Source organism: Cylas formicarius, unplaced genomic scaffold (assembly GCF_029955315.1).
Source record: "Cylas formicarius isolate icCylForm1 unplaced genomic scaffold, icCylForm1.1 PGA_scaffold_10__41_contigs__length_53128322, whole genome shotgun sequence".
Classification (NCBI taxonomy): Eukaryota; Metazoa; Arthropoda; class Insecta; order Coleoptera; family Brentidae; genus Cylas; species Cylas formicarius.
The window spans coordinates 22,468,646-22,612,824 of NW_026844214.1; the positions used below are offsets into that span (position 1 = coordinate 22,468,646).

Genomic DNA, 144,179 nt, shown 5'->3' on the forward strand with positions numbered 1-144,179 from the left:
GAATCTTCCTTGCGTAGCGCTGCTTGCTGCCGCTTGTGTTCTTTGCCCTCAGTCAAACTCATTCACGTTGGGTTTGTCAGGCAGTTTATCACTTATTCGTTTTGGATTCTAAGGATTGAAACCCACGTTTCGCGATCAAATCGTTCCGATGACGCAGCAAAGCTAACTCTAGCATCTACGCTGAACACCGTGGGTAACGCTAAAGAGTTAATAAAACTGGTAATACCATAAGATAATTTAAAAATAAAACTACCATAATTTAACAAAACGAGTTTAAAATATTGCTTATACCGACTTGGTTACCTCTCTATAATTATATATATTTATGTATCGTTGAAAATATTGTTACTATTTTAAATTGACAAAAATAATTCGGTCTCGTTAAACGCAACAGTTAAACAAGTCACTCCGCATACGACATACCGAAACTTAAAATTTATTTCGTCCAAAATAATAGAATAGATTACACAATACAAATAATTTATATAACGTTTTCATTTACATCATTCGATTATTTATATTGGGGCGTTCCGGCTTTTCTTTTCAACTGACTAGCAATCGCGGTGCTGCGCTTTTATAAAACGCAAGGCCTGCTCGCGATAGAAGTGAAACATTGGAGCCGTATTCAAGAGAAACGGCGTCTGTGATCTGGCTCCGTTCCCTGCGTACATCAGAGTTCTTGAAACGCACACGCGGCATGGCTAGAATCACCCCATTAACACATTTGTATTAAATCTACGATACAATTTAAGACTGCAGTTATGTGGTTAAAAGAAATTATGTCTGAAATCGCAATACCTACGCTTTTAAATTCTTTTTGAATTACTGATTATTATTCATGTTAATCAAAAAAAGAGCCGAACGACACTGAAGCCGATTTGTTTGCGTTTAATCCGCGTTATAGGAACGTGGATCGTATAATACACATCTATTATACGTATACCTGGCTCAAAGATATCGATATTCCTTTTACGATATCCCACTACATTGCCGTCATTATGCAAAGAATAAATGGGAAGTTGTGTATAACTGTAGTGACCGAGTACCTACAATTACAGAGAAAATTTAAGAATCTTTCAAGGAACACCAGGGATAAAAATATCTGAATTGTCAATATGAGTAGGTTGGATATTGCTCACAAGTCGCCAAAAAATATGGACAGACACTTTTTCACAAGTTACCATTAGAAACATAAATCAATTCTAGAGAATTAACTTGAGCAATGTTAATGTAACGAGGTACAGTAATGGAAAAATTTCGGGAGATTATTTTGGAGGTTCTCAAATGGCCACCAGAGTGCGTAATGGCAATTTTAAAACCCGTTTTCTTTAAAATTTTCTCATATTAATGACACTTAGATTGAACACTGCTTTAAGGCTGAAACAAATTAAAATCTTATTTATTAGATGCTTTTTACTCTTTCCGAATAAAAGAACTTAAAACTTAAACAAATTCGTTATTTGCCTTAGTTTATATAAGTTTTTTACAATACCATAGACATTCTTACTACGTTATGGTATCCTGATCTGTTTTCAAATGTTGAAAAAAAAAAGAAATAAAACAATTCTTTTGTAAGTATCGAGATTGTGATAAAAACATTTTTTGCCTCCAGATGTTATCATAATAGTTTGCGTTTTAAGTAGGATGTGAAATTAGGCTAATAGAAAAAAAAACCTATCTGAGACAACGCTATATGCACCCTTCATGGCGTTATTTTATACTTGTCAAAATCTCTTAATTATTTGAATAGTCAGTTTAAATTTATCTAACCTTTGGGTTTTCTTACTCTAATTGGATTTATTGCATTAAAAATATCTTATTCAGTGGCAGTAAAACGCATTTGTGGCTAAGCGCAGCAAATTATCCCAATAGGAGACATTTTAGTTAACGCTAAACAAAACCAATTAATTCCAACCCAGTGCCTAAAAGAAAACGTCTTTAATGTTGTTGCCTATTCCCACATCCCCATTTAAGCTTAAGAAGAATAAGTTTGGACTTGGATATTAATTAAATATACGTACAACGAATTTTAAACGACCACTATCTTACGCTCTTATCATATTGAATTGATAGAAGATTAGAGTACGGCGATTGCCTAAATTGCCTAGATGAGAATTTCAATTTTTTATCTCGAATATTATACACCAATGAAGAAGTCAATTTGCGCCCTTAGCTTTAAGTGTCGATACTCTCGCATATTTTGGGTTGCGTGTTAATTGTTATGAATTATTTATTTTTGACTCGAATTATTTATCGGTTTAGACTAAACAGTTATAATTCGTAATATTGTGGATTCATGGTATTTTTCCGAAGTGAACGAAACCCTAACCGGCGAATATAGTCTGGCTTTATAAAAGCACTGGTTAGGTCGTATTTTGCGTAGCTCCGAAAGTTATTTTTGATTGGCTATTTTCTAGTTGATCTAGCGGGTGTGATTAGATTATTCGTGTCTATTTCTATTTTTATTATTTTATTATTATTTGTTTTACGATCTCCGATCATTATGGGTGGTCAGTGAATCCTTATCCTCGTGCGTGAAGTGAATTATCAAAATCTGTGGAGTGTAAATGTCTGGTGTAGTATTTTGGATGGTCGAATTACAGGGCCATGGTACAGTTAAAGACCATAATTATTTGAACATTTTAAAAAATTCTTGGATAGGAAACGGCAGTTTGTTTCCGTGGCCAGCCTGATCTCCGGACCTTAGTGTTCTGGACTTTTACCTTTGGAGTAGAATAAAAGATATTGTTTATGAAACTCTCCCTATCCCTATCACGTTTGATAGCCTAGCAAAGCCCTTTTTAAGTACTCCAACTTTATTAAAAACCATTATGTTATTTTGGAGTTACCGACATTTATTTCTGGAAATATTGGAGCACCTCTAACTACTTTCCTTTTAGAGATAGAGTAGCAGCAATAGCAGCATCTAACAAAAAGGAAAAGTATCGTTAATGTAAGAAAATTTTGCAGAAAACGTGTTTAAAAATTTAGAGTTTTTAGAATTTCAAAACCTCAAAATAATTTGCAGCCGAATTACTTAATTTTTTTTTTTTTCAAAATTTTAAGAACACCGGTTTTCCCAATACCGTACCTCGGTTATAAATCCTAGTTATGTGCGTACGTGTATTTTAGAGGAAAATAGTCACTTTAAGTAAAACATTGTGTAGTGGGAATTTCGGATAAAGTCAAGTTCAGCCTGAAAGGAATCTTCTTTGTATTTAACGTGCCAGGGATAGAAGAAATGAAATTAAGTTAATAAAATAATACTGCGATCTAAACCTATATGGCAAAACAAACATTTAACTTTTTATAAGCACCAATGAGAAAATAGGTAATAAAAAAATAAAACACATTAATAGAATTTTTTATTCTTAGAATTCATAGTTGAAGTAGTGCATGCCTACTGCAGAAAACAATAACCTACGTATTTGCAGCCTCTCTATCCTCTTGTAATAAATAATAAATAATATTTATTATTTTATGTGTATAATGCATGTTATAATATTTTATTATATCTGTCAAAGAAACTTCCACTGGCTACTCTAATTTTATTTACAAATATTTTGTATTCCTCCTGCAATAGCTTCTTCATGGGTCATAAATACTGTCTCGGATAACTGATGACTGTTTGGTGAAAGATAAAGACCTGAGTCCCTCTTAAGATTGATGTTTAGATATGTCATTGTCATTGGTCATTGGTAGAATTGATTATATCCAAGAACCTGAGTTTGGTTAGTTGAATAATCCAACAGGATGATTGGCATGTCTAATTCATCAACAACCGACCCAGAAGTAGTCCAGACGATTTGCAAATAGTAGTTTATTATATTATTGTGTAATATCTTACCTAATTGAAATTATGAAAAAAAATGAGAAAAAATGTTCCGGTAATTTTTGTGGTGAATGTTATCTGTAACGATTCACCGCAGAAATTCATTAGATTGGATCATATAAGTTATAGCTGACAAAATTTTAATATTATGAATATTTTATAACTTTGTTTTTCGCATGAATTATATATTTTAAACATTTTTTTAAATGGGTTCCCTTTCACAGTGCTGTTATCTCCAAAGAATGTATTTTCTGACACATGTGTATTAATCAAACTAATGTTATTTTTTAATATTCCGTTTATCCTCTACATCAGCGGAATGTTTTATTAATATCCGCGCAATTAGGAAATCAAAATTGATTATTTGCATGATATTCTGATCATCTTTAAGCAAATTTCGTCCTTTAATATTGTTACAAAGAAACTGCCCCATGCTAGCGATCCATGCGATAATCTATATTAAATGCATTGGTGCATAGGGACGCACAGTCCACTACGTAAAATTAGTTTGACAATTGCGCCAACAGATTAGGCTTGGGTTAACGTTGAGTTTCCAGTTAGTTAACAAACGAAACGGAATGGAAGTAACGCAACAAAAATTTAGGCATGAAAGGAAGTAATAATAATAACCTAGATGTTCATTTTGTAATGAAAAAAAAGAACATTTACAATAGGGAAATATAATAAATCCACAATACGTTCGTGGTCGCTCCTGCCGTGATATTTATGCGACAGTTTTTATTTCACGTCACTATAGCTTGCCCGTTAATATCTAATTTGTGTTTCATTCAAAGAAAGAATTAATTTCCTCATGAGAACAAATTTTTGAAGACCATTCCACTAGGTTTTTCTTGAAATTAACAAAATTGCTACACGGCAGAGAGTATTCAGTACAAAAAACTCCTTTGTCATAATGTTTTCTTTTACATCTAAGAATTATTTTTACTGATCATAGAATGAAAGACGTTGCGTTTGAAAGTAGGCCTTAGTGAGGTTTTTTGTTTTCTTTTTACTTAAACTAATTACGTAAAATTACTCGAAAAAACATGCTGGTTTTTTCAAAATTGAAGTAACAAATTTTTTATTTTCGTAAATTAACTTTCAGCCTGTTCTTTAACATCAACAAATTAGATATGAAAATAGTATTGAATTAACAAAAATTCCGAGAGTTCTACGTTTTGGTGGAGAGCTCGGGTAGACCATCAGAAGTCTCCATCTTTCCCCCATCTGTTCGAAAAAAGATTGCAGGACATAAGGCAAAATTTTCGGTGTTTTAGATTTTTCCTAAAACCGACAAGTTTCACAAAAAAAATATTTCTGGCATAAATTGTATATCATAGACTAAGACACACAAATTAGTGTATTATGCAACAAGTTTGATTAACGTTATTTTAACGACGAGCATGTTTTGGCAGGAGATTAGCGCAGCTCAGCGAGTACTCAATGACTGAAGAAGATGGTCAACATGTTGCATGCTATAATTTTCTAGGTAATAATTTTTTAGGTTTTAAGAACATTTTTGAAAAAACCGAGTGAATACGGTCACTGAGTGACGTGTGACGTGACTGTCAGAATTGACAAATGAAGACATCCGTTCGCTATTAAATCCGTGACAAAAATACAGGAAATGTCCGAACTGACTCGTGACAGACTTCCTAAGGGGACAAAGTATTTTACTTATATTAAGTGCTGATTATGTAAACAGAGTCAACCTCCAAGAAACTCGTCGATCTGTTATATTGGTGTGACAATACAGCTAAAATATTTTCAGGATGGCAGCACTTCCGGATATACCGGAAGTGGATGTCAACTTTCTTATTTTTAAATAGAATTTTATATATAAAATTCCTTCCTTGGATTCTTCTGAGAAAATGGTTGACCAAATTATATTATTAATAATACATGTTGAAAAAAGAAACAATTAAAATACATAAAATAAATCTAGCATTTTCCGTGAATCCAAAAAAGCAATAATATATACAAGACACTTGACACATTCTTCCAATATATCCGGATGTGCCGCTATATTGAGAACATTTTAGCCGGATTATTCTCACCAATATTTAATTGCAAAATTTTAAATTTTTTGCTTCTTACAGTTTACCATACCAGATTGAAGACACCCTGTATATATTGGATGTGGGTATGCAATGTACAATGTAGATCCTTCAAATTTTAGAGTCGTGATATATTAGAAATGGTGATTCTCAGTGCCGTTATTGTAGTTATTATATGATATACATTTTGAGTGCAATATTTTTTTTTATTAAACTTACCGTTTATCTTTCGACCTTGATTAACTTTTTTAGCACTCGAAGAAGCGATGGATACTTTTGCCCCATATAAAATTGTGTTGTTACGCTACTGATTCAGGTATTGCAACCAAAATTTAACCACCATAGGTGGTGCAGTTTTGTCGAATTCAATTAACAAAATCTCAAGATTTCCAAATCGAATACACAATATTTTTATTTAGATATCAGTTCTACGACAAAAATAAGGGAACTTTGTAACTTTTCTTATATTTAAATTTTACTTACTTTTTGAGATATTCGAGATTTAAGGCAACACCCGTATAAAAGTTTCTTTATAACTTAATGCGTCAAAAAAAAAAAGATTGTCATGTCATAGCCAACTACATTTTTAAATATTTTGATATTTATTGGTTGTTTTGATGCCAGATGAAACGAGCATTTTAACAGGAACATTTTTAACTAAACTTTATGGATCAAATTAACGAACTCTTGGTTCACTTTTGTTTTATAGATTTATTTATTCAAATTTCTTAACTTGTTTAGTTAGCCTAGAAACTTTCATCATTTACTTTTACTATTGGGAATTTTCAATCAAGCTAGATAATTAACTATTAAATGTTTCTCTAAATATGAATTAAAAAGATTTATTAAATCTAATAAAGTGTATAGTATAGAGTCGATTTTTTTCAAAATTTGCACGTATTAATGGGCACCCTGTATTGTTAGCAATAGGTTTTATTCGTATATGTCTTTGCTGTTAAAAAAATACTTAATATTGCCAACAAGTGACCTAATGTGGGGGCAGCTTTAAATTCAAGAAGAATTTATACAGGTGTTATCTTAAACCTCGAATGTTTCAAAAAGTAAGTAAAATTTAAATATAAGATAAATTTCAAACTTTCCTTATTTTTTGTCTTAGAATTGATATCTGAATAAATATATAGTGTGTTCTATTTGAAAATCTTGAGATTCTGTTAATTGAATTCGTCAAAACGGCACCACGTATTTGGGACACCCTGTATAGCTGTCAAACTGATTGAGTAGTGCATCATATCCTTACTCTGTGGTTAAATTTCAGTAGCGTAGCAACACAATTTTATATGGGGCAGTCAAAATATGAAAAAAAAATACATAACCTCAATTTCTGCCTAAACTATGCAAAATTCGAGTAGAAATTTTTTAAGAAAGTGACCTTTATTTTAACCAAAGATTCCAAAAATGGCGAAATATACAGAGTGTTCGATTTAATATATAAAAGTTGATGTAGGTGGGGAGGACACTTACGACACCCTGTATAAACAAAATTATAATATCTTAAACCTTCAGGAAACTTGCGAAACCTTTTTTCGTATCTCCTATGGGTTTCCAGATCGTACAGTGGATCGTTTTATGTGGCACACGGTGGACACAAGGTCTCCACCAAAATCCAGATCTGTGGGAATTGTTGTTATTGGAAATGACTCTTTTGATAGGACTATTAAGTAACTTTAATGGGGTGATTTATTCCGTTATATTAAAAACGCAGGGATGTCGGGCGGACTATTATTCACTTAAAAATGTTATATATAAAGTTTTAGAATTGTTCGAATGCAAGTTTTTTTTTGAATCACTCGATTTTAGTTAGTATTAAACGTCGAAGAAGCGAAATTAAGAAGGGCAAAAAAGAGGCGATTCGTGTATTTTGATCGACTATAATCCGGCGAATTGATATGCCCGCCGACTTGGCGCGTTGCTGACTTGGGGTGGGTGACGTGTACTGACGTAATAACCCGCGTCCTCTGCAAAATGCCGATCGATAGACAACCCGCTACCGTCGATATCAAACGGTCAAAGATGACCGCGACACGATTTCGTGACCTTTCGTAGAAAGCGGGTACGTATAGGTACGAGGGCAGCGCCAAAATTTCCCGGCCTAAATATGAAAGAAACAAAGTAGACTAACAATGTTTTATTATTTTTCAATATAATCCCCTTAACTTCAATACACGTATTACATCTCTTTATTAACAACTCAAACCCTTTAAAAATATATTCTTTTGGTTTGTCTGCAAATTAAGCTAAAACAGCCTCTTTTAACTCAACTTCGTCTTTAAACAGCCGTGCACGTAAGTCCTTTTTCAAATATCCAAACAAATAATAGTCGCTGGGGGCCATATCTGGACTCTAGGGAGGATGATCTATCTGTTGGAACCCACGCTCTAAAAGGGCAACACCATTGACAGTTGTATTACTTTCTTAAAAATCTATCAAAAGAATTCCTTCACAATCCCAAAAGATCGTGTTCATCACCTTTTTTGTTGACTGGCAGACTCTGAATTTTCTTGGATGTGCTTCACCCTTACGACGCCACTCCATTGATTCTTTTTTCCATAGAGGGTCATAACAGAGAACCACAGTTTCATCTCCCGTCACAATAGTTTCGATCACAGAGTTCAAAAAAGACCGCGCACACTCGACACGGCGTTGTTTTTGAATAGGCGAAAGGTTTTTAGGAACCCATATTGCACTAACCTTATGCATACCTAAATGATCATGCAGGATTCGACGAACACTTGTATCAGAAAGCTTAGTAATTTCTGAAATTTCCTTGACCTTTAAACGTCTATCACTCAATACCACCTCTTCTACAATCGCAACAATATCCTCCGTTATAACCTCCACTGGTGGACGAGTTCTTGAATCATCTTCAGGGGACTCCTGTCCCATTCGAAAACGTTTTGCCCATTCTTTCACTACAGAATACGAAGGAGAACTTTGGCCGTACACACCATTCAGCCTTTCTTTAATAATTTTAGGTGCTCACTCGTCTTTTGTCAAAAACGTTATTACTGCTCTATACTCACACGGACACGTCTTGTTTAAAATGCCGTCAATAAAAAACTATTTCACGCAAGACTTCATTTTTTTTTTCACAGCCTACTAAGATATATATTTAAAAGAAGACAAAGTTTTATCGTGATACTGGAGCTGCATCTATGTCAGGCCGGGAAATTTTGGCGCTAACCTCGTATATGCAACTGGTATCTACTGTCACGGGAGAACAAATAAATATGTATTGGATCATCGAGCGAATGGCGGATCGTCGTTCTGCGACCTAATTATGTATCTACGGCGAACGAACCCAGCGAACTCTTATTAGCTTAGCGTTAGTATAATATAAATACAGATAATGAAACAATCTTACTAGGTACTGGATATTCTGTTTCGCAATACCTGTTGTCGGAGAAAGCGTTCATCGATTTGACTTGTAACCCTTTTCCCGTCTTGATCACGTTATCTATAGTCTATTCCAGCTTCCCCAAATCTCCTAACCATTCGATTAATTGTTGAATGATTAACACCTAGTAAATTTTCTGATTTTTGGAATGGTATATTTCAGACACCCTGTGAGATAGAAAAAAAGTAAAAATCGCTGTTGATAGATCTTTTACATAGAATCCAGTGGTGTAGTCAACAAATTTTTGAGACAAACAGCTTTCAAGATATAGCCCAAAAAATTGTTTTCCCAAACTTGGAAATTTCATTCCCGATTTGAACCAAAAACATAAAGCGATAATCAATTTGATTAAATCCTTTTCTTAAAATAATATGAAGTCGTTCAGAAGAATCTGAAGCTGTGCTAAATAAAAAAAGGAAAGGTTTCACTAAATTTAAGCTTTAAATGACCTAGAACTTTATCTGTTCTTCGCTTTAGGCCTGAAGATGGTCGACATACGGAATCACTTTGTTCCATTTTAGACTATTTTAAAATCAAGCTGCCTTATGAACAGGATTTATTTTGGTTACTATAAGACAAAGGCAAAGATCGTTTGCCTAGTCGCCCTTGCAACTTAGTGGAAGCAAACATTATAGCAACAAGTTGAATGAATCTATTCGCTTTACAAAAACTACAAAAAACTCAGAATATCAATTTTTTCTGTTGATTTAGGGACCTCAATCCACTTTGCTGCTTCTTTTCGAAACCGTAAATTTACAATATTTGAGTTCATCCATCCAAGAATAGCACATTCATTAAGCAGTGCACTAGTCGCGGTCATTATCGTCACTTTCATTGTCCGAATGTTACCGGAAATCCTGATCCCGCTTCTGATGTCAAAAATTAAAATCGCTAGATCAACCACAAAATACCCAATCAAAAATCAACTATTGAAACTACTGAAAATCCGACATAACCAATGTGGGTGCCCGTGGGCACACAATGGACCAATTATGAATTAGTGCGCCGGTATATATTTTAAAAGGTCGATACCGGTGCCTTATTTATCATTTATCGTGACTTCGACAGCATACATATATTTCTGGTGTAGGCATAAAAACAACCACTAAATCTCAAATTTTTAAAAAGAAATTAACTAATTGATTGTGTTTTATAAGTTATTCAGATAAACCTGTCGACGCCCTTATCTTTAATTGTTCTGTACTCTACCATGTTGAGATTTGGGTGTTATTGGAAAGTTTATTTTTGATTCATATTATTTATCGGTCTAACCTAAACAGTTCTAATTCTGTTATTCGTAATATTGTTGACCCAGAGGGACTCGATTTGAAATTTTTTCGAAGTGAACTAAGACGTCTAACCCTATGTCGCCTCGGTTGTCATCAGCCCCCGCCCTCATTATTACTTCCTTTTTTTGCTTTCTGACATAAATTAGTATGAGAAAACTACCAATTTTTTTAGTCTAAACAACTGAAATTCAATGCTTGTGGTTACATTTAAATAGGCAATATTTTAAGTGTGTTTGTTCTCACCAAGATCTATCTCACCTTTTTTTAGTTGTGGTACAGAATTACTTCCGACCATACCTTTATCGATTTCTGACTTCTTCATATGAAATCAGCCTAAGAGCTTTTAATCTACGAATGTACCGAAGAACATGAATTCTAATTTTAAAATATAAACGGAACTTCATAAAATGGTCAAAATAATTGTAAAAATATCCCAATGTCGTAGGCAACTCTTGAATTTTCCCCTTCATCGGCCTCTCAGTTTATAAATATCACAAAGCGAAGAAATAGAAATTAAAACCTTAAGCAGAAAGGATCAAGGAAAACCCTCACCTGAGATGCTTATTTTTTGTAGCTAATAAAAGTCCCAAAACATCCCATATAAATTGCAAACCGGAAGGTACCCTTAAATCATAATTTTGTTAAATATAAATTTATTCCTTAGTTTGTGGTGGCTGATATTAAAATTAAAATCTTGAATACCATAACTCCGGCTAATCGGATAAAATTTCATAAGCGCTTTGTCGATGCACCTTTAACAAAGTAATTTCTATCAGAGGAGTCAAAGCAAACATATAAAGAACATTTTTTATTTAAATATCGTGTGATATAAAAAAAGATTGATATTATTTTACATATATTACATACATTATATGGGCATAACATTTAGAAAAATATTTTGATTTTTAAGAATTTTTGACGTCCACTACTTAGCAAATCTGCTTTAAAGTGTTGTTCGTGTTATAATGGTCATTTGATTAGTTCAAATTTTCGTTGAAGGTTCGTGAACCCTAAATACATTAATTTCATTTTATTTTAGATCTATTTATATTTATTTTATTGAAATCTTTTATTGTTAAAACCAAGCATTTGGGACTGATAAGTTCATTAAAAACTGAAAATAGTAAAGTGGAGGTACTATGAAAACGAATTTCGTTGTCATTCACAACTAACGGTGATATTTGCATAGATAACAAATTATTCTTTTCTGTTTCTCTCTTTGGTTACTAAATAGATATCTGACATCTCATCAAGAGTTTCTAATTCAGCATTTCCTTTATCTCCTCCTGGCTCCCTTCCTGATCAGTCCGGTCAGTCAAACTTTCGGTGGAGGTGCTAGGTAAAAGACTATATTCTTTGCGCACGAGTGTTTCTATTGTATATTCTGTTGTATAATTACTATCGAATCCGAAGAAAGATAAACAAAAAAGGACGGTTATTCTCATATGGGTTGCGGTTGTCATTTTCGGCCAACCGGAAAGAAGGATGTGTGACGTATTAAAGTCGTTAAATCCATCCATAATTATTATAGTCCACTTTATACTGTATCAAAGATTTACTTTTCATGCGAAAATTTTTGCATTAAGAGCCGACATAATAAAATCAACTTCAAAAGGTTTTTGATTCTCTCATGCTGATAACCTTGTTTTGAACAGGATAGATGATGTCACTATTCGCGCTAAACTGGTGCAAATAAATCACCGGTGTTAGTTTCAATCTAAGCCAAGTGTTCCAAATGAAAATAAATTAAAGCAAATATTTTTTACTTTTGTTTTCCATGGTCTGTGTTCTTATTGGAAATAAAAATTGAAGGCTAGTGTAAATAAATGTCTATGTTTGGCAACACTGGTTTCATTTCCCTAGTTTAAGATTGATTTGTTTGGAATAATAGGAAATAACGTGAAAAAAACCAACAAGTACGTGATTCCAAAGTAAATCACGACGACTCCAAACGATTGTCAAATCGCTGGATGTTTTGTTGTTGGTCCAAACAGGAGGACTTTGGGAAAGGTAGGCAGTATAAATTCGTTTATCCCCGCTCTTGAGGTGATTTAATGTCAGCCATCTTTAGGCCATTGTTAAATAGGCGTTAACTTGTGTTTTTCGGTAGGTCCGATGGCTGCTATCCGAAAAAAGCTCGTGATCGTCGGTGATGGCGCTTGCGGAAAAACGTGCCTGTTAATTGTATTTAGTAAAGATCAATTTCCTGAAGTGTATGTGCCTACAGTATTTGAAAATTATGTAGCGGATATAGAAGTTGATGGAAAACAAGTGGAGCTAGCATTGTGGGATACCGCTGGACAGGAAGATTACGATCGCCTGAGGCCTCTGTCGTATCCGGACACCGACGTTATATTAATGTGTTTCTCAGTTGACTCCCCGGATTCGTTAGAAAACATACCCGAGAAATGGACACCCGAGGTTAAACACTTCTGCCCAAATGTGCCAATCATTTTGGTGGGTAATAAGAAAGATCTTCGCAACGACCCCACTACAATCAATGAACTGAAAAAAATGAAACAAGAGCCAGTTAAGCCACAGGATGGTCGATCTATGGCAGAAAAAATAAATGCATTTGCTTACCTAGAATGCTCAGCTAAAAGCAAAGAGGGAGTACGGGAAGTGTTTGAGAATGCTACTCGTGCCGCACTGCAAGTGAAGAAGAAGAAGAAGCACCGTTGTATTATGTTCTGAACCGCTGCTTTTCTGGTTTATATTAATCCTTGTGTGATTTATAATTTACCGAGGGGGCTCTTTTTTGCATGATGTATTGACTAACAATAAACCCCTTATTTTCACTTATGTTATTTTTTGTTTAACTTCCTTTCCTGTGTGGACATAGTTTTCATGTAAGTGTCGTGTGTTTTTATTTAAATTCAGTTTTTATTTTTAACGCACAAAAACGTATGTCCACACCCACAATTAATTCGATTAGATTTATATATCATTTCTTTTTATATTGTACTATTGCATAGATTTACTTTATTCAGAACTAGTGGTGCGTATGTATTATTCCTATATATATATATATATATATATATATATATATATATAAAACTTAAAATGTAAATTAAAAGTTTTTTTCGCGGAGTTTTCGAAGTTGTTTCTGGAACTTGGTGAATATTGTTGTACTGCGTTAAATATTGATGTAATAGCTTTAAATTTTCCAATATTATGTATTCAGTGAATAAATCTGTTTTCCTATAAAGCGATCTATATATTGTACTTCAAACATAAAATAGCCAATTCTAGGAGAAAGTAAAAATAACTGAATAACACAACAGAAGCGATAACATTGAAAATATTTTTTATGATTTTGGCCAATTAGTATTTAGTATAATAAATTCTTTGCTGTATGAATCACCAGATAAAACAAGTCCGTTGCATCAACACACTCCATTTTCCAAGAATCCTGTTGATGAGCATTTCTCTCGCTGTCTGCCGAATAAAAAGCGGCGCACGCAAGTCCGAAAATCCCTATTGCGTAACTGACGACGACTTGCAGATACTTAGCCTGTAGAAATTATCAAATTTCTATTTTTAGTGAAGAGGCAAGGTAAGGGCAAAATTATGCTATGAGTATAAAGATAGGTGCGCGTCAGCCAGAAGCGTACATTAAATGCAACAATCAGTGGCCAAAAACACAATTAGAAGTGTTTGCTTTAAGGAAAATAGCGTTAGTAAATTACAAATATTTACTCAATGTTTTAAAAAATGTTTAACTTTAAATTGCCCCAACTGCTCTGGTTTCCACGCGCTCCCAAAGTTTTTCAGTTTGTATTAAATGTAAGATAAACTGGCCACCCCCTTGATGATTTGGCGTCACAGGTTGTTTCGGTTAGGGTGTATGTTATTTGTTATCGTTACGAAATTGTGGATAGGTAACGCTTGAGCTTATAATACATTAAATGTGACTGCAAACTTAAATAGAACAAACGCGACTGTCGCAATATATATTTTCTGAATTATTTAATATTTTCAGACAAAATTTAAGAACTTGTAAAAAAAATATAAACAGAGGAACGACCTGTGTGAATCACGTAGAATGTAATAAGCTAGATAAAGCAATAGGTAGATGATGGTAAGAAGAAATCTTGATAAGAAGCGGTGCGCAAGCACAGTCTAGGCATTTATTTGGTTGACATGGAGAATGGTGAACAAAAGTAATCCACAGCGTAAGTTTTATGAAAAAAAAATTGAATTTAAAACAAAAACCAGGAAAATATTTTAATATGCTATTCCAAACTACTCTGGCAAAGGCGAACTGACCCGATCGGTTCTGGCTCTGTTTCTTATTTTCATTTAATGTAAATTAAGAACGTACTTTCATTTTTTTCTCAGCACGTTTTTGTTAAATGCAATCGATGAATTATTTTAATTTTTTAAAGATGCCGACTTTAGTGTCAAATTTGGGAAGACGTCGTGCGAGAGTAAATATTTGTTTTAATTCATCTAAATAGCAAATGATGTTTCAGGATCTTTGAATTTTAAATTTAAACAAGTTTTTTTTTTTAATTACCTAGATCATCATTGTTGCCATAATATTCATAGCTAAATCAGGTGTAAATAGTACCTACACATTATAGCTTCCTCACTTGAACAAAAACATATACATTTATTTAATCACTTCTCATTCCAAACCATTCAAACTAGTTAAGTTTGAGAATATTTTTTTGGGGCAGGCTAACTGACTAACTAACTATGAACTGCGGACTGAAGTAAGATAAGGTAAGGTAATATGTATAAATATACCTTAACAACGTGTCCCTAAATTTCGATATCTAACTATTAGAGTCTGATTTTAGATTATATTTCGCTTTTTTACAAATTTTAAAGTTTTATGGAAGTGTTTACGCCGTAGCTTTGTAATTTGGTAGCCTTGTCGTAAAATTCGCCGATTTGCAAATGCGTAAACGATTTTAAATAAAGACTGTCAGTAACCAGTTTTTTTTTCATAAAGATATCTAATTATTTTTCACTATTTCAAGCGTTAACCAGTAAATGCCAAACTGCGCCCGCACCAAGCTAGGTATTATATATACAGCTACGCTGATAGCACAGGAATTTTTGTTTTGAGGCGACAATGAAAATACATCGAGATAAGACATTTACTATGCACATTTAAAATTTTGTTTTCAACCAATAAGACCTGGCAGAATATGTCCAGATCTCGTTAAATGCTTTGGGAAAACGAGTTAAGTGTGTGTAGACCGCCGTTTAGAAAGAAAATGGTACGAAGTTGCAGGTTAGTGGGTAAAATTTATAAGCATGCGCGGAGGCCATTTTCATCTCTTTAAAAATATAGCCGCCGAAAGCGGATCAATTTTTACTACATATATTACTATATTTTCTAACAGTTATATGCATAAACTCGATCACGTATCAGTTTGTCAATCCAATCAATTCAATCTACTCGCATAAAAATTGCTGCAGAGCAGCTGATAGAAAATGTTTTCTATAAAGAGTTTGAATTTCTTAAAATATTTTCGCTGTGTAGGGAAAACCACTTGAATAAATACACTTTATTACCTTCAGTTTAACACATAAATACATAAAATAAGGAAGAAAAGCTGCACTAAACTTAAGGCCTATGTCATAAATGTATGTGAACTAAATACCTTAAAAATCGTATTCACTTACAACCACACTGCCGTACGTGAAGATACGTTCAGATACATTTTTTAAATCTACATTTTGGAAGTAAACAGTCCTAAACGTTTCATTTAAGGATCCAATATTAATCACGATCTTTTAGACCAGAATAGCCTCTTGTTTAATGCGCTTAATAAGTCATAAAAAAAATATTGGTAAATATCCAACTAATTACAAATAAATACGCATTTTATCACAAATATAAAAACTACTAAATATAAAAATTACTTTCCGCGATGTTTAAGTTTATGACTTGTCTGTTATGAACACATAAAACTCTATGAGTAATGCCAGTATAATTTTTGATATGATTGAAGATATGCTACAAAATGAAATCAGTCTCCCAAACACTATGCAGTTGGCCAGGTATGTAATTACCATTTTACAGCTGAGATTGATATAAATAAAAGCTGTATAATCCTTTTAGAAAAAGAGTTCCAGTATGAGAAAAATGTAATCTTATATTGATTATCTATCGTTTACCAGACAAAACCAAAAAAATTAAAAATATTTTCAGATGTACCTTGCAAAAGAACTAACTTTTAAAACTTTAATACTTCAGTTACTTGATCAATTTTGAGAAAATTACCAGTCAGATTCATGCCCCTAACTTTGTAAATATAAACCTAAAAATATAAGATTGTCTTTGAAATCCAACAACTTAATAAATTTCAAATTCTCAAAAAGTAGAAAAGAAAATTATTTTTCTTCACTTGAGTTCCTCACCTACGGGGATTTAAATATATTTAAGAAAACGTCATTTGTTGTTTTAACATGGTTATATAGATTAAGTAAGTTTAGTTAGGTTAGGTTGTCTTATTTTAAGCTCAACTATTCTGGTAAAGCATTATACATAACTTTTAAGCACACATGAATTATAAAACTAAGCTTTGGTTCGATGTGAAGTGCTTTACCAATTTCTATGATAAAAAAAATCAAAAAGTCTTCTTTCTATAAATGTTCAAAAGCTCTCTAAGTTTTTGAATAAACTCTTTAAATTATTACCAGTTAAAGTAATGTGCTATTAAAAAAAAAGAAGACAAAATGGTGAGAAAAATTGGTTAATACTAATATAGGACCAAATGAACTGTAAGCCATACCCGAATAAAATTGCATTTGCCAATAAGTACATAAACACTGATTTCTTTCCTCCTGTAAGTAATGTTCTGAAAACTACAATGAATGCCTACTTACATGACCATTATCCTAGAGTTTTATATTGTTAAATGCAACTCTTATTATATCAAAACACAAATACATCGATCCGATATGCTAAAATTACAATTGTTCCTTACTTAACAACTACTTTACAATTATTAGTAAAATATAAACTTACGCGTTCTCTTACGTGTCCCACAAATACACCAGCTGGGAAACAAACTTTTCTTTTAAACAAGTAGAATGAATAGTTCCATGTTTGTCTCATCTCAACCAAGTTTAAATTTGAACACAGTTTAAAAAACACCATAATAAAATGGAAACTAATATTATTCGGGATTGCCTGCACAATGGAACACGCGCCGAGTGGCGAAACACGTTAAAAAGCAGAGTAAAGAAATGTCGTTTCTTTGGTATAAAGTCATGTAATGATGTTCAGGTTTGTTCTCCCACACAAAACTTTGGCGGAGGTTACGCTTCATGCTGCCTACTACCCTTACGCGTTACTAAGTACTACTAGTTAGTAAAGTACTCAATGGCAGTTTTAGGACAAATATTATTGTTGGTAAAAACTGAAATATAATTGTTAAGGTGGTACATAAGGCGGAGGTTTTCTATATGTAGGGGTGGGTTTTGGTCGGCCCTGCTTAGCGCCCTCTTGGGTTCGAGTGAACGGTGGTGGTGGCTGGTATGGTTCCGAATCATCCAATTTGACTGAGCCACTTTTGCTGTATTCTGGGGGGGCCAGAGGCGGTTTTTCGTCTTTCAAAATCACAGGCGTTTTTGTGCCAGATTCCGGTTTCTCGTCCAATTCCTCTTGGAAGATCACGGGAATACCTACCGGGTAGCCACATTGAAATGATGAAATTTGCTCCTAAGTTTGTTATAAATAATTATAAAAAAGGACCAAAATGTGTCTGAAATCATTCCAATCGAGTCTGTTGACTGGTTGATTGGTATCTTTTCTTTTTAAAAATAGTTTTTTTAAGATGAAACACAAAAACAAACAAAAATTGAAAAAATCTAACGAAAAGACACAATTCATTAATGTGGTGTCCTCCAAAAATAGCGCCCCGCCTGTATTTCGGAAAGTATGACTTGTATGGCCGGCGGAAAAGGTAGGAAGATGATGGGAAAGAGGTCATGACAAATTGCAGGAATTCATTTTCAAGTTCCTAGGACGGCTAGTAGATGGCGTAACTTTTAGTGGAAAAACGACGAAAGGCACTATAGTCTACGTAATTTTAATTAATAATTATACAGGAAATAGAGCTTAAAGAGTCAGCGAAAACATCATCTTGATATCTTTTATTAAAGTGAAGGTATTAAGATAAAATATCAAAGATGCGATTTTTACCAATATTTTAAGCTTTTATTCCTCTTTAAAATGAGCTAGGTTTGACCAGTTGACCACTCAATTGACCAAAATAATTTTAAAAATACAATTAAATTTATATTTATATTGTGCGTTAGCTAAACTTAAAAATACTGTTGCACTAAAAAATTTTGGTTAGCGATTTGTCATGGCCTTTTTGGTAATTGGTTCTTTTGCAGATCATATGGCTAAATACTTTCTTGGTGGGACCCCGGTACATAGATTTATAATTAATGATAATTATATTATTTTGTAATCTTCTATATATCTTTTAAAGTTTTATTGAGTTTGTATTCACATGAATAATGTACAGTATTCTTCAAAATCAGCATAGAAATTTAAAAAATATATAATGGTTCACAATGAACTATTTATTAATTCGTAATTATTGAGGACAATTCCTCATCTCAAACAAATTGGGTAATATGAGCCAGTAGTACAAAAAATATATGGTTACCTCTATTTCCATAGGATGAGGTTCCATTCTCTTCTACATTCATTTTGCCCCTCCTTCGTCTTCGGTAAAGCACGCAAGCGGCAAAGGCCGCCATAAACAACATAATAGCAATAATAATGGCGGGTATGATAAACGTTATCATAACTTCGTTTTGGGCTGATGGCGGAGTAACTTCCTCAGGATATTTCATGGGAATGGTAAATGTCGGCGCAACAGTCGGTATTAGTTGAGGTTTCACTTTACAGTTGCCTATGTGGTGTACCTTGATAGTAGATATCGTGAAATCGGGCGACATTATTCTGTGGACCCTGTTCGATATGCTCTTTTGATCGCTGTTGTGAAGGATGTATTCTAATCGCTTGATTTCGTCAGTCGGGCATTTCTCCACTGGCAAAGATTTATTAAACCATAACACAACGGTAGAATCGAAAGAGGGGTCGCGTTTTTGCTTAAACGGAAGGAAGTGGAAGTTGTTAGCTGAAGGTTCCTCAAAAAGCTCCTGGAATAAAATACACACATACCGCAAGCTGTTAAAACATTAACATGAATAAGTTCGGAACTACACAATTAATTATATCACGACCCTCTCCCCCTTAACTTTTCTCTGTCCAAACATCAGGTAGAATGTCGTTCCGTGTAATAGAAAAAATGTACAAATACGAAAGTTTATTTTTTTCTACTGAAAATTTGGTCGTTATTATTTGAACATAAATGTCAAATTTTGATTTTAATGATGAAATATAAAAAAAAAACTATAAAAAATTAAATAATGTGCACGAAAAATTATCAACTTGATAACTAACTGTTTGGTCATTGATTTTATTTATTATAATCATTTATTAATAGTAAAAATCATATCAAAGTCTTGTATAAACAAATGCATTAACCAAAATATAAAATATGTATCACTCAAAAACAAATCAATATTTCACATTTACCTCACTGCTCTGCAACCTTTTAAGCACAATAATTTAGGTTTAGGTTTTAACCGTAAAAAATTCCTTATACACAGATAAGAACCCCACAAAAAATTAAAAACTAGTAATTTCATTAAGTTATACAAAAAGCCTTACTCTACAATTACTAGTTTGCAATCACTTTTAAATTTCTTTATAACATTTGTAGTAAGGCTTAGATCTAATTTAAAGGGGTAAACTATTATAAATCTAGGTCCTTCTACATAAACACTATTTTGACAAATAGTGCTTGGGACTCTAAAGAGCAATAGTACTATTTTCTGAATTTCCCATACAAAGTCCATCACTGATATTTATTTTGTTATAATTAGATGTTAGCATAAATCTGACAACCGCTTTAGTCCATAATTGATTTATCGTTAGTACGTCGCTATCTTTGAACAACAGCTCTGTAGGATATCGATTATATTTGAAGAAATACTGTTATTAAGTACTTCCGAAACGCTTCTAGTTTTTTTAAGATTGTCCATCCATGTTCCTGAATAAATAAATCTGTAGATGAATTTTCAAATTTTATTTACAACATATTTGACTGTTCTCTCCACGTAACGTTTTTATCAATATAGACCTCTAATTACTTTACGCTCGTTTTCACATTTCTTATGATTTAGCTTGATAGGTCTAAAATTTGGCAAGGGCCGAGGTGAGAGTGAGAAGACGACAAAATATGAGCACATTTAGGGGTAGCAAACTAACCAGGATTTTATTTTTGTAGTGCAATCTCAGGCTTATTTTTTGTTAGTTACCATTCATCCTTATATGTAATGACCGCTGAATCATCAGCAAAGCTAAAATATTTCACCTACATCACCTTCTTTAATATAATGAAAATAAGTAGAGATATAGAAGAATTTGCATGCCATTGTATCACATTCTAAATATTTAAAAAATGCCAATAACTTTCTTATTTTTGTATAAGTAAATAACATCGGACGCTCTGCAAAACTATACGTATGCGTTAAATTTAGTGAAAAAAAAATTACAGAATTTTGTGGTCATTTAAAGGCGCCAGATAACCTTTATTTTTTATTATTTAAAATATGAAAACAGTTATTGCACCTTATTTTTGCTTCGACTGTTTTGGTTATTCTTCTCCATCAACAACTTTACAGCTTACAGTTGTCAGATTGATGCTTTTTTGATGACTTTTTTAATACAAACTTGAGAATTTGACCAGTACACTTTATATCGGCATGGTAACTGAACAGGGTGTTTGGCACCCTTACAATACATGCTTCAAGAAAAGCCAGTAAACCTGATCTAAACTGAATATCGATCTTGTGAGGCAAATTTTATTTAGCGGGAGACGGGCGATAATGGGCTTGTTTTCTTTGTCCTACACTTTAATACTAATGGCAGATAAGTGTAAGAAGAGATTGATTTACCGGTTTGAGTTTTATGAAATCATTTCAATTGTTCATTTTGTAATATATTTTGACTATTTTATACCTAATAATTTCATACTGGTCTTTATTAATAAAAAAAATTAAATTAAATTAAATTAATTGCACACCGTTGCAATTATGTATATGTATATAAAATTTATTATTTAAAAAAACATTTATTAATAAACACCAAAATGAAATTATGTTGGCATTGGTATATATAAAACTATTTGTTTAAAGTTCATTGCCTTTATTTGAATTATGCAGATTATAACAGATATAGTTCAAATAAAGGCAACGGAAATTCAAGTGTATCAATTTGTATGCGTTTTTTGCGAAGGTTTTTTAAGAAGTTCAAAAATTTAAAAATTTAACAACTAGGGCAAGACAAAGACAAGAATCGCCATTGCTAGCCTCACTTTTCTGTTGTAAAATTTCCCTCACTTGCTGACCTTTCTATCATACTAGGGCCATTACAGTTTAGATTCACTGCCAAGACCATCCACACTGTAACAGCCTACTTGATTTGATCTGAATCCTGATACCGATAAAAGAATGACATAAGAGCTAATAAAATTCTTACCATAAGTTTTTCTACAAACTTCTTCTGCATGCCGGCGTTGTAAGAGAAAGTATCGAAAGGCACATCAATCGTCATACTAAATTCAACGTTATAGTGTCGTTTGGCGGCCGGATTTACAATTACTTCCAGGCCGTCTCTGGCGCTCATGCCGCCGCTGTCGACGCAAACCAACCAGTACTCGGTCCTGCCGATTTTCCTTGGAATTCCGTAAAATTCACGATTCTTGCTGTCGAATTGAAGCCAATTCGTCGGGGGTATCGCTTGTAGATCGGAAGACAGTAGGGTTATGTTTAGCATAGACGGATCGACATCTTCGGGATCATAGAATGTATCCTACAATGGAGACACCATAGAAAATAGGTATGTTAGTTGAATTTTTTGGCTCACATCTTTGACTTTAAACACCAGAAGTTCTCCCAAAGTAGCATTAACTTTATCGACGGGGTTCCTTAAGATGGGCGAGAAGTTTGTGCTAGGTGTGACAGGTGGCGGCGATTGTCTACAAATACTCAATTCATGATATGTTACTTTTTTCACTCGTAAACTAGGTGCTAATATCAGACTTAGTTCTCTCGAAGGATCGCCTCTATCGTTGGCGGTTAGCATCTACAAGGCAATATTTTATTATAGGTTCAATTAGAAAATTTGATACTATTACCTTATACAGCTCTTCAATTTCGTGTCTAGGACAATGATTTGTAGAAAGAGAATCATTGGACCAAGTAAACGTGACTAAATCGTTAGTAAAGTTAATGTGTCTCACAGTTATTTCAGACATATTCGTGGCATAGATTCTGCCTAACGCCCTTAACACTTTTAGGGACCAATCTACATAATGAGGAAACTCTTGAGGTTTTTCAATTCTCAAGATCATAGAAAATTCGTGGTTAACTACCCGCTCTAATTTGTGCTGCTGGACTTGTATTGTTAACTGATCTTGTTCATTGTCACCCTCCTTGTCACTGGCTCGAACAACATATACCCAGTTTGATACATCTTCTGCTAATGGACTGAAAAATCAAAGGTTTTAAAATTCAAAAACAAGATGTTCTTATATAAACTGTTAACACTTGATAGGGTAAGCATACTGTATCTTTCACACCTACTACCAAATTTGAATATGGTTGATCTGCTTGTTACAATGACAACTTTTGGCGGGAGTTACCATCACCAGTTTTTATTTTACTTTCAGTTGTAACTTAGAATGTAACTAATCTAGATCTACACAAAAAATACCATCAAATTTGTTATCACTGATAGAGAGCCCTGAAAACTAAAATAAGAATAACTTAACTCAGAAGTTGTTTGGATTCACCTATATTTTTAAAATATATTGTTATGCATCCAGGACGTTTGTATTTTCATAGACAAGTAACAACTTTCTTATTTTAAGTTGATATTTCATATCAAGTGTCAAAAAATAATGGAAACGTGGGAATATCTTGAGAATTATACATTTGACCAAAAAACAAATGTTTCTAAATACTGAATAAAAAAAACCGTTGAATAAAACCAATCATGGCCCACAACCCCAAACTATTAACCAAAACAAAACTGTGGATAAAACGTGTCGTCTTCGTGATATAGAATCCGAAGCTGAAATAAAAATGGGAGTTTCATAAAAAAATCACATTTTTATATATTTTTATTTGAATGATGCAAATAATAAACATTTATTTTATATATGTTATTTACTGTAAGTATATTGTCAATTATTTATTTTCACAATTTAGAAAAAAGTTGTATAGACATAATTATAAAAAAAAATATTTTTATTTATAAAATGTCAACACAGAGCGCTAAAACACTAAAGTAGAAAAAAAATCAACCTCAAATATATAACAAAGGGTGTCAGTTAGAGAAATTGATGGTTATATTAAGGTCTGGAAATGTGATTTTTGACATAAAATTCAAAATATGTCAGCAACGGTTAGACTTGAGTTACATTATATACAAAATATATCTAGAAATCTCCGAAGAATTCAAAAATTCAAAAAGTTAATAAAATTGTCACATGTCCGCGAAAACCAAACATCACAATATAACAATTTAAATGTATGTAAAGCACATTAATCCAAACTATGTTTGGCATTAAATATACTTCATATTTTATACAGGTTCTGTGATCCCACCCGATACACATTTCTTCTAAATTTCAAATTAAACTATGAAGTGGGCAGAATTTCTGACTATACTTTAATAGTACTTTAAGTTTATATCAGTGGAGTTCAATTATTTGCAAATGTAATACAGGATTCCATCCATTGGGATTTTCACTATGCCATTTGGGTTCGCATGCCAATCCATACATATTATTTAAAGTAAATAAAATTATAAAATGTTAAGTACAAAGTAGGCCAAGCCAACTTAAATTTGGCACTGCAAGTAGAAATGTTTAAATTAAGCAAGTCGAAAATGGCCATGAATTTGTTTATTGTAATGAATTTTTCATTCTACAGAAATTGTATATACAAATAATTTCAAGTTTTCTGAATTATATTATAAAATTTAATATAATAAAACAAACCAAAGAAGCATTAATAATAAAACAAACATTTAAAAAAGGTATTCAAAACATGGTCGTATTTGATAAATCCTTCTGATAGTACCTTCTGTTAATTGATCTACAGTATGATAATTATTTCGTAATATTTCTTTTAATAAGGGTAATTGAAAACTCTAAAATCGATAAATCAGGAGAATTTGGTGGCCCCCAAATCGACCTGTCTGTGACTATGTAATACTACTGACTGGCATTATGAGCACCACCCTGTTGGAAATATACAGTTTCCAAGATGTTTCTGTCTTGAAAAATTGGCACTATTTAGTTGTATCATTTTAAAATATGTATGCGATGTTAGACTACTTCATATTTGTTAATAAATACAGATTTACCACTCAAAATAATTAAATAGCAGACAGCAGAAATACAGAATTTTATTTTCATTTAGCTAAACAACTAGCGAATGTGGCATATCATTGAAAAGATTAAGATTTGTTGAGGTTTTTGACTTAGGGGTACACTAAAAAAATATTGTATTCGCTAATGAATTCTACAAAGATCTATAATATTTCTCTCAAAAAAGCATTTAGCTTGAAATTATCCCGTAGCGTACAAATTTATAGAAATAACCAATTATAAGTTACGCATGTCACATAAAAAGTAGTCCAATAATAGCAGTTTCCTATAGGGAATAATAAATACATTGACAAAGAAGAAGGAAAATTGAAAATTGTTACTCACAGTCCGTACAATTCCTTCCTAAGTGGATTGAATTGAATCCATGCGTTTGTTGGCAACGGTTGCTCCTTGCCATCTAGCACTTGCAAAGTGAGGTTATAACCGTCCTCCGCATCTTTGAAGGTATTCTTCGGTATAACAAATCTAAATATTTTCCCTGCGGTTACTGACAAGTACTGTAACCGATTTTCGATGTACGGCCTGTAGTTTCTTGCAGGAATTTTATTGGCGGGTTCTATAACTTCAGTTACATATAATTCCGTTGTCCATTTGGGAATAGAAGTTGAAGATACTTGTCTTGTTGTTGTGGATTTCACAGTAGGTTCGTATAAAGTAGTTGTGTAATCTGTGCTAGATCCCAAAATTTCTGTAGCATTTTCTACAGAGTGTACTGTGGTTGAACGAGTAGTTGTCGTAGTTGTACTTGTAGTAGTAGTTGTTGCAGCATTTGAGGAACTAATGTAGGGAATTATAGTTTCTGAAGAAGTGATTATTGTAGTCGGATTGCTAGTAGTAGTCTCAGTAAAAATAATGGGAGGCTCAGTTTCATCAATGATCTCAAATGAAGTGGAATATCGCTTTTCATTTGCCGGAGTTGTCTGTAGGAAAACCAAAACAGGGGTAGTTAGGTTCGCTTTTTCTACAGTTTCGTTCACAATTTCCTCCTTAAACTCCAAGGTTGTCGGTTTCGTTGTGGAAGTTGCGGAAATTTCAGTAAAGGGACTAGTTTCTTCTGGAAGGTTTGAAACTGTAATTTTACTTTCCAGCTTCGGTATGGTAGTTTCACTTTCAGCTGGATCATCGTCATTATCTTCACTGTCATAAGCCCAATCATAGTCACTATCATCGTATTCCAATGCCTCATCAGGTTTAGGAATTTTGGTTTTTTCAGACATTGGTGTTGATGGTATGCTAGTACTCGATGTGGAGGTTGGCAAAGTTGAAGGTAGTTCTTCTTGAAACGAGTCTTTGCTGGAACTTGATAGCGGATGACTTTGGATAACCTAACGTTTGAAATACAACCACATAGAATAGATTACATTTCAATATAGCGGACATACCGAAATATTACTAAATTCATCATCTGGTTTAATTTCTCCATGGTGATGTCGATGGGGATGAGTGGTTGTTATCGCCAAGGTAGTGATGCGTTCTGTAATTGTTGGAGAAGTTGTGAATTTGCTGGGTTTTACGGATTCAACATCATCTTCATTTTCATCATCATAGTCGTCGTCATAATAGTCGGCATCATAATCTCCACTGCCTATGTAACAAATTCATTGATTAATAGGTACAATGTACAACAGAAAAGGTACCTGGAGCAACAATAATTGTAGAACTACATGTAGATAATTTTAATGCAAATTGGCAGCAACAAACTTACAAGCTTGTGTTGCTAAAGTGCATATTACTTAAAAAGATCATTTTAAACCAGCAAACACTGATATGAAGAACGTTAAGTACCGCATTTTGTATAGAAATCTGTTTTTATTTCTACATCTTAGATATTTAAACATAGCAACATGGTAGATAACACTATACAGAGCGATCCCCGCCTTAGCAATGAATTTTAAAAAAATATTACCAGAAAATCTGTCAAAGACCGATTAATCTAAGCACGTAAATCACACTGTATAAGATATAGAAAGCTATATTTTCGTCCTACCATAATCGTCAATTGTATCTCTCCTTATCCGAGAGTTAAAAGGGGCAACAGTCCTGATACGCCAACCAATAACTGGCAACGCCAAAACTTCGGATAAAGTGCCATCTATCGCCTGCTGTTTTAAATTATGGACAAGCGGAATAACCGATTCCCACAGTCGTCCGTCGCAACCGACTTGGACTCTTATTATGGAATTGATTTTTGTCGATCGACTCTGAACATTTCCCGGACCCGCCAAGATGATGGAACTCTCGGTAATGTCATCTTTTTCATGTTGTTCATCGAGTGTAAAGGCACCCTTAAATATTTTCGGCAGGTGAGCCAATAGCAAGTGAATATTTTTATCGTACTTACAATTGGCAATCCAAAAAATTTGGCAATGTTATTGACAGCAGCTACCCTTTGTTTGGGTTTAATAGCGTTCAAATCTTTGTCCAGAAGAATCGTTAGTGAAGTTACGTCTTCGTTGGACGAGCATGTATCTAGCTGTCGCTCGTTTTTAACTATACTTATAACCAACTCTTGACATAGTAGTTTCTGTGGTAATTGCTTGATGGCAAGCCTTAATGTTTTTATGTCTTTCGTCAAAGGTATTCCGAAGAACACCCCAGATTTAGCATCAAAGTGAAGCCACGATGGGAGGTATTTGCCGGTAAGTGCCTTTACCTATAACAAAATTAATGTAATGGTGTTATGCTGCTATATAATTAATATAAATCTTTCATTAAGGTTGGGTAGCTAACGACCTGATAAATAGATGTCATTTAAAGTTGTAGTAAATATACTCGATTTTTTTCCTCAAATCAAAATGTCTTGGAAATATTTTATACCCTGTGCTTTGGACACAGATTTGTATAAACCTTTTATCGTAAAGTGAACCTGTCAACGGCAGAGTGTCATGGCAGAGTGAATTGACATCATACAATTTAATTTAATGAGTAATTACTGGCGCAAAATAGCTCCAAAAGCATTTATGTTTTTAAACAAATAGTTGTGCTAGGATCCATCGGCGCGGAACTGCTAGCCCGATACATTATATCCATCAGACAAGCCCTTAATATTTCCGGGTGGCCCTTTGATCATATTCTAATGGCACATGATTGGGCGTTGGTAGAATTGGTTGTAAATTTGTGATTTTTACGATTTGAAAAGCGTTTTGTTTCTAAATATTAATTAAACAGATATTTTAAAAGCTTTTGGACCGTTTAGTGTGTAGGATTGCCAGTTATGATCATCCCAACTTCAGTTTTCAAAGGTAAGGCACACCTACTGTGACATCGCACAGGCTGAACCAAATCATGGAAAATCAGTTTTTTATCGCCACAAGCTTGGGAACCAAACCAAACCATAAATACTTATGTTGGGGTTATACTCATTTTATGAATAAATTGTCGTTTCTCATTTGAATATTATGTCTTTGATGCAAGCATAATCTGTTTATTTCAATATGACGTCACCAAAAGGCCCTTAAGCGTCATTATATTATTTACACTCGTTTCGGTGCCATTAAAAATCTCATTCATTTTTAAATTTCATAAATTCAAACATCAAAAAATATTCATTATTTCAAAAATAAATTTCAACAATCAATGGATATTTTTCTGGGAAAAGCGCAGTTATCAAATATCTCTCTATATCAAGGCAAAACTTTCATCATTTTATTACGAAATAAAACAGAGATCGATATCATGAGATGCTCTAAAAATGACGAGTTGTCAACCTACTCAATAAAAAACTAATCGTTAAATTTAAAATTCACAGAGTTTGTGAGATTTTTTTTTAACTTAGATAATTCCACATTCCCAGACTTATTTTTTTGTTATTGTGTGGTGTATATGCCGTGTGCCGATTCTTCCAAATTAGGAAATAACCTCTTTAGTTATATTTATTAAAAATTGGACACACTATTTGAATACTTTGTATGAGGCAAACAAAATTAATTAATACAGATTTGATGAGTACCATCAATTCGTAACCACAAAACGCTAAATATTTCCATAACCCTTATGGCAAAATACAATGTATATATAATTAATTTTTTTTTAAATATGTAAAAACGTATAGAGTGTTTGATAAGAAAATTTTTGAGTACGAGTAAGACCAAGTTACTCATAAAATTCGAGCGCCAGAAACGGACTCTCAAAATTTTCTATCTCGCCAAATAAGATTAAGAAAACAACTAGTGTGGTCCACCCCGTACATAGACGGGATCATTGAGAGATCTACAAGTCTTCTCGGTTCCTCCTGCGTCGGTCGTTGATAAATCGAACTTGCTGACGTCTCGCTAAAATCCTGTTAGCTCCTTCAGAAATTAGCTGAAACTGGATGATTCGCGGAACATCAGCAAGTTTGATTTATCACCAACCGCCCCAGGAGGAAATAAAATTAATAAATAATATTTCAATAGCCTGTGAAAGTTTCTTCGAAAAAGAAAAAAATCGAGAGAATTTTATTTGAAATATTATTTACCGTTCATATCAGTTTAAATATTCATCTGTATATAGACCGCAGTATTTTATATCTCGCAGAGTAATTTAGAAGATATAAATTTAGGGTGTATTATTTTATTTTTATACTTACAGTGTTTTACCAATGAGTTATTTCTAAACTCTTATATAAAATTTCTATTGCACATATTTAATAAAAGTTGCGAGTTCTGTATAATACTTAAAGTACACCATCCTGCATCCTGCATCCTGAACTTGTTCCTATCTTTCTAAATAAAAATCTTGAAAATTTACACAACGGCCCTGTGTACACTATTACTGGACAAGAAAATAAATAAGGTAAGTCAACAATTGGAGAGTGATTTTTAAAAGAAGGTTTTCGGAGGAAGATTATTTTTAGTTAGTTAGTTTCGGAGCAAGACAGCACGATATTTGAAATAAAAGATCTGTTTGAAAAAGCCATCGAGAAAGTGTACCAGAGAACTAACCGAAAGCATCAAGTCATAAAAGAAGAAGAGAAAATGTGTGACCTTGACTCACTCAATCACTTAATCGATCGTACGTTGACCCGTTAATTGTAATATAATTTGATACAAAATAAGGGTATCTAAAACTATGTACATAATGATTAATTTTTGCGAGTATTTTACCGGGATGACTTTGATTGATAACAATGGACAAAACCCATCTAACCAAACTCGGGCCGTAGTCAATAAAAAATAATAATTTTTATCTTTTTTAAAAGTACTTCTACATTTTGGTTTGTTTTTTAATTTATATTGCAAATAAACCTTAAATTATTAGGAGAACCAAATAATTGTTTAAAGGCTTACCTCAAATCCTTGCGCGTGCGTTCCGTTGCAATTCCTAGGCAATACGAAATGGAACAATTTGCCAACCAATGCCGTCACCTCTCCGGGTGCCCAGATTTCCCGGGAAATGTCGGTAATGCCAGCAGCTACATTTTCCGGAAAATCAAAGGTAAAACCATCCTCGCAGGTTACTTCGTCAATCGATGAAATTATTGTTAACAACAGAATTACTGTACAGGAAGGGTTCGAAATGCCAGCAAACATGTTGAACCGAAATGTTTATAAAGACATATCTGAAACAAAAACCAGAAATTATTACCACTTTTTTTTATGTAGACATAATTGGGTACGAATTAACACGAGAGCACTTTGCAAACCAAAACGAACCCAAAAAGCGGTTTACGATTTAGTTAGTCTCTTCCGTATTCGTCCGACGAGCCTGCTCCAAATCACGGCAGTTAAAAATCAATAAAAGACAATTTATGTGTTAATTATTTTTTATTGGGATATGCAAAACATGCATCAACCCAATTACAGAACGAGGAACAAATAAATGATGCAAATGGCGCTTGGTTCGGCATATCTGCTGTCCCGAGTGAGAAAAAAAATCCCGTTCGCAGCCAGGTTTGGAGTTTCGATATTTATGTCTAAGAGCTGCTTACGGAGGTGTTATTACGGGGGATTTCAGTATTAGATCTGTGTATAACTTATCACTTTTATCAGAAATTAGCTACAGAATTACAACTAAATACTACTTAAATTGAAACCGCCTTTACTAATGCAATGATATTAGTAACTTCAACAAACACAATTAATTTTTTTATAAATTCTGGAAGCCATTTAAGAAATAAATAAAACATCTGCAGGAATAATTTATTTGTAATTATCAAGATTCCCATGAAAACAAGTTTTGTTTTTATCTCACAAAACTCTAGGTATGTACTATGTACATAATGATTTGTTATTGATTGATTGAAGTCTCTTGATTGCCAACCATTTTAAATAGTTTAAATTCATCGATTTATAGTGTCTAGAAGAAATGGAATACGAACCGGACGAAAAATATCAACTAATCAATCAAATAAAATGACAGAGCCTTAACAGTAAGACAAATAAACTCATCCGCAGTTGCCGAACTCAATAACGAAACCGGACATAATATTTTATTCGATAAAACTAAAATTCTTGCATGCGATCAATTCTTCTACCAACGAAAAATCCCACAGTCTATAGAAATCTACAAACAACTTAACAACCTTAACCGCGACTCTTTATCTGTCACCAATTTGGGAATCAGTCATCCGAGACGATGTCTATGCCCCTCATTTAGCTTCGCCATCCTCAAACAATATATAAGCAGGTACAGAGTAAAATGCGAACCAGCTTCAGCCATGCTCTGAAGAAGCCAACAGGATGATTAGCGAAACGTTAGCAAGTTCGACTCAGCAAAAACCAACGCAAGGAGGAATTTAGAAGTTTTGTAAAAAGTATTACACTAGCCTGTGGAAATTTCTTTGAAAAATGAAGAAAAATATTGATTATGTCAATACACATTTTACTACATAAATAATTCAATAATTGATAAAATTAGTTAGTTTTCAATAACTGGTTAGTTTTGGTTAGTTGGCTAAACCTAATTTTTAATGAACAAACACGCTATAAATAAATAAAAAATAAGAATAAAGATAAATAACAACATTTTATTTAGATCATGAATGTTTGGCATCCTAAATAATAAATTAACAACCCATAAAGTGGAAATGCTTTCACAGGATGATTGATAGCCTTAAATGTGTTGAGCCTTTCCAATACCTGCCACCACTTTTCAACTCGAGATAGAGCAAAAAACATTAAACGAAAAAAATCTTAATTTGTCACTGCTCTCAAACGGAGTGCGCGTAATTTCAGAATGGGACAGCACATGGCGATTGCTATTGTTCGGCTGCGGTCGGCCGGCGCCGTTGCCTAGGCAACCAGCGAATGTCTTCGTCTCCCAGCAGTGGCGTGTTTCTATTTTGTGCGTGTTTATGTTGCTTGATTTTTAATATTTAGTAGCTGATTATTCTTATTTCTCAGGCAATTGTTTTAGTAAAGGGAAAGTGCTTTATTAAATTTAAATTCTGCGCCGCCACTGCAAGCGGTCGAGTGGAGTCGGGTACGCGGACGTCACCAATCGGTCACTTGATAGTGTCCCATTCTGAAATTTCGTTTCTCTATGTTTAATATACGAATATTTTTCAGATACCGGGTTGTTTTAAAAACAATTACTCTTTCGCCGCCAGCCATGAGTATGTTGCCATTAAATAGTTGTCAATATTTGTCAAGTTGATTTTGCGCTTTTCATCTAGTTCAGAAGTAGGGGTTGGTTCTCTGTTAAAATACTTTAATTAGGATCACCCTGCACTAAGATAAATTGTAGCTAACATCGTAATTTTACATTAACCTCGAAGATTACTATTAGGTTATAATCTTGTACGGCATTAACAAAGGTAAATTTAATTGAATTTCTAAAAGTCGAAAACTAATTTTATATATAAAGTACACCTACCAACTAAACATATTTGATGTGAAAGAAGTTAATTTTCAACAAACGTGGACACCTCATCTAAATGCAACTTATTTTAATTTAATTTGAATAGCATCAATTTATTCGCTTAGCTCAAAACTAACGGCATTTTTAGTTCTCCCCATGGAAAATTTCCAGGGCGTCGGTAATTATATACTGTGAAATTTTGAAATTGGCTATCCGCGGAATCGAAATTAGACGAGAGTCATAAGTTTCTCGTGCAAATTAAACAATTTATACTAAATCGACGGTCAGCTTAACAAATGGACTTGCTGCGTATTGACGTCATTTTTATTTTTACTTTATCGCATAGGTTTCACTTCTCCATTTCAGTTTTTGAATTGGGAACAACTGTCGCAGGCTTACTAAAATCTATCTACTTTAATCGGACCACGACCATGTAATTAGATATTAATTATAGCATAATAAACTTTGGAAGTAAAAATCGTTTTAGAGATTTGCGAATTACACCGCCAAAAAAACGACAAGCTGACTTATAGTAAATACAAAATGCCCCACCTAGCGGATACTTAAATAAATAAATAAATAAACTTTAGAATAACGCCACAAATAAGTATTTTATTCTGTCCCTGTGATCTACTAAAATTAAGTACAGTAAAGAGTTATTTAAAAAAATAAAATAAAATTTGAGGAAAGACATGTTTATTGGACAAAAGTGTTTATCTCATTTATAAAATTAGGCGCGTTCTATGTATCGGATATAGATTTTCTTTGTAAAATGGCCCACTTAACATAACAAATAATCGTCATAAATAAATAAATAAATAAATAAATAAATAACAGTCCGAGAACAAAATTAAAACGAATTTTGAAAAAATAATAAAATTCATACATAGTATAGCAAAATTAGATATTTTAGAAGAAAAAAATTATAAAGTTGTGAAATGTTGGTATTGAAGCGAAATACAGGACCGAGGAGTACTCCGGTGGAAGCCTGATTTCGCTCACAAAATTACCCCAAAAGGGACCCACCCTCACTTCGCTTTTGAGCGTTTTGTTCGGAAAGAGTAACGAGAAAATGTTATAGAATTTTTTATATTGGCCTATAAATTATACATAAAATTGTTATGTAACGTCTTCGCGAATCTTCCACCAAATGCTTATAAAAGCCCTTGGAAAATAAACACAGTTCTCAGCGGTAAAAGAAAAAAATAACCCAGCGCCTTTTTTGCGGCGATTATCTCGCGACTTATTAAAGTGAGCACAAACTTAACACAATCGAAATTAAAGCGAAGGTTCTTTCTCTAAGACGGCCACATAAAATAAAATATCATAACAAAATAAAATACTGTTCTTTTGGCCTACTTCATTAATGAAATCATCTGTTACAGCCACAAGATACTGGAGAATTGAAGTTGCAGCTGACGCTTGAGTATTAACCACTCTCATTAGAATTTTGTGTCTAGTGAAAATTTCTCCCAGCTCTTGCAATATCATCTTTTGCCATTGAATACGGCGACCAAAAACGGCAGAAGTAGTGTCGCAGCCATGGGCAAATAAAATATTAATTTTGAAATCCTTTGAAATTGTCTAATTTTTAAAATCAGGGGAAATTTATAAGCCCTTTTTTGCTAACAAAATTTCAATCAACAATAATTATCGAATTTAGAACCAGCATAGTTTTTAAGTCGGTAAAACTAGTTTGGCGCGAATTTTGATCAATTCCCAAACGATTTGGGGTATATCTTTCTAACTAAATACTTAACTTAAACAAAAATATACTTGATTATTTTTTATAAAGATTCTACTACCTTCGTCACTATTCACAATTATTAATAAATTTATAACCCAAACCAAGAATCACGAATATAGGTTCTACCAGTTCCCACTGAATAGCAAGTATGGAAATTACTGTTCTGAAATCATTTCAAAAACGACCCCAAAATTGGTTGGAACGCAAATAGAAACACTTGATTACGGCTGCGACAAACTTATTATGTCCAAAATATCGTATATGCCACGAGCGCAAAATGTATAGAAACGATGGAACATCTCAAAAATTAAACAATTGATGAAAAAAGAAAAATACTGCTTTTAAATATCAAATAAAGAAACTATACAACAACACCAAAGATTATCACCTCCAGATTATCACCTGGCAGATTCTAATTCTATGTCACAAAAACGTCAGAAGTTTTCTTTTGAATTCTCGCTAGATGTTTATAAATAATTGTCTGAAGAGGTTTGTTTGTAGAGGCTCTGTGTTGCATACTATACTTTTCTACGCGACCATTAGGTATTAGGTATGACGTGGCCATCAGAACTGGCGTCAGCGTTTTAAATCTATCTAAAATAAGATCGCTTTTAACCAGTGACTTAAGTAACGGAAAGCTGGAATTTTGTGTGTTACTGAACAGTTTTTGGACAGTGAACGATGTAATTTTCGAGATATTGCATCATTTCCATACTTTCTGTTGACTTGGTATATATATATATATATATATATATATATATATATATATATATATATATATATATATATATATATATATATATATGTAATGTTACTGCGTTTATTAAAAAATATCACTAGTCCCATGTTTAGTTAGGGCAAAATTTGTAAATGTGTGCTTACTTTGTGAAGTACCTATTAAAAAATAGTTAAAAAAAAAAGTGTCGCTTACAGGTTTTTTTAAGATTATTCGTCCAACTTGAGGGAGGCTGAAGAGCCACTGATTTAGGGCAGTTTTATGAAATTCTAAACGTGCATAAAATCCACTCCAAAATCAGTTTCCTTTAACTTCCAATAATTGACTGACATATTTCATTTGTTAATATCTTCTTATAAAATTATAATTGAAATTTGTCCAATAGATGGGATGTTGGAGATAGGTGAAACAATTGCCTTATTCCCAGGCGTTTGCACTTTCGTTCGTACAACTCGGTGACCCCTAAGTCTCTCCTTCTGTGATCGATAGAGCCGCTGCAGCGTTTGATTTATATTTTGAAACGCTCAAAATATTTTGTTCGCCTCAGGAAGAGTTTATTTACAGTCGTATTATACAAGATGTTTCCTAACCTCTCTAACAAAAGAAGGCGAATTCTAAACGAATTTCTTTTCAAAATACAGTATTGAAAAGATAAAACCTGAAGCAATTTTTTTTGTTATTTTTTAGTTGCAAACGATATTCCAATCATATCTGGTAATACGTAATGCGGAGTGTTGCACAGTCGACCAACTAAAAGCGACTCCAATGTCAGATGTCAGATTGTTGTATATCGTAACAATATTAAAATTTTCATAATTACACTATGAGTAGCAAAATTAAATAAATTTGACAAACTATTAGATATAATGAAAACAACAACCGATACCTTTGACCGTTCTTTGGAAATCTACAATAGATACTAAGCACACAAAAATAGAAAATAAGTACATGATCCTATAAAACATGTCTTAGATTTGTTTAATACACATGAAATGAAATCACATATATTCGTTGTAACGTTATTGTTAAAGATGTATTTTTGATGATATGGTTAATGTTTAATGAAATATTAGTAACATATTTTGTTGATTACATAAAAATACATATATAAAAATAATCTCGGAAAAAGTCCTAGCGATGCCCAGTACTGGCAACATTGTGTCAGCCTATCAAAATCACGTTAAAACGGAAACAATGCTATCTATCTATCTTGATTGTATCTATGGGGTTTTAGTACTTTATAAATAATTAAAGGAATATTCAATCCATAGAACGGATCACAATAGGATAAAAACTAATATAATTATCTTAAAGACGCAACGCAAAAAAAGTAACATATCTCTCATCTCTACCCTAAATAGTCTTTAAAACGTCTCCCAGCTTCATTACACACAGTCGTGAACCACTTCGGACGTTTTCGGTATTTTAGTCTCGGGTTTGAGAATGATCGGTTGTTTTCAATGAGTTCAAAACACTGATGGTTTTTGGTGTTTGTCACGCTGTTTAGCACGCTTTAGTTCGCTCGTCCCTGAACAAACTCTTGAGTAAAGTGTCGTTTATAAGACTTGTTGCATAATATACTATTACATAAAGAACAGAGAGAAACCTACTACAAGATGTAACAAAAATCAATGACATTAAAATATTAAAATTCCTGGAAAATCTATTTTTTGGGAGTCTTTGCGGGTATTACATACAAGGGTATTCATACAAGGGGATAAAAGGCCTTGATTGGTCAACAAGAACGCCCTGGGCCTATATCAATGAACGAAAACACAAATGAAAATTCGGTTGATGGGGAGAAAAATACACTGGCTAATTTATCTACTCGTTTATAATCACTATCCATTTGTTTTTCCCCAACCACAACGAGAAGCGTAAAAAAATAAATAATAAGACATTTTTAATGCAATAACACTATCAAAAGAAGACAATTCAAATGCTATGTGAATATAAATCTAATTATTTCAAGAGGTAGATAAAAAAATTCTTTTATTAACTAAAAGTGAATAATTTTTATGAAGGTGTTATTTAAATAAGTCAATAATGAATAAAATTCTAACTGGTTAGTGACCGAGTAACTGAATAAATCTAAGTGATATGTCAGTATGTAGAAATAGTATTGTGGCCATTCAAAAGAACTGTAAAAAGGGTAATAAATATAAATATTGAAATTTTATTTCGTTTAAAAATATTTTAGGCTTGGATCTGTAAGCAATAGGAATCGTTTCACTCATATTGTACGACCAAAAATATAGTGCATTTATTGCTTTGACTTTTTAAATATTTTACAGTACCTTAACCGCAGACCTTCGCAGGACCATGGTAAAACCCATCACAACAGATGTTTATTCTGCAATAAGTAGGTCTTGCCTGAGATGGACCGTAACGAATATATGTAGAAACTTTAAATTTTTATTTGAAACGTAAATGCACCGTTTTAAATTTGATTAAGCATAAGTAAAAGCGTTTATTTTACCATCAGGATATGTGTATTGTTCTTAAGAGTTTAATCTAAATTGCAATATGTTCGTATATATTACGAAGGTATTTCAATGCGATCCTTCCAGTAAGTACGTATTTATGTACCTGATTCTCGAGCTTTGACACTGAGACGCTGTTTTTACTGGATAGTTCAAAGGGAAAGGGTAAGTACCTGTACTCAATTTATCTTACAGGTAAGTTTCAAAATAATCATTTTTGTCTGTGCTTCTCGATTAACAACATTCTTCTTGTATTTCTGTGTCTTCTACATAGTTCTTCGATTTGTAAACAACAACAGTCCTTTTTAAGACTATAGATTATATTCGCGGTAGATAAAGGTACCTTATAAGAATACAGATAGATATTTATTAGAATCTTACAATTAAACATTTTTTGAAGGTTGCTGTTGTTTAACACTTTAAAATGTGGAGACAGTGGAATGAAGCAGATGTTCCCCTGTTAGAAGAAGACATGGAAAGCAACGTAGGATTTGGTAGTCCAACCTAATGACAATTTAGAAGACGAACTACTTCAGAAAATAAAAAAACGGATCCATTTGTCTTCGGATGCTAAACAAATTGTTTTGAATGTTTACAGTTTTATAAGAAATTCAGAAGGGGAAGTAGGAGCAGCGATAAAAAAAAGTAGACATGGCCAAAATTTCGAAGTCAACTGTAAGAAAAATTATTGCAAATGGGATAGTCAAGAGGAAAGTGAAAGAAGATGGAGGGTGGATTATTTAAATACAATTGAAAAATTTCGAGGGTAAAATAGGTCCATGGTGTATTTAGACAAAACGTGGTTCGACACTCACGACACAGTAAAAAAATAATGGTGTGACAACAGTAACTACTGTGTACTTCACATGGAAAACACATAATAATTCTTCATGCTGGGTCCAAAAATGGTTGGGTGGAAGATGCCTTATTTTTGTCTGACAAAAACGTCAAAGATTCAAGTGTGGATTACCATGTAAACATGACCGCGGAAATATTTGGGGAATGGTTTGAAAATAAACTGTTGTCAAAACTATCGCCAAATACTGTAATTGCGTTCTTCAATTAAAGAATAAATTAAAGAATTTCTGTATGAAAATGATTTACATTTTCTGGAATTATTAAAAATAAAACATTTTAATAAAGACCACAAGATCTTGAAATTACCCACATATCATTGCATATTTAACTAGGTTGGGATGATTTGGTCTGAGTTGAAAGCGCATATAAGAAGAAATAACACTGCACCAAAATTCAGTGATAGTACCATAAATGTAATTCGGCAATAGGTAGGTAAAGCTGGTAAAGCGGGTGTAACTGTGAAACACGAGTAATAAAAGAAGAAAATATTTATCAAGAACGATTAGCGTCAGAGTTGATCATTGAACTAAGTGACGACAGTAGCGACAGTGACGATTTAAGTCACTGATACTTTATTATAATTATATTTAATATTTTGTATATTAATAATGATACCATGTAGAAATGTAATGAAACAGAACGTAACAACCAATTGTTACTTTGTACTAATTTTTTTATGCACATGTTTCAAGAATTGATCGGCGAAAAAGATTGAAACATATTTATATTCCGCTTGTTAGTGTAGGTAGATAAATTCCTAGGAGGGTCCTGGAATGGTTACGGGTAAGGGTCTGCTCGGCCGGATGTTCTAAAAGGGGCTGCGGTTTTGGAGTAATAAGAAAGGCACTATAATCCTGGTCGAAGTATAGCAAGATTGATAGCCTAAGAAAAATACATTTCTTTATGAAATGAATACCCCGTTCTCCTGAAAACAGTTTAAACGACTATTCGTTTCGTTCCAAGCTCTAGTATCCAAAAGTAGATACGGATATATTGTGATATTAAATGGGAATTAGGCAGCTACGCAAAGCTGGAACTAGAATATTGCACATAACTTGGGAAGGTTGGGATTGAAGTTCCTAAAATGTCTTATTATTTTCAAGGAAACTGACATTTACCTGTATCTATAACAAGTGACACGTCGTTTTATAAACTTAAGCTCCTATAATTTTGTTGGAAATATATGTGTCTTGTTTGCAGGTTACCGAACGAGACATACCTTGCTGCCACTCACGTTACATCAAATTATGTTCTAAAAATCAACCAGTACACTTATTTGCATAATAGTCTCCTTTAGATGATCCGTAACAAAACCCTGCGCACGAAAAAGATTTTTATTGAATAGGGGTACTTCGCAGTTTGCTCTAATAACAGCGCATATCAATGAAGCGCTTTTGAATCCGGAACAAAAGGCTCTACACCTTTGTCGCGAGGCTTGTGTAGGCCGTCAAGGGTCACGTAGAAAAGACTCGACGACAAATAGAGCAACATTCCATTTCGTGAGTGCGTTTAAAATATTTCCATTCTGATATTTCTGATGATTTGATTGCGACGTTAGCAAATTACTGACATATTTGCTTGCAAAGTGTGTTTCAAAGTATGCAGCGTCTTGGCTTTTAACGCATTCAACCCCAAAAAGTAATTACGACCTTAATAGCTATTGTTACTTAGTGAATCCATCAAGTAATAATAAGTACATAAGTAAAGGACAAGACAGGGGCGAGTCGACAGGTAGATGTGGATCACGTGTCGGCTGATATCGGTGGCAGTGTTGAATAACCCGTTTTACCGTGCGGTTCGAAAAAGCTTTTTACGAGTATATTACTAATTTTTCGGTTAGATGTAAAACTAATGGTGAAAAATGAATTTCTAATGAGTACAGGCTTCACTAAATTAAATTATTGAATGAAAGAAAAAAAAGTAGCGATTTTCTGCAATCTCGCCGCCTGGACATCAAAACCAGATTATATTTACTTTAGATGAATCAAAAAGAAAGTTAGAAGAAAATGAAACCAATAGAGTTATTTGTAAAATGGGATATAAATATCGCAAAATAGACAAAAAAAAACACTGGTAATGAACAGTGCACGTGCAGATTTAATTAGTAACAATATTCCGGATAACGAAAACTATCACAGCCGCCTGCTTCAAGAGCACCAAATTCATGAAGTACAAAAACTGAAATTCACGAATATTTGTTACAAAAGAAGAAATTTATTTTGAATTCAGTTATTTTTGGAAGTGTTAAATACATAAGCTATTATAAAACATGTATCTGCTAGTTGAGCTAAAGTCTCCATAGAATAAATGTAGCTCCAAGTAAAATCAAATGTAAGAGTAGAAAATGTTACTGCTAAGTAGGAGCGTACTAAATTTAATTACAAATGTATATTAACAATATGTGGTAATCCCGGTGTTCATCCCTTCGTTGTTTGACCCTGGAGTAGGACCATTCGCCTGACGTTTCGCCAAAATATCACTTGGCATCTTCAGAGGCCGCGCGTCCATGTCACTCGTACGTGTACCGCACAATGTAGCTGTTGTTTTCACGGACTCTTCCTCAATAAATATTTAATTAAATACTGTTATTGGTTAAACTCATCAATTTATCCTTACCTGCGAAATAAGGCCAAGGTAGGACAGGTATTTCTTAAAGTATTAATAAGTCGGCTTAGATAGTGAAGAATTGAACAAAAGAAAAAACGTAGTTGTTTTCAAACTCTCACTGTATAAACAATAGTGAACGGGACGTATTAAGTACGAAATAGTATATTATGCAACAAGTGCGGTAAACGGCATTTACCGAACGTGTTGCATACTATACTTTTTCTACGACCGTTAGTTTTCGGGTACATTTTCGCAAAACAACACGAATACAAACATCAAATTCAAGGCGTTCGGATCCGTGGCAAATAAAACTGAGGTGGTAAAGTGACGCTTCCCGCACGCTAGATCGGTGTGTAATTAGGTAATTATATTTTATCAAAGCAAAGTTATTCCAACCTCGAAAAAATTGCAATAGAAGCTAGGTGCAGAACAAACCTATATATATGTAAAATGTGAGTTAAATATCGAACATTAGACAAAGAACAAGTAGTAATAGAGTCTCACAGATTGGGCATATGTATATTTAATTACCTTCAAGAAATAAAAGATCCAGCTTACAAAACAGAACCACAATTTACATTGATGGAATATGGTTCAATACACAACACAGTATTCAAAAGATGGGTTGATTCTAGCATAAGTCATCAGAAGGCACATTTGCCCCAAACTGCTTACTGTTATCTGCAAAGCATATCAAGGATTTATCATGAGGAGGCAAGAGCAGAACTTTTTGAAAACTATCTTTTAAAACGCGAACTTCCATAGCCGCTTCCTGCACAAAGCAGGAACTTCATCAAGTACAAAAAGTGTAATCCAGGAATATTGCTTCTGAAAAAAAAATATTTTGAATATATTTACGAAAAATGCGATATATATGTGATAATTTAGCTGTACAAGCTGGGCATACTGTTTTACTTCTTCCTCCACCGTTTAATCCCAGAGAAAATTTGGCCACAGCAACAAATGTTAGCCCTAGTGTTATAAATTTAAAAATAAATAATGACTGGAAAAATTCAGTACAACACATTATAAAAATTCAGGACTTTTTGCATTTCTATACGGAACAACATAATTCTTATTGTAATTACCCTGAATGATGACTCTGTCAGTAAAATCCATTTAAATATAGATATTTTCAATAAAAATATAACAATGTAGCGATAATATAGTCATTAATTTATTAAAAATTTCAATATTTTTAATGTACTTGTTTTTTCTTAATTTGATATGTAGATTCTTTATATTACTAAAAAATGTAATACCATTAATACCTACCGGGTCGGGAGTTCTATTGAGATCGGCAGCTAACTTCGATAAATGCAGACAAAAGTCAACCCGATATACGTATTTTGAGATAAACTATATGTAGGTGGCAAATGATACCCTAGTGTCAAATAAAACCATTTATCGGCGCAAACGCCAGGTTAATAATAGGTAATAATAGGTCCAGAAGTAGATTACGCGCGACCTCAGTTATTCGCTGAAACTAGATTCTAAATTTGCGTTTATTTCTAGCCGATGCAAAAGGACGATTGCATAGGGTGAATGATCTCTGTGCACATTAGCGTCGTTATGATGAAACACGCCGCTGTTCAAAGTGACGCGATAGATGTTGCATAATATGTAGGGTATCTACAGGCAAATAGGGCACTACATGTTAAAAAAATCAAAATCTTATAAAACGCAGAGAACTCTTTATATTGCAAAAATACCACTGTAATTCCAGTTCCAATTCCAGCAGAGCCTAATACTAATTTTGAATCGTAAATCTTATGGCAATTACGAATACCTTGGAAAATGTGTTTGTAAAATATCAGAAACGCACAGACATTTAGAAAAGCTTAGGTGTTAGAACAAACATATTGAATGCATGCTGTTGAACCAATGTTCCATGAAATCTAGAACCTCCAAATTTGTTTAGAAATTGCAATCTTGCATGGTTCGTACTTACAATCTAAAGATAATTTGCGCAACTTATTTTTACTAGCTTAAAAACTTATAATTCATTATCCCAGTGCAGCTGTAAGATATTCTGATCCATTACATATCAGTTCTTTAGTTGTATCCTTAACATTTCGCAATACAATAAGCCACTATATTGAAACGATCAGCTCTCACACTTACTGGTGTTAATTAGGAGGGTATTGCCAAAATGAAACTTGATGGAAACTGACATTTTAAATTTTTCATCTCTACAATTTACTCCCATGTTCCCGTTTTGCACAAACCAAAACATTCTAAAGTATTATTCGCCTGTTAGCGCCAACCGTGGTCCAAGGTGTAATTTTCTGAAGTAATTTCTTATACATTTTGTCAAAAACTACAAATTTTTCCATTTCGTATATCCTATTTTTCTGCCCGAGAACTAAACCGATAAAAAGTTGCCTACGCAGATAAGTTTTGAAAGATACAAGAATACTATAAATGAATAATATATGAGTAAACGATATCTTTAGTGACTCTTAAAATTACGGTGATACTTAAAATTCGACGTAAACTTAAATGCTAACACATATCGATTTTAAATTTAAGACAATTAATTATTTCCATAATTTCCTCCTAAATAAAAAAACGATATGCTACATATGGTATCCTGATCGAATCTCCGCGTATCCTATCGCATCTCCACTAATTTCCACTAGACAAGGATTTCTGCATAGTACAGAAGTTTTCCACAGTGAATACTCCTCACTTATTTTATTGGGTATCTTTATGCCACGCGGAAATTTTGAATGGAGCATTAGAGCTGTTTTTTTTAGTCCTTTTTTAAATTTTTCATATCTACAATTTCGAAAAACTATTTCCTAAGCCACTATTATTGTTTTGCAAATTTATAAACAGAAAATTTGTCTAATTAATTTCGCTGACTAGCAATTGTCTCAGAGAGGTCTCGGAAAACTTTTCAGAACTCGCCATGGCCTTTGTATTATCAAAGGAAAAAAAGTCCTTAAATTGTAGCGGACACCACTGTGTAAGGCGGTATAGGGTACAGTTGTCGTCTCGGAAACGCAGCGACAAATAATTGCTTCGGCCATTTAAAGCATTTGTGGAACACACTCTGTTTGATAAATTTTAATTGGTGTGTATACGAGCCATCTTCCTTAATAAGTGACCTTAATTTCGATGATTTGCGGCCATTAAGGCGCGGACGATTTCTTCCCCCAAAGAAGCGTTATAATTAGTTGATAGTTCGTGCGATTGAAATTAAGATATTGATCGTTTCTTCCGCATACTCAGACATTTCACTTTTCCGCATGGATAACTGAGAATTAGTGCATACTACCTACCCCTCCGAATTTTTCTGTCGATCAACGTCGCACATCAGCAAAATAATCTTTTATTCGCTAAGGAGTATGATAAATAAGGCTTCACGTAATGTAAATGTCGACATTTTAGCAAATTAAATACCTAATAAAAAATGTCAGTAAATTCTTTTTGGCAATGATGCGATCCGCTCAGGATTTATTGCACTTCTAGATTTTTCTAAATTTGCTAAATTGTCACTGTTGATTTACATCAGTGACAATTTATTCCAGTTAATATTTATAAAATTGGACAGCTAATTGATTATTATTAACATTAATTAATGTTTACTCGAATTATAGCAGGAAAATACAGAAAGATTAATTAAATTTATCCTGATTTAGAACCAATAAACGAAAAGCGCTATAAATTCATTAATTATGGATCAACATTGAAAACTCAAGCTACAGTGATTCAGACTCAGGTAATACTCAAAAGACGAATCTTTTTGAGATATCACGAAATCTAATAGACAGTCAATCATAATAAAATAATTCGAAACCTGAACGCAGAAATCAGAAACTGCAAACTTATTTGTATAATTTTCTGGCACAAAACTCTGGCCTTGACAGTTCTTATGACTGCAATAAATTTTTTCTCTAAAAAGTTTGAGTTATTCCTTTATTGAGTTTAGACGGTATGTGTTATTGTTTAGTTCTAATTCGAAAATAAAAAGGGAATTATCAAAAAATGGAAAAGACCTACCATTCACTCAAGGCTGACACTTTGCACAACGGGCTGAAAATTTAGCATTGGGCAAAGAAGTGAGAAAGTTATAGGCAAATTCTTGAGTTTATCTGAACTACAACCATAGTCGACAGATATTTAAAGCAACAAACAATCTACCTAAAACTTTTTTTCCACTTAAGGACCTTATTTATAAGATTAATAAGAAATTATGAATGTAAAAGAATTTTAGGAATTATTGGAAAATAATTGCCAATTAAACCAAAACGGTAGGTCAGAGACCCATGCTATGTTATATAATTGAAATCGTTATTAAAGTGGCTATTCCAAAATCCAATAATATTTCAGGGTAACTCATTTAAGAAAATTATCATTTTGCAAAACGTGACAACACCGCCTACTTTAAGAAAATATTTTAAATTTGACCATTTGCCTAAAGAAAAGCATTATTTTCGTAAAAATAATATATGGGAAAAAGTTTAAAAAGTTAATAAGCAACCCAACTATGATGGTTTAAACATAACCCGAATTCTGAAAATGATCGCTAATAAGTTGGAAACGGTGCATCACAGACCCAAACTCATATATGTCGTTGAATTTATCTTTGAAAGGACTATCCAAATGCAATAAAATGTAGGGTGTTCTATTTAAAAAAAAACTTTGTTTTACCACCCAGTATATAAAAAAGTGAGGATTAGGAAAATACAAAAAAATTAAGATCCTTTTAATAGAAACGCCTTTTGTATTTATTTTTTTTTGTAACCCCCATAGGTTTCGAGATAAGGTATAGGTCCCTCTTAAACGGGCCACGCTGTACATATTATGTTTAACGTTTTGAGCGGCGCTTCTAGCCTATAGAGTAATAAAAATTATTTTTTCTACTCCCGTCTGTAAAGTACCTAATTAATTACCCGCCGATCTAGCGTGCGGGAAGCGTCACTTTACCACAGCAGTCTAGTTTCCCATGAATCCGAGCCACTTCGGATATTTCCGGGATTTCACGGCACGGATTTAGGAGCAATCGGATGTTTTCGGAGATATTTCCTACGCTTAGAATTTTGACGTTTGTCAATTCTGACAGTCATGTCAGTGAATGTATTCGTGTTGTTTTGCCCCAAAAACTAACGGTCGTAGAGAAAGTATAGTATGCAACACGTTCGGTAAACTTTTTAACTCACTAGTTTATTAAAAACTCGCTGCGCTGCGCTCCGCTCGTGTCAAATAAGCTCGTGAGTCAAATGCCGTTTACTGCACTTGTTGCCTAATATACTATTTTATAATAGCGGTTTAAGCTCGCAAAGAAAGTTGCCAGTAATCATCAAGCCATGGATGTGCGTGCATGGCGTTTGCACAATGCCACAGCAACAGTTAAAACTATTTTTCTACTCCCCTCTGTAAAATGCCTAATTACACACCGATCTAACGTGCGGGAAGCGCCACTTTACCACTTCAGTTTCGTTTCCCACGGGTTTGAGCCACTTCGGACATTTCCGTGATTTTAGCGCACGGCTTTGAGAGCAATCGGATGTTTTCATAGATATTTCCTATGCCTTGAATTGAACGTTTGTCTATTCTGACGTTCATGTCAGTGAATGTATTCGTGTTGTTTTGCAGAAATGTACCCAAAAACTAACGGTCGTAGAAAAGTATAGTATGCAACACGTTCGGTAAACTTTTTAAGTCACTCGTTTATTAGATAATCGCTCCACTCGTGTCAAATAAACTCGTGAGTCAAATGCCGTTTACCGCACTTGTTGCATAATATACTATTATAAATTACTTATGCTGACGCCACCGCGTTTTCTTTTTAATTCATGAAAACGCCATAGCAATATTAAATGAGAAATTTGTATCGTTACAAAATATGAATACTGTAATGATACTTGCAACAAAAAACATATATGTCATGATAGAATACAAAAGTTATTCCACATTTATGAATTATGGAAAGGTACTGTAAGTAATTGTGTAATTGCATTATTATAAAACTATGTTTACATTTTATTATTACATATTTACTGTGGTGCTCCACTCTTAGAGGTAAATTTACATTTTAAAATTTCCCTATGAAAAACATATGAATGTAGAATTTCGTCAAGATGAAATTTTGCACAACCTTGTGTAATATACAGATGGCCGATGATCTCGTTTGTAGTCTTATAAAAAAAAAATTAAAGATGAAAGGTGTGTCCGATTTTGGTTGTAAATGCATGGAATCTCCGTTATTACCACGGATAGAGAAAGCGATACAGTTTTCACAATATCGCGCTACTTTTCTTAAAACTTACCATACCTTAACTTCATCAGATAGGGGGTTGAATTGAAAATGCATCGTATGTCAGTTATATTTCCGCTAATCGAAAAGACGACTGTTCTGTATATAATTTTTATTGTTTAGTATTTATTGTATTGTTACTCATTCTTATTCAACTTGTTTTAACGTTTCCAAAAATATATAGATTGTGTATAAGTATTTCGAAAAATAAGCCTACAATAATTTTTTTTTGGAATATTATATTTTTTTGTCAGGCGTTGTCAGTCATTTTGGTAAATTGATTTTTATGACGGTGTGTTTCAAGGAGTGATATGAATATATAAATGCTGCGACGAAATTAACTTTCCATTAACCACCTCGTATTTTGTCAAGTTTGGACTTTCATGTTCCTTCTAGAAAATTGTTTTTCGCTCGACATGCCCAGAATGTGTAAACAAATATATACTCGAAATTTTCTGTGATTCCTTCAACACCTGATTATAAAACTAAGTTATATTTTGTATTGTTGTTTTTGAAATGTAGTTTACTATCTATAGTGAAGTTAGCTTTCTTGTTATTTTGTATATGGCTATAAGTTGAAATTATATTTAAAGCTTTCAAATACAAATCGTGGAACTGTTGAAATAAATAAATAAATAAACTTTTTGCAGAAAAATAGAGATAGAAAAAAAAACAAACATAAACGCTACAAATTCAGCGTGGTACAAAAATTACATCCTGGAACTGGAACTCAAATTTTGGAAATTCAGTTATATGGCCCCACGTATGGGTAGTATTTAATAGTTTGCTTCATACTAGAAATGTCCATATAATTTTATACTTTTGAAGCTAGTAACGACAAGATACATTGCCGCATTTCTTAGATGTTCCTCGGGCACAATTAAAAGAAATCTATTTACAAGAGGACAGAGCTCTGGCACATATTTCGCATGCCTTATTTAGGGGAAAACTTCCCTGAACGATGGATTCGACATATAGACCTGTTCAATGACCTCCTAGATCTCCTTTTTTTCGGGAACTATGGCTTACTGTTCACAAAACTTTAAATTAAATCTATATTTTTTAAAATATTTATACCCAACTGCATGGCTAGACTTAAAATTTGTAGTTTAGTCGTTATGCTGTAGAGCGGAAAGCAGATGTGCCAACTAATTAAGCTCTATACGGACCAAGTAATCTTAGTCCGTTACTTAAAGTAAGAAATAGTCAAAAGTTTAAATTTGGAAAGAGAAGAAAAATGCTTTGTCTGATAAGAAAGTTTCAGTGCTGGCGCTGGTTCAGATGCAGTGTATAATTGTAAAATGGTTTGCTTTTAAATTATTATTTTTTTAAAAGGCGCCACGAGGAACTACCGATTCAAGTATTGAAAAGTTAAGCTAGGGAAAATTTTAGTTTGGCCGAAATCAAGTTATTGATTGATAAAATTATTTTCCTTTACAAACATATAAAAATAAAAAAAATCCCGCGGAAATTAAAATTGAAACTAACCAAAACAAACCAAGAATTCAGAGCAAACATCGGTTTTAATGTAACTGATTTCGACTATTCTAAAGCCCGGAAAATGGCAATGATACATTTCTGCCAAAAAATGTTCGTATTTCTATATTCGTAAAGGCTTCTCAAGACAAAGATTCCTGCTAAACGAAAATTGAGTCAGAATAGCTCTTATTCACTCAACATTTTTTTATTATTCATTAAATGCCGCGTAATAAATACAAGTTTAAAAAGAATAAGAAATTCAAATTAAAGTTTAAAAAAGTTAAAATAGATAAAATACAGTAGTATTGAGGCACACAAAGAAATAGGACCCTTTTATTCTAATCCCCAATTCGGAGGATCGCAACCGTCCATTCTTAGATCTTCTAATAGTCGCGTTCCACTATATCTAGGCTACGACGCACCCAAAACTGCCTTTTTCGTAGCCTTCGTTAATTTTTGCCCAAAAATAATTACCCACGCCGCTGCTGCGAGCGTCTTTCTCGCCAAAACGATTCATAGTTATTAAAATTACAGTGTGGACACCACCCGGTTTTCTAAAAAAAAGTGTGTCCCAGCAAAGAACTGTCCACCCCTGTAAAATCTTTGTTTATGGTTTGATTTTGATAATTTTTGTTAGATAGGTCTTTGAAAAATGCACTAAAACCTTGTTTTACTTATTGTTTCAACTTAAAGTGATGGCCAACTGAGACTATTTAACAAAACAGAGAGAGGAGAGAAGTACTATTAGCGATTTAAAAAATAAATAAATTGACAACGAATTCTTATTCAGCAGTACTTAGAACCATATATATATACCAACTTTACCAACCAACCAACTTTTATAATGTTTCAATACAGGGTGTTCGAAATATCGTTTACGCCCCGCTTAAGGCTGTACATCAGTCATGGCTAACTTCTTATGCTCGAAATATCGCGGGCGCCTCTTTTAAGCATTACTCCTGTAGAATTTTTGATTATGGCTCAATTTTGATAATTCTTTTTTGTTGGATAGATCTTACTAAAGAGAAATGAAACGGTTTTTTTTTGTATAGCATCGACTAAAGTCATCGCTAACTGACACAGTTTTTTGAAGCCGATAATCGAGAAGCAATTTTAGAGATTTTTTCAAATGGAAAGTGACAACAGATTTGTGTTCGGGACTACCTAAAAGTAACTAGTCCAATGACCAAGGTTTTTAATGTTTTAAAAAAATAAATATTGTAAACGTTGTAAGTAACGATTATTTTGTATGTGATTTCAAGATCTGACAAATTTAAATTATACAAATTTCAAAAATAAACCTTAGTATTCGACAGATATAAACAAAATTAAAATATGAATTAGCGAGTGAATTTGAATGTCGAATATTCGCTTCTCCATGGCAAACTTGATTTTACAAAGGAAACAGAATGCCGACGTCAATCAATATTGATATTTCTGTTACTTTTATTATTAGATGAGAATTAAACAGCCTTTTTAATTAAAAAAATACAGCGTTGTAAAGTCTGTTTAGTTCATATCTAATCCTCGCCAATTATATTTAATTTTAGCAAAATCGTTAATGTCTTTCAGTGAAATCTATCCAACAAAAAAGAATGCTTAAGCTAGGCTCCCGCGATATTTGGAGCACCCTGTATTCGAACTTCATTGAAATTAGTATGGTTAGGTTTTATGTAGTCCTGAATAAGAATTCGTTGATTCGAAGATTCTTTAAAAAATAGTCCCAGTTGGCCATGATGGTTGATGTAATAAGAAACATAAGGTTTTAGTGCGTTTTTGAGACATCTATCCAACCAAAAAATTTTACAAGGGTATACAGTTCTTAAATGGGACACTCTGTATAACATGTAACATGTTACGGCATCGAAAGTATTGGGAGATCCGCATAGCTCTATATTTGCTAATAACGGAGATTCCATGCATTTACAACCAAAATGGAACACAGTGTATTTATCAAGTAGTAATTGTTCGGCTAGAATCACTTCTTCGCAAAGGACGAGCGACACTTTGCGCGATTGATTTTACCTGCCGCGATGGAGGTCTATTCAGCGATAAATTTCATCATACGGCGATGCATATTAATGTCACGTCGTCGGCGTGTAAACACGACGACGCGACGGCGGCGGCAGGCGGACCGCCGATTCGTGCACTTCCTGTATAATCGGGGCATCAATCACCACTCCGGGGGTATCCGGTTTTTTATGGCGCGCGACTGACTATTTGCTAATCCCCTGCTCGGTGAGAACTCGCGAGTCCTTAATTCGACCTTTAAACCGTGGAGCTCGATGCAATATGGACGGATTTAGTGTGGACGCAATCGCGTAAGGCAATATCCGTTTTGGCACATTTTTTTCTGGCACCAAATTGCGATTTAATAGATTTAAACCAAGAAAGGCGCAACGTTTCGGCCCGATGTATGTTGTAACCTCTATTGTTTTAAGTGAATTGTTTCTAAATAAGACAAATCCATCGGTATTAATTGATCGTTTCATCAAATACAAATAAGACACTGAAAGGGTTCTAAGTTTTTCCTGGTTTGTCGTAACGGAGAGTATTAAAAAACAGTTTTAAGAGCTGAGGAGAACCCTCTAAATATGTAATGAACAACATATTTTTGTCGGGAACGACCTAGTTTTCTGTCCTCCATTTCAAACCATTCCCGCCACTTCTATTTGAAGACAAAGAGGTCACTATTTAATAGTCTTAGGATATTACCTTTTCATTTTCAAATTTCATTTAACATTTCTCTTTTACACAAGAAACAAAGGTTTACTTAAAATTGACTTAACAATGATTTATAGCCGTTAAGGAGGTACAATCCCAAATTATGCAACTGTTTACTAATTCAATAATTAATAAACAATTTCCTTTTCCGGTGGATGATCTTCTTAAAAACGAAACTTTTTGGTTGGGATGATTTTTTCACATACAAATTGTAAGTGTATAATTTTGTTTCATATTTCTATGGCCACCACACTAGAATAGGCCCAGTAATGCGGTAATAACGATTTTATGAGGCAAATTTAATTTAGAGGGGTATTAATAAGTATATTTTACTTTGTAGTACTGTCGATAACTGCAATAAAAAAGTGTTTTATATTATTTCTCATTTTTTTTTGGTTAAATCGTAAGGGTCTTTGTGATATCATTTCAATCCTGCAACCTTCTTTAAATTAAGTAATGTAATATTTTTTAAGATAGTAAATTCTTGCGTTGGACATGGTTGGAGTAACGCAGACATCCTGTAACAAAAAGTTTATTTTTTCTTATGATAATCTTATGAAACCTCCCAAAATTCCGTTCAACGAATTTAGAAAATATATATATGTATGTATATATATATATATATATATATATATATATATATATATATATATATATATATATATATATATATATATATATATATATATATATATATATATATATATATATATATATATATATATATATATATATATATATATATATATATATATATATATATATATATATATATATATATATATATATATATATATATATATATATATATATATATATATATATATATATATATATATATATATATATATATATATATATATATATATATATATATATATATATATATATATATATATATATATATATATATATATATATATATATATATATATATATATATATATATATATATATATATATATAGATATACGAATATAGTAGGCTGTGGATGATCACTAAAGAAAACATGATCTTAAATGGGTATACATTATTTGATTACGCACTGCCTTGTATATTATAAAAAAGTATGCACGGATCTGTTTTGGTGTCGCTATCGGCATTAGGTCAAATCCATATTTAAGATTCATATCAATAGAAACGTCTGCTACTCCTATTTAAGAAACTAACGACTTAAATATGTGCGCAAATAAACACATTTGCTAAGTACTATATTTATAGAAACCAATTACTTGGCGTACGAAGCAGATGTCACGTGGTCTAGTACTCTCATCATTATTACGATATACCTACTCGGTGCAGGTTTTGTAAAATATGTGTGGCTTTGAAATTACACAAAAGAAGCGATATTCAGTAAGTAAAAAAATATGAAAAGAGAGATAATTGACAAAGATAATTATATTATTAAATATTCGGTTCTATATAACCCTAATTATTGATACTACTGGTCTACAGTTAAAAAAAAAACTTCGCAATTTGCGAACATTTAAATCATTGTAACCAAATAAGGATACCTTGCTATCCAATATCTTGTGGTTTGGTGCTTAAAAGGGTTTTGATGAACAACTAACCACAAAATTATTGACCTGTGTTAAATTCTTGGTAACGTTAACTTCTTATTCGTTTTTTTGAATTCTTTCGTCTGACAACTCATATATCACCGGCAGTTTGAGGTTACCCCAAAAAGGAAGATAACTAAACCATTTAGGGATTATATTATGTGATAGACAATATAACGGTGCCGAATTTGAATACCGCAAACACTGCAATAGTATATTATTCAAGTTTGATAAACATAATTTTTGTTACGATTTGGCAGAACCGCAGCGAGTGTTTGATAAGTGAGTGACTGAAGAACTTTATCAACCGGATGCATACTATGATTTCTCTACTACCACTAGTGTTTGGGTACATTTTTTCAACCACGAATACAATCACTAAGTGACCCGTGACTCATGTATCGAAACTCTTGCCGGTTTTAAAAAACGTTTGTTTTCACTAGGATGCTATTTGAAAAAACTAGATTATCCCACAAAATTATTAAATAATTTTTCAATTATATGAGTATTTATTCTATTTATTTATTGTAATGGGTGTTATTAACAAAGTGGATATATATATATATATATATATATATATATATATATATATATATATATATATATATATATATATATATATATATATATATATATATATATATATATATATATATAAGAAGAGATAACGATGGTGGGTATTTATTATTAATTAGTAGGTTCCTTAATAACAATAAGTTCTCATTTAACAGACTATGGTGACAAATTTTTTTAATGCGATCAGTCAATGCTACAATCATATTGATCGTTAATAAATAAAATTCTCTCCTGTAATAGTGCCACTACAGACCTGCCTAATGCTTTACAACCACAGCTTAATGTTAATAATGAGTTGCCTAGTTTTGGCAAACTATAGTATATAGATAGATTGTCCCCGGCTCTGATTAGGATCTTTAAAGATACTAATATAAAAATTGCCAATTACAACTTAAGACCCCTCAAATCTTTCTATTCCAATCTTAAAGACATTACCCCATCGTTACATAAATCAGACGTTGTATATTGCATTAAATGCTCTTGCAATTTAATTTACATTGGTCATACTTCACAGAAGTTAAAAAAACGGCTAACACTTCATAAAAGTGATTGTAAGTTAAAACCAAATATTACTAGTTTAAGTGCTCATGTCAATGATACCGGACATAGTGTCATGTACGATGAAGCGGTAGTATTAAAGAGTGAAAAGAACCTGTTCAAACGTAAGTTTTTAGAGATGTGTTATATTAACTGTTGTAGTAATAGCCTCAACAGAAAGAAGGATGTTGAGGGTCTTAGTAGCATCTACACCTATCTTCTTAATCAGAGTCGTACTGCAAAGCATAAGCTACCAGAGTTTTTTGATACGGTCAGGTTGTAGTGGGTTGCTAAATTTGTTGCTATTAATGTTTAAAAACAGTTTCCTTTCTTTGTTTCTTTCTCCCCGTTCCTAAAGGATTGTTTCTAATTACCCTTAACGTTAACTTCAATAATGTAAACATAGTTATATAAATAGTGTACAATGGGTGCATATTTGAAAGAATTCTGTTTGAAATTCCCTCCCTTGTTCGGTGTTTTACATATGTTATGGTTGGCTGTACAGTTGGTATCATTGACTGGTTTTTTGGTTGTGGCTTTTTTAGGTTATTGCGAATTGTTAATAAGTTCCCGCACATTTAGTTTTCCTTCTCGACAATACGGAGTGTCAATTGTAACAAATCGGCTGTTTTTTTTTCTTCATCTTTTAATATTTTATCAATCCGGATATTTTATTGACCTTAACGTTTTATGTTAGTGGGATTGTTTTGTAACGTTGTGGTGGATGTTAATATTTTTTACAATTGTAAATTTTTTCCATAAATTTCATCCATCGAGTGTTATGTTGATAGTTAGAACGGGCGAAACACTTCATTTTATATACCAATGTCATCTCTATATGTAGAGGTTGAAAGAGGCGTGTTGTGTAAGTTTTTTTTTTCACTATTTTTTAGTTAGAATGTTAACTCTGATGAAGTGTTTTTTTGTTCTCTATATGACTTAGTGTCGTGATGAAGCCTGTATCCATGGGCGAAAGCTAGATATTACAATAAATTGCCACTTTGCTTTGAGCTTCAACATCTTTTATTGCTCCCTTTACGGCGATCCATCGAAGTTGGGGTGATCCCAATAATTAACAGTTTGTTTGTAATATAATATAATGTAATGTAATGTAATATATATATATATATATATATATATATATATATATATATATATATATATATATATATATATATATATATATAAACAAACAAACTGTTAATTACAGTAGAGTAGAGAAAAAGTAGAGTATGCAATAGGTTCGGTAAACATTTTAAATCACTCGTTTATTTACCGCACTTGTTGCAAAAAAACAAAACACATACTGTTCTATTAAATCGAAAAAGTAATAAGACTAGATCGTGGCTGACGTTATTCATATCATTTGATGAACATTTTATGGTTTTCTTGAACTTTCAACCGCAATTGCGCAATCTTATATGGTAATAAATTTTATCAAAACTGTTCTATATTGATGCCCTTGGGTAGGCACGTTTAATGTATGGGTAAAAATGCATTGCATTGCTTGTATTCCTTAGGCATTGACCTTTCTTCGTATATACCGAGAAATGATAAATCGACGTGATAAAATATTGAATATATACGCGCTGCGTACATAACTGATTTCTTGATCGGGAGTTCCTGTTACTCTCACTAGTTCCTCCTAGACTAGTTCCTCATTATTTCTTGGGAGAATTTTTGAGAAGGATGAAACATGCGATTCACTGGATTATAATATGCAGCTCCATCAGGCGGTTTAAATTTTTGTTACCGTTATTATTTCATGTTTAAATCAACGCCGAGGACACAGTTTATAATGTTTTGTTTTTAATGTAAAAGTTTTGCATGAAAGCGTAACATAATTGATTATAACAAGTTGAATTAATTTGGAGTTTTCAAGACATCTAAACAAATATCCATATCGTTTTTTTGGAAAGTAATTCCATTAACGATTGACTATATCTAGTTTCTTAAAGCAGGAGAGCAATAAAATGTAAATTTGCAACGACAGGGATCATTAAATAGAGTGAGCAACTTAAATGTTATATCGTAAAGTTCAGATAAATTGCAGGGATAGTTTCCGATAAATTATTCTTTTCAATATTTCAGAATCGTTCCTCATTTACAGTTACACTAAAGTAACGTTGCCGCAGCCTTGCTACAGGTAGTTTATTATCCTTGGTTACTCTAATTATTCTAAGATCAAGTAAATGAAAAATTATGTAGAGGTAAGAATAATATCAAAGTAAATAAAATATAATAAATATTATTACTAAAAAAAACAATCTACTATACTACTACAAAACTATTTACAATACTACTTAAGTTGTAAATTTTAGTCATAATTTTCCGAGTAGTCAAATGAACTGCAATCGTCGGACTTTAGAGAAATAATAAGGGACACTACAGTGTTTTTTTCCCCTATTTCACATGCTCGACGCGCTTACCCATTTTTTAAAAATCCGCTGTTTTTCTTCCTTTTTACACGAGGGTTTCAACGTCCCTAATTATAAAAGTGGTTATACGGCTTGCTAGAAAACCCTATTACTTGTACCCATCCAATTCTATGGGGTTTAAGTCACAGTGATATGGTAGATTTCGTCGACAACAAATTTCGTACAAAGAGGTGTATTCAAATGTGTAGCTTCAGCATATCTGAACTTACTTCTTATTTAAAGTAATCCAATAAATGATTTTTCTTTCAAAGAAACTTCCACAGGCTACTGTAATGCTTTTTACAAAACTTCTGGATTCCTCCTGCATCGGTTTTTGGTTAATCGAAATTGCTGACGTTTCGCCAATCATCCTGTTGGCTTCTTCAGAGCTTCAGCTTAAAAACTCAGTTTCAGTCAAGCTCTGAAGAAGCCAACACGATGATTGGCGAAACGTCAGCAATTTCGACTAACCAAAAACCGACGCAGGAGGAATCCAGACGTTTTGTAAAAACCAATAAATGATATCTTTTTTTTGTCAACAAAACGTGGGTATTTTTCGGATTTTCTTAAGTAGTAATTATAAATGACTATAATATATAATATAAAATATTATACGAGAATAAGATTTATGTCATGTCTTAGTGACAGTTTCCAGTTCGTTTTAGTCAGATAATAAATATTCCTGTTTTCGCTTCAAAACTGTCAAGTGCTGAGTACAGTCTCCTTTTGATGGTGACCTAATGGGCCGCCTTTATCTTCGGTATATTCTTGACTGTCCAACTCCAGTCATATTCGAACACATTTCAACTAATGTTAAAATTAGGAATGTTGAGTAATAATAATAATTTTGCTATTTTTGAAAGCGCAGTTTTACTAATCCTTTTCTCAGCAACAAATTCAGAAAGACTAGCCATTTTCAAGGGCCAACTTTGCCAAAAATTGCCGGAAAATAACTATAGCGCCCATTTTATACATTAGATCGCAGGCAGGTCATAACTAAAGTAACCAAAACTAACCAAAAAAATCATCCAAGCACAACCGGAATGAATCCATTTGCAGCTTAGATTGGCACCCACTCTTTTCTATGAGGTTTTGCTAATTCCAGGGTTGATGCAATAGAAGCCAATAGTACTCGCATTATTCTATAAACTTTTAACTAAAATTTAGACACAGTTAAGAAATGTATTTAAAAGTAAATGTAAAATTGGGTGCTTTTATCTAACATTAAATACGACCGGTAATTTAACTTAAGATTCTTTTATAATCTATGTTTTAGTGGAAACTCTGATGACCATAATTTTACTTTTTTATTAATTTAACTAAATTTTAAGTAACTAAATAAATTTAATTTTAAGTGGAAATGTTGTTTTCATAAAGCGTTAATAAATTTTGCAGTGACAGTCCTTCCTTATTTCATTTCTATGATTTATTCAACTCAACCACAATTACTATTGCAGATTATCGCGTCATTTTCAGGTAAGGTCGCCTGCCTAGCTTTATTGCTAAACTGAAATGAAAACTGGTTTAATTTTTGGGAATCGGATGTCTTCCTCACGGGTAAAATTACACGTTCAATTTAACTGACGGCGATGCCGGTCATGCGCACATAGATGATAAATCATCGTCCCTTTTGTCTTACGTAAGAAGGAAGTCGGAAATTAGACGACACGGTGCCAAAGAAAGTTCAAATAAACACGATGGCAATTTTCCAAACGCTCTTCTTCCCTTTTCTTATTATAACTACGGCCTGTCGGTGACAGGAATTCCAAGCATCGGTTCAAATTGGGAATGAGCACTGTCTATTCGTTTAATTAAAATTACAAAGGGATCACCACTCTGAACGCAAAACAATGCAACCATTAAAAAATGTTTATTGGACCAATGAAATTTCCTTTTTTTTGTGATACCGACTGGGTCCAGAATAACGTTACAACAACATTGAACCTTATAGAGGCGAAAGCGCAAAATGAATTCAAAAAAGTCTTTCGTACACTTTTAGATCGTGCTCAACCGCTGTACGAAGTATGCTAACCATAAAGTAGTTAGTAAAGTGATAATGAAAGGCAAATCTGAGAACACTCAATTATTCTTTAATTAAACCATCAAAAAGTAGTCACATATATCACAAGTTGGCTTTTTATTTATTATTTATTGTATCCCAGAATACAGAAGGATAAATTTTAAACTTGTATTTGTAATATGGAATATATATATATATATATATATATATATATATATATATATATATATATATATATATATATATATATATATATATATATATATATATATATATATATATATATATATATATATATATATATATATATATATATATATATATATATATAAAATTATAAACTGCGAACTTGGGTAATGGATTAAAGGTTCAAACCTTCACATAAAAAGTACTAGGCATGAAGGTAAATATATTATTCCTAGACATCAAATTGCACTTTTTTAGTGTTCATTTACCTACAATGCTGTAACGATGAATAACTCTGCACCAGACCAGACTAAAAAGTCTGCAACAGTATTCTCGTTTAAAACGGCTTTAGGTAAATATTTATCACATTAGAGTTAGAGAACAAATAGTTTTAGTTTTTGTTACATAGTTATGAGCTATATTGTATTGGTTTAAATAGTCATCCGTTATTCTTACCTGACTGAATTTTGCTCTTACTTGGGTAGATTTGGCACAAAGCTACCTACTTATCAATTACTGTTTATGTGTGTTGGTAATGACCAAATTCTTATTTACTTGAAATAATTTACATCAACTATTGAAGAAAATTTTTTTATTTACAACGATGCGCGCCCACCGATCTGGTTTAATGAGGGCTATACACATGCAGGTAAGTCCACGAGCAAGTGTGTCCAGATAAGTCCACGAGCAAATGCGAAACGAATTGCGGCCACACACTATTCAGGTAAACCTCGAGGTTCACCAATTGGTGGGGCCTGCTGCTGTGCGAAATATGAAGTTGGCCTTCGCACTTGCTCTAAAAGTCAGACACAATCTGATTCGCTTCGAGCCGTGCTTGGAACTGAAGGTGCCAAGAGTTTTGACACATACACATTCGCACTTACTCGCGTGTCTCAACCTGTACAGGCAAGTCTTAACACTTGCCTGCATGTGTATAGGCCGCTTAATACATACAATCTTTTTTCGCGACCTCAACGTTGTCACGTCTTCAATTGAAGCATAACATTTTGGCGATAGGCTCTAACAATTACTTTATAATAGTAATGTTAATAACAAAGTATTAATAACTGATTGATTGTGATATTTGGGATACTCGGTATAAAGCTGGCCCAGTGCATTAAGGTCAGCAGTTAAGTCGTAGATTTAGTGATATTTCTGTTGAAACTTGCAATTCATATAGTTTTGCCACCTCTATAGCATGTGTATTAAAATAAAATATGCTGGGCATTTCAAATTTGACTCTCACCATTTTGATGTCGGAAATAGTAAGAGATGGAAGGTATTCCAATTTGAAGTTATCTTTACGACTTCCGAAAATCTATCTGAAAAACTGGGACTTCCGGTTTTTGATTTGTCTTTTTTAGCAGCTGATTCCAAAATTTAGAAAAATACAATGTTATCAAAGACAATTTATATTTTTTAACAGAATATGTTCGGGCTCATATGCGAACAAGATCCAGGTCGAGACGTAATTCAAATTGAACTCTTAAATTCACTGGTACTCCATGTACCAACGTACTGAGCAACATATATACATTCAAAAACCATCCCATTAAAGTTGATACCTTGGCATAAAAAGAAAAATCCGAAATGTGCCACCACTTCACTCGTATTACGGAAAATAACCCAAAATAGAATACTGTGAAAATAAACAAAATAGGAACAAAACAACTGCCTATACAGCTAGGTTTTCGGCAGGAGTGCGTACTCTCATCTGCAGTCTTCAATTTATAATCACAGATAATATTTCACCGGTCCCATTGTCCCATGTATTAAGATGAGATAGTTAGATCATGGCTGAATACTTGGAAGACCTGCAATCTGCTCAATAATGAGAGTATCAAAATGGGACTTAAATAATAAATACTGCAAAAACTAGATTTATGGTAGTTCCAGTCATTCAAGGTCAGCTGCTGATGGAAGGAAGTCCTAGGGCGCCTACAAAAATATAAATATTTGGAATAAACATATCTTCGGAGTTAGACCGAGAACATGATACAAAAATCAGAATGAAAACTGCAAGGAAGTAAGTCCTAAGATTTAACACACTGTTTGGGGACAAAATGTAAGCCTTAAATTGAGAGTTTATTGAGTGCTATGTGTGGTCGTAAGTACTGTATTAATTAGAAATGTAGACTCTCAAACCTCAGACGATTAAGAAACTAGAGGATTTGAAATGCGGCTCTATCCTAGAACCTTAAAAATACTAAGTATACAGCGGTAATTCGTATTATTAAAAAAGGATATTTCATTACGCGATCACGTACAAAAAAGAATCAAGTTATTTATTGGTTGAGTCAAATAAATAGAGTTATGTAGCGACGCAAATAGGTCAGAAGGTTAATGTTTAATATTCAGAATGGAGCAAAATAATTATTTAAATGCAAACTAAAATCGTTAATGTGGAAATGTATTTTGATACTGGGATATTGAATTACACTAATGCGTAGTCAAGTGGTTGGGAATAGAGGAATTTCGTATAAAGTTAAGTGTTGGCCCGCAGACTTTGACATTTATTGACATGTATTGCTATAGTAAGTTTTAGAAATAAATTAATAAACTTCTTTGCACGTCAATTTGCAAGGAATGCAATCAAAGCTTGGTTAGTACAGGAAATTCAGTCATACTAGCTGCGATTACCAGGGTTGGCAAATTGGAAGACACTGATAGAATGTTCTACAAAGAATAGCAAGACCGACAAGCAATTAGCAATTAGCAATGAACAAACCAAATCTGAAAACTCTCTTAGGGATGACACTGCAATCTGAAATATCTTATGCACAAGATCGGTAGCGCCAATGGTGATGAGTGCCGATTGTGCCAGCACATACCTTCAGATTTAAGAATCCGAATAAAGTACTTCTTGACAAAATAATAATGGAATTTTTACGAATGCTGAGTTTGATAGGGAAGTACTCGAAATGTGATAAAATAAAAAATCATAATTATGTATAACAAAAGTTAGGTATATACACGTTTGCCTGAATTACTTTTGTTTATTTTAAATACTCAAATACTTAATACTTAGATACTATAAAAGTCCTGATACACCCTGTATCGCCCACTTCTTTGAATCAGTCTTGTTTCATTCCTGGGCGTCAAGTCGATTCGACCTGAACGAACTGATCTCACGAAACCGTGAAAAATCCAATCGAAATAGTCCATTCGACAAGCCCGTAAATACCCAGCAGTAAGGTTAAGGTTAAGGTTGTTAATTAGATCCATTTCGTATTATTAGAAAATTTTATTTAATTACGCGATAACGTATAAATAAGAACCAAGATATTTACTAGTTGAGTCAAATAAATAGATCAGAAGGTTAATGTTTAATATTCCGAATGCACCAAAAAAATAAATTACATGCAAATTAAAATCGTTAATGTGGAAATATGTGTTTTGATAGCGGGATATTGAATTACACAAATGCGTAATCAAGTGCTTCGGAGTAGCAAAGATGAATTTCGTATGAAGTTAAGGGTTGTTAAGAAAAGTGTTGGAACAGCAAACTTTGACCTTTGAAATACATGCCACCACGGAAGTTAAAATATCCACTTATTGCTATAGTCAATTTTAGAAATGTTTTGTGTGTGTGTTAATGTTTTGGAGCTCTCTTTTTCTAATCTCTCTGTCTATCCCTTCTCTCTAACTCTTTCGTGGTCCTCCGTGCTTCCTGTTGAGGATCTTTCCAGAGGCATCCTCTGAACACGTCCATACCATACCACTTGTTTGTTTCGAACGTCGCCTATGACTGTCTCTATGGTGCACCCCATAACCTCCTTAATTAGTTATTAGTATAGTTCATTTTGTTCTGATGTCGCTGACGTGTAATTTATCATTTATTTATTTATTTATACATTATTTATACATTCTTGAAACGAAAAATAATATATTTTAGTACATACACGGAGCTGACCATGGCTTCCGAAAGATGAAACGTTGAATGGGAAATTTGAAACCTTCATATTGTCAAATTACATCAGAAAAAATAAATTCCTAATCTGCGATTTTTCTCCAATACTAATGAAAGTCTTGAGAAAAAAAAGATCAGGACGATTTTTCTCAAACACCTTTTCTACTCCTCCAAAAGGCATAATGTTATGAAATTAGCACTTTTCTGCAATATTTTATAGATTGAGCAAAATAAAGATTTCATTTCAACTAAGTGGCAAACTCCCCATCTATACTTCAAAATACCGCCCATGTACGTATATTTACTATCCGTGCTAAAATGCGTCGAAATACGAACGCTTGTCAAGCAAACATCGATATGTTTCAAATCTAATACATAAACGGCAGGCGCCAAAATGATTAAGCAAATGGTGCGTAATCATTTTAATGCAAAATCGCGCTTAAAATAGTCTTATTGTTGCTTCGTATAAGGAGTCGAGGCCGGTTCAACGGGCATAATTTCGCCGAATATAAAACCCGTTCTTTGTCACGGAATTAAACTCTCTTTCATAATACGACCGGCCGCCATATGTCGCTCGGGCGCTGCTCCCCCTTAACTCGTTTTATTTTTGAGTCTCAATTTGGTGCGGCAAATCGTTTCTCGAAATTAAAATTCGACTGCAATGCCGAAATCACTGTTTTAATATTCAAATTTTTTTTGGGTGCATTTTGCATTGGATTTGTTTGCCTACGATTGTGTTTTTATGTTATTTTGTGCTAATAAAGTGTCACATTTTATTAAAGAGCGTAGTATCGAAAATATAACATATGTGAATTTTTATTTTCATCCGTTATTATTGTCAATCAGAAAGAGATATAATATCCATAAGAAATAAAATGTTTTAGAGAAAATCAATAATGTATTGTTCTTCACCTAAAAAGCCATATATGCAACAATTATTGTTTCCTCTGTTTCTCAAGCCAAGTAAGATGAGGATAATTTATATATAATTTGAACCTACAGATAAAAGATTTATATTTTATAGGTCAAAAGTTGAAAGTGTACTACAGGGTTTGTTTAAAAAAATCGCTTTTTTATCAAAACTTGAACAACTTGTAGTATATGTATAGATCCGAAAATTCACACACGCCTTGCGACCATAATGTAGCGATTTTTTGTTTTTCAATCAGTGTTGTTTCTTCAAGGTCGTGTGTTATTGATTGAAAAACATAATTTTGTTATATTAAATGCATAATCAGTTGAAAGAAAGACGTGATTAGATAAATTTAATAAGCCAGTTTGATGTCAGTCAGAATTAAGTCATATAATATGAAACTTTTTTAGTATTCAACGAACCTGTATAGTTCGTACCACATAGGTGCTAGATATATAAAGGCCCTGTCTATGACAATAATACAGGAATTTATAAACCAACTATGAAATTGAGAAGATCCATTCAACATGCACATGCGCGAGATTTACAGTCTCGTTTTTAACCAATAACACTGCGGCACTGAACAGCCAACACGATCGCTGACAGATCGTCAATAAGATTGGATGCGGCATTTTTACAGCGGTATTTTCTCAAAATATATCTGGATCACGTTAAATGTTCTGGGAAAACGAGTTAAGTCTGTGGAAACCGCTGTTTAGCAAGAAAATGGCGCAAAGTGCAGGTTATTGGATGAAATGTAGATTCCTGCCGTAGCAGAGCCACTTTATTATCTAATAGCTATATGGTTGGTACTAATGTCCGCTGAAGTTAATTTTTTGATTGAAATTTCTTGGAAAATAGATCAAGTACAAAAAGGCAGGGAATTCAAATATACATTCTGTTTATTATACCTTATAATGTCCGGGATATTTTAACATGAATTAATAAAACAGTTGAAATATATTTTACCTGTTCTACATATAATTATTTCCAAAATCTAAGCTCCAAATAATTGTGATTGTGGTTTCATATGGGTGAAATTTTCAAGAATTCTTGACACTGAAGATTTCGAATTTTCTAGCTATCCTGGCTATCTGGCTACATACCACATACTGGCACATCACCCAAATGATAATTTTTTGTGCAACTGATTTCGATAATTCAATCTATCTTTAACGTAAAAGCCGATAAAATTTCGAACTGCTCTTATTAATTTGTATCTGAAATTTACTTACTTCGTCTTATCTTCTATTTCACAAATAAATGTTGACTTTACGTTGCCTCTGACGTACATAGGCAGGTCACTCGAGATTTTCAACAACAAACGGTTCACATATCGAAGGAAGTTCCAGTGGGCGAGGAAGCTCAATATCTCAATAACTTCCAACAACTTAATTTTATTAATTTGACCTATCTTCGTAGTTGAAGATCATAAATTCAATCTTGTCAGTTTAAGTAACTACGGAATTTTGATGTCATTTTTCGACAAACGGTGAGCAACAGTGAGCATCTTGTCTCAATCCACTTCATTTTCTAGATTATCAGCAGACCACATTTCCATTTTGTTTTTTTCTATGAAATATTGAACATAATTACTCCAATTTTGTTCTATCTATTATCTATTAACGAACGAATATGTTCTGTATTGAAAATACGGTGGTATACGTCAAACATCTATCCCACTACTTATCAATTTTACGTTTGTCATGCTCATTTCTGTATGCGTGGGCAACTTCCAGCAGCTCTGATATCAAGTAGGTGTTGTCAAACAAAATGGATACCTAAATTTACAAGAATCATAGGAGACATTATCCATAACAACATTATTTTGTCCATTGCTAGGTAAATTGGGAATTAGCGACTCCTCACACCGTTGCTCGAAATATTTGCTCTTCATTTCGTCATGATAATCACTGTCGCTTTTATTTGCTTTTATCCGTGTTAGATAGAAATCGTTGTGCATATCCTGCATGAAGGAGAATGAAACGTGGTATAGGTGCTTTAAGACCTGTTAAACCCTTTAAAAAATCGAATCTGCAATCTGTTATGGTATTTTCACACCAAGCAAAATTAATCGCGACCCAACCCAATCCACCTCTCATCTAAATAGATGATATTATAATAATACTATTTACAAATTTCTCCTGCGTCAGTTCTTTACAAATCAAACTTGCTCATCTCGCAATTATGTTGGCGATGTCTTTGATCGACCGGACTGTTCGCTCTAGTCTTATACTTTTGCGACCACACTTCACATATTCAAAACCTATATAAGATACTTAAAGAAAAACTTGGCAAACTCTTATGCCCTCTAATAATTTTATAAATTGCAATTAAAGTTGGGGGAAAGTTTTTGAAAAAAATCGACACTCACAGCTAGACTTAAACTCAACTTTTCATCAGCCACTAAACTTGCACAATTTCTCTCATTGTGCCTTGGACTATACACTTCTAACTTTTTTTTACCCTTTGACATTCCACTCTAGAATTTACATTCCGCCATTTCAAAAAATAACCCGACGACGGGACATGCTGTATAAAATGTTTTTACCAGAAATACCAATTTCAAATACTAATTGAAGTGTCCGGGCATATTGCCAACAAAGAACTTTCTTTGATTTATTAAATCTATACCAAGTTAGATACTCTCGCACTGTATATGGCTATGGGTTGTTGAAAGGGTACAAATTTTTCTTGGTTAATATGCCACATCTGCCAAATTTGACTCTGTAGCAACATTAACTATAGCATAATATAAATAAAAGGGTTTTTAATTTCTGGAATGTTTTCCAAAAATTAAAGTTACCTTTCGACGCTGCTATCCACTCCACTCAATAGATAAATCACTTGTAAATAGCACTCAATGTCAACGATTCGCCTTCTTACCAAATCGATTGTCCTTTTCAAACAAGAACACTGCAACTTCGCTTACAGTCAATATAATAATACCGATGAATGGTTAGGCGGTATAATACTTACCCTTATGGTGCGGCCTTATCTGTTGTTTATTTAATTTTGTTTATTACGCCTGAGAGCGTATTTTCCTTTTCTGCTGTGGATCCATCACTATCACACGCTCGAGTTCAAACGGATAAAGCAAATACACATATCATCTACCATCTACAGGGTAAATTTAAATATGATTCAAAGTGGCTTTACATTCATTTTATAAAAGAAGTCCATTAAACTGTACACCGGAAATACGTATCTTTTTCTCACAAAAATGAAACATGGCACGCCAAAAAAAAAGAGAAGAAAATTCGACGGAGTTTCAAATTTCCGGCTTATCGATCACTTTTCGAACATCATTACTCACTTTTAGCAGCGACTCTTGCCATTCTTTGTTGGGGACTCCTTTTGAAACACAAGACGAATTGGAGAAAACCCGCATCGAACTGAAACTGATCTGCATTAACCGAGCTTTCGAGTCATCAATATTACTTTATCGCTGGGGTTGGTAGGGGGTCGAATAAGAAACTAACCATTGGCACTTGGGGGGTGTAACAAGGTGGCAGTGAACTCGGTCTAAACTGGACTGCGTGACAGAAAAGTGAGAGAAATTTTACAATAGAAAAAGACTACTCGCAAAGGGGATTCTTGTCTCTCTTTCGATCATTTCTTCTGAAATCATTTACATGCACATCACTTGATAAAATGATTTTATTTATAGAGGGTGTTTCAAAAAACGCTCTTCTAATTTTTGAGGGTAAATAAAATATTTAAAAATAATGTTAAGTAAATAACGCCTCCTTCGAAAGGTGCTGTAAGAGGGGGCCCTACACTTTTTAAAATCATTTCTAAAAAATTTACCTCAAATCCACACCTTGAATCATAAAAAGTTACTGAAAAAATTTGCAAGAGTTTGTTTTGAAACTATCTATATTCCCGTACGAGATTTACTTAAAATAAATTGCTTACAAATCTTCTGTATTCCTCTTGCATTGTTAATGGCAAGTTCGATTTGTAAATAGTGAAAGTTTCTTTATAAAATTTAAATAATTTATTAATTCGGTCAGCGTCTAGCATCTGCTAGAACCTCAAATAATTCCAAAACACGCACATATTAGACTCAACAACTTTTTTATAACACTTTTTTTAATGTAAAAAAATGATTCATTACCCGTTACAAAAAATAAAAAAAAAATTCAGTAGTAACTTTTAAAGTTAATCTTTCTTTTCATTACGCCTCCTATATACAACACAAGAATTTACCACTAAAAATGTTATTAATAAACACTAGCCTGAAACTATTAGTATCAAATAAGGATAAACGACTGATACGAAGCAACAGTGTGGAGATTCATCCACGATTGCTTTCGCTGATGACCTGCTTTTGATTTGACATGAAAGACAATAACCGAAAAAGTGGCACAAATAATCAGATTAATGTTGAATATAAATGGCCCAAGTTATGGCCCACAGGACAACTAACTAACACCATTTTGTATGCTGCTGCGATATGGACGTTGGCAGAAACAAGAAAACCGTTTCTAATACTAGCTTTAGTATACAGAACGATATTTGCTATAACGTTGCCATTTATTACAGAAACAACGCCCTTTTGCATGTATGAAACATTAAGACATAAAAAAATAAAAAAGCGGATACAGAAAAATGCTCTAGAGCTGTAGAAATGGAACTGCTAAAGTTAATTGGACTAAACACCATGTTAGGAGTATAAAATTGTCAACATTGTAATTAACACTACTACTCAGGTTATCACTGGCCATGGTACATTCAGGTATCATACATAGAGATTTGGTAAAGACATAAACGACGAGTGTATATACCACAAAGAGTAGATGCCAGTGAATTTACTATTTTTAAGTGCAATAAAAACTGGAAGATGTCTGGATGATCTTATGGTTGCAATTGGAGAAACAGAAATTCTGATTGGTAGGTGTGATTGATGTTATGGCAGACGACGGCTCCGGCCAAACTACACCACAAACCTCAAATTTGAGGTTTTAGTGGGTAAACATGATCATGTGGATTCCCTAGTCCAGAAAAAAATTGTAGTGGTTGCACAAAGTATCCGTTAACAAATGATTTAACCCCAAAACAGCCAAAGAGGCAGAAAAATTGAGAAACTATATAAAAGAATATCTTATTGCACTTATTTGCCATTAGTAGTAACATGTATAACAAAATTAAATAATACCCATTGCATCTTCCTATAAATAAAAATTTCCACAAGAAATCGATATTTAGATGAAGCAGCTTAATAAGAAGGCTTAGTACTTATTCATAGTATACTTCAAAAAATCAGATAAATAATATCCTTAAGTTACAATTAATCTGTCTATCATAATATCAATAGGGTCCAAAACCATGAAGACAAAAACAATTCCTGGTAGTGCTGTAAAGGAACATTATAACATTTTGTGCAGTAACTATGGCTTTTCCACGAGAGGACAATTATTTGTTGTTTGTTTCAAAATTCCACTATAAAACGAAGTAGTTGTAAAAAACATCGTTACACAGTTGCGAGACATTTTAGAAATGTAAATCCCAGATGTGAAACTGTAAACTTAATACGCCCATATATTATGATCTCCAGTAGTATCCTGGAAAAATATTGCGTTGAACAACAAAGTTAAAGTAAAGTTCCTAAATTTGAATTTATTTTGGCAGAAAATGGCGAACTTAAAGACGTTGACGGACAGTTTGTTATAAACGTGTTTCATGTTGCATGTTATACTTAGTTTCATGATCACAACTCGTATGGATATAACCATATAGCAGACTAAACAAATTAAGTTGACACAATAATAAATAATGTTTAGAAAATATCTGATCAGATTAATTATTAAAATAGAAAAACAATTGATTGGTGGAATTATCCGGAATAATTTTTGTCATTGAGTCAAATTTTAATAGCTATATAGCTAATATGGTTTAATTATTAACAAAAACACTAAAGGTATTTACACATGAAATGTTTATTGCATTTTAAATAATAGTTAGGCGTAGTAAGTAGCTGGGAAAAACAAACCGAAAGTCCGAAGAGTGGAGTAAAATCAAACAAAACTGACAGATAACACTACATATTTATAAGGTGAATAATGTCGTAATGAATGCACGAATAGTTACGCGTGGACACAATGTATATCGATTCATATCCGTTGTATGTAAAATTGTCGGCATCAGACGGGAAACGTGCCGTTTAACCGATCATGGTCTATTGATATGTTGTCCCATTTATCCTATATCTAGATGACGCTTGGGTTTCAATTGATTTCCCAGTTATTCGAGAATTTATCCCGTTTCCACGGTTGATGAGCAGGAAATAGTTTTCCAATGATTCGGGACAGGATTTATTTAACATCGTTCGCCAAACGATATTACATTGCAAAAATTTCACTTTTGTCTCGTTCCCTGAATTGCTGCATTACTGACGTTTCATGAACCTAGCAATAATTGAATTTTTTTTTACTACACTAAGTGAATTTATACCTTGACCGATTAATTTTCTAACTGAGATAGTATTATTAAGCTTATGATAATCTAACTTCTTAAAAAAACTTCGAAAAATGCTATACAAATTGATATATTTAGGAATTTAAAATATTAAATTATTTTCTAACCTTTTAGAAAAATATATTGGTCAGAAAATAGCATCTATTTTATTTAGCTAACTATTGAACGTATTTAGTTAACTATTTAACCGATGTTTCTTACTTCGTAAAAATGGGAAAAATATTAATTTTTCTTTTTAAATTTTTGAAGCAACTAAATGAATGTATAAAAAATACGAAAACACTGATGTCATACAAATGATATAAAATCAAATTTACAATCTTCATTATTAAATAGAAATACTTGATTGATATGATCATCATATTTATATATTTTTTTTATATAATATTCGATTACTCGGGTTCTTATTTTGTTTTACAAAATCACATAATCTAAAATGTTGGATGTAATAGCTGTAAACTCAGTTACCCAAAAAAATAAATTTTCAATTACCAAATGTAAACTAAATATTTTATCAAAAACAGTGTGTTGGTGGTCATAGGGCACCACCTAGGTAAATTGCATTACAATTATTGAACTTCTTAACGGTAATGACAAATACGTAGGGTTGCATTTTTAAAAAATGAATTTGAACTGATTAAGACACGTATCGATCATTCAAATAAACCCCTGTTTAACGTTGAAATAGGTAGCAAAAATATAATAAGCTTTAAAATTTACATATTTTTTTTCTGTAACAATAACAAAGAGAGATACGCATAGTGAAATGTTAACAGAAATTACTCAGGATTTTGAGCCAAACCTGACAACGTATTACTGATATAAATGGTCTGGCATTAGAATTTTCAATGTTGTGGCGTGTTCTGAGTTGACTTGGCAACGTAAATTTTTCAAAAAGATGCTTTATTTATGGTGTACTACGGTTGCACATCGAATTTGAAAAAGAAAACCTATTATGATAAAAGTTACTTTAGTCACGAGTTTGCTTTAGTAGGAGCGGAGCGGGTGCTACAACTTTTTGTACTACTTGAATGCATTTTTGCAAAAAATACACGAATACATTCACTGCCAAAATACCATAACTATCTATGAAATCTATCGATATCATCCGATCGTTTTCAAATCCAAGTACAGGAAACAGGAAAGTGACTGGCGACCGTGGGCAACGAAGCTTGCGTCTTAAAATGAAACTTTTGTATTGTAGAACAGCGAATAGAAAAATAAAAATTGCCTCTAGATATTGCCGGATCCATTCCAGTTTAGATCAAGTTCACTGCTGTTTAATATTGTAAATATCCTCAATGTGACTCGACCAAATATTCGATATGCTTGCCAACAGCATGACCATGAAGTTTTGTGGATTACTTCAATATATTTGGTCCACACCTAATTTAAATATCCTCTTATGTGGATAAACTTAGCATACACGAACCTGTGGATTTTTACTTATTTTAAATAATCAGAGTTAACCCTTATTTCTTGATGTCACTTATTATTTGAGAATTGAACCAGGCGTGACAGTGGTACTTCTTTAGCGGTCTATAAAGAATCATAAAGAAATTGACTTGTGATTTTCACACGGTATGTTAGTCAAAAATATCCATTCAGCTCATTGCGGAGACAATTATTTTTTCTTAAATTGGGCTGAGTATAAGAATAAAAATGCAACAATGGTTTTAGGATTTGACTTGTAATTTTCATTTCGAATTGAAAGAGATGGGTGGTCCGTATGTTCAGGAATCAGCAATTCAATAACCCGATTCACATCGCAAATAATGTTTGTGAAAATCTAGATCTAAAATTCGACTAATGGAGTTCCAGACAGAAAAAATAGTAGCCACATTTACCACCAGAGCGGAATTCACAAATACATGTGGGCTTGGTTAGCGCATATTTGTTTGTTTTATCCAAAATTAGATTGTGTTTAAATTGCACTTATTGGATTTCTTACGTCGTAAACAGATCATCGGATTCCCGCCCTACGCGGTTATGTTGTGACCGCAGATAATCAGACAATATAAAAATGAAAATCTTCACGGTAAAACCGCATGTTGCATCTCTATATTTAGATTACGATATGGCGAAAATGGTGAATCATTCCTACACCGAATGTGCTCGATTTTAAAGTCTTATCAAGCGGAAAATGACCTCCGTCGATTTTGCAAATATGCCGGGTTCAAGAGATTATATAGGTAGTAAAACTCCGAAAAAGGGAGATTTATTAGATTTAAGGGAATTAACTCCTAACAATTAAAATTTTTAAAAAGAAGAATGGTAATTGACACATTTCCGAAAAAAGAATTACCAGATGACAATAGAAATAAGCAAGCATATATGCCATAAAGCTATACTTGTCATATTGACGGTAGATTTTAGTCCCGGGTGGGATTCTCACGTTTAAAAGTGTTCTAAACTCAAAGTGACCACGGTGATCCAGAATTAAATGGGCAAATGTCATTTAGGATAGACACTTTTTTTCCTAGAGATATATGTCCTAATTTCATTTTGGAGATACAGGGTGGGTGACAAGGTTCTTACAAAAAAAAAGATCTTGTTCATTACCCATTCAAAATCTTTCTGTTCTATTTTGATAAAACTTTTCAAGTTATTTCTGGGCAAAAAATAATGATAAAACTCCGTGATAAATATTTATAAGAATAAAAAGAGTTACGTAATACCTACCACCACTTCACTCGACTGAGCTTTACAAACGGTTATTTGCTTATGTAATAACCAAATCGCTTAATGAATTACCAAGTAAATTAAATATAAAAAATTCATCAAAAACTAATAAACCACGTTTTCTATATCTTTTTGAAAAACAGTGTTCGCTAGTTAATTATAGATAAAAAAGGTACAAGTTCAAATAAACAATATTGTTATTGTGCCTCCCTGTAAGATTAAAGATTATAGTGTGTATGGTCCTTCTTCCAAATTGTCACATCTGCGAACTTCATTTCTTAGGCCATAAGTTTCCAGGTTAGGTGGAAGAACAGGTCAGTGATACGTCACTGAACTGAACCTCGTCTTTGTCTAAATTGATTGGTTTTTGTTTATTATTGGCTTGTTGATTATTGGAAATAAATACCTTTATTATTATTATTATTATTATTGTTATTATTATTATTTGTTGTTCTTGTTTTTAATGGCCAATAAAGTCTAAAGTGTATTGCTATTATTATTATTATTTCGCATGACGTCTTAGCAATAAAATAAACTAGGTCTCGTGAATTTTAGTTATTATTTTTATGGACTCAATACGCAGGGAAGTGTTTTTTATTTTTTCCACACATTCAAGTGGAGATACGAAACTAACCAGAAAGGATAGAGTGCAAAAACTATCGAGAAAACCCAACAGAAACAAAGGTAATATGTCGACGCTAGTGCGGAATGTAAAGATTCGGAATTTGTGTTTTTTTTCCCCCTGTATCTCTTGTCGAGTTGAGGGTGTTTCTACAGTTCATAATGCAGAATATATCTAAGAATATACTGCAAGTGATAATTATGCAGTAACTTTCATGTGAAGCAAGCAAGTTTAGTTTTTAATCTCAGTTTCTTGAATTATAATTAGAAATTATCAATCAATTGTAATTTAGCAAACTATCAATATTGCAGAGTTGAGGGATTGGTCAAATAGAGTGGGGACGTCATTACAATTAAAGATGTTTTGAATAACTTTTTTGCCTATTAATTGTTGATTAAGAGCGATTAAATATATCAGGGACCGATTGGTGAGGTAGTGTAGCTATATATGTCATCTACCTACTGAAACAGGGACGGCAACTGAAGTCAACCCTACTGTGCAGAATTTTGGTCATCACAATCTCTGCAATGACAGGAGAGACCTTAGAGACCTTTTATTTGTTTGGAAAATTTATCATTGAAACTAAATAAAATATTGTTGTGTAAGAAGGTAAAAATGGAAATGAATTCCTTTTTTTGCGAGCAGTACTATTTGGTTTTTGGCTTAATAGCACTTATAATTTTGGATACTATGTATATATAACTTTTAACAATAATACATTTTTCCATAAGTTAAGTGATTTGCAATTTAAATACTAGTCTGATTAATTTTAATGAATTTAGCGTATGATATGAATTTTTGCAAATGGTCTTTTAATTAAAACACATTTGGTAAAATGGGTAATAGTAAACTTCGAAACATACACCGACAGGGTGGCATGACACTTTTTTTTATGAACTGCCATTTATCATGTCCAGTTAAAACTGTAGATCTCAAATGATCTTAGTTGTGTGACCCATATATGACCAGATGGCCTACGTAGGTTTTTAATCGGTTGATTGTTGGGTGGATTGCTCGAGCTATGATATTACATCAGCTATTAGAGCATTGAAATTAATCGTACATATCGAGTGACTCACTAGGTGGTTCTTGCACTGGGCAAAACGTTTTCACCGCGCATAAATTTTCGTCTTAATATTAAGTTTATCGAAAGAGAAATATATTAAGATTATAAATATTATTTTTAATTATGTACCTAGGTATTTAATTTTAATAAAACATGTGCCATCGCCTTTGCGTGACATAATGATAAAAACGGAATCTTACAGATCTTTTTATGTAGAATCCAGTGGGGCACTTATTTTTTTCTAAAAGATATAATTTTTAAGATACGCGCGAAATTTAAGTTTTTCTGTATATTTTTTTCAAAAACATACGTTTTGACTTGTTTTAGAAAATATAGTTGTCCTCTGTCTTAATTTAATTCCTGGTTCCATATTATTATTATTATTATTATTATTATTATTATTATTATTTCCGTTTCCACAGGTAAGTACTTTTGACACGGCTTTCAGCAAGTCCCCAAATAGTTTTGTGATGTTGAATCTATTTGGTTTCAGGAGTTGACATTGACAAGGCCCTCCGAGCAATGTGGCATGTTCCCAGTATGGCCGCCTTCTGAAGCTTAAGGTACAGTTTTGGTGGTAGTTGCAGCGTTTGAAGGCTGCAGTCTAGTTTCAGAGGTATTTCACCAGCTGCTCCCGCAATTATTGGCACAATAACCACTTTTCTTTGGTTCCAGAGAGTTTTTATTATTATTTCTGTTATTATTATTGTTACTGTATTACAAAAAATACGAATAAAATACAAAAATAGTCAACTTAAAGAAACTGCTCAAGCTGATTTCTACTAGCTGCCAGACATTTTTCGAATCATTTACGAATTCTTATTTTTCAGTGGCGTACTCAGATTTTTTCAATTTTAAGATACATATGAAATACCATGCTTTTTTTAAATTGATTGAGCTTTCTATTCGCTTTCTAAAATGTGTAATAGTTATAATAAAATATTTTTAAAAATAAGTATACATATTTACACTCCTTTTTATTCCCTCAAATTCTAAAATACACTTAAAAATTAATATTCCAGATAAAGTTATTTCTTTTTACATTTCTGATCATATCATACTGCAACACATATTTTTAAAACAATTACAGTCACCACGGAAAAATATTTACTATTTTTGGTATTCTGTATAAATACATATATGTAAAATGGAATAGAAATATGTTTTCTTAAATGTCATGTCACGTTATTTAAAATAATGCATTCAGACAATTACACATTTTCGAAAAGCGTATAAAAAGCGCAAGCAAATACTAAAAAATCTATACAGGGTGTTCCGTTTTAAAACACATATTCTTAGCTCTTATTCAAAGAATGATATCTTTTTCAAAAAATCTGAATACAATAACAGAACGGAGAAAAATTATCGAAAAAAAATAAGTTTTCTTTTAAATTTTACATTATAAAATTTTAAAAAGACGCTATTACACCGCTATTTATTCTTATTTATTTATTATTTTTCACATTATAAGCTTAGTTCAAAAAACTTTTATTCAATAAAATTTTGAAATTTTTCGCTATTTAGGGATCAGAAAAAGCAGTTTTGGCTAGTTTCAAGTCATATAAAATCGAATTTTAACAAAAAATAACAATAACAAATCGCACCGATTCTAAAGTTTATATTTTATATATTATTGTGTCTTTACATTCAAAAAAGTAAGTTATAACCAGATTTCTAAAAGATCCACTTTTAAAAGACGATTTAACTTATTAACGCGACCTCACGCGCTCTAATTTTCTAATGAATTATTCAAGCAACAATCTTACTCAAGCTAAAATAACGAACTTATTATGTACTCGTTGATCCCTGGGAGACAAAACAAACAGGACCTAATAGAAAAAAAGTTCAGGTAGGTAAAAAAAGCTCACAGGCCATGGAACCTTGAAGAACTCTCTATTTTTAGCCCAGCATCCACGTGTCTGCCCCGATCAGTCACATTGGGTAAAGGCCGAGATCAAGCAAAAAAGTCAATAAGTCCACTTATTAGCAAATTGAGATCTAGGCATGCTCACTAGGCCCAAGTTTGTTATGTGTTAGTAGTTAAAAGTATTCAAATAGCTTTTGTTATCTTAGATGACATTATCCATTTTCACCAGCTTACTTTAGTGATTCATGCAACGCAAAACTGGCCGATTATTAGGTTAAGAAATAAATAACAATCCTAAAGTCTCTTAGAAAGTGTGTGTTTTTTTTTCCTTTTTGGATTTAATATTCATATTTAAAAGCTAAAGAGATAATACTGTATCGATTTTTTCAAAACGAATTATTTAAATTTTTCTGCTGTTCAGATATACAAATATACAGAACTAGCATACACAAACCACAGGTAAGTGAGTATACCAGCCACAAAAATTTTGTCATAATGGCAGTGTTTTACCAGGAAAAACTAAACTAGATTGGGCAAAACCAACTTTTAGTTTTAATTTTCTGACAGGCATATCACCACTGAAAATTGGTACTCCAGATGTCACACAGATTTCGGATTCACAACAGTTTTAGACATTTCTAAATGATTTTACAATTTTGAAAAATGGTTAATTCAACTTTAAAATCCTTTGGTAAAAAGTGGGAAAGGGTATTGTCGTAGGGTAATAAACATAAATTTAATAAAATTAATGTTTTCAAAAAAGGAATTAAAATTATATTTTTGATTTTTTTTCAAAAGAATATGTTTAACACAAGTGGTATGGAATATGAGTTTATTTAAAAAAATTGAAGCTGAATATAAGAAAAGCATTGGAAATTTGTTTTTTCTTCAAATACAATTTTCAAAATATTAGGTATTAAGATGAGGTAATAAAAAATAGGTGCTTTTTTATTTGAAAAAAATATACATTTCCTATCTTTTACTTCTATTCGGTATTAATTGTATTTTTTTCGTAAACCTATATTAATAATTATAATAAAATTGAAAATCATCAATAATAAAGGGAGCGATTTTTGATTTGAAATTATAATAAAATTTGGCACACATGTACTATGTATCAAGAGGCATTATTTAGTGGACCACAATTTTTTTTAAACATACCAGTGGCGAGCGAACGAACATGTCTATTTTGGCAGACATTGATGGTAGGCCACTGATTTCTCTTAAAATAAAAAATATTCTTACAATCTCCAATCATTTCTAAATAATTTAATTTCTAGATTTTTTTCAATTTTATGAGCGGTTTTCGCTTAAAAAAATAAAAACCTCTTCTCTGCGTGCTCATTATAATATCGTTAATATGACAGCATGCAGAGAATTATTATCATCATTATTTCTGACAGAAATATTTGTCTATCAACTTTATTAAAATACGTAATAACGTAAACTCTGAGGTGTATTTTTCAAATCTTTATAATTACTTCTTATCATTGTAGTAGGCTGTGTCTGTAAGAATTATTAATTCTGTTGTCAATGAGGTTGTCTGACATCAGTGTTTAAATTCAGTTCTTCTCGTATTATTAATTTGGTATTTAAAATATAAAAAGAATGGTCGAGTTTATTAATGAGGAGTTGGTAAATATGCATTTTATGTATGGTTTGGCTGATGACAGTCGGGAGGTAGGTGATTCTATCAAGAGCACTTTCCTAATAGAGTCATACTAGATAGGCGAACATTCCCAAATGTATATAGAAGGTTGACTGGACTTTGAAGGGGCCCATCGGACTGTAAGAACTCCATAAATTGAAAAAGCAGTTTTAAATTCTATTTATGAAAATCCTGAACCTAGTACTAGAAAAATTGGAAATAATCGTCTGGATTTGGAAAATTTTGCACTATTTTCTATTGTTGCCATCATATTCAACGAGTGCAACCGTTACTTCCCAGAGATTTTCCCTTGCGTGTTAATTTTTGTCAATGTTTTTGAACAAAATTGCGCATTATCCCTTATTTCATCAAGAAATTTTTGATTCAGAAATTTCCACCATAATCATATTTGGGTCAATGAAATAGTTTTCTGAAAATGTTTGAGCTGGAATTGTTGGAAATTATTTAATTAGACCCTTTTTCCTGTCAGAAAGGCTAAATGACCTTAATTATTGCCGGTTTTTAGAAGGCAAGTAGAAAATATTGCTAGAAGAAGTACCATAGTGAATTAGGAACGGAATGTGGTTCATGCACTTTAGTGTTGCAGTAAGAGAATATTTAAATCATACATTTAATAACCAGTGGGTACGTCGCGGCGGACCTCAACCATGGCCCCTATGTCCTCAGATTTAAATAGTTTGGACTTTTTCTTATGGACGCATCTTAAAAGTTTGGTTTATTGCACCCCATTTAACACTGTAGAAGAGCTGAAGGATCGTATTACAGCTTATTGAGATTTAATAAGGAACAGGGGACGTATACTTCAAAAAGTGCGCGACAATATGAGGAAAAGAGCTTCAAGGTGGAGGCCACTTTTAAGAACTTATCTATTTTTCAAAAATGTTGTTTGTTATTAATTTATTAACAGTCAATTTTGTCAAAAATTATTAATAGTATGTAGTGTTTTTTTTTTAAATAAAAATCCTTTATTATTTTCCTTTTTGTTAGGATGTTATATTATTCCAAACTCTAACAGTAAAACGAACAGACTTCTATTTTTTTTCTGAAGGACACTATTTGGCAACTAAAAACTAGATATTGTGTTTTAGATAGACATTTTACTTTTTACAAAAAAAAGTTTTCGATTTAAACAGCGCAGTGGCGACCTAATTAACCAAAATATTATTTGTTCATAGACAGTCAGCGGCACGGCACTGATTTCCTTACAAAAAAATAATGACATGTAGAGAAGAAGTTTTTATTTTTTTTAAGCGAAAACCGTACATCGGATTGAAAAAAATCAAGAAATTAAATTTCTTTAGAAATAATTGGACATTATAAGAATAATTTTTATTTTAAGAGAAATCAGTGGCGTACCGTCAATGTCTGCCAAAATAGACAAGTAAAATTCCATGCGCCCGCCTCTGGAGTATTTAAAAAAAAAGTGGTACACTAAATATTGCTTTTTATTAAAATATCTAAAGCGGTGTTGCAGATATTAAAAAATATATATTTTATTTTTGAAAACTTTACCATCGTGTACAAGTTTTCTTTTTAAGATGGATCCAAAAATAGCCCAATTAATTAGTGACATTCAAATAGAAAAAACCTTGTATATTATGCCCCGTTCAAATCCCTGTCAAAGATAAAATATCCCTACGCTCACGTGGTTTACTCAAAATGATAGTTGACATTCACTGGTTTGATGTACTTTTTTATTAATAACACCTACTTTTTTCCATCAGTGTATCTTTCATTACGAAGGCCACCGCCAACTTTTTGGTCAAAAATTTTGATCCACTTCCAAGGCACTTTGAGGTTTTCTGAAAAGGATCACAATTAACACAAACAAGGTTTGAATCAGTTTTTGCAGATGAGGCTTTTAAAAAATTCTGATTTATCTCGTCACATTTTAATAAAAAAACCGATAATTTGTTTCAATGAAAAAGGTTATAAAAACATTGCAGAGTGCATTATGCCAGCGATTTAGGGATCACAAGCCGCAGTTTCTCATGTCATTTAAACTCTTAAAAATAGAAGTTTTAAGGCACTCCAAAGTTGGGCAAAGTGCGAGGGAAGAACCAATGGAAATTTGACCAAATTTTTACAGAATGTTGGTTCTTTCAATACATTTCAATTAAAAACTCTTCACCAATTAGACCTAATTCTTAATGAAAAAATATCCATTATTCTGCACCTTCCATGGCAACGTTTCAGAGAGAAAAACTTCTTATCACAGGGAATAGGAACATAATATCTGACTTCAGCATTAATAGGATCAAATAATTGCTGCCGTTCCATCGTCTTCTCTGGATGAATTCATGGTGGATGTCAAATTAAAATTTAGTGTTCAAGATCAATTTCCAAGGTGCAATACTAAAGTTATTCTTAGATACTTTTCTCCCCGACACCAATTATATTGATGCTTGGTATACATCGGAATATCAACTTTACTCGGAAAATCGCGTTCCGCTGGCATGGCTTGGTGTAAATCACTCAATTTCTTATTAACTTATAGATATATCGAGTAAACATCGTCTATATATAAAGTATAGAGGTCCCAAAAAATTAAGTTTCGAGAAGTACAGCCGTGTACACTTCACCGAAATGTTTGCTTGGCATTTTACGGTTTATTTTGCTACTATCAAACTTATTTTTGGATGGCAAAAGTTTATTCAACTCCTTAAAATTAATGCCGCATCATAAAAAAGTCAAGTCTTGTATTTTAGCAGTTGTTGGGCACCTTATGAAACACAAAATTCATGTGAGCATATGTGCGAAGTGCACCTTTTTTTCGTGACAGAATACAACTTCTCCGATTTTAAAAGAAAAAAGTCTAAACAGCAGTTCACAAAAAAATTAATTGTTGCAGTTTTTATTACCTATACCCAACAAAGTCTATTGATTAGCACGGGGTTTAAAATACCTACCCATACCTATGGCCGACACTGAAAATAATTTCCCATTTTATTACTTTACACTTTTCTGAAATACCTTATAGCGGCATACGTAATAGTGTATTATGCAACAAGTACGGTAAACGGCATTTGACTCATGAGTTTATTTGACACGAGCGGAGCGATTGTTTAATAAACGAGTGACTTAAAAAGTTTACCGCACGTGTTGCATACTATACTTTTTCTATGACCGTTAGTTTTTGGGTACATTTTCGCAAAACAACACAAATACATTCACTGACGACCGTTAGAATTGACAAACGTCAACATTCAAAGCGTGGGAAATATCTCCGAAAACATCCGATTGTTCCCAAACCCGTGCGGTAAAATCCCGGAATTGTCCGAAGTGGCTCGGATCCGTGGAAAACGAAACTGACGTGGTGAAGTGACGCTTCCCGCATGCTAGATCGGTGGGTAATTAGGTATTTGACACCTTTGTGAAAGCTTTCCTCTCGATTATCTCATATTATTGATATACATGGGTTCGAATTTACTTTTCTATTAAATTTTCCAAACAATATTTAAAGCAAACAAATTAAATTCAAAGCTTACACCTTTCCGAAAAAAAAATTATAAGAAAAAAAACAAAAAAAATCCAATTCCAATATCACATTTACTCCCTCTAATCAGTACCGAAGCAGGAGATTTTTGCGCTTCAAGCAAGAGCGTATATTTTTTTGTGCCGCTAGTCACTAATATCAAATTTTATTTCTCTAATAAACCTACTCTCATTCTAATATTTGTGATATTTGCAAGTATTTACCTAAATATATTTTATCACACGATCTAGTATTATTATTGAACCATGACATTCACATTGGATTTTTTTGTGTTATAAGGGGGGATGCAGACTATTCACATAAAGATGAATTTCATTCATAATTGGCAGATCATAGATTTTCAGGGGAGAGAAATAGGTAAATCGGCCAAGAGAAAACTTTCAAAATTACTTCTTGCAAGATACAGTAGAGCGAGTGCAATTGCTATAGAATAAAACAAACAAATTAAATAATTTCAAGAATTTCCATGGTCGAAAGTATGTTATGCTAATTGACTAATTAGTTGATCGGTTGACAAATGGCCAGTTAAAGTGGAGAAATTGTTCGCCTTTTGATGAAAAAAGTTCAAGCGGATAACATGGGCAGTAGGTAACATCACTTTTCTTCTGGAAATCCACTATTATTGACCCATAAATTTAACTTTTAGTTCTTATTTATTTTGATAAATGGATTTTCATCACGTAAAAGCCTCCTCAGTTCAACCAATAAATATGCATAAAACAAAAACAAATTTTGAATTATTCTTTTATATTTTAGGAAATGAATATTCAGATTAGTAAAGCAGCTAAAGTTAAAGTACACTTTATCATTTGCTTTCTGATCCAAATCAGTACGTACTTTTTCGTTCTAACGTCGAGTCTTTTTATAACTTAATTATCAATTCATGAATGAACGTTGATTAGTGCTGTTTTACAATTTTTTACGCAATAGTTTTGTTATTGATCTGACAAAAAGTTGATAAGATTTGGATTATTTAAATCTATGTTAGTTCTGCTCTGTGTTAGATATGAATTTGTGCTATGATTATAAATTTCAATAATCGATTAACCGTGTGTATATGATTAATGTTATTAATTATATTCTGCAAGTTGAGTCGAAGAGATGAAAATATTGAGACCTGATCATGCCATTTTTCAAATTCGCGCCCCTTTTCTATAATACAGGGTGATAAACGTGATAATAATTTATCACATATTCTGTTGAAATTTGGTATGTATAATTATCATGTTGGATTGTAGTTTGATGTAAAATTTGTAAATAAAAACGCCATTCTAAAAAAAAAAACGCGTGTTCTGTACCCTATTATCGCGCTAAATTGTCAATATATGCCTGTGGTCTTAAAATATATCTACAAGGTTGTTACAAGTAAGTAGGTACCGACATTATTAAAAATATTAGTTGTATACATTATACATTATTACATTATAAGGTTTTATTATAATGTAGAGGATATTTATAGGAGGTTTTATAGCGTTCTTAAAAATGATATTGGAAAACTTTAACACTTGGGGGCTGAGAGCATACATCGTAAAACCCTTATTATTCTTGAAGCAAATAATAATTATTCGATAGTTACTATAAAACATAACGAATGTTATAAAAGACCCAAATAGGTCCAGTATCTTTTTTGAGGTTATGATATTTAATAATTGCTTTCTTAAAGTTGCTACAAACTAAGAAAAATTGGCAAAATCATAAATACAGTGACGGCTTATATAGAAAACACTTTTTCTTTCAATATAAATGTACATTTACTACCCACATTACAGTTTATTTAGATCGATCTCACATGATTCTTTATTTAAATTTTGCAGATGTTTTTCAAGAGTGACGAAAACGATTCGCAAATTGATATGTTTTCAGGTTTTATAAATAATAAATAAATAAAATAATAAATAATAAATAATTCATCAAAATTGCTCGACAAAGACTTAATTTTAACACAACAACTTAGTCGGTTATATCAACATTCCAAAACTATTGCATTTTTTGGTTAATACATGTAAAGTTTTTGCAGGGATATCAGGTGCCATCAGATTTATCAAACTTCGTAAAATTACTTAAGTTGAATGTTTATGGCAAATGAAACCGATACTGACTTAAAAGTTAGCAACACTTAAAAATCTGCAACAGTGTACTAAAAGAGAATTTTTTTGGACATCATCGGTTACGGAAAGTTGTATTAAATAGCTTTGAGGAATTTTAATGCATAGCTATCATGTGGACAGGCATATAATATGTATAACGAACAATTTTGAAAAAGATGCAACTTCATTTTACGTCAAACTTAGCAGTGAATCTTTCAACATTTTGGTAGCATGTAACATTTGCTAATGTTGTTTTAATTATACAGTTTAAGTTAATACCACTGACATATGTACATATACGAGGTTTGTTACGCCCGGTGAGAATGCGGCTTGGCAACATCGCAAACCAAATGAGACAACCTGTATATACAATGGAAACCCTCTTACTGCAGACTGCCGTGTGTGCCAAAACGGCATAAATAGCATACCTATTCCATTGATCGCCTAACGATGTGATCTATTTATTTTAAGATTTAGGCACTAAGCGCGAAGAACACGGCGGTTACATAAAATTTACAACAAATTATTTAACGTCCCAAGGAACAAAATGATGAGGAGTTAGTAAAAAGCCGACTTCCCCAATTTGCGAAATACATAAAGTTGGGCGTTATTCAAATCGAAATCCGTAATTTACTTGTGTTCAAATCAATTGGATTTTGTTTTCATTAAAAAAAATATTACCCAGCCTCTGAACAACTTGAAACAAAATTTCCCCGCTGTATTGGGAGATGTTTCTGCCGGCATCAGCAGCAGAACAGGCGCTTTCGCGTTCGGCGATTTACAAAACTTCACATACCTAACATGTATTTACTTAAGCTGTGTGTTTTCCCTACCTTATCAGACTGCGATAACACCGGCAGATGAGATAGCACTAATTGTTTGTGTCTACGAGAAGGCACGTACACATTAAAACATATTCTACCCTATCATCCCGTCTGCGGCACTACCAGACATAACTGGGAGACATCGTCCGCCAATAACATGCCCCTCCTAAATCGTTTGAACGGTAAAACAGCTGGGTTTTAAGTGTTCAAGAAATGTAAACATGTATGAAGCATGCTGTGACATCTGTCCGAGATGAACGTATTTATTTAATAGAAGAAAATATTATCCCCATTGAATCTCACGTCTCCTGCACGAGAACGAGTCTTTATCACTATTCTCCGAAAGATGGCGCAGAGGGTATCAGTGTGTTACTTGGGTGTCCAGATGAGAAAAAACTAATGTAATAATTATGACTGTCAATTTGTTTTGTCAATAATGGCAAATAAAACTTATTAGCTTATTAAAATTTTGAAAAATGGTTTGTCTATCAAAATATAAGCGAAATTAAAGTTTTTAAAACACGCGTTAATTTTGGCAGCTCGAGTGCTCAAAATAGAGCAAGGTTTTAAGAGACAAAAAAAATCCTCCGAATACTACGCTATTTTTTATTACTTTATTTATTTACTTTAATATGGATAGGAAATTGAAATGAAAATTCGTTGTGTGGGATAAGTAGGTATGCAGCGTGAACAAGCACAGGTCGAGGACAGTTAAATATACTGCGGGATTCATTTATGTTTCGTGGCTGAAGTAAGCTTCGGATTGCGATTGAAACCACCACCCTTATGTTCTGAATGGATTTTAATATTAATAAAATTGAACAGATTACATCCCATGCCCAGGCGTATTGAATATCATTGAAATCGTACAAAATGTTCGTATTTTGGTATATTGACGCAGTATTTTAACGCCGCTACAGAGTGCTGGGGATTCCTTGAGAAATATGTGTACCAAATTTCGTTAATTTTTCTTCAAAAATAGGGTTAATGCAGCATTTTTTAAATATTGACCAGTATTTGTTTGGACCGCTGTAATTTGTAGCAGATTTCAATCCCAATCCCAAGCTAACTTCAGTCACGTATTTATGTTAAGAATACAGTTTGTTTTATCGAAAATTTTTAAATACAGAGTTGTTTGTATGAAAGTTTTGCAAACATTGAGACTAGTTACCATTATACACGGTATGATACTGTATGCATGCCGGTCATAAGCAGCAATTGGCACGTGCTTATTTTAAACGCAATATCCGACGTGTTTATAATTTTGAGAGATCATTGCGGCTTCTTAACCATTTTGACTTATGGTAGAGAGCAACATAAGAACCATTCCTTCCAAATTAGCATTGAGAATTAGTTTATCGTTTATAGGGTATTCGATATTTAAAAATCATTTTCAACTTTGGAAAACTTCCTATTTGAGAATATTACGTTCTGTATATTGTTATAATATGATGCATTACCTTTAGTTATACTAGTTTTTAAGAATTTTATTATTAATTCGTATTTTCTATCAAAAGTCAATCAAGGTTGTCATATTTTTGATTTTATTTGGAACCGGCCATTTAGGTCGCCCTTGTATTTTCCGCTCTGTTGGCTTAACAAAGGAACTTTAGAACTGTGCAATTTCTTTACCTTGATGTAAATAAAATTGTAATCTACAGGTTGAGTCGAAAAAAACAAGGATTTGAACATGTTAAGGGCTGGGCTTAGCCCATTCGGATCGGATGGAATGAAAAATTGAAATTAAAGGAACACAATTAATTAAACAAAATTAAATATTTTGAACTGAAAAATGCTGTAGGTACGATATCTAAACTTGTGCACAAAAAAGAAAAATTGAAATGAAATGCAAATCTAATGGGAAAGACATAAAAATAGAAGGTGATAAGCGTATTTTAGCAAATAATTTTAACGATTTTTTAATAAACGCAAGACCTGATCTAATAGCGAAACTACATAAAAAATTTTTTTGCTCGAATATAGAATTTAATGAGGTAAAAATTTGTCTGGACACTGTGGACAATGAGGAACTAGTTGAAATATTTAAAAAAATTAAACATAGTAGTGGGTTTGATGAAGTGTCCAATATTAATTAATTCGTTAAGGTATGGGCTCTTTCCAGAACAATAAAAGCTTGGTGTAGTCATACCAGTTCTAAAAAAGGGGATGCAAGTAAATTAGAAAACTACCGGAATATCAGTTTACTTCCAACCTTCTCGAAAATAGTTGAACGTGTTATGTGTAGGCGTATTTTCGAATTTATGAATGAAAATAATTTTTCAATGAATGTCAGCATTGGTATCTACAGGGAAAATCCACAATGGCTGCTCTGTTTAACTTTGTAAGGGGAAACCTTTACTTAAGCCTCTTTTTTGACCTGACAAAAGCATATGATACCCTAGACTATGATATTTTATTCAAGAAACTGAATCAATATGGTATCCGAGAGGTGACGCTAAAGTGGATCAAATCACATCTAACAGGTAGAATGCAACAAGCAGCCATGTATGTACTGACATAGATAGAATTGTATCTAGCCCTGCTCCTGTCTCATTGGGAATTCCACAGGGAACTCTCATTGGTCCAATTTTATTTATACTTTACATAAATAGCATAACAGAATTACTTACAGTAGTAGAAAATTGTAAAATAACGAACTATGCTGACGAGAAAAGTTTGCTATTCGTGAATAATGATATAAATATCTTAAAGAACGCAGCCACTAGCTTTATAACGACAGTTGAACATTGGTTTAATAAAAATAAATTGGTTGTTAATAATAACAAAACAAATGTAGTACTATTCAAGACGAACAAGAGCAAAATAGCTGAACCAAAAACGATAAACACCAATGGCTGTGAAATAGACCAACAGAGCAATAAGATCAAATTCTTGGCGATATTTTTGGACAATATGTTAACTTGGAAATTCCACGTTAGTTGTTATATTAAACAAGGTTATGTTATACGTTTTGGGTTCTAAAAACTACATAGGTATAGATACTAAAACGATGTTATATCATGCTAATTTTGAAAGTCCTATTAGATATGGAATACTACTGTATGGGAGTTGCACAGACATTGAAAAAGTGTTTACAGTACAAAAGCGTGCAATCAGAACACTTCTAGGTCTAGAAAGTAGACAGTCGTGGAGAGGAAAATTCAAACAACTTAATGTCTTAACAGAAACTGCAGGGTCCATACAGGAGTGCGCCATGTACTTTTTAAAGAATAGATCCTTTTTTACTCCTAATGAATCACAAACTGTTTTTAGTTTTCCTCACAATCAACTCACAGGGACTGAAAAGGGTCCTTATTATTAGGGCATAAAAATATTCAACAAACTCCCGGAATGGATACAAAAAAATAGACCTGTTGAAATCTTAAAGAAAGAAATTTTTAATATTCTAGTCAGAATGGAACCATATGCTATGGAAGAGTTTTACACCAAGATCAGGAAATTTTAGATATTGTTATTTCTATTTAATGTATTTAATTATTTCGATTTTATTTAAAGTATAAATAAAATTGAACCAATGAGAGTTCCCTGTGGAATTCCCAATGAGACAGGAGCAGGGCTAGATACAATTCTATCTAAGCCAGTACATACATGGCTACTTGTTGCATTCTACGCATGATTTGATCCACTTTAGCTCTCGGATACTATATTGATTCAGTTTAAATAAAGATATATTATTATTATCATTATCTTTATTATTATTATTATTATTATTATTATTGTTATTATTATTATTACTGTTGTTATTATTATTATTATTATTATTATTATTATTATTATTATTATTATTATTATTATTATTATTATTATTATTATTATTATTATTATTATTGTTATTATTATCCCAAGCACTATAAACTATATTAACTTAAAAAACATTCTGACTACACTTAAACATCGAATGGAACTTTTTAAATGATCTTTTGCGTACTGTGTTGTCTCGTATTTAAATAAGTTTGACTAAAGTAAGTTGAAGGCGCCTTTGTTCCATAATGATAATAAGAATAATACTTTTTTTCTCCAAAGACAGCTACAAGATAGTAATAATAATAATTATTATTATTATGAAACCAATGTGCCTTCAACTTACTTTTACTTAAACTTATTTATCAATAGCAACGGTTTAGTATTCCGTTGGTCTTAGACATTGCTTTGATATCACTCGAAATGTTTATGAAATACAAATATTCAATCTTTAATTCAATACCGTATTAATGCTCACATTTTAACTACACTTTGTCTCATTGACAGCCTGGTTAATTTCCACCCCTCTCTTCTGCATATTTATATGCGTTTATATGTATTTCAATATCTCGAAAATGGGAACTCGGGGAGAAATATTTAAAGGGTATACATTTTTTGCGTAAAAAAGGTTTAAGAAGTGATATCTTTATTAAAAATCTAGTTCATGCGCAAAAAACTTAGGAAGTATCAAATCTACGCGAAACACCCTCTCGAATTTTCCCTAAAATTATTCACGAAAATGGATTTCCCATGCAAAAAAAATTCGGATTTGCCAAATTTTGGTGCAAAAAGCTCGATTATTTCAGGAATTGTTTAAAAAAGTCAATAATGAAATTGCAACTCTTATCACCCAGTATTTCGGTTAATATCAACTTTGGACTAAGGTAAGTTTCGTTAAATCGTAATATTTTTACCAAAAGGATCTATTATTTTGCCACGTAGCATTACTTGTCGGACACCCTATATTGATCAGTTCTGGTAGCGGCTAAAGTGAACGTTGTTCTATAGATGCACTAACAGCATGCTTATGCATATCCATGTATTTTCAATGGGTTTCTTGTTATTTCGTATTTTCTATCATAAGTCCATCAAACCCAATTCTAGTTAAAATTAATTTATACCAAGTTTCACATATTTTTGGTTTAATTTACGTCAAAGTACTTGAATAACTTTGGAACTTGTCATTCAGACCACCTGATTAGTAGCACTAGGATATTCCACTCCCTGACTATATGAAAGTGTGGTGCAGACCTGTACAAATTAAGAGGAATTGCTGTATTGTGTTGACGATGCTTTTTCTAATTAAAATCCAGACATACATGAAAGGTCCAGTACGCCAAAAATACTAGAGCTTATTCAGTGTCCATTACATCTATTTTACAATACTAGTTTCTTGATTATTGATCATATTCATATCCTAATTTCATCATGACATTTTAATTTTATTTTTTCAAACCAATTTATCTCGAAGTAAAATAGAAGATATGGTGGTTAATGTTGCTATTTCCTTTATTATTATTTGCTACCAATTACTAAAATGATTATTATCAATTTGTACGCATTATTGCCATCTTCCATATTTGTTTACTTTTCTGAAAACACATTTTCTTGATATTACTTCTAGTATCGGGTGAAATTTTAGTCTCGAAGTCACGCATCAATATCATGCCTCCTTAAATGTACAATTTTGATTGAACACTTTTCCAATGAAAAGAAGTTGACGCTTTCCTTTAAAATTAGTTCCTGAAATAAATGAGCCGAACTCTGTTCGCGAGAAAGAGTTAAAAAGAGGTGCCAAATGCTTATGAAAAGGGGTCCGAAATATATTGACGTTGTGGCGCTTAGAATTTAATTTATAAATACCTACCAATTTAACTTTATTATATTTCGTCAGGAATTGCGAATATCACGGCTTCCTGGCGAGACAGAACTGAGAGATCCTCGTGCTTATTTAAATTTCCTTGCAACGCCGATTGCGTACTCTACCGGATATCGGAATAGTACATTCCGTTGTCGTTTAAAGGAGGATTTCAAAGCACAAAACAAGATATGTCCAATCCAAAAATCGTATTTTTGTTTAACCGAAATGGATGTCATATTTTTGGAATTCATGCATGCTGGCGACGACGGCATTTTCGAAGTATTTCGGATAATATTAATCTTTTTTAGTGTTTGTAGAGCGCACGTACGGCATAGCTTTACGCTAAGGCGGCAATATTTTAAAAGCACAAATACATTAATTATATTCTATCGGGTGTCTTTTATTGGCAAATAAATATTATGTACTTATAATAAACACAGGTTTTTTTAATGAATAAGATGTAAGACGATCATGATCACGATCACACAAAACCAGTAGATTGTTTAGAGCTATGTGATATTACTTGATCTGCAGTTCACAGGATACTATACAAGTTTTGGAAGTGTTTTCGGAGCGTTTAATCAAAGTTGTTAACAAAATTTAAATTTATTAGAAACAATTTTTTAGAAGTATTGAGAATAACTATATATATATATATATATATATATATATATATATATATATATATATATATATATATATATATATATATATATATATATATATATATATATATATATATATATATATATATATATATATATATATATATATATATATATATATATATATATATATATATATATATATATATATATATATATATATATATATATATATATATATATATATATATATATATATATATATATATATATATATATATATATATATATATATATATATATATATATATATATATATATATATATATATATATATATATATATATATATATATATATATATATATATATATATATATATATATATATATATATATATATATATATATATATATATATATATATAAGCGAAGGACAATAACGGGGCAACTGGTAACACACAAACAAACTGTTAATTCTTGGGATCTCCCCAACATTGATGGATCGCCGTAAAGGGAGCAATAAAAGATGTTGAAGCTCAAAGCAAAGTAGCAATTTATTGTAATATCTAGCTTTCGTCCATGGATACAGGCTTCATCAGGACACTAAGTTATATAGAGAAAAAACACTTTATCAGAGTTAACAATCTAACCAAAAAAAAGTAAAAAAAAATCTTACACAACACGCCTCTTTGAACCTCTACATATAGAGAGATGACATTGGTGTATAAAATAAAGTGTTTGGCCTGTTCTAATTATCGACATAACACTCGATGAATGAAATTTATGGAAAAAAAAAATTTACAATTGTAAAAAAATATTAACCTCGACCGCAACGTTACAAAACAATCACACTAACACAAAACGTTAAGGTCAATAAAATATCCGGATTGAAAAAATATTTAAAGATGAAAAACAACCAATTTGTTACAAACGACACTCCGTATTGTCGAGAAGGAAACTAAATGTGCGGGAACTTATTAACAATTCGCAATAACCTAAGAAAGTCATTCCTAAACCGGTCAATGATACCAACTGCGCAGCCAACTATAACATATGTAAAACGTAAAATACCAAACAAAGGAAGGAATTTTAAACAAAATTCATTCAAATATGCTACCCATTGTACACTATTTATATATCTATGTTTACATTATTGAAGTTAACGTTAATGGCAATTAGAAACAATCACATAGGTCGGGGAGAAAGAACAAAGAAAGGAAACTGTTATTAAACATTAATAGTAATAATTTAGCAACCACTACAACCTACCGTATCATAAAATTCTGGTAGCTTATGTTTCGCAGTACGGTTCTGATTAAGAAGATAGGTGTAGATGCTACTAAGACCCTCAACATCCTTCTTTCCGTTGAGGCTATTACTACAACAGTTAATATAACACATCTCTAGAAACTTACGTTTGAAGAGGTTCTTTTCACTCTTTAATACTACCGCTTTATCGTACATGACCCTATGTCCTGTATCATTGACATGAGCGCTTAAATTAGTAATATTTGGTTTTAACTTACAATCTCTTTTATGAAGTGTTAACCGTTTTTTTAACTTTTATATATACTATATACAACGTCTGATTTTTGTAACGATGGGGTAATATCTTTAAGATTGGAATAGAAAGATTTGAGGGTTCTTAAGTTGTAATTGGCAATTTTTATATTAGTATCCTTAAAGATCCTAATCAGAGCCGGGGACAATCTATCTATATACTGTAGTTTGCCAAAACTTTTTTTTGGAAGATACCTCAACGACTCAACCACAGAAACATTTCACAAATAGAATTTTTAACTCATAAGGTAACACATAAATTACATAACATTACTATCTATGACATCTGTTGAGCAATGAAGATGTTGGAGGCTAGACTTAGTTGGGCTGTTGATTTCTTAAGATGTAACATTCCATTTAGAGTCCTTGACGAATTTTTAAATACACAAAACATAAAATATGACACACAATTTAACAAGATAAAAAAGTCTAACCTTAGAAAGTTAAAATCAAAGAAAACTAATATCAATGATTTATATACCACTGACAATTCTAATTGGTTCAAGAATGTGTCAAATATTGAGATTCCTGATGATGTTAGGGGTTTTCTTTCGCTTGGTCCGAAATTTAGCCTCCCAGTGTCACCACAACGTATAGATATTTTTAAACTACTCTCTGAGGTAGAAATCATTATCCAGAACTTAGATGAACAAAAACGAGACCTTCTGCGAACGAAGGCCACTAATCTCATCACTAATTACATTAATTCTAGTGCTGGTGTTAGTGTCGCCCCACCTACATATGATATAGAGCATCGTACGAATCAATTTTTAAAAGCTAATCCTAACTTGGTTATCACTAAATCTGATAAGGGTAATGTCACGGTGGTCATGACTAAAGAAGATTACATAGAAAAATCTCTCATATTATTAAATGATGCTAACACTTACCTACCTGTAATAAGGGACCCTACACAGTCAATAGAAACAAAAAGCAATATTATCAAAAAAATTAACAACCATCGCTATATTGAGGATATCACGGCTCGTAACCTCAAAACCTACAACGGTGTCTGCCCCAAATATTATGTGTTGCCGAAGGTACATAAAGATGGTCACCCTTTTAAAGACAACTTTGAGTTTGCGGAACGTATTAATTTTACCATCTGACTTTGTACTTGTCTCGTTCGATGTAGTGTCCTTATTTACTCATATTCCACTACAGTTAGTTGTTGACATTATAGAGGAGCATTTTGACCTGGTTGAGCCCAACTGTACATTACCTAAGAAGGAGTTTTTGGATACGGTAACTTTTCTATATAATAACACTTATTTCTCATTTGATGGAAAATTCTACCAACAAGTGAAGGGTCTCCTTATGGGGGGGTGCGGCCTCCCCTGTAATTGCTGAGATTGTTATGAATAAATTACTTTATTATGTGATAGACAGAGTTAGTTTTGAATTCCCCTTCATATATCAATATGTGGATGATTTATTAACAGCAGTTCCACTTAACCTCATCGAATCCACACTTGACATTTTCAATTCCTTTCACTCCGATCTCACTTTCACGGTGGAGACGGAGACAGATCGTTCTGTCCCTTTCCTTGACACAAAGGTCATTCACACTAGTGAAAATTTAGTTATTCTTGATTGGCGTAGAAAAGTTACTAGTTCCAGTAGATACATTCCCTTCACATCGTACCACCCTAAAAAACAAAAGATCAATATGATTGATTGTAGCATTGACTGATCGCATTAGAAAAATTTGTCACCATAGTCTGTTAAATAAGAACTTAATGTTATTAAGGAACCTACTAATTAATAATAAATAGCCACCATCGTTAATAAATAAAATTCTCTCCTGTAATAGTGCCACTACAGACCACCCTAATGTTTTACAACGACAGCTTAATGTTAATAATGAGTTGCCTAGTTATGGCAAACTACAGTATATCTTTAAGGATACTAATATAAAAATTGCCAATTACAACTTAAGACCCCTCAAATCTTTCTATTCCAATCTTAAAGATTTTACCCCATCGTTACAAAAATCAGACGTTGTATATTGCATTAAATGCTCATGCAATTTAGTTTACATCGGTCATACTTCACAGAAGTTAAAAAAACGGTTAACACTTCATAAAAGCGATTGTAAGTTAAAACCAAATATTACTAGTTTAAGCGCTCATGTCAATGATACTGGAAATAGGGTCATGTACGATGAAGCGGTAGTATTAAAGAGTGAAAAGAACCTTTTCAAACGTAAGTTTTTAGAGATGTGTTATATTAACTGTTGTAGTAATAGCTTCAACAGAAAGAAGAATGTTGAGGGTCTTAGTAGCACCTACACCTATCTTCTTAATCAGAACCGTACTGCGAAACATAAGCTACCAGAGTTTTTTGATAGGGTCAGGTTGTAGTGGGTGCTAAATTATTACTATTAATGTGTAATAACAGTTTCCTTTCTTTGTTCTTTCTCCCCGACCTATATGATTGTTTCTAATTACCATTAATGTTAACTTCAATAATGTAAACATAGTTATATAAATAGTGTACAATGGGTTGCATATTTGAATGAATTTGAATCAAGAACTAGCCTTGCTCCTGCTGTTTTGGTCTTCGGCCACCATGCCACTTCACCATGCGTGAGCCTCGGCACCACCATGGTACCTTAGACCCAATGCATGATCCAGGCTCCAGGCCCCCCACCGCTCGCCGGCATGCCCACAGAGCTCCAAAGGCCGACTTGGATCTTGATCTTATGTGTTCCTGGAAGGTCAACTTGGAGTCCAATCATACCCCCAAGTACTTAACGCTTTCTCTGCTCCCCATCCAGTTTTTCTTCAAGCCTCCGGTCGGTTAGCATGGAGCGTGTCCAGTCTACAATGACCGTCAACATTCCAGTAGTTAAAACGGTAAATAACAAAATAAAAAGAATAGGAACTTCCTGCAAGTGAGGTTACAATAAGGGCACGGCTGTACAATGATTTTCATTTACCTAAGGACTATGTCGTCATTACCTTAGATGTTTACAAATGTCCCCTTAGAATTAGTAATAACAAGTATGGAAAAAAAACTGGCCATCAATTGAACCTCATTGTACAATAAGTAAGCGTTCCTTCCCCGAAATCATGAACTTTGTCCTATTTTTTTTAACGGGGAGCATATTATAAGCAAATATTTGGTACTGATATGGGCTCTAAGATGTCACCTATTCTAGCACAGTATGTAATGGATGATCTACTTGAAATCTGTATATCGAAACTTTTCTTTAGGTTGCCTTTTTAAAGAAATATGTTGATGACATTATCTCTGTAGTACCTAAGGATAGGGTGAACGAGATTCTGAAGATATTCAACCAGTGTAACCAACGAATTCAATTTACGTAGGAATAAGAATATGAGAATGGGGTCCCATTTCTCGAGACTATGATTATAAGAAGCCCACAAAATAAAATATTATTAGATTGGTATGTTAAACCAACTAGCTCGGGCCGGTACATGAACTATAAATCCAATCATACGGAAAAAATGAAAATAAATCTTGTCCTATGTATGAAGAGTAGAGCCATTAACATTAGTCACCCATCTTTGAAAGAAAAAAATCTAAAAATACTATTTGATCTTTTTATACAGAATAATTATCCTACGAAATTTCTCATTATTCTCGACTCCAGAACACCTGAGCTGAGTTAACGAAATTTGTCTCGTTTCCATATGTTTCCATATCTTCACATTATCTTTACACATTTTTATTAGTTAGCCATATATCATCATGGTTTTCAATAGTAATTTCTCAGCTCCAAGGAGACACCAAAAATACCAAAATTCCACTTGTCATATTCTTACTTAAATTTCCTTAAAAATAAAGTAAAATGGTGAACAAGTACTCAAACGAATTTGTGATGAATCTTTTTGTTATCCACGTATAATATAACAAAATTATTTTCATCTAGTGATACAAATTTTAATGTTTTTTGCAGCGTGAAATGCGTGAAAAGTACTGGCGAAACGTCTGCGAGATTCCAAGCGGAATTCAACATACGGACCGATATAAATAGCTTTTGATCGTGTCTCAAAATTGTAAGAAGAGTGTTTAGGCAACAAAAGAAATGTTGTGCAAATACAAAATGTTTTGTGATGGATAATAATAATGTTAATAACAATTTAAAGGTATAAATAATATTTTCAATAATATATTTATAACATGCCACAATATAAACCAAATAAACGTTGAAAAAACCACGGAAGCATTCAAATGCTTATGCGTGGTATTTATAACACAAAAAAGAGATGATAATTTTATCTATAACAAAAACTATCACCCACATGTTATACTTAACCACTTATATTTTAATTAAACAATTTATCTCAATATCTATTCTAAGTTACAAGATAATTTAATAGCACCAAAACAGTGATAGAATCGGCAAAACAATATAATTGGCGCATACCAAGAATTTCACTTTCAAGAAAAAGCAAGTCGCGAGAATAAGCTTTTTTTCTGCGATAGGTTATTTTTATGAACCCAGCACACTATATGAAAGATGACTCTGTACAAGTGGCATATAAAGTTGTTTTAGTTAAGCAGTATTCAAGAAGTCTCTGATGTAAGTAAACTTTGCTAATAATGGTCTAATTTTATTGGTGATGGTTTTAATGTGTAGGTCCCATCTTACAGGACAGTCTACAGTTATATCAAGATAGTGAATTGAAGTTACTAAAGAAATTTAAGTCTTATCGACTTTCATGCTCCGAAGGTTCGGTAACTAATTTTTGTACGAACCAAATTTCACTCATTTAGTTTTTTCTTGTTTTAATGTTTCTTTATTATATTGATACCATTATTTTAAAATTTTCCACTTTCCATCTACGATTCCAACATGTACCAAGTATTGCAAGACCAAAGCAGTACAGTATCATCAGCAAAGCTTAGAATTTTACTTGCACTTTTTAAATTTAGTATATCATTTACATACATTATATAAATAAAATGGGTCCAAGAACTGTGCCTTGGGGCACGCCACCCTTGATACCTTTTGTGTCGCTAACTATGCCATAGATACTCACACACTGTTTGTTAAATAACTATCACATATATCTTATACCTTACCACTGAAACCAAAGTAACTCATTTTTTCTAATAACTTTTTATAACAAACGGTATCGAAAGCTATACTTACTATACTTTATTTGATAATATCGTCTGTTGATTTGCTCTGTCTAAAATCGAACTGTAGTTTTGAAATAAAGTAGAATGTGTCCAAGAAACTGACAATTTTTCATCTCATCAAGCGTTCAAATATCTTGGCAGAAACTGAAACTGAAGATGTAGGACGATAATTTATAATATTATTTCCGTCCCTCAATGTTCAAGCACTGTGGAAAACAACCCAACCGGATGCATTTATTTACCATAAATTTTAGTGGTCGCGATATTAGACATACGTTCTTCAACGTTTCACTTCGTATACCATCCAAACCAGGAGCTTCTTGAGCTTTTTTAGATTTTAAATTGCTGACTCGACCTAATCGACACTAACGTCACTTAAGTATATGGAATTCGCAAAAAATAATTTTGTGGAGATTTTATTTTCCTCTCTCTGTGTAGAAACTATTAAATTCGTTTGCAATTTTTAATGTATCCGTTAGTTTTGTTTAGTTGCTTTGGTTGTGTTTGGATTTAGAGCTGTTACAGATTCGGTCTGAACATAGGCATGTTGAGCATTTTTTATGAGTATTCTCAATCTATTTTTATAGGTAGGGTAAACTTGCCTAAATCGTACTTGGGCGTAAATCGTACCACCTAAATTACTCAGAATTTATAAAACATACAGCGGCATCTGTCGGTGATTACATGAGTTAGTGCTAAGCTAACCAGCTGTGATGCTCCGAAGCAGTGATTCCTGTGCGAGATGTAATTTTACTGATAAAAGTAAGTTTTTTCAGTTTTCTTGTAAAATTTTAGCGTTTTTTGTAAGCGTTTTTTAAGAATTCTATAAACATAAAATTGTGAATCATACGGTTTTCAAAAATTGCACTTCTTTACAATTCATTTGGTGGTAGAATTAGCGCGCAGCGTTTTCTCATAACCTAAAAGCGTTAAGTGTATTTTGAAGAGGACTTTGAGCGTAAATCGTACTTTATTATACATCCTAATTCGTACCGGTACAAATTAGGAATACGAAATAAAATTGTTTTCATTTTGGTTTTAACCAATCAATTTCTGTTTATACATATTTGTTAAGTTTTTAATTTTATCATTTTAAGAGAGGAAAAAATAAAAATAATTTTTTTTAGCACACAATGGCAAAACGACAATATAATAAATGGTCTATGCAAAATATGAATGCAGCAATACAAGATTTTAATAATGGGAAATTACGATTCAATGAAGTATGCAGAACATATGGTATTCCAAAACCGACCTTTCGACGTCATTTAAAAGGTCTAAATTCTCAGAAAAAAATAGGAAGACCAAGCGATTTGAAGGAGCAAATGGAGACCGAATTGGTTCATCACATTTTGGATTTGGAGTCTAGATTCTTGGGGTTAACTATCACAGATTAAAGACATCTAGCATTTCAGTTGGCAGAAAAATACAAACTTCCGCACCGATTTAATAAGGTGCAAGAGTTAGCCGGTTGGAAATGGTATTACAAATTTATGAAAAACCACCCAGAAATTGCCTTAAGAATGCCTGAACCAACATCAATGGCACGATGTAAAGGATTTAACAAAAACATTGTATCAGAATTTTTCGACAAATACGAAAAGATTCTAGATGATTTCCAATTTGGACCTAACGAAATTTTTAACATGGATGAGACAGGTCTTAATACCGTTCATAAGCCTGCTAAAATATTAGCGTTAAAAGGAAAACATCAAGTCGGAGCAGTCACTAGCGGAGAAGGTGGAATTAACACTACATGCGTTTGTTCCATGAATGCTAGTGGAGACTTTATTCCTCCAATGTTGATCTTCAAACGCAAAAGAAGGACGGACATCCTTAAACGTGGTGGCCCGCCTAAAACGCTGTACACTTGTTCTGAGAGTGGGTGGATTGTCGCTTCAATCTTTGTCGAATGGTTACAACATTTCATAAATCATTTAAAATTGGAAAAACAATTGAATCATAAAATTCTATTAATATTGGATGGACATATCACACATACTAAGAATCTAGAAGCCATAAACCTTGCTAGAGAATACGGTATCGTAATGTTTTCTTTGCCGGCGCACACAACACACAAACTACAGCCTTTGGATAGATCATTCTTTAAGTCATTAAAAACTAATTTTAACAAAGAATGTGCAGTTTGGATGAGAAATCACCCTGGTGAAACAATCAAACAATCAAACATATCTGAAATTTTGGGAGTGGCATATCCTAGATCGGTTTGTATGGACATCGCTATGAAAGGTTTTGAAACTTGTGGATTGTGGCCTTGCAACAGGCATCGAATACCAGATGAAGAATATGTCGTGGTCGATGAAAATGAAATGACCCAAACTGATATGCAACTTTCGGATCCTGGTCCTTCCACAGCGAATGTTTCTACAAATGCACACGATCAAACTGACGCATCCATCCGCACGGTTATTGAGAATTTGTCACCAATATATCGACTTCCACCGCAAACATTTAAGAAAACAAGTAAGGCCGTAGTCCTTACTGCGAGTCCATATAAAAATATGTTGGAAAATAAATTAGATGGACCAACAAAACCAAAGAAACGCTCTTTAATGGAAAAGACTTCTAATACTTGGTATTGCATTTCATGCCGCAAAGATGAAGAAAAATCAATGATTCAATGCATCAAATGCAACACATGGGTGCACGACAACTGTGCAGGTGTAGGAAAAGCCACATATTCTTACACTTGCCAACATTGCATCAGAAGTACGATTTAGTTAGGAATAGTGCGGTACGAGTTAAGACATATGGTCTTAAATCGTACTTTTTTCATTATTTTTTTAATATTTTATTTTGAGTAGTAAAACAGGGTTTCTTTAAGTATTAACACATGTCTAATGGTTCTTCTATTAATAAAGTTTTAACAATCAAAATTTCATAGTGTTTGATGCATTTTTGAGAAATCTACAACAAGTTGTTCAAAACTGGTACGATTTGGGCAAGTTTACCTTATTACATATAATTTTCAGTTGATTATTTAGAGGATCATTAAATAAGTCTTTATACAACATATTTTTCTGTGGAATCGACTTTTGCAGTTCCCTCGTCATCCATTCTTTTTTAATTTTTGTCTTAGCGTTACAGTTAATTGTCGATACATTTTTACTAAAATAGACCTAAATCCTGCTTATAAAATTTTCCATGACAACATTCGTGTTATTTGTATCCGTTACATTGTCCCAGTTTTCCTTACTTATTACTTGATATTTTATATATTTTTTTTATAAGCGAGCTAGTACATTGTTCAATATTATTTGTGTCTATAGGAATAATAACAGCGATCGGATTGTGACATCGCTGTGGAAGACAAAGGAAGAACAGTTCTCCAAAACATTGAACGGTGCTTTTATGTAAATACCGTCGATGCAGGATCCAGATTTTGGGCGAGTAATTTTATTAACATATGAAATAAATTTGTGTTGAGTTAAAATGTTTTTCTAGTCTTCAATATAATCGACATCATTAAAATGATTAATATTAATATCACCTATCGAAATAGTGAAATAACTCCACATTGGATCGTTGTGGGTCAATAGTAGGAGACTTGTATATTACAGTAATCATAACATTTTTTTTGCTTAAGTTCTATTACTTTCTAATCACCTAGAGAAATATAACTGTGTCCGAAATTTAGTTTTCACCCTACAGACATGAGCACACCATCATTTTTGTTTATGTTCCCATTGTTATATATTAAGTTGTAGCCTTCTATATGGAACAGACTTTGACTTAAATCACAATGAGTGAACGTTCTAGAAAGGACGATTATAACAATATTTGTTCTGAAACTTGCCAGAAAAAACACAGTCCACCAAAAGTTTTACTTAAACTGCATATGTTGAAATGTATTACTCTAATATACGTATAATTGTGTCATTAAAAAATTTTTACATCGAATATCAACTCAGTTTTAACAGTCTCTTGTTCGAAATTTCTCATAGAGGAATCCATTTTTTAGATAATTCTTTATTTCACAAGTTTCTGGATATTTTGTTCTCTCCTGGAATCTGTTCTGGTGACTCGGGTCTTCTGAATATGTAGAATGGTTTCAGCGACCTATTGTTCTCCATGTAGGTTCGAATGGTTTTGGATACTTACTTTAACGAATACATTATCGCCGTTTTGAGGGTTTCTGATTGCTGTTTCTGTTATCTATAATTTTTCAGGATCAATTTGTTCTCCATTTTCAATAAGTTGTTTTTTATATATTTTCGCAGAGTGATGTCTTTCCCTTTACACAAAATTTTTTGATTTCCTCGTTGCCGCAATGCCAAATCCTGAGAAATAACAACTGGAGTATTTTTTAATTTATTTGTATTTTTAAGTACTTCTTTCTTCATATACTTAAGAACAAATTTCACGATAACTGGTCTTTGTTTTCCAGTTATTTTGCTACAAATTCTGAAACAATCATCGGCATAATTTTCATTTACAATACCTTCAAACTTCAACTCAACTTCTTCACAACCAAATATTATAACGCTTTTTCTTTTCAGTGCTTCTTCGTGAGAGGTTACAATGATCGTTAGTTTCAAATTTTCATTTTTCAGCCGTTTTGTATCAGATTCTAGATTCTTTACAACTTCTCTTTGACTAAGCAATTCAATTTTTATTTCATTTATGTCTTGTCTAATTTGTTGGTGGGTTTCTTGCAACTACTTAAATGAAGCATTCATTCCTTTATTCGTGATATTGCTCATATTTGTACGAAAGTTATAATAATAGGCGGCAGATTAAGAAATGATATGAGTTATCTATAAATGTTTTAGTCTTGTTATCGTATCCTAACGCAGTGCGTATAAACAGGGGTTTTAAGTATAATTATTTCTATTAAAGTAGTGTAAATTTCAAATGCGATTCACTTCACCAATCTCTATTGCACTTCATTAATACAATTTGTACTTATATCGAAGCCCATTTTAAACACTGTTTTCACAACTGAACCTACTCTCATTAATTCTCATACTCATAATGAATGTTTCGGCGTACTTGCCACATATGCATATAATTCATACAAATATTTTGAGATAATGTGATTTAGGTATACTACTTTACATATAATTTTACAGGGAATTTGATTAGCTTTTAGACTGTTAAATAATATTGATGTAAAAAAATACACAAGAATAATTAATTTGAAACGACCATTTTATGCTATGAAATAAATTTATATGGAAATATCTATCGCTCTCTCAAACTGCGGCCAGATATTATTGTTTATGTGATTTTAAATGAGAGCTTTGTAAAAGTTTTTGTGATATCATATTTCGCAGTAACGAATAAAGAAAAATAATTAGTATTTCGAAAACCGCACTAGATAGGTATGGGAAGGTATTAAGTAAAAATTATCAGAAGAAAGCAGTAAATTGACCAAAATTGCCAAAAAGAATCTTTTTTCGATTTTCCGTAAGATTGTAATCTACCATCGAACATAAATGACTCGGTATGTTATTCTTTAGACTTACTGTAAAAGAACCAACAGTTTCGTGGTTTTCTTTATATTAGTTTATAAGAACATGACGGCTTTTGTATGAAAGAAACGCTAGTTATTGCCCCATTGTCATTGCAGAGCTTTTCGATTACTGCGCCCTATTTTCTATTTTATGTGTTTATAGTGCTTGAAATAATTAAGGTATTAAAATTAATTTACCTGTGTTACTACACGGGATTCTTAACACTAAACTGGATGTATTATTATAAGGTATAAATTTTATTCTGAAATTTCTTATTAATTGAGGACGTTTTTATAGTATAAGTTTTAGGTGTCTTGACATGAAAATTACGTATTATGTATTTGAAACTTATTTTGAGGTTGTTTCTAGTTTCCCCATGTTATTTAGATAAATCGAGTCAATTTTTTTTATTCATCGGATTATGGTTGAAACACCATGAAAAATGAAAGAATACTTTTTACAAAACTTCTGGATTCATCCTGGGTCGGTTTTTGCTGACGTTTCACCAATCGTCCTGTTGGCTTCTTCAGAGCTTGAGTGAAACTGGCTCCTATTTTACTCTGTTTCTGCTTATATATTGTTTCAGGGAGGCGGAGCTAAATGAGGGGCATAAACACCGTCTCGGATGACTGATTCCGATATTGGTAGAGAGAGGTAGACGCCTCACTCGCGGTTAAGATTGTTAGGTTGTTTATAGATTTCTATAGACTCTCCGATTTTTCGTTGGTAGAAGAACTGATTGCATGCAAGAATTTTAGTTTTATCGAATAAAATTTTATGTCCGGTTTCATGAGTGTGTTCAGCAACAGCTGATGAGTTTATTTGTCTTAGTCGTAAGGCTGTTTCGTGTTCTTTGAGTCTGATTGATATTTTTCGTCCAGCCTCTCCAATGTATTCTTTGCCGCATATGCATGGAATGCTGTGAACTCCTGGCATCTAAAATGGAATTTTGTCTTTGACGTACCGAAGATGTTGAGAAATTTTTGGACAAGTGGTTGACGTTATACTTCTTTAGAACTTTTGATATTTGGTCAGTGATGTTTTGAATGTAAGGAAGGACCACAGTGGCAAGTGTAGGATTGCTTTCGGCTACGGCAACGTTGTGGTGAAGTGTATTCTTTGATGGAACGCTTAATATCTTTAATGTGGAAATTATTAGAGAGAAGAGCAGAGGTAAGGTGTTTTAATCCTGGGTTCAGTGACTCGAGCTGAGATAGTTTTACGGCTCTGTAAACAAGAGAGTTGATAACCGATGATCTTTGGGCCGGATGGTGATGTGACCAAGCAATAAGGTATCGGTCTGTGTGCGTAGGCTTCCTGTAAACACAATTACCCAATGTTTTCTATTGATAGGAATATCTAAGAATGGAAGGTTATTATTAGTTTCCAACTCAATGGTAAAACGTATGTTAACGTGTATAGAGTTTAAATCTACTAGGGTTTCTTGACCATGAAGCCAAATGACAAAAGTATCATCGACGTAGCATTTCCATAATTTTGGTTTTAGGTGAAAGCTGTCGAGAGCTTTTTTCTCAAAGGCTTCCATAAATATATTCGTGATGATTGGTGATAGCGAAGAATCCATAGCTGTTCCCGACGTTTGTTCAAAAATTGACCGTTATAAGAAAAATATGTTCCCGACAAGCATTTTTCAATTAAGGTGAGAAGGTTTTTTTCCAGATTCTCGGACTTTAAAATATCTGAAATGATGTCAAGAGTTGCAGGAATAGGAACTTTGATAAAGAGGGATTCTACGTCGAAACTAACTAGAATGTCCTGTGTATCTAATGTAATGCTTTTTAACTGTTCAATGAAGTGAAAGGAATTAAGTACGAAACTGTTAGTTTTCCCTGTTAGGGGTTTTAATTAGGAAGCTAGATATTTTGCTAGAGAATATGTTGGAGAACCAATGGTGCTGACAATAGGTCGAAGGGGTAATCCTGGTTTGTGAATCTTTGGGAGTCCGTAGAGGCGAGGAATAAAAGAATGTTAAATTTTTATAGAAAATCTACTCTTGTTTGGGTCGTCTAAGTTTTGACATATTTGTATAAAAAAATTTCCAAGGTATTCGTGCCATTAAAAAAAAAATAAAAAAAATAAAACGGTACGGGGAGTGATTGAAAATCAAGATTTTGGTACTAGTAATAAAAACTTCAAGTCAAATGTTGAATTGTTCACTATCTACCCGAATTTTACAATGCGTTTGAATAAAATTTGGGTTTTAGGTTTATAGGTTTTGCAAAGAGTGAGCAAATTGTTGGCGAACTGCTGAACCGAAGTATAATGAACATTGATGGAGTTTTTGTTCTCTTAAAATTCTGAACATTTTCTCAATTAATGAGAATAAAATTTAAACCTTGAACGCCCTGTATTACCGAAACCAGCGAAGCATGTTGACAGGTCAATCATAAAATTTTGGGGTTTAGTATATCTTGTTTAGAGGTTGTCTATTCTTTATGAATTAATCTGTATACTTTTCCTAAGATAATTTTTTTTTTTTGGTACATGTCTGATGTCTTAAAGTGACACTTTCTGAAGCCCTGATTCGTTTATAATTGGGTTTCTTGAAGTAGAAAGTAGGAAAATGTAATTTCAATCGTTATTGAATTTAGCTCATTACCCGTGCTTGATATTAAGCCGGTATTTTTTCATAATCACTGACCGTTTTCGTAAATCTTTATTTTAATTTGGCAGCGCAGCGTATTCACGTGTTAGGCAAAAAAATCAATACTTAATACAGCGTTATTTACCTGCCCCAAATTTCCCGGTTCATATTATGTTCCCCCAAAAGTATCTTATCAAAGTATTGGTGTTTGCTTTGCGCTGAGGGATAGATTTCCCTATTACCGTCGCACAAAGGATCGAAAAAAAACATGAAATTTAAAATAAATAAACTGAACTATTGAATGGCTGAGAAGGTGATGGTAAGGTCAAAATACATTTAGACGATTGGTATGGATTTTACTGGACTTTACACAGAAAAAAAAAGTGCTGCCAAATGCCCTATCTGTGATAGAGGCAAAACTTCTATAAACGGCGGGAGCAAAAAGGTCGCCGATATTGACCATTTTTTTCCAATCTCTAAGATGTAAAATCGACGCTGACTACGATTACTGGTGCTAAGCCATTGGAAGCCATTAACAGAATGAGACGCAACACCGACACCGGTACTGGTCCGACGGATCAGATCCTCAAATCTAGAAGCTGTCAATTAAGAATTTGCAAAACCTGAAGAACGTAATTTTCCGCAACATTACACTTCATAGCAGGTCTGGACCTGATGAGCAAGCTAAAACATGTTCAGAGCAGAATCCGATATATAAGCCTAGCGTAACCAAAACCTGATTCTTTCATGTCGGTTTGCAAGTTCATTAGAGCTCTGGTTGCCCATTTTCTTCTTTCAGTTAAGACATTAAGGTATAATGTGACATAAGGTATATGTGACCCATTCCAGATGGTTTTATGTCGTATCTCCCTTAAAAATCTTGATGTAAATACTAAAATTGTGTATTTTTTAATGGAGCATCCGGTATGTATTTTAATAATTTAGTCATTCCATTAAACCTTAAATGCCTGACTTTTCATTTTCGTTTCAGATTATATTTATTCAATATGACAGTTACAAACTAGAAAAAAAAGGAAAAATTATATAGAAAAATGTTAATGTTGTAATTAATATACGTTCAAAGGACTAATACTTGATATGGTAATACTAATAACAGTGATTACTTTTTATTACACCCAGCCGTTAAACTTAGGACTTTGCATCTAATTTGACTTTTTTCAATTTTAGGGTTCATGTCCTATTTCATTTTTCTAAACTTCTTTTGGTTAGTTTCTTTTATTCATTTGTATTTCCGAAATGCTTGGTCCACCTCGCTCACTTGCAGAAAACTTGTTGAACTCATTTCAATAAAAACCAAGCATTTACGACTGGTAATTCCGGTAAAACTTCTAAGAAGTTCTAAAATCTTAGTAGGTAAAGTATGTACAACTGCTATAAAAATGAAGTTCGTTTTCATTTGGAACTAAAAGTATATCTTTAAAGGTTATATTCCCTGACTAATGGATCTTTTCTTTCTGTTTCCCTTCTTGTTTTCTACTTTAGGATTTTCTCTTTCTCTTTATCGCTCTCTTGTTATTGGTTCTGTTATTTATTTCTCTTCCATTTTCATCGGGATATATAATGCAAGTACGTAGGCTCGATTAAGCTACTAGTGAAGTTTTGGTTAGTTAATAATTTAACAATATCTTTTCCATGTAGCTTTTTTTAATGCTGGGTCAATTTGAAGATATTTGGCAAAGGCTGAAATAAAATGTTATGAATTAAAATACATGACTGTTGACAAAAAGGCCCAAATGAAAACAAATAACTTAACGTCAACAATAAGCATTTAAAGATTAATTATTATTTATAATGAGGGTGTGTTATTAAAACTTGCACCTTGCCCAGTGATTTTTTCGTTGATTCCTTTTAAGATTTCCTGGAAGATGACAACCCGATGAAAAAACGTTAAAGGGCCTTTTCCAGGTGTGGCTATAGCGAAACTTGACAAATTTTCTGATCTTCAGAGAAGCCGAATTGAAATAAATGTTCTGGATCACGCGGCAGTGAACCCTAGCACCTCTTGTATCTGTATTTTCCATAGCCCTCTCTTGAAAAAAAAAAAGAAAGATACATGGTCTGCATTTGAAATAGCACAAGACAAGGCATTCCATTAAAAAACACACGTTTAGCTTATTGCAGAAGGAACAAGATTGATTTCAAAAAATCGTGGCTGTGCGAAGCGTCTGCTCCGTACTATGCATTTCGTAGCCTACAAAGTCACTACACAGCTTTGTTTTTTTAATTTTTATTTTGTCCTAGAGGAACGCATTGCTTTTCTATCGTGCTCCTTCGACCAGCTATGGAACTTTCGCAAAATTTGGAAAAAACTGGTAATTCTGATTTAAAACGATATTTATTCAAATATCTCGGGCACCCTGTATGATAGACGAAAACTTCAACTCTCTCTCGACACAGCTTACGATACCGTCAATTCAAATTATCCCATCTATAAGGTTTATCGCCAATAATTTACACACAAAACCGGAGATTTTTAGGATCTTTTAGATTTTTTTGTCCATAAACGACACCCTGTTTTTAATCCAAACAATGTTCGAAATAGATGTTCCAGTTGGGGTGTATAATTATAAATTATCAGGTACTAGGTATCTAAAATCCAAGATAAAGATGACATTTCTGTTTCTGGCACCTGTCATTCCATGAAAAAGCAGCTTTGTTTCACGAAATCCGCAATAAAATAGGAATGCTGTGAAATTATAAATCGTACATGAGTAATTTTCGTACAAATAATTATTTTTGTTTTTTTTATCCAAAATGTGACACGACTTGAACTTTAATGTAATTTTATATTATTATAATAGGTTTACCTAGAGAACTTTATTCTATTGTTATGTTATTTAAGATTGTTTTAGGTAGTTAAATTTTCTTCAAAATGATGTATACCTATGCCGTGTAATTTTCGAAATAATTTTCATAATTTTAAAAATCACATTATTTAAAAATGAAGTATTTTTTAGAAAATACTTCATTTTTCTTTTGCTTCTTCGTCTTCTGGTGTCCTGCAGAATGTACTGCGTATGCGTTCTCCGTTTCTATATTACTATGTTCACTGCCGCGCTGCGTCATGCATTCCCTTCCAGTATCTAATATTTTGTAGCCATGATAGTTTCTTGCGTCCCAAGCCCCTTCTTCCTTCGATCTTCCCTTCGAGTATCAGCTGCAAGAAACTGGTGAATTGTTTGTCATATGGGGGCGTGTTTGTGCTCTGATATCGTGGAATAACTTTGATTCATCGTCCAGGTCTTTAGCATTTCTTCTTGATCGACGACCGGTTCATTTTTGTTGTTCGTTATGGACATGACGGTTCTCCGCGGCTACACTCCAACGATTTCTTTGGTTTTCTTGAGCAAGTGAAAGGTGTCGCCAAGGCGAGATAGACTCTCGGCTTCAGTGCATGCTTCTTCTAAGCATTTTTCTTTTGCTAGTTTAATTTCGTGCCGGATTGTTCTCTATTGTTTTTAATATCAATCCCGATCCCCGCGATCTTACACTTTCTCCGTTTTTCCATCGTATCCAGTATCCTGGTTGTCATCCACGCTTTTTTGCCAGTGACCTTAGGCCTGAGAAGAAGTGCGCTGTTAGCGTTTTTAAATATTTCTTTTAGTTGTGCCAGTCATTTTCAATATCGTTTGTAATAGTGACGTTGGACATTTCCCTATTGATATAATGATTTGGTCTATATATTTTTAAGCATGTTTATGCGGGGTACGTTGCTTAACGGTTTTCCCTTGAGTTTGGATAATTTAAGACATATATTCGAACATACTGGGTTATGGTCTGAACCGACATCTGATCCCGAGAACGCCGTGTTCTTCTTGATTAGATTCCTGAATCGCTGGTTAATGATTATATGGTCAATTTGGTTACGGACTATACATTGATCGGTGTCGTGTATATATATATATATATATATATATATATATATATATATATATATATATATATATATATATATATATATATATATATATATAATCGTCAGGGCGGAAGTTTATACGAGGTGTTCGTTATTACTAGCTCTTTTTTTTGGCGATATTGTACCTGTCTATCGCCTCTGTCGATTCTCTCACCCAGACCATGCCCACAGATGATGTTCTCCACTCTGCGCTCCCCCACCTTGGAATTAAAATCACCCATGAGAACACTGATTTCGTTTGTTTTTGTTAGTTTAAATGCTTGATTTAGCTACTGATAGAAACTTTCAATATCCTCGTCTGAGTGTTCTGCTTTTGGTACTTATGCTTAAATTATATTGATGTTCATAGGCTGGCCAAGCAGCTGCATGAGCATGACCCTGTCAGAAATGGGAACAAATGCCCTAACTGAGTCCTGAATGTTGGTTTGTAGTTTACCGGACGCGCACAGACTTCTAACGTTCCATGTAGCCACCATCTTAATTCCATCAAGTCGAAACCGGGAGATTCTTCGCACCCCCTGACCACTTAAGATCTGCCCGGAACTGAGGACCTTTTGTTTCCATTCTTTCGTCATGATATAATTTCGTAGTACCATGATAGGCCGGTCCGTTGCCCTTTAACTTGGTATTGGTGTTTGCTGCTGCCCTACACCAGGAAAATCAGCCGCCCCTAATATGGAGAACAGACGCTGTTCACCATATCTGGCTATCCTCACTCAGTTTGGCCTGCCGGTGGAAGCAGTTTCCAGGGGGTGGCGCGTGAGTGAGAACTGGGTGTCTTGTGAGGACCAGTCATCGCCGGCCACCCATCGAGCAATTATGAATATTCTACAGCTTGGCCTTCAATATTTTTAATTATAATATATGGTTAGAGTACTACTTTTCTAATAATTGCCAAGAAAGAATATGCTAGAGTCAGATTTTCACCTTTTTAAACAGCGATTTTCATATGCTTGATTCGTTTTTCCCTTAACATTTAACAAAGAAATTAAAAACAACAAATTATAAAAATTCATCAAAGACTATTAATAATAATCCATTAGTTGTCTAATTTTCTAAATGTTTTATCAATTTGAATGACAATATCCAGGCTACCTAAAGCAAATACAATGCATACATAATTTCATTGGTAGGAGTTCCCAATTGTCTTTCAGAACAGTTGTAATTTTTGTTTTCTTTGCTTCCACTGGTATAATTGCACACTTTGAGAGCCCTTGTGTACTAGAGTGATATTACCTACATAAAACTATTGCATGTAATGTAGTTTTAAGCAATATTTTTAATGAAAAATAGGAAAATATTTCCTAGAAAACCGCTAAAGATAAGTAAGTATAGTGGAGGCATTATATTAAAATAACCAGAAATTGATGGCAGAACGGAAAACCCAATAATAATAATAAGAAGCGGCAACATCGCAGAGCTGAAAATATATCTCCCCGCTTATGTAAACCAAATTTTCTGAACGATCTCGCTCGCCATAAACATTTAATCTATACTCCGAAACATCCAGTATATGTTTAATTTTTTAGGTGATGATGGCTATTTCATTAGTAGAAAGAAACATGTTCCAATTTATTACTAAAATTTTTGTAGAGGAAGACAGTCCATTGTCCAACAATTAAAAACATTTCATTTACAATTAAAATTGACAAAATATGTGGATTCAAATACAAACTGGGTTACCAAAAATTATTGCAACTAGTAAACTGAACGTGACATTTTTAATTATTGAAACCTACGTTATCCATAGAAATGCAAACAAAGCAAAAAACGCGCCAGAGAATACGGGAGAATTTGATTCAAATATCAAAGAGAAAAAAACAGTTTTGGTAAATAAAGTGCAGTTGCCGTTATCTAAATATTCGGTTTGAACATTAAAACTCCCATTCTGGGATTTTCGAATCAATAAAATTTGTCATGCTGGATTAGTAAATGAATGATGACGATTTACTAATTGCCTGCAATTAGTAAATTTTACCGAACCACGTGAGAGAGTGGGTGAGAAGGGGGTGTAACAAAAATATTGTAAAATAAATTAATACAGAAGCTAGTTAAATAATTACCTATAATACTTTTTACAACATTTATAGATTCCTCCTGCGTCGGTTTTTGTTGAGTCGAACTTGCTAACGTTTCGCCAATCATCCTATTGGCTTCTTCAGAACTTGACTGAAATAAAATGATAATAATATAATGATTATACAAAATTCGTTTTAATTGCAGAAAGTATACGTTACATATTACGAGCAAAGGAGAAGCTACATACGTTTAATCCAAATTAGGGAAGAGGTCATAAGGTTTCTAGCCAGTGAAGATCAGGCACATGAAAGTTTAGTCTCTGCAATAGTTCAGGAGCATCAATAAAATTATTTTCAAGTTAATGTATGAATTATAAATCTGCTAAATGTTTCCTGTCCGATAAAGAAATAATAGTCTAGTCGGGAAGAATTCGATCAGGAATGGCATCCAGAAAAAGAGGTCTTTCGTCATTTTTCTTGCAAGAAAAAATTGCATTTGTTATTTACAAAAAAAAAATCTCAAAAATTATGTCATAGGTCAAATATTAAAAAAGATTCTGAAGGAGCAGGAAATTTCAGTTCTCTACTCCCGAAATCGTAGGACCAATATTTATAATTTTTATTTTATTTTTATTAACATTGAAAATAACTAAACTAACTAAATGTTTATAAAAAAAAAATCAAAAAATTCAGGTATTATCTAGAGAGCCCAAGGATTATAACCCCCCGATTTAAAAAGTTTAATAACCATTTTTCTAAAAGTTATGTTATTGTTAAATAACAGTTGTTTGCTGGTTTTCTCTGTCATAAAAGGGGATATAAAAGTTTAAATAATTATTCTGAATTTTTTTCATTTCGTGGTGTCCTTTTTATCAATATCCTGAACAAGATGGCGTAAAAAAAATTGAAAAATTTTATTATTTTATTAATTATTAATTTTTAATCAAGAAAAAAATAGAAAAATTGAAATAATATTATTTAAACAATTTTTTTCTCAATAATTTTAAGCCAGTTATGATTTTATTTCCATCTTTGACATCATATTTTTCAAAACACTTTTTTTTACCGCATTGTTAGAATGAAAAAAAAAAAGATTAAAAAAAATCCTTATTAACAATTTCTTATTGTTTATTATCGTTTTTTTTAAATGGCTATTATTTAAATAAATATTTAATAATACTTTTTTTCTTAAAAATCATTTGCATTTGCACAATTTTCTTCTATTTTTTATTTAATTTTATAAATTTTCTGTATAACTAAGTCCAAGCGTTGACTTAATTTGTCAACAAACAAATGGCTGTAACTTCGCAACTATTGCAGATACGGTTTTCGACCTTCAAGTAAGTTTTGTGCAGCATGAGTTGAGCTTTCTAATTATTATTATTATTATTATATTATATATTAATCTAATTTTTATCTGCTATTGTTTAATAGTTACACGCATTTGTTTATAAAAATTTGCATATTCTACATCTTTTAGGCTTATATCTCATAAACAAATAAAGTGATGACAATTACGGTTCAGGCCTTTTTTGTGGTATTTTTAATGATCTATTGAAATATATATATTTTTAATATTTTTAACCTTATTTGCTTATGAGTTTTTTATTTTTATTTCCACTGTTAACCATTTTTTTGTTATTTTTATGTCGGAAAAAATGTATAAGTCGGGAGATAGGGAATAAATTTTGAAAGTAATTAACAGTATTTATAAAATGGATGATTTTTATTCTTAAAACAAAAACAAAATAAAAATTTATAATTTTTACATTTAAATCTATAACTTGTTCTTTCTGCGTTTTGATAATGGCTGGTCGTCTGATGTTAATGGGAGAGAGTTAGGAACTTCATGCGCTTGGTCGTTCTGTTGTTGTTTTAGTTGTAAATTATCATCTTCAGTCTCTTCGGTAAGAACCATAAATACCCTGCATGATGCAATAATGCAAATAATAATTTTTAAGAAAAAAAAATCTTAAATATTTATTTAAATAATAATTAAAAAAAAAAACGATTATAAACTATAAGATACTGTTATTAAGGAATTTAAAAAAAAAACATTTTTTCAGGCTAATAATGTGGTAATTTTTTTTTGAAAAATGTTTAATTAGTCCATTTATTTATAAAATATTTATAAACAAATGGCATAAAAAAATAAGAAAAATTACAATATGATGTCAAAGATGGAAATAAAATCATAACTGGCTTAAAATTATTGAAAAAAATTGTTTAAATAATATTATTGCTCTTCATATTTCAATTTTGTTCTTGATTAAAAATTAATAATTAATGAAATAATAAAATTTTTAATTTTTTTTTGCGCCATCTTGTTCAGGATATTGATAAAAAGGACTCCACGAGATGAAAAAATTCAGAATAATCATTTAAACTTTTATATCGCCTTTTATGACAGCGAAAACCAGCAAAAGAACTATTAGTTAACAATAACGTAACTTTTAGAAAAATGGTTATTAAACTTTTTAAATCGTGGGGTCATTATATTTGGGGTCTCTAGATAATTGAGAAATTATCAAAAAACTTGACCCCTCTTTTTTTCATCCAGTTTTTTGTTAATAACAATTGTAATTTTTTCTTGTATAAAAAATGACGGAGACGTCTTTTTTTGGATGCCATTCCGAATCGAATGAGTTTTTGTTTTTTGGTAGGATTAATTCTTCCCGACCAGACTATAAATGAAAACTTGTGTAAAAACTCTTCTACATATTGCACTTCAACCAGAGACTATAACAAATGACTTTCTATGGTAGAGTGGCCAGGAGTTCGATGAAAAGGTTGAGTATTTCTAATTAAAAATTTTACATTTTATGACTTCTTTTCAAAATGAGAACCTAACTGCGCAAAAAGAAACAAAAATTCACAATAAACAAAAGAAAAGATTGATTAGTTACTACAATTTTTAGAGCCAATAAAGTCAAACCCCAGGGATTAACGGCAGAGGGAAGAATATGTTGGAATTCATTGGAATTCTAATGGAATTCGTTGGAATTTTTCGGAATTCGTCGGGAATTCTTTCATAGTGTACATCAGATTTTTTCTGCAGTTCACCCCTTGGCCAAACTATAGTTTTTATATTTTTAAAGGCATTATAAGTGTTATATAATCCTGTAAACAGTGCATTCAGCACTGTTTGGATGAGATTCCAAATCTCTGTTAAATCTAAATAGGAAAGGCAAACAAAAATATATGACTTTAGAAATGTATGTTATTTATACGTATAGAAACGGATTGCAGAAACCCAACCTTTATGACAAGAGCTGCATAGATACTTTCACAATAACCCAAGATTAACAAAATATTTATAATTAGAGTTAACTAACACAGATTTTTTGTATACTCCCTTCTCTAAAATACGCAATTATACACCGATATAGCGTGCGGAAAGCGCCACTTTACCACGTGTGTTTCGTGTCCCACGCATCCGAGCTACTTCGGACATGTCCGGGATATTACCGCACGGGTTTAGATGCAATCGGTTGTTTTCGTAGATATTACCCACGGCTTGAATTTTGACGGTAATGTCCGACGTCGCTCAGTGAATGTGTTAAGTCTTGTTTTGCAAAAATGTTTACAAAAACTAATGGTCATATAAAAAGTATAGTGTGCAACAGGTTTGATAATTTTTTAATTCGCTCCGCTCGTGCCAAAACAAAACTCGTATAACAAAGCTAATGCATATATGCTGATAAAATTAATAAAATAAAATCTATTCATTAAAGTCATAAGACGTCGGGAGACCCTGATTAGTTTATAAATATAGCATTATGGAAATGCTAAATCGATGATAGTTCTGTTATTTGGCCTCATGGTCAAGAATCCCTAGTAGATTTTCCCAAACATTTAAACTCTATACACCCTAACATACGTTTTACCATTGAATTAGAAACTAATAACCACCTCCCATTCTTAACTATTCTTATCAATAGAAAATCAGACCCAACATAGGGTCATTGTGTTTGCAGAAAACCTACGCACACAGACAGATACGTTAATGCATTGTCACATCACCATCCGGACCAAAAATCATCGGTTATCAACTCTCATGTTTACAGAGCCTTAAAACTATCTCAGTCCGAGTCACTTAATGAAGAATTAAAACACATTACCTCTGATTTTCTCTCTAATTATTTCCACATTAAAGATATTAAGCGTTCCATCTGAAAATACACTTCACCACAGCCTTCCAATAGCAATGAAGCCGAAAGCAATCCCACACTTGCCACATTCAAAACATCACTGACCACATATCAAAGGTCTAAAGAAATATAACGTCAAAACCAGATTAACCACTTGTCCAAAAATCTCTCAACATCTTCAATCCGTCAAAGACAAAATTCCATTTGAGATGCCAGAAGTTTACAGCATTCCATGCATATGCGGCAAAGAATACGTTGGAGAGACCTGACGAAAAATATCAACTAGGCTCAAAGAACATAAAAGAGCCTTAAGACTAAGACACATAAACTCATCTGCAGTTGCCAAACACAAACATGAAATCGGACATAAAATTTTATTCGATAAAACTAAAATTCTTGCACGTAGTCAGTTAATCTACCAACGAAAAATCCGAGAGTCTATAGAAATCTATAAGTAACCTTAACCGTGACTCAGGTATCATTTAGCTCCGCCTCCATCAAACAATAGAAAAGCAGGTATAGAGTAAAATGCGAGCCAGTTTCAGTCAAGGTCTGAAGAAGCCAACAGGATGATTTGCGAAACGTAAGCTAGTTCGAATCAACAAAAATCGACGCAGGAGAAATCCAGAAGTTTTTTAAAAGTATTACAGTAGCCAGTGGAAATTTCTTTGAAAAATTATTGCACTCTTCTTTAGGATTATAAATGTGTGTTTTAGGAGTGTGATTGTTCCTTGTGAAGACAAGACTTTGCTTAGAATTTTGTGTTTTCGTTATAACTTTTACATTGTTCAAAGTGGTAATATAGGAAAGAGATACCTTATGTGGGGTAAGAAATATAGATTGTAAACATTAATTTTAGAGCAAATAAATAAATAAATAATACTTATTACATTATTGGTGGGTAGATACGAGTCGCCGCATCCGAGACCGAGCAACTCAAGACAAAATGAGCCAGAATACAGTTTGTAGCCCAATCTTCCAGTCGTTTCAACTCGCCTTTCTATAGTAAATATTATGCAAATATGTTGGAAGTAATTTTCAGCGATAATCAGGACCCTGTCACAATATCGTTAACAGTTCGTTGCACATAAAAGTATTGAAGACAGTGTCAAAAACATTTTAATTGAATGCCAGCCCGCGAAATTAAAACAGCACCCTGACAATAACAAACGGCTGCTTGCCCGATCGGCTTCGGAATATAAGTCGGTTGAAATTTTCAAACGCAGTCGACAGGTCGTTCGCTTGCTCCGTCGTCGGTTCGAAGACTCGCGTTTTTTGGTTCCTGCATTGAAAATTGAACACCACTTATTTTTTAGCCACAGTTTATACTTATGAGTATTTATACTTGTGACAACGCTTGACGTCACGCGACAGAAGCGACTACATGGATTACAGACGGAATTAAATGAAAGTGGGCATTCTAAATCATAGACCATGTAACATATCGTATCTAACCCATACTAAACGCAAAGCGGTAACAACAAGAATAAGAGATAGCGTGATTCGGTATCGTCGATAAAGACAAATTATTTTGACCACGCAGCAGTCCATTTAAAATAGATGAAAACTTAAAAAATCAAATTAGGAATGAATCCATGATTTTTGCCGTAAAACAAAATTTCACAAATAGTGATTCATATTATTTTAAGTTGCGGAGAAAACTTTTGTGGGAAAACAATTATTGGTAAATACGATTTATTTAAAATATTTAATTTTCAACTATAACAAAATAATAATAAATAATGAATACAATCGACAAATCTGATCATTAAACACATTCAACTCAATTACTTGCAATCTTAAGCTTTTTGTATACTTGTATACTCGGGTGAATTTCATTCCTTGTAGGTTTATGCATTAATGGATTTTTTTACTTTTGAAAGACTGATTTTGTTGGGTCCAGAAATTAAAGAAAGTGCTGAGAACTAGTATTTCACAAAAGATATTAATTTGTACAGTTGAAAAATACCAAAAGAATAACGAACGTTTTAACGGATTTTGCGTATTAACAATAACAATTAACAATAACAACAAAATAATAAATTTATTTTCATACGTTTTTTAAACACTGCCACCGAAAGATGAAAACCATTGACTAGGAAATTCATACAGCCTTATTAGCAGCAACTATCCCATCATGAATTACATGATATTTCTTGGTTGTTTTGACCCATTTGCTTCTAAAAAGTTAAACATACTGTATTTAGTGATCTAAAGTAAATTTTAGTCAAAACATATTTTAGAAAACACATTTTTAAATCATATTCAAAACTAAAATCACTCTGAACTATATTCTGTTTTCCGAATAAAACACTAAACCATCTTTACTACCATATGTTTTTAGATTTTTCTTGATAACTTTTAAGTTAAAAGCTTTAAAGCTTACCACTTATTCTGGTGAAAAAAAATCGTCTTAGGGAAACGTTCACAGTATTTTATATTTATTTAAAATTTTTCAATCCTTAGTGGTTTGAATATAATTTCAGTCGGAATTCCTTCTCATTTTAATTAATTTCTATCAAATGAATTAGATATTGTATTTTCCACCGAAAGGACAAAGGTCAAAAATTGATAAGATTTTTCATGGTGGATCACAGCTTAGATACTTTATGACATAAACCAACCAAAACTGAGCGCCATACTAGAACCTTCGGTTAAATAGATGTCGGTTTAAAATATATTTAGTAAAGTGATATTTTGATATTTTGGCTGCTAACTTGTTATACGAGCTAAGATATTCTCGTGATGTTCTATAGAAGTGACCTAGGTAAATGAAAGACAAATTCCCCTCAAATTCGAATTCCCTTTCTTTCTAATCCTTCGAACAAAGCGAAATTAAGCACACTTCAATAGTTCAGAGGCAAACACTTCGTTTGACAGTTTTAAATTTAAAACTGATGTATAATATTAATAAATCTGACATATTATATTACAAAATGACATAATGCAACTTGCCAAGATATTTACAAGAAAAGCAAAATTTTAAAATTTCACAGAATATGAAACATTATAACCTGCCGCGGTTGTTGATAAATCGAACTTGCTGTTGCCTTCTTTAGAGCTCAACTGAAACTGGCCCAAATTTTGCTCTATAGCTGCTTATATACTGTTTGATATCGGTGAAAGGTAAAGACCTGAATCGCGATTAAGATTGTTTGGTTACTTATTGATTTCCATAGATTCTCGGATTTTTCATTGGTAGAAGAATTGATTACATGCGTGAATTTTAGTTTCATCGAATAAAACTTAATGCCCGGTTTCGTGATTGTGTTCGGCAACTGCTGATGAGTCTATTTGTCATAGCCTTACGGTTCTTTCGTATTCTTTGAGAGTAGTTGATATATTTCGTCCGGTCTCTTAAATGTATTCTTTGCCGCATACGCATGGAATGCTGTAAACTCGTATCTCCAACGAAATTTTATCTTTGACGGATTGAATATGTTGAGAGATTTTTGAACAAGTGGTGAATTCACCACATTCCATGCGTATGCGGCAAAGAATACATTGAAGAGACGGGACTAAAAATATCCTGTGGAAGTTTCTTTAAAAAATTCTCAATAAAACAGTTTATATTAGATCAGTAAACTCGGTGTAAAGGCTCTCCCTAGCAAGCGTAGTAAGGGAAATAGGAAATTGGAAATAGGGACACAACGTATAAGGTCGTATGTATAATATATTCTACTTTAAGAGAGAGATTTCGAGGTTTGGTTTATGATAATAATGATCAATCTAAAATATTTTTATTGTTATGACTTGTCGCTTATGCGAAGAAGTTTCTTTGAACTTTTAAATGGAATGCCCTGTGTGACCGAAAGACCGTTCAGATTATCTACTCCAGAATTCCCTTAAAACCGTAACCGTAAACGAGTTTTACATTGACAATAAACTTAAACTCAGTAAGTGATGAATTTCTTCATAAAACAAACACACTCCGAGAAGCTTCGTCAATTTATGTGATACCCCAAAATATCAACTAAGAGTTCAACGAACTTATAGTATTTAGATGTCATTTTTGACTTTGTTTTCATGTTTTGGAACAGCATTTATTTGTAATAGTGTTAAATAGTGTTAATTTAGTTGAAGTGTTTAAACAAAAAAAGGGTGATTAGAATTGCCTCAAAATGAGTTGTAAAAGAAACAGGAATAGTTTAAACAGTTTTTGAGTATGTCAAGTTTTGATAATATTGAGTTTTGTGGAAGCCCACATAGAGAAATTGAACACAAATTTAACTTTAAGATTTTTAGCCATAGGTGAAATTTATCAAAGCCTAACGTAAGGCTTTTGAACATGAGACTCCCTTATTTCCTTATTCGTACCAAAAATTTGTAGAGATACACTCTGTGGACTAACAAGTAAACAAAGTTGGTTTTTATTGTTTTATGACGATAATATAATTATGATTTATTGGTAAGAAATTAGTCAGATGCGAAGTTTACTGCTTTATAATAGTATTAATTTAATTTAATCTACGTTAACAGTTTGCATTACGGAATTGACACACAAATTTGACTGAAATTAGAGCAAAGTTTATTTCGTGAAGAAATTTATTAACTGCTTCGACGAGTGTTTGATATCAAAGTGGTGGATTAAGCTCATCAAATTTGCCCATGAACCAACTTTATAAATTAATTCATCAAAAAACCATATAGCCTCGAAAATTTAAATGAACCTAAAAAATAGAACCGTTACCCGCATAGACTACGAAAAAGAAATTCTGAATGCTAACTTGAAAGAAAACGGAATATTTAATTGTTTCCTTTTTTTACATTACCCATTATAGCATTTTTCGTTTCGCTATTCCTGTGTGATTATTTTAATATTAATATTTATAATAATATTATATTTCCATAAACATTTGTTGTCCATAGGCCATAGTCCATAGTAAACTTTGTCTATTGAAATTATTTTTGATTCCTTTTGGAAATCCGATATTAATAAATTGCCTCATTATTCCCTTATTACAGAACAAATGGAAAATAATGACGCAGTGAGTGAATTTTACTATAGAAACTCTTGACCGATATTTCAGAATGATTGGAGTTGGAAAGTCTATCATTCTTAGGTTATTGCGGGGAGAGCAGTAAAATTTCTTGATGAAGATTCCAAAAGTGTAATTCGAAGAAAAATTCCCTCTTGTCTTCTCTGGTGACAAAAATATTTTCGAAGAAGGTATAAAGCAGCACCGAAAAGAACATTTAAACTGATGAGACGTGGAATAATGAAGGCTATAAACTAGTGCTCGGCAAGCTTTCATGGAAGGCCTGACATTAAGGTATTTTCAGGAATAGGGAAGCGAAGAGAGATTTTTTAAAGAATTTTTATCAAGGCACAGTACGAAATTCAAGCTACTGTTTGATCAAATGACACCAGATAATTGGCGAAAAGCAGTGCATTGTGCAGTGTCATTAAAGAGGAAGAAAATGTGGGACTACTTGTTTACTTGATCGATTGGACCCTTCATTGTCAAGAAGAAATGTGTGTGAATGGATAATAATAGATAAAACTCATAAATGTCCCCATTTGTTTACCTAATGAGGTTTTATTAATTATACCTTTCTGGAAATAGACTTTAGAAGGTGACAAGCTTCGTGGCTTCGTTTATTTGTCCCGGACTATTAAAATCATACACACAAAACGCATTTTTTTAAAAGATCTGCTTTCGGGGTTAACGTGAATCAATTTCACGTTTCTTACGACCCTTCGCTATAGCACTTAAAGGCGGCACGCTACGCCGTTAAAGAAAACTTTAGGTCTCCATTAACCTTTATTTAATAAAACTCGATGGAAAATCGCCACCGCGACACTCAATTTATGCTGCCATCAAAAATTTTAATAATCTTCCGGGTATGTATCGCCCAACAAACGGCGAAGTTTAAATTAATTCATGAATTATTCCGGATTTCGCAGATCAAAGTTGTTTGATAAAATTATTAGCATGCATAGGATCGAACGGAAAAAATCACGCTTCGATCAGGGCTGAGAATAAATGACCAGATATAGTAAGTCAGGACGTATTTACACTGGTAATGACAGTCATTTCAAATTGTCAAGAGATCCGCTAAAAGCAATCGTTCTAATAATTGTTGACCATCGGTTTTGGCTGGTAGGTTTTCCGTAATTCTGAACAATTATATTTTAGTTTGCAACAGTTGGAAGGTAATACGATTAAGGTCACAAACATGTTTTTTTGGGATACAGTAGTTTTTAACCAATCAAAATGTTTTTTTTTTGACTGACTGCCATAGTAACACATATAATAAGTGGAAATTTCCCTGCCTTGACTGCGATAATAAAAGTATTGATGTTTCCATTTAGCAACGGAATTTACCTCATGCCTGAATTAATCTCCGAAAATTTTTCTTCCTACACAATTTTCCTAGAAAATTACTCTCAGCGATACGCATCTCGAGAAAATTTTCAGTGTAATTGTAAGTATATTGTAAGTGAGATTCAGGCGAAAACCGTTTCAAAATAGAAACGTAACAATTTTTATTATAGCTGTCAATCCAGGAAAATTAGCACTTATTAATCTTGCAGGTAGAGTAAAAAATAGTATGTTATACAAGTGTGGAAAACGGAATTTGAGTCACGAGTTTCTTTGGCACGAGCGGAGAGCAGCGGAGCGAGTGTTTAGTAAACGAGTGACTTAAAAAGTTTACCAAACGTGTTGGATACTATACTTCTCTATGACCGCTAGTTTTTGGGTAGGGGAGGGTGGGGCAGGCGGTCCACTTAAACTATTTATTGTTTGTTATGGCTTTTAACCATCAAGTCGATTTATTTTTGATATTAGGTATTACGCAAAGGGCTAGAAATGTACAAACAAACAGAATTTATAATTATTAGAATAAAAAACGAAAAAACAATTTTTTTGGTTAATTTTCGAGGTGGCTCTCCTTGCCTCAGGGGGTCCGCCTTGCCTCACCCTCCCTTACATTTTTGCAAAACAATACGAATATATTCACTGACATGACCGTCAGAATTGATAAACGCCAAAATTCAAGCCGTGCGGTAAAATTGCCGAAAAAATCCGTTTGCTCCCAAATCTGTGGCCTAATATCCCCGAATTTTGTCCGAAGGGGCTCGGATCCGTGGGACAAGAAACTCACGTGGTAAAGCGCAGTTTTCCGCACGCTAGAGATTGCTGTATAATTAGGTATTTTACAGAAGGGAGTAGAACGAATCAATGTTCATTGCTTAAAAACTTCTGGTGTGAAATTTCTACGATATCCACCTCACAAATGTACCAAAAAAATATAGGCCTGTTAAAGCTAAGCGTTATTGGAGTAATTTTTGCTTAATACTATATGTTGGAAATTATCAATTGTTTTTTATTAAACAGTCATAACCTGTGAATAATTAAATCGATTTTAGAAAACTTGGTCTATATTCCATTACTATCTTTGGATGATTGCGAAAAAATGAAAATTTCCTTTTTTCGTTTTTGTTTTTTCCAGTTTTTTTAAACTATATGCAAAATCTGCAAAAACGTTCTCGCGAACAGAACAAATATTTTCACAATCTTATCGATCAAATTTTTGGATAATTTTTCCGAATCAGATTCTAGTAGAAAATAAGAATTGAGTCACCATGGACAATAAAAAGAAATAGTCAATAAAGTAAAATTAAGGATAAATAATAGATGATAAAAAATAATAAACGATAATACCGAATTCCTTTATATCTCCCTAATAGTTTATTTTATTAAAAATTTTCAACTACTAAAGTAGTTTGTTTAAATGGGCTTCATGGGATCAAAATATTTCCCATTATACGGAGTATCTCAGAAGTACCTTTACTTAATTTCCTTATTTTGAATGTTATATCCGGAATCTACTTTAGTTTTTTGACTTCTGAGAAAATTTCATGGTTGGTTCCTTTAAGTTTCTCGTTACTTGATCCCAAATTTTGAATAAGGTGCTCTTTAACTATTTTTGGCCCTTGATGACCGCCTGTAGAGTAAACGAAAACACAAGCATCATACGGCAATAATACATAATAGCTCAAACCACCCTTACACACAAATAATTCTATTACCCACATAATTCTTAATGCGCCCACATTCAACAAAAAAAAAGATAAAAAGGAATTAAACATTATTCAACAAATAGCACTGAAAAATGTGACAGTTGTTGTCAATGTTAATGGAACTTTGATCAGTAGCCTCAGTTGCACAGATAATAGTTTGTTAATTGCAGACAATTGGGAAGATGTATTAGAGTCAGCGGAGAAGAAATTGCGAGATTTAGCAAATACAAGCATCTTGGCACTTTAATTGCAGAAAAGTGGAGACATGACGCCGAGATTAAAAGCAAAACAGAACAACCTGAAAAAGTATTCTTCAAAATGAAAACACTTCTGTCTAACCGTAATCTCTTAATAGAACTCCGGAAAATTACGCTAAAATGTTGTGTGCTATACGGAATAGAGGAAAGGATTATCTGAGAAATGCTGACGAATCCTGAAGATCTCGTATACAAGTAGAGTCCGAAACGAGGAAGTATTGCGCCATATGAACACACAAACCGAAGTCCCCACACCAAGAGAAGACAACTAGAAATATTTTGGTCACAAGTACGAGTGACTGCAGCTCATCATGCTGGGTAAAATAAACGGAAAAGGAGCACCTCGTACAAGGAATGAAGTGGTGCAATAAAACATCAGTGAATCTGTTTCCATCTGCGGTTTCCAAGGTAAAGATTTCCATTTTGGTCTCCAACCTTCAAAAATAGGAGCTGGTACAAGAAGAAGAAAATAAATAGCATTTAACAATGGCTACCACCCGTCTATCATTACGATAATTGCATCTTTTTACTATATATGTGAGTTAGGATTTAAAGTAGTAAAGGCATCGTCAACACGATTCCATACGTTGCTCAAAACTAGTCTATTCGACTATTGAGGGTAGTATATACAGTATACAATCAAATAAAAACTTTTACGAACCCTCGAATCTACAGCTGACTATTAGAAAAAGGACTATACGATTAAATTATGTTTTTGGAATTGAACGGGATGCAGAAAAATGGAAAATAACGACTGGTAAGAGTAATACACATAAAATTGTGAGGGGGGAATACTTGCAAAAGGAAATCTCTAGTGTTATCTTCAACAACGCGGTAATCAAGTTTCTGGTTGCTGGCCGTCAAATTTCGGAGAGTAGTTTCAAATAACAGGGCATGGTAGCCGAACCTTATAATCATCCTCTCTATACTGGCCGTCATGTTTGTTAGGGTAGAGCCTTACAGGGTTGGCCTGACGCATAATATCGGTTTCATCCCAAAGCTATTCTCCATTTTATTTGCAGTACTGCGAAGGGGATTTCAGTAGTGGATCTGAATTACTACTTCAATAATAAATTACTTCAAGAATTTTCACCAAAGATTCCATAAATTACCACCAATCGCTTCTATTAAATAATGAACGACAGGTAAGTAAAGAAAACTTTTTAAATATTCTATTTATTAACTTAAAGGACAATAACAAAAAAAATCAACAAGAGGAAAAATAACACCAAAGTTCAAACACTTAAAACTAAGTGCTATCGAAATAAAACTCACATTGTTTCATTCTTACGATATTATTTCAAAATTTAAAATTTTTATTCATTTTTATTAATTATTATTATTAATAATTCATTACTAATTCTGTAATGTTCAGGATACAATAAAATTAATTAAAGGACAACCATAAAAACTTGCAAGTTAAACAAATCTTTGGTCAAATTCGGCAACAAATTAATATAAAAATACAGTCCAAAATCCAAAACTTAACTCATCCAAAATATGGTATTAATAACCCAAATTAACTAACCAAAACTACTGTATTTCAATATAACTCTTTAGTTTTAATAATACAGCCAAAAAAATAAAGAAATCTTATAGCTGCAAGTGGGAGAAGAGTAGGGCAGTCGGAGGACGCTCGGCAAATGTAATTTATCAGTAACTCATAAATTTTTTAAATAAAAAATTATTTATCTTTACGTAAGTAAATCATAAAATAGGTAATATATATTTAGATTCTTGTAAGGAATCTTTCATAACTTTCTAGTTTTTATTTGTGTTCAATAGGTTCAACAATTTTAAGTGAAATCTTTTATCCAATTATGAATGAAATAGTATATTATGCAACAAGTTTGGTAACCGACATTTAACTCACGAGTGACTTAAAAAGTTTATGAAATATGTTACATACTATATTTTTTCTATGGTAATTAGTTTTTGAGTAAATTTTTGTAAAACAACACGAAATGATTCAATGAATAACGTCAGGATTGACAAACGTCAAAATTCAAGCCGTGGGTAATATCTCCCAATACATCCGATTACTTCCAAACCCGCGGCTAAAATCCCGGAAAGGTCCGAAAGGGCCCGCAGCTGTAGGTGACATCGCAAAATGACACTTTCCATACGGTCAAATTCCTTAACCCAGCGTATAAGCAGATAATCTATCTAGGAGTGATGGAGTAAAATAAATTGTAAATGTGTTTGAATAAAAGGGGAATTAGTTTATTTCATTGTGTGATGTGTACCATCAAAGTTAAAATTCGATAATTATTTTAAACATGACAGGTTTAGTTCAGCAACGATTACGATATTTGTTTAAAGATTACGGGCAACGAGTCGCAAAATTTACTTATTTGAATTTCCATTGCCTGTATTTGAATTATATTTCAATGTTTCGGTTGGTGTGTATCTCCAACCGTTATCAAGAGGATAATGGCAAATCCTAAAAACAAAGTTTTATAGTCTGTGTGGATCAGATGTGATCACTAGTGGCTGGGGTGTGAAGTAGTGATTTCCATAGCCTGTTTAATCCAACTAATAGTCGGCTAAAAGCCTCCTTGCTCTCCGCAACAAAGAGTTGTGTTGTGTATTATTTTTCACATTACTGTACAATAGTGCCATGTTAGTTGATGCCGGTTTCCATGGGCCGACAGATCTCTACAATATAGATTTGTCTGAAATGACATGGTATATATGTAGTTGTCTTGGTGTCTCTGTTGAACGGGGCTTGTCTTAGTGAGGGCACAGTTACAGCCCAACCCAAATGGTTAAGTAAAGTAAGTAGTTTTTTCTACTCTCTTCTGTAAAATACCTATCTAGCGTGTGGAAAGCGTCAAGCGTCACTTGAGTTTCTTGTCCCACGGATCCGAGGCCCTTCAGACATTTCTGAGATATTACTGCACGGATTTGGGAGCAATCGGATGTTTTCGGAGATTTTATCGCAAGGCTTGACTTGTGACCTTTGTCAATTCTGACGGTCATGTCGGTAAATGTATTCGCATTGTTTTGCAAAAGTGTGCCCAAAACTAACCTCTCCAAGCTCAAATCTAACTAAAATTAATTCTAGGTCCTCTTTCAGTGGTGAATTTCGTTTTAATTTTTTTTTCAAAGTACAGTGGACATTTAAAAAATCACTAAGGACAATGAAATATCAATTAAAAACAACCATTTCTTGGTCAACACTAGAACTGAATGCGAATTTTAGCTGAGCTTTTGTAATATGGTCCTGAAGAGGTTCTTTTTAAATAGAAGCGAATTTTATTCAGAACTCTATTTAGGGAAGCCGGTCCTGGAATGTGGAAACGAAAGGGGTCGTTGAGTCACAACGTACAGCAACGACAGCATCAGCGTCGCTATCAGCGCACTGGCGCCGGGACGCCCACAAAGACAAGTGTCAGTCTAATTGTTTGCGGGGTTTCAATTACTTGCCTCCTAATTAGGCGTCAAACTGTGTATGGAATTAAATTATTTGTCCGGCGTTCAATTGCGGAAATTGAGATGCATATATTTTGTGCGAAGCCTCCGCCTGCTGCGATGCGATGGGGTCGGGTCGTCTCGGAGCCGGAGGAAAACAGCCGGTCGGGGCATCGATGATGAGGTGATTCATTTAATTAAAAAAAATACGGAGAGATAAGCGACGGACGAGGCAAAGCCCGATAGGTTTTTTGTGTAAATAATTACGGAACCTCTGCATTTCGAAGGATTCGTGTTATTGTGTTTTTACGAATATTCGAGAATATTTGCATCTGTGTTTAGAGAAAAACTGACAGCATCCTTCAGATCGTAAATGTAAAAGTTCGTTTTTAAATGTGAAATTTTCCTTAAAATTTTACGGCCAAACTTAAATGCAGGATGTTCCAATAGTACGCTAGCGGTTGATATCTTGGAAACGGCTGTCGCCGGAAAAAACAATTGCATATCGGCATGATGTGCATAATATGAAATAATATTCATTTGTTAGGGTGTGTGGATGCATAAAAAACTAAATTTATAGTTTTTTATATATTCTCAATGAATAATTTAATTACTGAACTAAAAAATGAGCTACAAGTTTTTACATTTCTTCATTTTTTCTTCTTCTGTAATATTTTGCCGAAATTCTCCAACAAAAAATTAATTTCGCATGACACTTGCTAGGCTACTACAATTCAAATATTCTTTGCAAAATGAAAAAATATCAAAAAAGAACATTAGTTTTACCTATGCTATACACAATATTTATCACGCACTTGTGCATGAAATCGATTTTAGCTCATGCACCTAACAGGTGCAACTTTCTTATTTCGTGTTTGTCTTTATCGCCAGCCTGTATTTTACTCAAAATTTTGATTAATAAATTAAATTTTTGCATTAAAATTTCGTGTTTTATCTTACAAATTTGAGTTAAAAATAGAAGATACCGTTTTTGCTTTTTTCGGAAACTACGATTTGAGAAAAAAATGGTTTCTAATTATTATTCAAATTATTTTATAACTAACAATGATACAGGAAAATAATAGTTAAGTTTGAGAAATATAGAGGGTGGATCATTATACGTTTAGTCAACCAAAAGCATTGTCAGCCGCTTGTATCGAAAAGTGGCAACAACTTTGAGTTTTTTAGAGACAATCTGTATACTTTCATATTCATAAGTGTAAGACTCAGTGAAAGCTACGCACAAATTGTCATGATGCATGTATTTATGAAAAATTGACAATAGTCAATGCATTGATGATGAGATGTTTTTTTAATGAGATTTTCGGAATTTATTTCAATTGTCTTGTTACTTTAAAATTCTAGCCCCAGATGGTATTTTCATGTTCGTCAATTCTTAGTAATTTTGTTCAAAAAGCAGCACTCAGTCCGTGATATAATATAGCATTGCATATTAATATAGCATATATATAATTGAGACTAGTCCGATAATTTTGCGAGAATTAGAATAAACTGCTTTAAAGTAGATTTCAATTGCTCCTTGGCAACCCCTTAAAATGAATACCAGCCGCCTCTCCATTTTCTTAGACAGCCTCAATCAGATAATAATCCCGATGCCCCCGCAGCCTGCGGCCTTCTTAATCGGGATTGTCCTCGACCAGTCTAGATTCAATGGTGCCCTGTAACGAGTGTAATTAACTCTACCTAATGAAGATGTAAGGAGATATAGTGTCCTTTAAAACGACCGGAATAGTATGTCCAGAATTCCGTTTATTAAAGCGCAATTTGCAATCGAGGTTCGTTGGGATTTCGTGTCCCATTTGTTATCATTTCGCCCGTCTCGATTTCTATCGGTATTCATATTCGTGCTACGGGAATTGCGTCGAATTAAACCCTCTAAATAACAACAACGTATCCAAATTGATTATGTACACTGCGCGATCGATAGCTCTGTCTAATCGCATAATTTGTCAATGGCGATGATATCGGAGAACCAATCTAAAATAAGTTATTGCTAGTATGTTATGCATTAGAGATTGTCATTTTAGGCTTTCGTGTGTTTTCAGGGGTATTGCTATTTGCGCGATAAAGTCACACACTGTGTTGACATCTATCTAAGTATACCAAGGGACTGCAGAGTGACCAAAGATTAAGCCACTTTCATTTTTGACATTGACTTCATTGCAAAATTCTTTATTTTTGTCAAGCCTGGTCTGGGTCAATTTATTCCAAAGGCGTCCTGTCGTAAAAGCTAAAGAATTTTATTTGAATATAATAAACACTAGATATTATGTACATAGTATTAGTTACCATTATTTTTTATTAAACATCACACAGAAATCATGTCACGAACTGATTGTACAGGGTGTTTTCTAATTGAATGTCAATAATTAAATAAAGTTTTCAAAAATAAAATATATTTTTTTAATATCTGTAATACCACTTTAGGGACATTATTTAGTGTTTCACAATGTTTTTAGAATACTCCAGTGGCGGACCTACAAAATGTCACCTGTCTATTTTGGCAGACATTGATGGTAGGCCACTGATTTCTCTTAAAATTCTTACAACCTCCAATAATTTCTAGGTTTTTCTTCTATGTACGCTTTTCGTTTAAAAAAATAAAAACCTCTTCTCTGCATGGTCATCCAATTTTAGAACCGTTTGACACGGGACTTAAATTAAGTACTGAAAAGTAGTTTGGGGAAATATTTTATAAAATATTGTATTGTATTGTATTGTATTGTATGTCACAATACATGATTTAAAGTAGTAAATTTAGTACAAGTGCATGCGCAGATCGCATCTTGAAAAGGACGATGGATGTTAAAAAATGTTTTATTGTCGTTGCGGTTAATTAATTTCTTTCTGATAAATAGAAATGGAAAGAGAAAAAATGTTGATATTATTAGCAAGTGCAGTTAGTGTTCTTTCGTTAATATTAACCCTAAAAAAGAGGAATCGGAATCGTGGAAATAATAATGTAAAAAGAAAGAGAAACTGGCAAAGGAAATTGATCGGTAGAAGGGCCGAAGGAAAAGGCATTTTAACTATGTTAAATGAAGAGTTGCTTCATGAAAATCCTTTATCATACAAAAACATTCTAAGAATGAATAAAACATCATTTGAGAAGTTGCTGAATTTGGTGGAACGTCATATAAAAAAACAAGATACGTTTATGCGTGACTATGTACCTGCTAGAAGCAAGTAAGTACACAATATATGTATAAACATTTCATTAGTTATCATTGCTAATAAAAATTTACCAATAAATTGTCTTAATTACAGACTTGAAACAACACTGCGCTTTCTAGCAACTGGCGAATATTATAGATCTTTGATGTATAGCACACGTGTTCACGAATCAACCATATCCAGATTTGTACCAGAAGTGTGTCATGCTATATATATCGTTCTTAAAACAGAATATTTAAGTGTAAGTACCAATATACAGGGTGTTTCCACATTCAGTACCTAGCAATATTTTATATGCCTATTTTTTAAAATTTTAGTACTAAATTTTCAAACGACCCGTATAATAAAAAAAATGTGCAATCAGATCACACATCTATTACGTTTTCTGTTTTTGTAGACGGGGTGCAACGTTAGCTCACCTCCTCGTGGTGCACCCTGGGTAACGCTAAAGAGCTAACACAGCTGGCGGTCAGACAATTTGTATCTATATCCTGTCCCTTAAACACATGTTTCTACTGTTTCTACATTTCTACTGTTCTACTAGTGAGGATGACCTCGCAAGCTATTCCAAATCAGATTCGAAACAGCTCTTCTCAGAGCCCCAAGACTAGAATTATCGGACCGTCAGTCCGTATTTGCCAGCTAAATATAGAGGGTATAAGTAGAGCCAAATGTGAATACCTATCTAAACTGCTGACCGGAAATGACATCGATGTTGTGACCCTACAGGAAACCCACACAAACAGCGAAGAAGAATTTCAAAAAAGAGGTCGTATCCCTGGTTATACCGCACTTGCATCTCTTTTCCATCATGCCCATGGCTCAGCCACATACGTCAGGAGCACTATAAAAAATGCATCCTTAGTATCATCCAAGTGCACGAACAGTGTCTACATAATAACCGTCAAGATCGGCCTTCTCTCGATAATCAATGTGTACAAGCCGCCTGGTATGACCTGGCCGGAAGTAGCTTTACCAATGGAAACTCGCCCCGCGGTCTATATTGGTGACTTCAACAGCCACAGCACTGCCTGGGGCTACCTTAATGAAGACGTTGCTGGTACCGAATTAACCAGCTGGGCGGAGATCAGTAATCTCTACCTAGTTCACGATGCCAAGCAGCCAGGGACATTTAGATCCACCGCCTGGAACAGAGACTCTAACCCCGATCTTTGCTTTGTCACCAGAAAACTAGACAACACCCCCCTAGCAACAGAAAGGAAAGTGCTGTCATGCTTTCCCCATAGCCAACATAGGCCTGTTCTGGTGACAGTAGGAGTCCAAATCCCACTTATAAATTCAATACCAAAGCCAAGATGGAATTTCAATAAAGCGGACTGGGGAAAATTCCAACACATTCTGGATAGAACTCTGCACTGGATCCCAGCTAAGCCCAAAAATTATGACAGATTCTGTGGAGCGGTGATCGCCGCCGCAAAAAAGTCCATCCCTCGAGGATATAGAAAAGAGTACATTCCCGGCTGGCATGAGGACAGTCAATCCTTATATGAGGAATATTTCAACAGCGGAGACCCTGATCTCGCTGACGAAATACTGCAGAGCCTTGACAACGCTAGACGTGATAAATGGTCCCAAACCGTCGCCAATGTGGACTTCAAACACTCGAGCCGAAAAGCCTGGAGCCTCATAAGAAAACTCGGATCAGGTTCTCCACCTGTGAGAAACGACCCCGCGGTATCCGCAGATCAGATAGCGGACCATATTGTTTCAACTTCCAGAGCGCCCAACGACAAAAGTCACACAACCAAAATTAGAAAAGAGCTATCCCAGCTAAAAAAGAACATCACAAGAGAATCCGATTTCGCTAAACCCTTCTCAACAGAGGAGATTGACAACGCTATAAAGGAAATGAAAACAGGTAAAGCGCCCGGCTATGATGGGTTGCATGTAGAGTTCTTGTCCTATAGTGGATCTGTAACAAAGGCTTGGCTGGCTAAGTTCTACTCTGAGATTCTCCACAATGGCTATATACCACCAAAACTAAAAAACTTAAAAATAATCTCATTGCTCAAACCTGGTAAAGATAAAGACAGACCCGAGAGCTATAGACCCATCGCATTACTCAGCTCCTGCTATAAACTACTGGAAAAACTTATATACAACCGCATATCCGACATAATCATGCTGCATATCCCAATAGAGCAGGCGGGATTCAGAAAAAAACGAAGCTGCTGCGATCAAGTTCTCAGCCTTACAACCTTCATAGAAGCTGGTTTCCAAAATCAGGAGAAATCGGCATTCGTTTTCATAGATTTAACCGCGGCTTATGATACGGTCTGGCGCCAGGGTCTTATATACAAACTTTTGAACATCACCAGATGCAAAGCAACTACAAGCCTTATCGACAATATGCTTAGCAATCGCTCATTCCAAGTGCATTTGAATGATCAATCAAGTAAAAAGAGAGTACTAAATAATGGTTTACCGCAGGGGTCCGTCCTTGCTCCTCTGCTATTTAACCTTTATGTGTCAGACCTACCTGAAACTCGCTCTAAAAAATTTAACTATGCCGACGACATGGCTCTTGGTTTCAGACATAAAAACCTCCACGTTGCAGAAGATGTACTGTGCGAAGATCTGATGGCCATGAATGATTTCTTTGCGAAATGGAGATTGAAACCGAGTGTGACCAAAACTGAGACTTCTTGCTTCCACCTTAACAACAAGTTGGCGAACACAGAACTGAACGTCGAATTTAACGGAACCCGACTAAAACATAACAAGCACCCGAAATACCTGGGCGTCACCTTAGACCGTACACTCTCCTTTAAAAAACATTTAAGCAACGTAGCCGCCAAACTTAAGACAAGAAACAACATAATATCCAAACTGTGTGGCACCAGCTGGGGTGCCTCAGCCGAAACGCTCCGATGTTCCGTTCTTGGCCTTGTTTACTCCTCGGCCGAATACTGCGCTCCTGTCTGGACGAATAGCCCCCACTCAAAACTAGTGGATGTCCAAATCCACAACTCACTTAGAATGATCAGTGGAACCATCAAATCCACACCCACGTATTGGCTCCCCGCGCTCTGCAACATTCCAAAAGCCCATCTCCGACGATCGGAAGCTCTCTGCAGAGAATTTAGAAAAATACAAAACAATCCCCAACTCCAAATCCATGAAGATATCGCTCAACTAGGGCACAGGCTCCGCTCCAGAAAACCTCCAATTCAAACAGCGGCAGCGCTTATATCCAATAACTTCCACCTACAAGACGAATGGGCTCAGATGTGGCAAAATAGCGTTCCTCCAGATATCTGCAGCGTTTTCCACGTTAACCAAACTGTTCCAGGTTCTACACTACCGAGAGGAACCTGGTGCTCCCTAAATCGGATCCGTACAGAATGCGGTGTTTGTGCGGACTCTCTGCACAAATGGGGCAAATCAGAACCCAACTGCTGCGACTGTGGAAGGCGACAAACCATCCGCCACCTAGCATACGAGTGCGAAAAAAGACAGAGCCAGTGTACGACAACAGACTTCTTGAGGGCCACTCCATCGGCTGTTGCTTGGATTGAAAACCTAGATATTAAGATTTAACCTTTGTAAACATTAACATTTAAAACTAGACTGTGTTATTGCCATACGATAATAATAATAATAATTTTTGTAGACACCAGATCGAAAGGACTGGTTGCATATAGCCGAAGAATTTGACGCATTATGGCAGTTTCCTAATTGCATTGGGGCTTTAGATGGACGACATATAAAATTTAGAGCACCTATTTCGGCAGGATCGTATTACTATAACTATAAGGGTGATCACTCCATTGCTCTTTTGGCTATGGCAGATGCAAAATACAAAATAATTTACTGTAACGTAGGAGTAAATGGAAGGACCAGTGATGGTGGAGTTTTAGAGAAAGTGGTTCATTTAAAGCCATGTCTTCAGGATATTTACTTTTTCCACAAAGTAGACCACTGCCTGGACGAGTGTTGGAAGTTCCATATGTGATTGTAGCGGACTATGCTTTCCCACTTTCCACAAGAGTTATGAAACCTTTTCCATGTCGAGGGTTAACATATCAACAAAAAAATTTTAACTACAGATTTTCTAGAGCTCGTTGAATTATAGAAAGTACATTTGGAATTTTAGGTAATAGATTCAGAATTCTTTTGAATCCCATTAATTTAAATGCAGAAAAAGTTGAAATAATTACTTTAACATGTGTCGTTCCTCATAATAACACAGAGATATCTCAAAATGAAATTTTAGCAAATTCATTAGAAATGATTCCACAGCAAGGAAGTAACAGAAGTGTGGTGTCTGCACAATTGATACGGGAGAAATTTAAAAATTATTTTAATAGTTCAGGGAGTGTGGAATGGCAGAATAATATGAATCGGAAACACAATATGTAAACGTTTTTATTCAATAAATGTTTTGCTTATATAAATTGCAATTTTTATTATGAATTCTTTTTGCAATAATTTGTTTCCTAGCATCATGTAAAACATGGTTAATAATGTGTTGAGTATCTAAGAAGAGTTCCTCGTCCTCCTCAAGTCAACATATTGACCAAATGTTTCAATTTCTGAGCGGATTTTAGGTTTGTTCTGATGGGTGGCAGTTGCAGGCGCTGCAATAGCTGTACTTATGTCCTTCAAGACTTTATTGGCGCTTTTAATAGTTTCATCTTCAGTATTGTAACATCTTTTTCTTTTCTGCATATTGTTCGTAATTAAATTTGGAGTTAGACTTTTAAATGGAGTTACCTTGGGAGTAAAGGCTGTATATGTTGATTTTACAGGCTTAGAACCAATCAATTGAGGAACGTTATCAACTCTATTAATATTAATTTTTTGGGTAGACTGCGCATCTTGAATATCAGTTGCCTCAGTCATAAAATGCAATTCCTAAAATGTGAGTGCAATATTTAGTTATACATGTCACAATAATGTAAATACAGTACCCCTTCATTTAAGATACCAGTTTCAAAATTATAGACAATTTCTTCAAATTGAGAGTTCTCACAAGACTCAGTTATTGCTGGACTTGTGGGCGATGTTAGCGGTGTCATAATGCTATCTACAGATTGACGTGGAATACTATGTTCAAGAACAAATTGCATCTGCTCATAATACCATATGTTGGGTTTGTACATCTGTACTTAAATAAATCGTGACTGTTCATAGTATATATACATCACTAAATTTAGTATAACCTTACCTCATCAGTTCCCATTCCGCTCTTTAACGAATTCACATATTTTCTGTGTTCAGATAAAAAGTTAGTACGTATGTTGTTAAACTTTGATTTGATTTGTCTATTATTGATACAGATGGCCGGATATGCTTCAGTTCTGAATGAGTTTGGTCAAGTGCACTATTTCTAGCATGTTTGTTTTTGTATTCCGTACTTTTCACTGCATATAAACAAGGGTGTTACTTATACTTACTTATATTTGAATTAAACCGAAGCTCGCAAAATCACAGCTAAACAAACATAACCTCATTAATAAAACAATCCGGATTAGGAAATGCGCATGTTCAGTCAATTTTATGCAAGAATTTAGGACGAGTTCTATTTTATTGTATGCAATTTGACTAAAAATGCGTGCGCAACCAATTGTATACAATTTAGGTTAAAATATTGTCCCGTGTCAAACGGTTCTTAGAATTTAAACATCGAGAACAGTTTTCTGTAAATGTAAACAATGAAATTATTTAAGGGTCCCAGAAAGGCTAAACGGTGATAATTATCGCCGGTTTTTAGAAGAGGATTTACCAATATTGTTAAATGAAGTGAGATATTTAATCAGCAAACAGAATGTAGTTCATGCATGACGACGGGCCTGCTCACTTTAGTGTTGCAGTAAGAGAATATTTAAATTACACATTTAATAACCGATGGCTAAGTCGTGGCGGACCCCAACCATGGCCCCCTAGGTCCTCAGATTTAAATAGTTTGGACTTTTTAAAAGTTTGGTTTATTCCACCCCAGTTACCACAATAGAAGAACTCAAGGACGTCAAAAAAGCTGTGTATCCTTCAAGGTGGTAGACACTTTCAACAGCTTATCTGGTTTCTATGTTCTACTTTACCTCAAAAAGGTTGTTATTAATATATTATCATACAATTTTGTTAAAAATAGGTGTGGGTAATTTATTTTTTTAAATAAGAATCGTTTATTACATGTTATATGTTGTTAGGATGTTATGTTATTTAATTAAAACTGTAAAAGTAAGAAGACTGGTTGGTAACTAAAAAGTAGATATTTTGTTTTAGAGAGATATTTTATTTTTCACAAAAAATTTGCTTGATTTGACCTAATTAACCAAAATATTATTTTTTTATAGGCAGTCAGTGGCACGCCACTGGTTTCCTTAAACAATGACATTTGCATTCATTTATGAACAGATCGAAAATGGTTATTGTAAGTATTGTGCATCGACTCCTCCAGTGGTTCCTAAGTAAAAATAAATATCAAAATAATCCTGTATTTAAAAGTCCAAGAAAGCTATGGTATTTCTGTTTGCGACACTTTTCATTTCATAAAAAAAGAAGTCTGGCTCATGAAAGCGTCAACACGCTAGCTTTCTAAATGTTAAAAAATAGCCTACACTAATGCAATTTAAAACGTTGAACCAAAATTGGTTTGCCCACCTAGTAAGTTGTTGTAAATTTTAAAAAATAAAAAAAAAGGAAATAGGATCAAATAATAAGAATAGTATATAATATATATACAACATATTACAACATTGACTTAGTTTTTTTAATAGGTGTGTTTTTATCTTTATATTTGTTGTTTTTTTTTGTTACTACTCTTCAATTATTGGTGTCATTTATCTTCCAGTATTGCTACAATTCATAATTATTATCAACTGCATGATATTAAGTGATTGTACTATTTATTGTGCGTGCAAATGTAATAAATAAAACTCATTTAGAGTTAGCAAACCCGAAAGAGATATTATTAGTAAAAATTTTGGCATTTTAGCATTTTTTGCTTTTGATATTACACACACACAAACACACACACACACACACATCAAAAAATTGTTCGGGAAATTATTGGTATAAACAATTCCAAAGCTCTACAACAAGCTGATACAGGTTTATGTGTTGTTCAGTAATCTGCTTTAAACAGATTTATGAAATAATCCAGCGGTTATCGTTAGAATGCCAAATGGGCCGTTATTCCCTTAGTCACAGCATGGATTATCGAGTATGGATATACCTACATATAATATGTTACAGAACACCCGATCTTTTTGAAATTAGCTTTTAGACAGAATAAATACTTTTATATTTATTTATAAAATGTTAAAAACAAGACGCCCGCCCTACTTACGACAGATTCTAAAACCATGTAGTTACACCCATAATACGAGAAATATAGGAAAATTTAAAATTTCAACTTTCAAAGCTGCTTCATTTAAAAAATCGTTTCTTATTTTGCAGCAAAATACTATAATTAAATCCCATCAAATGCGACACTGTTACCTATAGCGCAATTTAAAATATTTTATATAATTATATTTTATATACATTATTAAAATTGCCTGCCAATATGTACTCTAAAGAGTTAATATTTGGAAATAAAATAATTTGTTTGTACCTTGAGCGCCTAGACTCAGCTTTTGCTTCCATCCCTCGTTGTTTTCTTTTTTTCACTCTGTTGATTTTTTGTTTTTGTTCCTTCGTTCATTTAGTGTTTTTTCTTTGTGAAATGACAATAATTAAGCAAATTATGCGTTCGGCTGATACGTATATACTTGCGCGCATCGACTTTAACTACATTTTTTTATAAACTATTCCGCACAACAAAAAAGAAACATGCCGTTTAAGACAATTTAATATGCTTTAATATGGGAAAATCGACTTGGCCAGCGAGCTGTCACTCGACGTCGACAATGTGAAACGCGCAGCAGTTCGAGGAGTGTGGCAGCGTTGTGAGGACAGCGGATCCTTTGAAAGAGGACCTGGATCAGGCAGAAGACGATTTATAACGGCTCGTGATGACCGTTTTATTATGTCAATAATAATAAAAAATCGTTACCTTAATGAGGTTCAAGTACGAAGAGTCTCTTAGTCAGTGGACGGTGCAATTTTTCCTAATCTTACTCCACCTCATCGACAAGCCCACCTACGCTTTGCATCTGAATTGTACATTGAAACAATGGAGGTCTGTTCTGTTTTCAGATGAGACCAGAGTATGCTTTTATGGTAGCGACTGAGGAAGAAGGCCAGGAGAGCGATTTGCAGAATGCTGCATTGACGAAAGGACTGCTGATGGAGGTGGTTTCGGCATGATCTGGGGTGCAATTTCTATGGATGCACGAACCGACCCTGTTTTCATCCGAAGGGGCGACCAAAGTAAAGGCAGAGGAGGTTTGAGCAGCTCATGTGGTTGCTTATGTCTATTACATGGGAGAAGAATTCGTTTTTATGTATAACAATGCTAGGCCGCACACTGCAAGAAATGTTCAACATTATATCCCAGAAGCCGGATTTCGAGTTATGGACTGGTCAGCACATTTATTATGTCCGATAGCACATTTATTAGATGAACTAAAACGAAGAATTCGAACTGAAATTCGTACCCCAACCTCGATCTCAGAGGTTATTGTATTAGAGGAGGAGTGGTTTAACATTCCACAAGAAACAATAGCGAACTTGATTAGATCTATTCCTAATCGTTTAAGAGATGTGATTAGCCTATTTCTTTTAGTAATAACAAAAAGTTTATTTGCCGCAGGCAGTTATAATTTTAATCAACTTAAACCCGTATTAAAGCCTATTAAATTGCATTTCAATCAGCGTATTGCTTTTTTTGGTTGGTTTGGTTTCTGAAAAAAATGTAATTAAATTCAAAAGGTTACAATTGGCAGATTTCTATGCCCGAGTTATATGCGATAAGGTGAAGATTTCAAGTAATTAAAATGTAGCTTCGCCGAATCGGTTGCTGATAAGTGCATTGTCCCTCGCGCTGTAAATTCGCATGAATTGTCGCTAAACGGACATTTCGTACGTTTCGTTTCATCGATTAATTGGTGAATCCGAATTCGGCGGTGTGAAAAAAAACATTGGGATAGGTCCTGTATACAAGGTGGTCCAAAGGGTCAAGGGGTCAAGGGGTCCGAGGAGTATCTATGACTTAAAGCATTTGCATTATCCCAAAACTAATATGCATGTTACGGGTTCAATTTTCGAGAAAAGTCGAAAACTAAAAACCGCATCATGATATGTCAAAGCGTTTCTGAGCTACAGAGTGATTCTGAAAAATGTGCGTTTCTAAAAACCCTCGATAACTTTTTTATTTGTAAAGATAGAGATTTTTATTACAAACATTTTTTGATGATTTTTTAAGGCCAAATCTACCTGTTTCACCGATTTTGTCTTAAAGCCTTTAGTTCACGGGATATAACACAAAGTTATATATTTTTAAATAGAATACCCCAATTTAAAAAAAAATTAGTTGCGACTTATTTTTTTGGGGGAGAATCAAAGACCTTGTATTTCGAAATCGCCCAACTACTAGAAGGGAATTGGAAGAGGTACTCCATTCAGGCAGTTTCGTGTGGTAGAACTTCTTAATGCAGAAAATAGCGTCAAGAGAAGATGCTATCATTGAGCATTTGTTTTAGAAGAAACTTGTTAGATGTAGATTTTAAGTGTTACATAGTTTAATTAATAAAAATTTTAAAGAAAAAAATTGCTTTTAATAATTTTATTTCAGTTTATTATTTTAGGGTTAGTAATTATTGTGAACTAGATTTGATTTTGTATGAAAAAAAAAACAATAAAATTTGATCTACACATTTAGGGCGCTCACAGCTACTATGGTAAATATCAAAAATTGCAAATATCTTTCAAACTATGTAATAAAAATAGGTGTATGGCACATCTAATTTTTTAGAAAAATTGGGTGTATCCCATTTAAAGAAATATAATCTTGCGTGATACCTCGGGAACTAAGGGCTCTAAGACAAAACGGGTAAAATAGAGAGATTCCCGCTTAAAAAAAACTGAAAAAAATGTTTTTCCCCAAAACTCTATTATTACAATTAAAAAAGTTATAGAGGGCCTTTAAAATCGCACATTTTTGAGAATCACCATTGACATATCACGATGCGGTTTACAGTTACTGACTTCTATTGAAAATCGAGCCTTTTACATATTAGTTTTGGGCTAACTATGCTGCAAATGCAAGCCATAGGGGCTCCTCGAATTTGGACCACCTATAGGCAGTAGGAATTAAGAGAGGACATGAAACTCGAATTAGTTCATTAAGTGCTCAATCCCTTTTTTCTTCTCATTTTGTTGTTTTTGAGAAAGTTTTCCTTTAAAACTCATAATTTTATAATCTACTTTCGGCACTAATTGATTATGTCTACAACTGATATCGAAGGTTTGGTAGATTGGTTGCCACAAATTGATTTTGAAACTAACTATGAGCTATCAAGCAGATAAGATTCCTGTTTTTGATGGAAATCTTAAATTATTATCCAGATTCATTAAATCTGCCCATAATTTTGTAAGGGCTTTCCAGAATGTAGCGGCACCTAATGATTCTATAAATATATCTTCGATACGATTTTAAGTAAATTGCGTGATCGTGCTGCCGATATGCTGTAGAAGTGAACTAGTAAGATGTGCACAAGTAAAAGAGGCTTGAAACGTAACGTTTAGTGATCAAATATCAACTGACTGCTTAAGTCATGTTCACTACCGATTCGCTCTAAAAATATGTATAAACGGTTAACCTCATAACATGCAGTTAGTTGTAAGATTACGAGATCCTAATACTTTAGAACAAGATCTAGTTTTTGTCAGAGAGGAAGAATATTTCTTGTACCTTAAAGTGGGTCAAAATATTAATCTAATAACAACTACATGTAAACCAAACTCGTATAAACCTTATATTCCAAAAGAATAACGTTAATATCAAACCAGTTTGAATTTCCTTCAATAAACCATGTACCATGTCACAATTTCTGAAAATTTAGACCATTATTTATTATTTAGTCTTCCGCAAAACTTCCAACGGTTCATAAGAACAATGTTTTCACACCCCTCATATCCCAGACCAATGACTTTGTATCCAAATCAGATTGTATTGTTAATCCATTTGACTATAAAGTAGATCCAGATTTGTGTAACGCTTAAAATGACCAAGTAAATTTTCACACAACCCCCAATCAAATAGAACAACCCTAATACAACTTAATAATTATAGAACGGATCTTCCGGATATTTATACACCAGAAATTGATGGATATTTTCTAATCGATACTAGAAGTTCTCGCTCTCTACGGAACCCAGATCTTGCAAAAAAATATTTTCAAAATTTTATCTTTGAAGCAGATTTTTATATCCAAACTGTTTATGCACTTTCAATCCATAATATAGTAATGCAAATTACGAATTTTAAAATTTTTAAGACCAATAAAAATGTAAAATTTCATTTATTATTTTTTTTTATAAATATGATGGTTTTAATGGATGCGATCTAATAAAACAGTTAAATGCAAATATTAACTTAAATCTTAAATAATTGATAACCCCAACTACAAGAATACCAATAATATTCGAATCTGACACAACCCAGTCTAAGTAATTAAAAGTTACAGGCATTTTAGAATATATAAATTTTGACAATAAGGTGGAAATGCCAAAGGCTTTAGCTAACATAAAAAATTAATTTGCTTTTGTTTGCTTAACATATTCAAACAAAAATTCCGTTAAAATTAAAATTTTTGAATGACCTATTGAAATCAAATCTAAAAAATTTACGATTGGACCACTGCAATAAAGAGGCAAGGAATGCAATTAGAAATCCTTGTTTTGAATTCTGTGATATTTAATATAGCGAAGATATCCCCTTAAGCTTTACAAACCAAATTTGTCATAAAATAAATACTATCGATGAAATACCAATATTTACAAAAAGTTATAGATTCGCTAAAATTCACAAGCAGAAAGTAAAATATCAAATTACTAAAATGTTAAACCAAGGTATAAGTCAAAGTTGAACATCTCCCTGGTCAAGTTCAATATGGATTGTTCCTAAAAAGCTTGACGCATCAAGAAAACGTAATGGGAGATTAGTAATTGATTTTAGAAAGTTAAATGAGAAAACAGTAGACGGCCGATAGGCACCCGTTACCAACTATAACCGATATCCTAGATAAACTAGGAAAACCAAACTATTTGTTAACACCTTGCATCAGGGTACCATCAAATAGAGGTTGAAATTAGATATTCCCAAATCTGCTTTTTCTAGTCAAGGTGAGAGACTTGCCTTGTATACTTGGACTATATAATAATATTTTCGACAAATTTTCGAACGACTAATCTAATTTTAAAATTCAAGTCCTGATTTCTATGCAAAGAAATACAATATGTTGGACATATAATTACACGTGACACAGTATGACCAAACCCAAAGACAAATTCCGTTAGAAATGTCTCTTTCCCAAAAACTCAAAAAGATATAAAAAGTTTTCTTGGCCTTCTTGGATATAATAGATTTTTTATTAATAATTTCGCTAATGTTACTAAATACTTAGTTTAAAGAAAAACGCCGAAGTTATACATTCCTGTGATTTAAAGCTCTATTCTACAATACCCGCATTTTGAAAGAACCTTTGTATTAACTACCGAAGCAAGTAATGTTGCTATAGGAGCAGTGTTGTCTCAAGGAAATATTCCTTATGATAAACCAGTGGCGTATGCTGCGCGCACTTTAAACGATAGAGAATCCCGCTATTCTACTACTCAAAAAGAACTTCTAGCGATTGTATGGCCTAAACATTTTCGGCTGTACCTTTACGGAAGAAAATTTAAGATTTATATCAACCACCGCCCCTTAGGGTGGTGGTTTAACTTTAATGAGCCTAATATTAAATTAGTGCGATGGCGATTACGTTTAGAAAAGTTCGACTATGAAATTTTTAATAAAAAATGTAAATATAATAGTAACGCAAACGCTTTGTCTCTTATTCAATTGAATGCCCTCGAAACTGAAAATTTCGTTAATCCTCAGGGTGATGTAAATCAAGATATTGTCGAATTTCTTAGATCCTTATGTGAAAAACCATTAGAAGATCATCCAACCCGTTCTACTAGGGAAAACATTTCAAATAATGATCTTATCCTAACCCTCCAAATAAACCTTACCAAATAATTATTTCTCCTAACGTTCATAAAAAAATGGATATAATTTAAAATGACTTTGGAAAATTAAAAATTTTAGAAACTAAAATCCCAAAAAAGCCGATAATATAATATTTGAATGTTAAAAACAATATACATCAACAGATTGTACATTTCAGCTTTACTTTCAAGACGACTCTCAGTATTTCGATTTTTTAAATATCTGGAGAAAATTCAGTGGATTTCAGTGGATTCAATTTAATTAGGTGTATTCTAATGGTGAACACAGTTAAAGAAAAGGACGAATAATTTATGATTATAAAATTCCAACACGAAGGAAAATGTAACCGAATTAATAACGAGGTATTAATAAAACGATCG

General features: G+C 33.0%; 2 protein-coding genes and 1 long non-coding RNA gene across 4 annotated transcripts; 2 read left to right on the forward strand and 1 right to left on the reverse strand.

The window, feature by feature from the left end:
• The first annotated feature begins 12,426 nt into the window (after window positions 1-12,426).
• Window positions 12,427-13,801, forward strand: LOC132697971 (ras-like GTP-binding protein Rho1). Its single transcript, XM_060663779.1, has 2 exons — window positions 12,427-12,603; window positions 12,704-13,801. The coding sequence occupies exons 1-2, from the start codon at window positions 12,564-12,566 to the stop codon at window positions 13,285-13,287; spliced, it is 624 nt and encodes a 207-aa protein (XP_060519762.1). The 5' UTR covers window positions 12,427-12,563; the 3' UTR covers window positions 13,288-13,801.
• A 2,013-nt stretch (window positions 13,802-15,814) lies between these two features.
• LOC132702926 (dystroglycan 1) lies at window positions 15,815-84,840 on the reverse strand. Of its 2 annotated transcripts, none has more exons than XM_060671807.1 (11): window positions 66,703-66,831; window positions 30,368-30,639; window positions 27,442-27,753; window positions 27,088-27,385; window positions 26,483-26,685; window positions 25,425-26,425; window positions 22,839-23,190; window positions 22,568-22,786; window positions 22,181-22,513; window positions 19,236-19,734; window positions 15,815-18,240 (listed from the first exon to the last, which is right to left on the reverse strand). In XM_060671807.1, exons 2-11 carry the CDS (start codon window positions 30,608-30,610, stop codon window positions 17,990-17,992), a joined length of 3,711 nt encoding a protein of 1,236 aa, XP_060527790.1. In that variant the 5' UTR covers window positions 30,611-30,639; window positions 66,703-66,831; the 3' UTR covers window positions 15,815-17,989. The 2 variants fall into 2 exon arrangements, with proteins under 2 accessions (XP_060527790.1, XP_060527781.1); XM_060671798.1 differs by lacking the exon at window positions 66,703-66,831 and adding an exon at window positions 84,699-84,840 and having other exon boundaries at window positions 15,816-18,240.
• LOC132702936 (uncharacterized) lies at window positions 53,070-76,934 on the forward strand. Its single transcript, XR_009618999.1, has 3 exons — window positions 53,070-53,131; window positions 75,240-76,595; window positions 76,650-76,934. It is a non-coding gene; the product is annotated as an uncharacterized LOC132702936 (long non-coding RNA).
• Window positions 84,841-144,179: the final 59,339 nt, after the last annotated feature.

Excerpts from the sequence above, each read along its gene's own strand:
- LOC132702926 (XM_060671807.1), bottom strand. The coding sequence starts at position 30,610 with ATGTTTGCTGGCATTTCGAACCCTTCCTGTACAGTAATTCTGTTGTTA. Across the intron at positions 19,735-22,180 it reads AGTTTGTAGAAAAACTTATG|GAGCTTTTTGAGGAACCTTC; the intron begins GTAAGAATTTTA and ends ATTTTATTCCAG. Across the intron at positions 18,241-19,235 it reads CTCATCCTATGGAAATAGAG|GTATTCCCGTGATCTTCCAA; the intron begins GTAACCATATAT and ends GCTACCCGGTAG.
- LOC132697971 (XM_060663779.1), top strand. The coding sequence starts at position 12,564 with ATGTTTTGTTGTTGGTCCAAACAGGAGGACTTTGGGAAAG. Across the intron at positions 12,604-12,703 it reads ACAGGAGGACTTTGGGAAAG|GTCCGATGGCTGCTATCCGA; the intron begins GTAGGCAGTATA and ends GTTTTTCGGTAG.